The sequence below is a fragment of the Sorex fumeus genome, unplaced genomic scaffold, assembly GCF_029834395.1.
Source record: "Sorex fumeus unplaced genomic scaffold, SorFum_2.1 ptg000046l, whole genome shotgun sequence".
Taxonomy (NCBI): Eukaryota; Metazoa; Chordata; class Mammalia; order Eulipotyphla; family Soricidae; genus Sorex; species Sorex fumeus.
Genome location: NW_026606103.1, coordinates 9385432 through 9492334, shown reverse-complemented (window position 1 = coordinate 9492334; position 106903 = coordinate 9385432). Strand labels below are relative to the sequence as shown.

Genomic DNA, 106903 nt, shown 5'->3' with positions numbered 1-106903 from the left:
AATAGATGTGGATGACTATACTTGAATAGATGTGGCTCGCTGCTGGCAGTTTCTATCTTTGTTGTCTATGCACCAATTATGATGAAGGGAAAATTGAGAAGTTCTACATGGAGCTGGAGAAGTTCTATAAAGAAGACCACACTTTCTATAAGATCATTGTCAGTTATTTTCATGGCAAGATAAGACCGAGAAGATCAGCCGAAGAACTGCACATTGGGATTCATGGCCTAGAATGGAACGAACAGGGTGAGAGACTGTCTAGGTTCATCATGTCAACCAAGACCATCCATGGTAACTCACAGTTCCAGAAGGCTGAATCTAAACGTTGGACATGGGAGTCTCCTGGTGGATGGTTCCACAATGAAATTGACCACATCATTTTTAATCAATGGTTTTGCCTGACCGATGTTGCTATTGTCCCAAAATTCCAAATGGGACCCGACCACCATCTTTTATGTGTAAAATTCTACTTCACAGAGCGGGCAGAAAGGGCTGCAAAGTTTAAGAAGAGAACTCTGAGAACGACCACCAACTGGGAACTCTTTGGCACTATTACGGCAACATGGGAAGATGCCATTGTTGACAACATTGACGAGGAATACGATCGACTGGTTCAGCACCTCCATGATAGTGTGAGGAACGCCAAGAGAGAGATAGCTACAAAAAAAAAAAACCTGTCTTCAAAAACTCTTGAGCTTATTTGCCAACGTGGCTTGGCGCAAGCCTCAGGCAACCACAAGCAAACGTATGAGATTGCAGAGCAATGCAGAGAAGCAATAAAGGAAGACCTCAAAGAGATAAGAGCATCAGTTCCCGTAGATGTGGCAGAAGCCAGAAAAAGTATTCCCAACACAGGCCTGTCCTTCGCCAACTACAAGACCAAGAGGACTGCCCTCCAACATCCTGATGAATCTATCACATCTTCCACAAGGGCAACAAAAAGATTATCCATTACTTCTACTCGGATCTCTTCGATAGCCATGTCCACTTGCCCACATACCACATTCCGCAGGATGGATATGTCATTCCCAACGTTCTCCCTTCGGAAATCCAGCATGCCATTTCATTGGTAAAGAAGCGAACAGCACCTGCTCCAGACAAGGTCAGACCTGAACACCTGAAGAATCTGCTGTCAGTACTCACCAATACACTGGCTCGGCTCTTCACATGCTACCTGTCTGAATGCAAGGTTCTGTCACAGAGGAAAACCAGCAAGACTGTAATACTGTACAAGAAGGGAGACATCCACGACATTGGCAACTATCGCCCGATCTGCCTGTTGTTGATCATCTACAAGCTGTTCACTCGAGTCATCCTGAATAGGATTGGCAGAACACTAGATGAAGGACAACCATGCAAGCAAGCTGGGTTCCACAAAGAATTCAGCACAATCGACCATATCCACACAATAACCAAGCTCATTGAGGTTTCTCAGGAGTTCAAGATGCCACTCTGTCTAACGTTCATTGATTTAAAGGCCTTTAATTCTGCTGAGATGGACGCAGTCATCAAAGCCCTAGCCAAACTCAATGCATCAGGATCATCCATCAGCTGTATCATGGATTCACTGCAAGGATCTCACCATTCTACAAGGAAGTGATCATCCATGTGAAAAGGGGGGTTCGGCAGGGTGATACCATTTCACTGAAACTCTTCAGTGCCACCCTTGAGAATGTCATGCGGTGACTGGAATGGGAAGGAATGGGAGTGAAGATAGATGGTCGGCAACTACACCACCTCCGCTTCACTGATGACCTCATTCTAATAACACCAACCATTAGCTAAGCAGCACAAATGCTGGCCAACTTCGACCATGAGTGTGGAAAGGTCGGACTACAGCTGAATCTCACGAAGACAACGTTCTTGAGAAACAATCTCATTTCTAATGTTCCATTCTCTCTCAACGGAACGAACATCTCCGAATGCAACAGTTATGTGTACCTAGGTCAAGAAGTCAACATGACAAATAACCTGGCACCTGTGTTGTGCCAGAGGAAGGGAGCAGCTTGGAATGCCTTCAAGAGCATCGAAGAAATAGCTAAGAGGATGAAGAACCTCCAGCTCTGGGCACATCTCTTCTATTCCACTGTTCTTCCTGCATTAACATATGCCTCAGAGATCTGGGCACTATGAAAACAGGATGAGAACGCTATTCGGGTCTCCCAAAGAGGAATATCACGTTTTACTCAAATGAGAGAAAGAATCCGGAGTTCCGATCTCCATCGATGGTCAAGAATCAGGGACGCTGTCTCGTTTGCCAAGGCACTGAAAATCAGATGGGCTGGACACGTAATGAGATTTGGAGACGACTGCTGGACTAGAGCCATTTCAGAATGGATTCCACGGGACGTCAAAAGACCACATGGCCGACACCTACGAGATGGTCAGACTCCTTCATGAAATTTGCATATAAGTGGATAGACATGGAGAGTATTTGCTAAGTGAAATGAGTCAGAGAGAGAGGGACAGACATAGATAGAATGTCTGCAGTCATTTGTGGAATATAAACTAACAGAATGGGAGACTAACACCTATGAATAGTGGAGATAAGGGCCAGGAAGATCGCTCCAAGGATGGAAGCTAGCCTCACATGCTGGGGGAAAAGGCAGCTGGGATAGAGAAGGAACCACTAGGTAAATGATGCTTGGAGGGCTTGCTTGGGATGGGAGCTGCGGCTGAAAGTATTCTATTTCTTTTTATCTGCTAATTTTTCCTCTGGGTGGGAGGTATAGGGGGTGTTTGAGCGACATCCAGTGTTTCTCCAGGGCTGTTTCCAACTCTATGTTCAGGAGTCACTCTTGGAGGCCGGGGGGGGGGGGGGGGCGGGGGGAGGAGGGCCTTGAGGGGTAGGAGGGTGGGGAAGAGGGACAGCAGGGAACCAAGTGGGTCAGCTACTTGAAAGTCAAGCATCTTAATATCTGTAATAGTTCTCTGGTTCTGGATTTTATTAGGCATACTTTATACTTATTGGTTTGTGGTTCCCATTATTCTATATTTAAAAGATAATTTGAGGGGTTTAAGAGATAGTACAGGGTTTAAGCTACTTGCATGGAGCCAACCCCAACTTGATCCTCAGCACATCATATGATTTTCTGAGCATAGCTAGGAGAAATCCCTGGATGAAAAGGCAGGAATAAGCTGTGAGTACAGCTGGATGTGGCCACCCCCGCCAAACAAATAGAAATTCATTTAAAATAATTAAAAATAATTTGGAGGAGTGTCTTTTTAAAGAAGCACAAGTTGGGGTCTCTTAAAAATAAAATACTAATGTAATGGTTAATAGAATGTGACAGATTTCATTTGACCCCGGGAATTGTCATTTGATCGACCATTGCTCTAAGTGTGACTCGATGAGATTAACACGTTAATATGTAGACTAAAAAAAGCAGTCTGCCCTCCAGTGGTTCTCATCCACTCATTAAAGGTCTGGATGGAGCAAAGTGTTTATTCTTTTGAATAAGGGGAGATTCCTGCAGCATCGTCTTATTTCCTGCCTCTGACTCTCCCTGAAACATTGGCTTTTCCTGAGTCAGGAGCTTTCTGCAATTACATCTTTGGCTCTCCTGGACTTCCAGCTTGCCAACTGCAAATTTTGAAACTCATTAACTCTCATACTCATAAGAGCCAATCATTTTACAGCTTACTCATTCTGTTTCTCTGGCAAAGCCTAATACAAGCACAAAAGTTACCCATTTTCTGTATCACTGTATCACTGTCATCCCGTTGTTCATCTATTTCCTCGAGCAGGCACTAGTAACGTCTCTATTCTTCTTAGTCCTGAGATGTTAACAAGTGCCACATTGGAAGCTCTTTCAGGGTCAGGGGAATGAGCCCCATCATTGTTACTTGATTTTAGCATATCGAATACGACACGGGGAGCTTGCCAGACTCTGTTGTGCAGCCCTCGAGCGATAGCACAGCGGTAGGGTGTTTGCCTTGCACGCAGCCAACATGACTGACCCGAGTTCGATTCCTCCGCTCCTCTCAGAGAGCCCAGCAAGCTACCGAGAGTATCTCGCCCACACGACAGAGCCTGGCAAGCCACCCGTGATGTATTCGATATGCCAAACACAGTAACAACAAAGTCTCCAATGGAGACGTTACTGGGGCCGCTCGAGCAAGAGGGCCTTTACTTACTTTAGGGCTGGAGCGATAGCACAGCGGGTAAGGCGTCTGCCTTGCACGCAGCCAACATGGCCGACCCGAGTTCTATTCCTCCGCCCCTCTCGGAGAGCCCGGCAAGCTACTGAGAGTATTCGATATGCCAGACACAGTAACAACAAAGTCTCCAATGGAGACGTTACTGGGCCCGCTCGAGCATTTTGGACTATAAAACCAGGAATTACCCTTGGTGGAGCTTTAAACCATATGCAGTGTCAGCAATCAAAGCCAGATCAGCCTTGTGCAAGGCAAACTCCTTAGGCACTGTACTATCACTCTCGGCCCCCTTATTTAATTTTTAACTATTACTGTCTGTAGGATAACACTGTTTTGTCCTTCCTGCATAGCCTAAAGAAGTTTAGATTTATTGGGTTGCTCACATCACAGTGCTCCCATTCCTCTGTGCTTATTTGTAACTTTTTTCTTTCTGCCCTGTTGACTTGTAAATAGTTTTTCTCTTCTCCCTAAGGTCTTTGCATAGTTTATTCAGAGCAATGTCCTTTTTGTATGGACACAAGAAGACAGTATGCTTTTGTAATGTGACTCTCAGTGATATTTCCCTCCTGGGCATCTGTTCTCTCACCTATGCCTCTGCTGCTCCTTCTTCCTACCACTCCCAAAAGCAGGGTCCTGATGAGACCCTGGATGGAACCAGGGCAAGTGGTAAGCTATGTGCTACCCTGGCATCGTATGGACCTGGCCAAAGTGCCATAATGCTTAACTATAAGTTAATAGCTTGGTCATGGACAAATGCTGTCATGATCCAAAAAGTAATAACTAGATTTGGACCCTGCTAGGGTTAGGAATGATTGATCTGGCCTAAGCACTGTAGTCTGAGTCTGTGGCAAGATGTTCCCAGGAGAGCTGCCCTATTGGCATATTGGGAGTTCTTTCAGGGTCAGGAGAATGAGGACCATCATTGTTACTGTTTTTGGCATATCAAGTACACCATGGGGAGCTTACCAGGCTCTGCCGTGCGGGCGGGATACTCTTGGTAGCTTGCTGGGCTCTCCGAGAATGATGGAGGCTTTTGGGGCAGCCTCTAATCACCTTTACAGGTGTTCCCAGTCAGGAATACATTCAGGAAATATACGCTCAGTAGCCTACCAGGTTCTCTGAGAGTGAGAACTAGAGAATAAGAGGTTGCTTCTGGGAGCTTGGTTTTATAGTCTCTGGATCCTGGTCATTGATGCGGTTACATGGCAGTTGGTGGGTGTAACTGTCTAGCTACTGGAAGATGGGGGATATGGGTGGAGGAGGCCCAGTCCCAAACCAAGCAGGCTTGGAGATCTCAGCCCTAGGTCCGTACACCTGTGTTCCTCGGCCGGTTCCTTCATATGTGAGGCTTGTCAGAGCTTGTGGAGAGTGGTTTCAGCATTATAAAGTTGTCTCAGTTTTATAATTTTTAATGATCACAATCACGATCATCCTGTTGTTTGTCGATTGCCTCAAGCAGGCACCAGTAACGTCTCCTTCGTCCTAGCCCTGAGATTTTAAAAAGTGCCACATTTAAGGCTCTTACAGGGTTAGGAGAATGAGACCCACCATTGTTACTGGTATTTGGCATATTGGGTACACCACGGGAAGTTTGCCAGACTCTGCTGTGTGGGCAGGTTACATTCAGTAGCCTGCCAAGTTGTCCAAAGCAAGAATGAGATAAGAATGAGATAATAAGATAATAAGGGGCTTCCAGGAGCTGGATTTTATAGTCTCTGGGTCTTGGCCTTTGGTGGGATTACATGGCGCCGGGGGAGGGGGGGCAGTTGGTGGGTGTGACCCCTGCCTACTGGAAGATGGAGGATCTGGGTGGAGGATGCTCAGTCCCGATCCGAGCAGGCTTGGAGATCTCAGCCCCGGGACCTGTATGCCTTTGTTCCTCTGCCGTTAGCTTCATGCGTGTGGTGAGTGGTCTCAGCATGGTTGTTGCTGGTTCTGGAGGTCTTTGGCTGCTGGGGTTCTGCTTGGGGCAGGGAGGGAAGCTCAACCCGCCCCCTTTCAAGTCAACAGTGGAGAGTCTCCTGCCCCCACACTTGGCTGTCCTCAACGGGGCCCCTTGGAAGGGGGCGGGTTGAGTTTTCCTCTCCCCGCCCCGACCAGAGCCCCTACCCACTGTACTGTCTCTTCAGCCATGAATTTGCTGTTTTTACTTTGCTCTAAACCTTAAATGCCTACTGAATGACAAGTAATAGATAACATAATTAAAAATATGACAATTTGTTTGAATGAGTATTTTTATATGAGTAAATATCAGATATCATAACTAATGTAATATAATTCAGAAAAAAATTGTGGAATAGACAACAATAAGCCAAGCACTTTACAACAATTAGCCAAGTATAACCAGAAATTAAGCAAATAGAAAAAGTCCCATATGCTTCTAGTCTGGTTTGCCTGAGATACATGTACATCTCACAGTATTCCTAAAGATGGGTGGTAATGGAATAGCATTGGAAGAATGAGAAATCAACTGACAAAGACATACATGGCATTTAGTGTTCACTATTGACAAGCCTGATCATATTAGGAGGGGACCAGACTGTGGAAATAATGCTCCATGAAATTAGTGAACTTTCAGCCAGAGATGAAAGGCTGTAATGCTGGGCAAAACAGCACAAACAGAATTTTTTAAATGAGTCCAAGTTTTAGGCTGATGGGAGCTCGACAGACTGGATCTACTGCCACCCTTTCCAGGGACTAGCCCAGAGATGATGTTGCAGGCAGAGAACTGTTACATAGAGTTTTAAAATGAGAGGGGTCTGGGCTTGCTTCAAAGGTGAAAGGTTGGGTGGGGCAGAACTATAATACAGCAGGTAGGAGCTTGACCTGCATGTGACCGACTCAAGTTTGATCCCAAGCATTCCATATGGACACCTGAGAACTGCCAGGAGTAAGTCCTGATTACAGAGAGGAATATCTCCTGAGTATTGCCAAGTGTGGTCCAAAACTAACAAGTAAATAAAGTTTATTTATAAGGTGAAAGTCCAATGTGTAACTCTCTCTCTGTATTATTTCCTACATTGGCACTCACTAACATCACTGTGATCAAGAAAAGGGTTTTTTTAAAATTGCTTCCTTTCTTATCACCTACACCCTCCCAACATGTTCACATAAATAATGGCACATTACAAAGAAGCTAAGCCAGATACATCACTGAAAAATTCAGTAGGAGACAGTTGTAAAATCAAGAAGGAATTTGTCAAAATAAATGACAAATCTGAAGAGAATATTATTCTAGGTAGGTAGCAAAAAATAAGGATGAAGAATTGAGAAGAGCTGTCATAGTAAAAATTAATAAAGAACAAAGACAGAAAATCTTTTTTTTATTAAAAAAATTTTGATAGTGAGACATCATGAGGTACAGTTGCAGACTTACACATTTTTGTGCTTGGGTTTCAATTATACGATGATCAAATACCATCCCTCCACCAGTGCCCACTTCCCATCACCACGGATCCCAGTATCCCTCCCACCCCCCATCCTCCCCATCCCATCCTGTCTCTGTGGCAGGGCATTCCCCTCTGTTCTCTCTCTCCTTTTGGGTGTTGTGGTTTGCAAAAGAAACATTGAGTGGCAATCATGTTTGGTCTATAGTCTACTTTCAGCATGCTTCTCCCATCCTGGGAGGATCCTCCCAACACCTTTATTTGGTGTTCCCCTCTTTATCTGAGCTCCCTTTTCCCCTAGCATGTGTGGTTGGCCTCCAAGTCATGGAGTAAAATTCCTGGTACTAATCTCGGCCATTCTTGGGTGTCAGTTTCCTATTTTGTTACTTTATGTTTCCCAGATGAATGCAATCTTTCTATGTCTATCCCTTTCTTTCTGAGAAAGACAGAAAATCTTAACTAAACACAGAGAAGCATATTCAAGACACCAAAAAAGAACTTCAGGGGCTGAAGCGGTAGTACTGCAGGTAGGGCATTTGTCTTGCACAAGGCCAAGCCGGGATCAATCCCCAGCATCCCATATGGTTTCCTGAGTACCAGCAGAAGTAATCCTTGAGTGCAGAGCCAAAAGTAACCCCTGAGCATCGCTAGGTGTGATCCCAACCCCTCGCCCAAAAGAACCTCAATAGAAAAAGGAGTTCTTTATCAAAGAGCCTGAAGTCATTAGAAAGTGCAAGAGCAGAAGCGCTGGTATGAACAGCACACTGAATAAAGTTAAATCTCTCATAGAAAATACAGCCAGTAGACCCAATCTCCTGGAAGAAAGACTATCAGAAACTGAATATAAAATCACAGTATTAAGTCAAGTAGAGGAAGTAAGAGAGATAAGACTTAGGAAATATGAAGAATACAAAAAATATTAGACAGCATTAGAAGACTGAACATCCAAGTGATGGCATTATTGAAAGATAAAGAGAAAAGGATAGACAATATTCAAATAAATAGTAGTTGAAAGCTTCCTAACCCAAATGAAAGAATAAACCATAGATGTCTAGTCAGCTGAGAGAGCACCCAAATTTTTATATCCAAAACAACCTACGTCAAGACATTTCATAATTATCATTTCAGTGATTTCAAAGCTGCTAGGGGAAAGGAAAAAAGTATCATAAAGAGACATTTCTATCAGGATTTGTCAGATTCTTAGTGTAAACTTACCAGCTAGTAAAGAGTGTCATGACATAGTCACACATTTTTTTTGCTGGAGAATTGGACGTAGGGCATTCCCAACAGTGTTCAGGGAACTGGGGCTCTCAATAATATATAACCTGAAGGTTTTGGTGTTTGGACCAGCTTTTTCATACTCTTAAAGGACAAAAAACATATCCAAGGAGCTGGGAATATAGCTCAGAGAACTAAAGCACATGTTTTCCATGCAGAAGCTTGGATTCAACATCAAGAGAACCACCTGGTCCCCCAGCATCTCTGCATGCAACCTCTGAATGCTGAATCAGCCATCGCCCCAGAGCACAGTTACTGTGACTCCAAAATGAAAACAGATTAACAGAAACTGCAGCCAAGAATACTTTATCTTGCAAAATTATCCTTCAAATATAATGGGGACAAACAAAAGCTAATGCAAACTATCAGCACCTCATCAGCTTTATAAGTAATTTTGAAAGGTGTTATTATACCTGAAAACAAAAGATCAGCAAAATCCCTCCACTAAGAGTAACTAGTATCTTCTAGTGTTTGTGAGAAATGTTCCTACCAGTTTTTCAAGAAGCATTAAAATTTTGTCATGTGCCTACCAAGGGGAAAACTGAGTTGTGGGAGAGAACCTGGGGACAAGATGAAGGGAAGGAGACATTGGTGGTGGGATTGGTTTAAGAACATTATATGTCTGAAACAATTCTATTTTGAAAGACTTTGTAAATCACAGTGTCTTAATAAAAGTCAAAAAAATGAAAAAAATTTTGATTTATTAAACAACCCTAAGAAGACCTCGTCGCGGTGCTGCCCTCGCTGCAGGATCATTGGGGAGCCAGGGAGCCAGGAAGCGTGCCCCTGTCCCATGGCCCAGGTGCAGGGCAGCCAGAGGAGACTTTGGGAAACACCTGCCCAAGTTCCATCCAGCCCCCCCCCCCCCCCCCCCCCCCGCCCACCTCATTGCAGGGCTGCCCTCCCCTGCAGGTTCTTAAGACAGCGCATCCCTGGACCTGGCTGGGGGTGTGGCTTCTACCTTAGGGGGCGTGGCCTCCTCAAAAGTGGGTGAAGTTATAATTCCCACGCCCAGCACTCTCGACTCACATCCCAGCCTTTATCACCTAATTCTGTGGGAAAAGTCTTGGCCACCACAATAAGACAATGATACATTGGCCTACTCCAATTCCAACAAAAGACCAGTACACAAGAAGCTGTACAAGCACAAAATAAAAGAGCAGCTCCTCCAATGCTTCACTAGATGCCTGTCATCAGCCACAGAATAATTCCTGAGAGGAAGGACATATTCTAGAACAGGAAAAGGGTGACCACCATCTACGACCTTATTCAGAATCCTTTCTCACAATAAGAGGGAACAGTGCTAGTGAATTCCAAGGTTTTACCTCTAGACAACCATGACAGCATGGGGAAACAGCGCAAATCTCCACTATGAGGAGAGAACAAAGAAAAGAGTCCCAAATCCTCAACAGGGGATACCCACAAATGTGTTCTCTCCAGTAAAAAATTTTGAAACAAAATGCTGAGGTTGTTCAAAGAACTACTCAAAGAATCAATGGAGGAGACGTCCAAAAATTAAAGGAAGAAATGAAAGAAACAGTGGAATGGATAGTCAAGAAAATAGAGGAAGAAATGAGAGCATAAATAAAAAAGATACAAAAAGAAGTGATACAAATAAAGGATTCAGTCACTTGATCACTTGACTTTCCATTAATCGACGATTTGCTCGAGCGGGCGCCAGTAACGTCTTCATTTGTCCCTGTCGGGTGCTAGTGTAGCCCAATGGCGTCTGTTTGCTCTAGGAACACGAAGAGCCTCAAACTGATCATTCATGATCTTGATGAAGAAGTCTGACCATCTGGTAGGTGGGCGGCCACGCAGTCTTTTGACATCCCGTGGAATCCAGTCGGTAACAGCTCTAGTCCAGCGGTCATCTTTAAATCTCATTACGTGACCAGCCCATCTGATTTTTGACACCTTGGCAAACAAAACAGCGTCCCTGATTCTTGATCGTCAACAGAGGTCGGAACTCCGTATTCTTTCTCTTGTTTGGGTAAAACGTGATATTCCAAGCATAGCTCTTTCAATTCCTCTTTGGGAGACCCAAATAGCGATCTCATCCTGTTTGCGTAGGGCCCAAGTCTCTGAGGCGCATGTTAATGCAGGAAGAACAGTGGAATCAAAGAGATGCCCCCAGAGCCGGAGGTTCTTTATCTTCAGCTATTTCTTTGACGCTCTTGAAGGTGTTCCAAGTCGCTCTCTTCCTCCAGCACAGCTTGGGTTCCAGGTCATTTGTCATGTTGACTTCTCGACCTAGGTACACATAGCTGTTGCATTCGGAGATGGTCGTTCCGTTGAGAGCGAATGGGGCATCAGGAACAAGGCTGTTTCTCATAAACATTGTCTTCGTAAGATTCAGCTGTAGTCCGACCTTTCCACACTCACGGTCCTTAATTACAATCCTTAATTACAAAGGACTCAGTAGATGAAATAAAAAACTCAGTGGGTGCCCTCAGAAGTAGAATGACTACAGTTGAAGACAGGATCACTGAGCTTGAAGATGAGCAACAGAAATCTTATAAGGAACAACAATCGAAAAAGACCTCAAAATAGCTCTAAGGCATGTCAGAGACCTAGGGGATGATGCCAAGAGGAACAACAGAATCATAGAGTACCAGAAGGACAGAGAGGCAACCCCAATAAAAAAGCCACAGTGTAAGAAATCATTGCTGAAAAGTTCCCAGAGTTAAAGAATGCAGACATCCAGATCCAAGGAGACAGAAGGGTGCCAGCTAAATGAGACCAGAATAAATACACTCCAAGGCATTTTATAGTCGGTATGATGTATGCCGTGGATAGAGGCACAATAGTGCAAGCAGCAAGGTCAAAGAAGGAAATCACACACAAAGGAGCACCCCTTAGATTTACAGCAGACCTATCAGAGGAAACCCTTCAAGCCTGAAGACAGTGGTGGGATATAGTGGAAAAACTCAATGAAATAAACGCTTCAACAAGAATACTTTATCCAGCTAAACTCTCACTCAAACTCGATGGAACAATACACCATTTTATAGATAAACAACAGCTCAGGAACTTCATAGACTCAACATCAAACCTAAAAGAAGGATTAAAGTAGCTCCTGTAAGATAAGAAGGAAATCACTTACAAGCACAACCAACCCCTACAGAAAGATGGCACAAAACCCCATGACAATAATCTCTCTCAATGCCAATGGTCTAAATGCACCAATCAAGAGACACAGAGTGGCAAAATGGATCCAGAAACTGAAACAACATTCTGCTGTCAACAAGAAATGCATCTGAACAGTCTGAGCAAACACAAACTCAAAGTTAAAGGATGGAAAACAATCCTGCAAGCAAACAGCTCCCTCAAAAAGCTGGGGTGGCCATACTAGTATCCGACAACATTAATTTCAGTTTGAAAAAGATTAGAAGGGACAGCGAAGGCCATTTTCTCTTCATCAAGGGATACAAACAACAGGAAGAAATCACACTCTTAAATGTATACGCACCTAATGAAGGAACAGCTAGATACCATTTATTATGAAAAGTTTCACCAATATGGGTTTTGAAGAACTTTCCTCAAGATAGTCAAAGCCATCTACTACAAACCTATGGCAAGCATTATCGTTGATGGGAAAAAAACAAGGGCCTTTCCTCTAAGATCAGGGACAAGACAAGGTATTGTATGTTTGGGAATTGTGCAGTTTAAAGTAGCATTACTTTTAAAAAATTACATATTTCTTTTCTAAAAGTTAAACATAATCACTTATGAATTTATAAAAGTAATGCCTAGTGGACAAAGTAAAAAAAATTATAAGATTATGTCTTCTCTTTAGGACTGGAGCAATAGTACAGCTGGTAGGGTACTTGCCTTGCACATGGCCAATCGGGGTTCAATCCCAGGCACCATATATGGTGCACCAAGTCCTGGCAGGAGTGATCTTTGAATGCAGAGCCCCAAGTAAGCACCAAGCAACATTAGTTGTGGATCATAAAACAAATAAACAAAAAGTTTTCTTCAAGCACCCACATTTTGGGTTCTATTTAGTTTAGAATAAAATTGGTTTTGCTTTTTGGGGGAGTTGGGTGTAGCCCCCCCTTACTATAACAAACAATGAAACATAAACATTCATACTTTAGCTAGAATTTCTGTTAAGTATGGTGGATCAGATCACCATCACGATCACGACCATCCTGTTGTTCGTCGATTGCCTTGAGCAGGCCCCAGTAACGTCTCCTTCGTCCTAGCCCTGAGATTTTTTTTTTTAAGTGCCATATTCAAGGCTCTTTCAGGGTTAGGAGAATGAGATACGAGATGTTAAACTCCACAAAATGAAAGTGAAAAGGAATACATTTAAGAAGACAAAAGGGATGGATAAAGACACTGTCACTGTTACTGTTCTCCTGTTGTTCATCGATTTGCTCGAGTGGGACCAGTAACGTTGTCAGACTTGTTGTTATTGTGTTTGGTATATCAAATACATCACAGGTAGCTTGCCAGGCTTTGCCTTGCAGGCGAGATTCTCTTGGTAGTTTGATGGGCTCTCCGAGAGGGGCAGAGGAATCGAAGGCAGAGGAATCGAACTTGGGTCCAAGAGGGGCGGAGGAATCAAAGGCGGAGGAATCCAATTTGGGTCGGCCGAGTCGGCCACATGCAAGGCAAACGCCCTACCCACTGTGATATCGCTCCAACTTGGATAAAGACAAAGCAAATAAAATCTTTTAAGCAGGTAATTAAAGCCAAGAAAGTTGGAGTGTGAGCCTGTGATTAGAAAAGCCAAGAAACCACTTGTTTTATACCACAGAAAACATTCAAACAATCCGCAACTGATGGAAAACTCAGAGGTGAAGGTTAGGAGAAAACTAAAGACAAGAGAATCTGCCCAATTAGCAGATTACCCAGCACTGCATGTGATGACTGCCTCTTTTCAATCCCTAGAAAATAACAAAGACTAAAGGAGACTTTGGCAAAGGGCAGGGAAAAGACGCTGGAAAAGATGAGATGAGATATTGATGGCAAAGGGAGAGTGAGTGATGATGGATGTTGAGATTCTCCCACTTCTCAGACTTCTTCTAATCCAAAGTGGCTATTCAGTGGGCAGGTGTGTTGAAAGCAGGCCTGCTGAGGGGCAGAGTTCTGGAGTACGACCTGGGTCAGGGTTTGCCTGAATGACCTTCAAGGAGTTGTGGAGGACTCACATAGAACTCTGGAGTGAGACCAGTCCTAAAGATTTTCAATCCCAAAGGCTCTTGTCAGAAATTCAACAACCAAGGGGCTCAGATCAGTCTTCTTATCATCAACATGGAGCTTGAATTCTTAACTTTAATAAGAACTTTTAACCCATAATCACCAGACTGAAAAAGTTTCTAGTATGAAAAAGATTGAAATAATTGTGTGTGGAGTATTGTAGGGTGGGCTTGGGAAGGAAAGGGTATTGAAACAAAAGTATTGGGGGTAAGAGAAAAATTATTAATATTTTAGAGACATGAGTAGATGCTGTATATGTAGAAAACAAACGGGATTTTCCTATAGTAAGGAATATTCAGGAGGGCAAGGATGTGACTCAACTGATAAAACATATGCTTTGCATGTGAAATGACCTAGTTTCATTTCTGACACTTAATGGTCCACAGAACTGTCAGGTATGGCCCCCAAAATAATAGCAAATAGAGGTGAGAAACAGACCCTTGTTTAATTCTCAGCAGCACATGGTTCCTGCAGCATTGCCAGGTGGAACTCTGGAGGCTTCTGACTACCGCTGATTGTGCCCCTTAGAGAGAGAACAAGAAAGAGAGAGAGAGAGGCAGAGACAGAGAAAGAGAGGCAGAGACAGAGAGACAGAGAAAGACAGAGACAGAGAGACAGAGAGACTAAGAACTATAGCTAAGATTTCCAATAGGTGAGGATATAGGGAATGGAGAGGATATAATAAAATACAATTTATAAAAATTCTGTAGAACAGAAAAGATGTATAATTTCCTATTCAGAGTTTATTAACTGCTCAGCAAGAGACAAAAATAAGAAAGTAGTATAGGAAGTAAGGGAGTGCTTTGCATGTACTATGTAGTCTGCTACCCTCATTTGAACCTCAGATACTACTACTGAGCACATCCAGGGCTCACTCTGAAGCCCAGAGCTAGGAAGAGCTCCTGTGCATGTCTGGCTGTGACCCAACAACAATAATTACAACAACAAGAAGGAATCCTGAATGAAAAAACTTGCATGTCTAAATGTTACACAATGATTTTTATTAAGGTGGAAGATATTTATAACATATCTAAAAGTAAAGAGTGGAATGCAAGACTATTTATAGTAAGAATTTCCCAGAATTGAGAATTATGAACACCAAGATCCAAGAAGCCTGAAGGATCCCAGAGAAAATAGACCCAATTATGGAAACTCTAAGACACATTGTACTCAAAATGACAAAATCCAAAGATGGAGACAGGATCTTGAAAGCAGCAAGATTTTAAAAAGGCACTTAAATACAAAGAATCATAAGATGTACAGCAGATTTATCAAATGAGACTCTACAAGCCAGAAAATGTGGAAGGATATAGTACAAAAACTCAACGAAATGAACACCTCACCAAGAATCCCCTATCCATCTAAATTAACATTCAGATTTGAAGGAATTATACAGAACGTCATGGACAGGAAACAACTAAGGGAATTCATAGCCTTGAAATCAGTTTTACCAGAATCATTAAAAGAGCTCCTTTAAAGGACAGAAGAAACTTCCCATCATGTGGCATTGAATATGACACTCACTAATGGTGTACATGCTCGTTTCTCTACTAGATTAAGAAAGGTTAAAATATATAGTATTTTCTGGCCCTCTCAGAGAGCCCGGAAAGCTACTGAGAGTATCCTGCCTGCACAACAGAGCCTGGCAAGCTACCCATGGCGTATTCAATACGCCAAAACCAGTAACAATAATGGATCTCATTCCCTTGACTCTGAAAGAGCCCCCAATACGCCATTGGGCTGTACTATCTCACGACAGGGATGGGTGGAGATGTTACTGGTGCCCGCTAGAGCAAATTGATGAACAACGGGATGACAAGTGACAAAATATATAGCAATTAATCAACAGAAATTAACTTTCATGATTTAATTTTCTGATAATTATATTTTCCATTATTTTTGAAATTTCCATTCAAAGTTATTTTGGATGGGGTATTCACCAGCAGGTCAATCTGCACCTGTGAGGTGAGTGAATCAGTAGCCTTTAGACTTCTAGATACCCCAAAATTGCTAATGTGCCTTTGACCAGACCCCAACAACTTGGGGCCAAGTTTACCAAGAAAGTAAAAGGCCAAAAGTTAGGTATGTGGGAGACACACCCACTAACCACCTCAAGCTCAGCTATATAATTGGAGGCAAGGCTTCTCTGGTTCCTGATTGAACTGCTTAATGGCCATGATCTCAGAGACTCAGAAACAAATCTTGGAGCCCAGCAGCTTTTGGCAGAAATGTGTCCTGTCCCCGCACGGGGCTACCCCAGGGGCAAAAGGGTGCTGTCCCTCCACCATTCTCCAGAGGCTATTGGACAGTCAGGTTTGAGCTCACAGTGACGAGACACACGGGGTCTCATTGCATGGAGGTGGAACCAGTCCTTTCCCCCCTGCACCAATGAGACCCTGAGTGGCGGCCCATGAACGTCCTCTCTGCTTAATGGCCATGATCCCAGAGACTCAGGAACAAATCTTGGAACTCAAAAGGTTTTGGTAGAAATCCCTCTAGATTTAATCACTTAATCACTTAACTTCCCGTTAGTCGTCGATTTGCTCGAGCGGGCGCCAGTAACGTCTCCATTTGTCCCTGTCGCGTGCTAGTGTAGCCCAATGGCATCTGTTCGCTCTGGGAACATGAAGAGCCTCAAACCGATCGTTCATGATCTTGATGAAGAAGTCTGACCATCTGGTAGGTGGGCCAGTAACTACAACTGGTCTCATTCACTTGACCCTCTAGATTTAATTGTTAAAATTTCGAAATTCCAAAATCGCAAGGCCACTACTGTGGCCACACGACATCATATGTTATGTATTTTATTCCTAACCAGCAATGAAAAAAATTGTCCATGGTTTCCTTCTCGGCAGATCTGAGTGTTGGGGTAAAATCCCAAATTATAATGGTGGGTCTAGTATCGAAATATTGAATGTAATCAAAGTAAAGAGAGAGTAATGTGGAAATCATCTGCCCCATAGGTAGGGGGAGGGTGTGGGATAGGAGTATACTGAGGTTTTTAGTGAGGGAAAATGGGCACCGGTAAAGGTACAGGTGTTTCATTATTGTATGACCAAGACTTAAACCCGAAAGCTTTGTAACTGCTCTCACGGTGATTCAATAAATGAATTTATAAAAAAAGAGAAAAAAAGTTAGTTGGAGTTCATGCCCAATTCAATCAGCCTAATCAATGGCTGAATAAATAGCAATAGTCCTACATTATAAAAAAAAGTTATTTTGGACAAGTAATATAAAATATAAATTAAATTTGATTTATGCCTGCCAAGGGGCAAAAGGAAATGCTTCATTTATAACAGGAACTATCTGATCCAAGTACAAAATAAAATTGATTGCAATATATTTTAGATGCCAGAGCTAAAAACTTAGTTATGTAAATGAGAATAGCCATTTGATTTTGTAGTAAATGATTTGAATTTCGTTCATTGGTGGTGGGATTGGTATTGAAACATTGCATGCCTGGAGCAACTCTATTATAAACAACTTTGTAAATCATGGTGTCTTAATAAAAATTAAGTAAATAAACTTTATTATAAACAACTTTGTAAATCATGGTGTCTTAATAAAAATTAAGTAAATAAACTTTTTAAACAGCCTATTTTAATGTAATAATAATATTAGTTTGTTTTGGGGGTCATATATGGTGATGCTCAGGACTTATCCCTGGCTTTGCACTCAGGGATAACTCTGGTTGGCCATGTACAAGCTACCTTGCTTCCTGTACTATCTTTCCTGTCCAATAACTCGTGTTTAATAAACAAACAAAGGCATATTCATGAAAGAAGAAATGTACAGTATGGAAAAAATTCATCTCTCGTTTTCAGATTAAAACTGATATTTACATTCCACTTATATAGGTAATTTCTTCATTTTTATTTCTTCCTTCCTTTCTTTTATTTCTTTCTTTTCTTTTTTTTAGGGGGGGAAGGTTTGTGCCACACTCAGAGGTGCTCAGGGCTCACCCCCATCTCTGCACTCAGGAATCATTCCTGGCAGGGCTTAGGGAACAATATGGGGTGCTGGGAATTGAACCCAGATTGGCTACAGACAAGGAAAGACGTTTTCTGCTGTACTATCTCTCTAGTCCTAAAAAGTCTTTTCATTTGAAAAAAATACCGGTTTCATAATAGATATATCTAATAATAATTATGGTAATACTTAAATATTAAAAAAGAAATTTGGAAACCCGGAAACAGAAGTAAATATTTAGTGGAATACTTGAAGAAGGACAATGATAAATTCCCAGGATACTTAGCTCTTCCCACACCAACATGTTTTACTTTGTAGCTACATGTTAAAATACTTCAAATTATTTATATCATGGGAGGATGTAACACCAGAGAAAAAAGAGCATTTCCCCATTAATGGCATAAAATCAATAGGAATAGACATCTTTGTTCATTATTTCCTTAAACTTTTTGGGTTATAGTTATCATACGGGGGTAAGGTACTTCTTTGCATCCAGATTCAATCCCTAGCAAGGCATAAATGGTATACAGAGTGCTCCAGCTAAGACTCCTTACTTTAGGGCCAGGATCAGCCCCAAAGAATCACCGAGCATGGTCTGTAAACCAAAACCAAACAAAAATCCAAACCTTTAATTACAGGAACTGAAAAGAATTCAGGGGCTAAGGCCTATGTTTTACACATGACAACCCAGTTTGATACCCAGCACCACATGGGCATTTGAGCACCACTGGCTGTGTCGCTCAAGCACAGTAGAGTGGCCCATGTCATCCCAGGTAACACAGGACCCCAGCAGCACAACCTTTGCACTGGAGAATTGGAGGAAGGGGCCCTGTGTCCACTGTGCATAGCTTGGGATACCTCTAAAAAGGCTCTTACTGTGAGAAAGTTAAACATCCACCAAATAGAGAGAACAGTTTAAGGAACTCATATATCACCACCATCTTCTACAAAACATACATTTTATTTCCTCCATCTATTTACCTGTTCTCATTAATGGTTGTAAAATACTAGACATCAAATCTTATCGTTTTTCTTTGTTTTGTGTCACACCTGGCAGTGCTCAGGGATCACTTGTAGCTATACATTCACAATCACTCCTGAAGGGCTAAGGGGACTAGATGGGATGCCAGGGATCAAACCTGGGTCAGCATGAGTAAGGCAAGATGTTAATACAAGTTAACATCTTAATATCATCACTGATCCAGTTAGTGGGCTGGGATGTGACTCAGTGGTATGCATGAAACCTGAGCTCCGTTGTCAGCATCTCCCCCTCAAAAAAATAACAAAAAAGAATATACAACTAGTGTTTACATTTGCTCAGATGTTTTCTTTTTTTTTAATTAAATTTATTTATTTTGAATACCCATCCCTCCACCAGTAACCATTTCCCACCACCACAGATCCCAGTAACCCTCCCACCCCCCATTCCATCCCCATCCCACCCTGCCTCTGTGGCAGGGCATTCCCTTTTGTTCTCTCTTTCCCATTGGTGCTATGGTTTGTAAAAGTGTTAAGCCTGATTTTCAGGGAGAAACGTTGGAGAATTTACTTTCCATTGACCACTTTATATATAAGAAGATGTCGTGCGGCCACGTAAGCGGACACGCGGTTTGGAGTAAGAGTCCTGGTTCCTGCATAAGCGAGCTATGCTTGTAGAGGCTCATGGTCACTGGGGTTCCCTCTGGAGGAGGCGGGATGCGGCACTTACCCCATTTGGGACTTCCCGGTGATCTCGGCTCTCTTTGGGAACTCAGATGTTTTCTTTAAAAAAATTGTTTGCAAGTGTTTTGGGCTTCCTCCCTGTGGTAGAGTGCTGGGAATGAAACCCATGTTTTCTGCATGCAAAGCATGCACTCTAATAGGTTATGTTACCTTTATAACCCTACCCAAAGTTTAAATTTGTCTACACTATAAGTTAACAAGTATCTAAATAATTCACAACTTTTTCACTATCCTTTTGATTATTCATTACTTTCATATTTTATATGTTGGAAATCCTCACTGACATTTTGATAGGTTAATAGTTAAACATACAATGAACAATTCATTAATTAAATGCGTGTTCTGGGGCTATTTTATATAAGTAGTTAATTTTTTCTTTAAGAATCATCATTGATAGTTAAGTGACTGAAGGAAATTACTTGAAAACTATTTCTACAAAGGAATTTTGAGATTTTTTAAATAAATTAAGTTGCAAGTTATTTCATGTACCTATGTTGTTATTAAGGGAGAGGTTGGAAGTTATTACATGTATCTGTATTATTGCTAAGGGGAGTCAATATTTTGAGTTTAGTGAAACATTGCGTTTTTTTCTGCTTCACTCTTTATTCTCAGCTTCCTTTACTGGGTCCTAGACCTGATCTCTAAATGTTTGGGTTCCCCAGGACTCAGTTTTAGGCCCACTTGCTTCTTCACGCTATCTTCTAATTGACATGGTTCTAAATGACGTCTTCATTGATGAAACTCATGGTCCTAAATGACATCTTTGTTGACAAATTTGACTAAAAGTGATTTATATCTAGTAAATTAAGAAAGGGAACAACATAAAAGAACAAACAAGTATCTAAAGTCTATCTAACACTAAGTTGAAAATTTGTAAGTTAGGGGCTAGAACACTGTGGGTGTGATAGTACAGTGGGTATTGTATTTGCCTTACCTGTGGTGGTCTGGATTTAAGTCAAGGTATACCATATTATCCCCTGAGGCCACCAAGAGTGAACCTGAGCACAGAGCCAGGAGTAGGCCCTGAGCAACACTGGGTATGGCTCCCCAAAAGAAATAAAAATATTGCAGTTTAGGGACCAGAGATTTGCTTGTCTTGCATAAGGTTGACTAGGGTTTGTCCCTTTGCCATCACAAAAGGACGCCTTGAGCACCAGCAGTAGTGAATCTTGAGAGCCAGCCATAAGCTCTGAACTGCAACTAGAATCAAAAGTAATCATATATATGCCTGTATCTTCTTGAAAGTAGAAAATTATCAAAAACCCTATAAATTGGGCCAAAGATGAGAGCAGACACGACACCATATTATATTAGTAAGTTTATGGAAAGGCACTTTGCTGAGATTTAAAATGAAAACAATAGATACTTTCATCCCTAAACAAATAACCAGGAGTAGTATTAGTTCATCAGATCTCGGAGAGTCCAGCAAGCTACTGAGAGTATCTCGCCCACATGGCAGAGCCTGGCAAGCCACCCGTGATATATTCGATATGCCAAACACAGTAACAACAAAATCTCCAATGGAGCCATTACTGGGCCCGCTGGAGCAAACCGATGAACGGGAGGGCCTTTACCTTTACCTTTAAATTGAGAGTGAAACTTTTATCAGTGTGGTAGCACCATTTTGATTTCCAGCTTAGCAATAACAGAAGGTCCAGTTAGTACGAGTTCTTGACGTCATTTTTGACTGTCTTTTAAATGTTGCTGTTTTTAAGGTTAAGTGGTTGTAAACACGCAGTCCTTACCAGATTAGTCTGATTACAGCCCATCTTTTTATTATTATTATGTTTAAAATGTGATCAAGATAGCATGGTTGTTCACAAAAGAGTTGTTCCCGTATACATTGTTTCATTCCCACCACCACCAGTGCATCCTTCCACTAACCTGTTTTCCTCTCATCCCCGAGCCTGCCCCAGCTAACAATTTTATGATCTGCTCCAGCAAAACTTAGAGGTAGGGGCCTGGATGACCGTGCAGTGGGTAGGGCGCTCGCCTTAGGTGCCGCCAACCCAGGCTGGAAACCCAGCCCCCCAGGGTCCTCGGAGCACCGCTGGGCGTGGCCTCTGCAGTCAGGAGCAAGCCCTGAGCATCGCCCAGTGGCTCACAAACCTACCAACCGAACAAACAGAAGCCCGTAAAAGGAAAAACCCCCTCTTCAATACGAGTCGTTTTACTACTTATTAATAAAATGAGAGAAAAAGAGTTGGGTGACTGCAGCAATTTTGCATTCTTCCCCCTACAGCGGAAGGAGACCGGGGCGAGGGCGGGACCCAGGCTCTCTGAAACGCTTCCACCGCGCAGAGCCCGCAACCGCGCGGCCGCGCCTCCTTCCGCACGCGGCACCTACTCCGAGGGGCGGGCCCTGCTGAGGGGCGGGGCCTGCTGAGGGGCGGGCCCTGCTGACAGGCCGCGCCCCTTTCGAGGACCCGCCCACTCCCCTACCTGAGGCCGAGGAAGTCAACTTCCGGTCTCGCGAGTTCTCTAATTGCGCGAGAAGAGCAGATGGGGGCCGTCTGCAGTGAGAAAAGGGGTGTGGCCGGCAGAGCCTGTGGCTTGAGGGCGAGGGGGCGGGGACGTGCGTTTGGGCGGACGCACGCGCGGTTGTGGCCTGTCGGCTGGACTGCGGGGGGCGGGGTCGTGCGTTAGGGCGGGCGCATGCGCGGTTGCAGCCAGTCGGCTAGGCTGAGGGGGGCGGGGGCGGCGGCGGCGGTGGTGGTGGTGGCTGTGTCGGCGGCGTTATTCCTGCAGTTCGGACGGTGCGTGGCGGCGCGGGTGGCCACGGGTGAAGTAGTGGGGGTCGCCATTGCGGCTCTCCGCCCGTGGTGTGGGCGCCTTCGCTCCGCGGACGTGTGGCGGCTTCGGCCTCTCGCCGCGGCCCGGGCCTGGCCTGCGTTGCCCGGGCGACGGGTGGCCCCGGAGCGCCTGACCTCGCTTCGCAGCCTTGTGAGCGTCCGGCGTCTCCGCCTCAGGTGCGCGGAGCTCCTTGGCCGTGGGGCCGCGGCCGACCGGGGGACGGGACTGGACACGCTCGGCGCGTGCCGACCGCCCGGGGACGCGGAAGCCCGAGCCAGCGCGGGCCGGGCGCTGTCCTGTGCCGGCTCGGCCCGGTGAGGCGAGGGCCAGGTGCGGAGGAATCGCATACTTCCTCCCTCGAGAACCGCCGCCCAGGCCTCTTCTGACGCGCGGAGCAACCCCGGGGTCTGCACTGCGCGCTCCTCTGAGCGCGGGGCTACCTCCGGGCCGGCAGTGCCCGTCCTCTCGGTGCAGAGCACCCCCAGGGTCGGTATCGCCAGGTTCTCTCAGCACTGAGCTTCACCGGGCCGGCACTGTCCGTCCTCTCAGCGCGGGGCTCCTCCTGGCCAGCACTGCCCAGTCCTCTCAGCACTGAGCTTCTCCGAGCCTCCACTGTCGGGTCCTCGGAACAGGGCTCCCCCGGGGCCGGAAGTACCCGTTCTCTCAGCGCGGGGCTCCCCTGCTGCTGGCACTGCCCGTCCTCTCAGCACTGAGCTCCTCCGGGCCAGGACTGCCCGTCCTCTGAGCGCGGGGCTACCCCGGGGCCGGCACTACCTGTTCTCTCAGCGCGGGGTTCCCCTGCTGCTGGCACTGCCCGTCCTCTCAGCACTGAGCTCCTCCGGGCGGGCACTGCCCGTCCTCTCAGCGCGGGGCTACCCCGGGGCCGGCACTACCTGTTCTCAGCGCGGGGTTCCTTCGGTCCTCTCAGCGCGGGGCTCCCCTGAGGCTGGCACTGCCCGTCCTCTCAGCACCGAGCTCCTCCGGGCCGGCACTGCCCGTCCTCCCAGCACGGGGCTACCCCGGGGCCGGCACTACCTGTTCTCTCAGCGCGGGCTCCCCTGAGGTTGGCACTGCCAGTCCTCTCAGCACCGAGCTCCTCCAGGTGGGCACTGCCTGTCCTCTCAGCGCGGGGCTACCCCGGGGCCGGCACTACCTGTTCTTTCAGCGCGGGGTTCCCCCGGTCCTCTCAGCGCGGGCTCCCCTGAGGCTGGCACTGCCAGTCCTCTCAGCACCGAGCTCCTCCGGGCGGGCACTGCCCGTCCTCTCAGCACTGAGCTCCTCCGGGCCGGCACTTCCCGTTCTCTCAGCGCGGGACTACCCCGGGGTCGGCACTACCTGTTCTCTCAGCACGGGGTTCCTTCGGTCCTCTCAGCGTGGGGCTCCCCTGAGACTGTCACTGCCTGTCCTCTCAGCACCGAGCTCCTCCGGGTGGGCACTGCCCCTCCTCTCAGCGCGGGGCTCCTCGGGGCTGGCATCGCCTGTTCCTCTCAGCCTTGGGCTCCTTCAGGCGGGCACTGCCCTGTTTGAGCGCCCACCTCCCCGGGTGACGTGGCGCTGCCTGGCGCCGGTGGACTGGGTTCCGGACGGGCGGACGAGCTGGGTGGTGCGGCGGTCGTGCCGACACGCGTGTTCGTTTTCCAGGCATAATGGTCATGAAAGCTTGTGTGGAAGATGATGATTCAGGATGGGAGCTCGGTATACCCGAAAAGATGGAGAAAGGCAACACTAACTGGGTGGACATCACTCAGGATTTTGAAGAAGCTTGTCGCGGTGAGTTTGAGGTTTTGGGCAATATCTGGGAATGGGACCACTACAGTCTTCGTCGTGCTCTCTAAAGCACTTTCAACTCCCAACCTGCAGAAATTTGCCATTCTGTGAAAAAGTTATTGCTGCGTAGTACGTGGTGGTATGTCTGAATAACGTAGAAGAGTGGAACAGATTAGTGCTTTACCAAACAGTCACAAATAATGCTATTTTATTTCTCCTTGAGTGGTCCACCAACTATTTCTCCTATTTTCAGCGGTTTATAAGTGTAAAAAGGTTGAAAACTTTTGTCCTACATCTTCTCAATTAATGAAACCAACAGGTAAGTTGGTTTATCAAGCTTCTTAACCACTCTCCATCGACTGATTTTAATTTTAAAGCTAGTTTGTTTGTTGTAGCATTAATACAGCCATGAAGATCTTTTTTTACTACATTTTTTACTAGTTTACTACATTTTTACTACAGTTAACATAGGAAGACATTTGAAACTTATCAGATATCATTACCTATTCAGGAGCTTCCTGTGCTCTCCTGTTGCATGGAGAATACAGTTTACATTTCTTCTCCACTGTCTGTAGAACTGATGCTTGTCTGTTACTTGGACTTTATATTTATAACTCATCTCAAGTTATAAGACCTGTATTAAATCACTTCGATGGTCCTCTCCAAGGTCTTAGTCATACTTTGTTTTCTTGCTTTTTAATTGCTTTGCTTTTAACAGATTTTCACAAAGTTGACTTTGTTACCTGCCTAAGCAGATTTACCCTCTGGTTCTGTTTCACTATCACCTCAATTGAATAATGGTTTAATATTCTTTGTAACATCTGTCTGTCATTTTCAGTGTTCTCTTATTTATTTTAAGCCTTATTCACTGAAATATAAATATCAGTCCTGACACACAGAGAATTGCCTGTCACATAATTAGTTTTCGTGATAATTGGAGAAATGAACATATTTGTTGTTTGAAGGGAAAGAACCTTAGAGGGAATATTAAAATTGTTAATATTAAAAAAGGAGAAGGGGCTGGATAGTAACAGTGGGTGAGGTGCTTACCTTGTTTACCTTGCATTGTGCTGATTCTGGTTAAGTTTCCAGAATCCTTTATCACTGAGCACAGAGCCAAGAGTAAGCCATGAACAAAGCTGGGGTAGCCCTAACACCAAAAAAAGGGAAAAAAAATTCTAGTGAGAGTTTGAACTTTCAGAAATGGTAGGGCATAGAGAAATTAACTTGGGGGAAGAGAAGAGACACTTGGGAAAAAGTTTGGATGGTGTAAAGGTATAGTTCTCTCTTTTTTATGAAACCTCAGTATTTTTAGGTGGGGGGGAGGAATGATGGAGGAATACAAACTTTAGATAGCGACAATAAGGTCCTGGTTTTGGTGATGGTAAGGTGGAGGTGTCTAGAATACTGTTTGAGTAAAACCTCCAGTGAAGGTGGAAAGGGAACAATAAGCTGAATAAGCAAAATGGTAAATCATGTGCCTCCCCCTACAGCTGTTTTGAAACATGTCCATTAAAGTATTCTTAAGTGAGATTGTAGAAAGGACATCAGATTGATTGTTGGTTCACTTCCCTTAGATGTCAGTAAGAGGCAGAAAGGAGTGTAAATTACAGTGTAGTTTATACCTAATCAGAGGTGCTGGACCTTTTTTTTTTTGGACACTCATCACACTTGTGTTTAGGGGTTACTCCTGGCTCTCTGCTCCAGGATCACTTCTGCCAGGGCCTGATCTTGGTCAGCTGTGTGCAAGACAATCTATACTTACTTTCAAACCCCACTGTTAGACCATTTGATGACAAGATAATAACTCAGTTTGTGGATCAGCTCTCCCATTTTGTTATCTTTGGCCCTTTATTGCTGTTTATCATTAAGTCCCACCTAAGAGAGATCATTCTGTATCTTGTCTAACAGACTTCACTCAGTTTGATATCCTCCAGCTCCATCCATTTTGTGGCAAATTGTATGATTTTGTCCTTTCATAGAGATGTATAATTTTGAATTAAATTTAAATGATCTGTTTTAAAAGGGATGTCATTTTGAACTTAAATGGGAATGGTTTTATGATTTATGTGTGATTTGAATTAGGTCTTTGCAGGAGTCGTGAAGTTTCTATAGGTGAATTGTGACTGAATCATTCTAGACCAGTCTATCCCAAATTGGGTGGTAATGAGGGGTGCTGGTCCATTCAGGGTATCCTTGGGTACAAATGGGGAAGAGGCATTTTCTTTTGTTTCCTTAAAGAAGGTAGATTTCCAGGGAGCCCTGAATACTTTTTTATAGGAAAGGTGGTTGTAGGTCAAATAAGTTTGGGAACTTATGGTCACACCCGGCAATGCACAGTGGTCACTCTTGTCTCTGTACTCAGGAATTACCCCTGGCAGTGCTCAGGGGACCATACGGGATGCTGGGAATCGAACCCGGGTCGGCTGCATGCAAGGCAAACACCCCACCCGCTGTGCTATCGCTCTAGCCCCGCAAGCACTGTTTTTAGTTGCTAATATTTCTCATTTTTCTTAGAATGAAAAGTTATATCCAAATATGTGATTTAAAGACTTTTTCTCTTTCTTTTAGAATTGAAGTTGGGAGAACTGCTTCATGATAAGTTGTAAGTATTTGTGTCATTTGAAATAGCCTACTGTGATACTTCCATTCTTTTTTTTTTCTTTTACAAAGCTTTTGGGTTTAAGTCTCGGTCATACAATGAAACACCTGTCCATTCTCCAGTGTCCATTTTCCACCACCAAAAACCCCAGTATGCCTGCCCATCCCACACTCTCCCCCTACCTCTCTCTGCTTTGGTTACATTCAATATTTCGACATCATACCCACCATTCTTATTTGGGATTTTACCCCAACACTCAGATCTGCCGAAAAGGCAACAGTAGACAATTTTTCTATTGCTGGTTATGAATAAATAACATATGATGTTGCACAGCTGCAGTAGTGGCCTCGTGATTTCGGAATTCAAAATTTTAACAATTAAGTATAGAGAGATTTCTGCCAAAATCTGCTGGGTTCCAAGGTTTGTTCCTGAGTCTCTGGGGTCATGGCCCTTAAACTGCTTGATCAGGAGCCAGAGAGGCCGTTTGGGTGGCGACTCCGGGTCTTGTTGGGGCAGGGAGGAAAGGGCCGGCTCCACCCCCATTCCGTGGATACTTCCATTCTTTTCATGTGCCGAAGTAGTCCTTGAAATCTGATTGATTTTTACATACAAATCATTATGTGATTTAAAGTTTGTTTAATTACAAATATATTTTAAGCCTTGGTGAGCCATTTTGGAGCCATCCAAAACCCTGTTTCTTGTAGTTCTTTCCTTGAGGGTAGATATATAGGATGTGGAGTATGAAAAAAGGTTTCAGCAGTATTTTGTGGGATAAGCTGATTGATTCCTGGAGATGGTAACTGAATTCCTAGATGAAAGTAAGTGGAAAATCCCTGGGCAAGTAAAATAAAAGGAAATGCTTGGTTATATTTATACTTCTGTAGATAATCTCAATTACTACTGTGAGGTAAAAGGTAAGGTAAAGGCCCTCCCGTTGATCGTCGATTTGCTCGAGCGGGCCCAGTAACGTCTCCATTGGAGACTTTGTTGTTACTGTGTCTGGCATATCGAATACTCTCGGTAGCTTGCCGGGCTCTCCGAGAGGGGCGGAGGAATCGAACTCGGGTCGGCCATGTTGGCCGCTTGTAAGGCGAACGCCCTACCCGCTGTGCTATCGCTCCAGCCCTGATCAGGCTCAATTTTCAGGATGGGAATATAAATTAATAAGTGGACAGATTGCATATTTGGGGAAGAGAGGTAGCACTGTCCTCCCGTTGTTCATCGATTTGCTCGAGCGGGCACCAGTAATATCTCACAACAAATTGTGAGACTTGTTACTATTTTTGGCATATCGAATACATCATGGGTAGCTTGCCAGATTTTGCCATGCGGGCAAGATACTCTCGGTAGCTTGCCGGGTTCTCCAAAAGGGGCGGAGGAATTGAACCCAGGTTGGCTGCATGCAAGGCAATTGCCATACCCGCTGTGCTATTGCTTCAGCCTGGGGAAGAAAGGTAGGACCTTAAATTTAGTTTGCTTCAAACTTGATCTTGTATTAGAATTTTTTGAAAGGCTTAAAATTTTATTATAGTTTAGGTAACATGGTTATAGTAGTTTTAATATTTATGATGCTGATGTACAGATTTACTGCATATTTACTTCATTAAGTACAAAATATAATTTAATACATGTTCTGTGGGAATCTTAGAAATTGTATTCCAAACAAGTTCACAGGTAAGAATTATGCATTGAGAATCACTGTAAGTGGTTAATGGATGAAAGATTATTCTTTTGATGCTGCAAGTAATTACAGGAAATAATAGTAAAGAAACTAAACCATAAGATAATGCAGAAAAGAATATGTTTCTTGGCTGTGAAACAAACTTTGAAGGAAGAAAGCTAGAGGGGCCTTTATTTCCCCAAAGATCTGAGTTCGAAAAACATGACTTGCAATAGTTTATTTTGTTTATATATTGTAACCTTCCAATCTGTATTCTTCTTTACAGTTTTTTTTTTTAAACCAGGGGCAGGTATTAGTTTAATTAGTGCTACTTACCCTTATTGCTTATTCTGTTTCCTTCCACTAAAATGTAAGCTTCATGAGGCAGCAAATTTGTTTTGCGTATTTTTATTTTTCCAAGTGCCTATCACAGTATCCAGTATGAGTATTCAACATGTAAAGTAACTAACTTGATTTTGTTATAGTTTCCAGTTAGTTAAATAGAAGTTCTTTGGTCCAAGGTTTTAATTGTTATTAAAACTGCTTTTTTCTTTTCTACATAGGTACATGTTATCCATGTAATTAGTGAATACTTTTTTTTTTTTTTTTTTGCTTTTTGGGTAACACCTGGCAATGCACAGAAGTTACTCCTGGTTCATACACTCAGGAATTATTCCTGGCAGTGCTTGGGGGATTTTATGAGATGCTGGGAATTGAACCCAGGTCGGCTGCATACAAGGCAAACACGGTACCTGCTGTGCTATTGCTCCAGCCCCAGTGAATACTTTCTTTTGACAAATTAAACCACCAGAGGAAGAAAAATCTTGCTATTACATCATTTCTCCCTTTTAATCTTTAACCTTTGCCCAAATATAATCACTATTACAAGTAATCAGATTGTTGCGTTTTCTTTTGAATCTATATAATTGGTGGTAATATACACTGTGTATTCTGTGAATTTTTTCCCATTCAAAATATCAGATTTTTCTTAGTATATATAAAAGCTCTATCCTGTTCATTTTAACTATTTCCTTGTATCTTAATTGTTGTGCTATAATTTATTTTATGCTACTCTTATTGGTTACATTTAGGTTATATCACTTTTGATAAAGGTAAAGGTAAAGGCCCTCCCGTTGATCGTCGATTTGCTCGAGCGGGCCCAGTAACGTCTCCATTGGAGACTTTGTTGTTACTGTGTCTTTTAAAAACTTAAAAATTGACTGTTTTTGAAGGAAACATAATCAATTTTTTTTTTTTGGAGGGGGCCCATACCAGCTGTGTTCAGGGCTTTAGGCTGTGCTTAGGGATAAATTCTGGTAGTACTTTAGGACCATAGATGGTGCTGGGAATCAATAGGGGATCAGATTAAGGTGCAAGGCGAGCACCTTAATCTCTGAACTATCTTTTGGCAGTGATTTGGCTATCAGGGTTAATTCCAGCACTGCTCAAAGGGCTGTGTGGTAACAGGAATTGAACTTGGAGTTGTGGACATAGGCTTTGATTCCAATTCTTTGATCCATCTCTTGAGCCCCGTAAGTGGAAGAATTTGTATGTTGAAACAACATTAATTGAAATAGAGGTGATAGCAGGTTAGGAAGACTACATAGAGTACTTCAGTCATTTCAAGGGCTATAATTGTATCCCTTTATCAGTCTTAGTAGTAAGTTTACAGGATTAAAACAATTTGTGGAAATTGATTTTCTTATTTTCAGATTCGGTCTTTTTGAAGCAATGTCTGCCATTGAAATGATGGATCCCAAGATGGATGCTGGCATGATTGGAAACCAAGTTAATCGAAAAGTTCTCAACTTTGAACAAGCAATCAAGGTAGTGACTACTACCCTTTCTATGTTTTCTTTTACACATTTTTTATGTTGCATGTTAAAATATTTTAAAGCTGGAAAGACAGTACTGTGGATAAGGACACTTACCTTGCCAGTGACTGACTGGTTCTATTCCTGGAACCCCACATGATTCTCCAAGCACCGTAAGCCCCGAGAACAGCCAGGTGTGGCCCAAAAACCAGGGAAAAAACAAAAACGTTTCAATTAATGGAAATCAAATTTAGCATAACAAGTATAATTTGGTCTGAGAGATTATATAGGAGGTAAAGCTACCTAGGTTCAACCTCTGGTATCGCTTCTAGCCCCACCGTGGGGTTATTCCAGAGCACAGAGCCAGGAATAGCAGCTGTTCTCTCTTCGCAATTCTAAAAATTTATTAAGTTCTTCATCGAAAATTTACTCTAAATTTGTGTTGATGCTCTTTAAATGTACACTGGTGGTGGGATGGATGATAGAACATTGTCTGATGATTCAATTAAAAAAGAATAGAAAAATAAATTGCTTTGCTCACTTAAAATATTTTGAACATTTGAGTTTATATTCAATGCTAGAATGAATTAAAAATGTATTTGGTGAGAGTTGATTTAGAAATTTATAGTTGTTAGAGTTTGGTTTTTATGTAGATTGTAGTTTAAGATATTGATCATACAATTATTGTAAACCCCCCCCCCCAAAGTTTCCTCAGCCCTCCACCACTGTCCTCGTGTTAACCTAGTTACTCATTTCATAAAGAAAGAATTGCTAAGAATGTGGGTCCTGTCAGCAGTAATTTATAGTTGCATTATAGTTAGCCAATTTAGGGGAAGTGCTTACATTGTTACTTATTGGGGTGGGAGAGAGAATCATTGGCCCTCACCCAGTGCTTCTTAGGGACCGCTCTTGGCTCTGCTTGGGGATTAGTTCTGGCAGTGGTTGGAGGATGATGTGCATTGCTGGGGATCAGACCTGGGTTAAATGTTAACACCTTAACTCCATATACTAGCTGGTCCCTGAAAAGATTTTTGTTTTCTTTGTGAATTTCTGTTGTGTTCTTTAAAGGATTCCTATTTATCTATACTTGCAGAAAATTGGAACTTTGCTTTCAAAACCTTGTTTTTTCTTTTTGTTTCTTTATGGGGCTTTTATTCTGTTTCAAATTAGAGAGGTTTTGTTTTCTTATTGAAGGCCTGTTTAAGAAATACTATTTTTATATTATTTTTGTGGTGGGGGAGGGGAGAGGGATATTATTATGCTCATGAAATTATTTCTGGCTCTGCAATCAAGAATCACTCCTGGCAGGGTTTGGAGGACTGCATATGGTACCATATATGATCAGCTACCTACTAGCACTGCCTTTCGTGCCCGCACTTTGGTTTTCCCAGGCAGGGCGCTGCTCTGTCCCAGGGAGCTGCTGGGACTTCCGGGTCCCGGCATGGCCACTGCTCGTTCATGCCTCATCACACTCCCCTTTGACCTGCGAGATCTCTCCTGTCCAATGTGGGGAATTGTTGGGCCATAGTATTTGGCTCTGGGGTGCTTTCCATTGGGATACCAGGTTCTCTTGACACTTTTGATAGGATTTTGTGAGGGGAACCCGTTTTGTACCCTAGAGAACAGGGAAGGTCAGAGTGTTTTATTTATTTATTTATTTTATGTAGGAGTATTGCTATTTATTCAGCCACTAATCAGCTGATTGAATTGGGCATGAACTCCACCTTACTTTTTTTTTCATTTTTTTATAATTTTATTTATTGAATCACCATTAGAGCAGTTACAGAGCTTTCAGGTTTAAGTCTCGGTCATACAATGAAACACCCATACTTTCACCAGTGCCCGTTCTCCCCCCCCAAAACCCCAGTATACCCCATCCCACACCCTCCCCCTTTCTGTGGGGCAGATGATTTCCACATTACTCTCTCTCTACTTTGATTACATTCAACATTTAAAGGTCACAGTGTTTTAAAGACTCAATCAGTGGTGCTTGTATTAGACACCTATTTCTCCCTTCATAATCAGGTTGTTTCTGGGAGAGTCCTATGTTCCTCAGAACCTGTCTTGGCTTTTTGTTTGCCTTTTTTATTTTTCTTTATTATTATTGGTGGCTGGAGCGATAGCACAGTGGGTAGGGCGTTTACCTTGCATATGACTGACCTGTGTTCAATTCCTCCATCCCTCTCGGAGAGCCTGGCAAGCTACTGAGTATCTTGCCCGCTCAGCAATGCCTGGCAAGCTACCTGTGATATATTTGATATGTCAAAAACAGTATCAACAAATCTCACAATTTGTTGGGAGATAATACTGGTGCCTGCTTGAACAAATCGATGAACACTTGGAGGATAGTGCTACAGGACAGTGCAGTGCTGTATGATCAGCCTCATGCCAGGCATGTGCGCTACCCACAATTGGATCTGACTTACTCCCTATCCCTCCACCCCTGAAACATAATTTTTAAGAATGTAGTGGTTTTGGCTGGAAAGGGGGGTTAAGGCACCCTGTTTCAAATCTTCAGCATTACATATGGTTTCTTGAGCACTACCAGGGGTTGCTCCTGAGCACAGAGCCAGGAATAGCCCCTGAGAACTGGGTGTGGGCAGTTCTGGGTGTGGGACCTCAAGAAAGAAAGAGTATAGTTCTTTGATCTTAAAGGAAAAGATTTTAGTGTATTTTCCTTTAAATACTGCATTGAGTATGGGTTGTTTTCGGCTTTTAGTACATTTATGCTATTCCAATTTTGTTGATGGATCTTGAACTACAAATGGATGTAGAATCTTGTCAAAAGCCTTCTATGTATTGATTATATGCTCAGATGATTTTCATTTTTCTGATGTATTTAATAACTTAGATTCATCCTCACATTTCTAATATAAATCCTACTAGGTCATTTAAAAAATGAGTAAAATGCTAATTTGGCATGCTAGTCATAAAAACATTTTTCTTTAGAATGCTATTTTAAACTAGGCATTAATAGTAGCATAATTTTCTCTTTTCTTTTCAGGATGGCACTATTAAAATTAAAGATCTCACCTTGCCTGAATTGATAGGAATAATGGATACTTGTTTTTGCTGTTTGGTAAGAATATAATACAGCTGTTTAACTGGATTAACATTTAAATTTAAAAGTATATACTTACGTTGATAAATACATGTAATGCTTGACCTGTTTTTCTGTACAAAAGATTGGTTAGTTCATCTGGGTATGGTGCCATATATGATCAGCCTCATGCCGGGCATGTGCGTTCTAACTAGGTTCTAATTTTCGGGTTAAAGGCATTTATTTTCCCCAAGGAAGATAATTATGTAGCCCATTTTCCAGCATACACTTCTTGTTCCCAAGATTCACAGGTAGGTGAATCCGTAACTGGAGGACTTTATAAATTACTAAGGCATTGAAACAGAGAATTTTGGATTGGAAGAATCCACCCTGTCCCCCCAGTCTAGGTTAAATTGTAGTGAATTGGTATGTCTTCTGGCTTTTATATGCACGTCTATCCTTCCTATTTTTACTGCTTTCTGACCTTTTTCTTTTTAAATTGATGGCAAATATATTTAAATATGTAAATTATATTCATTTGTTTAGCAAGTATTCATTGATTGCTAATGTGTGTTCAATGTGAATTTTTCTTTTACTTCTGTAAGCTATTAGATATCTGATACTATTTTACTTGCTGAAGATTATTTTATTGCTGAAGAGTATTATTTATTCTTATAGTTGCTAAGAAGGAATCATAATCGGAGTCCTGATGTTGATTTTATTTTTCTTGTCAAACCCATCTCTTTCCTTAAAGAGATCTCTTATTCTTTAGCAGTTTGAAGTTCTTGCAGAATAGGGTAAATAGAGGCAAGACAAGGTTTAGGGCAGGGTAGTGTTTGGCTACTACTAGAGGCTCCCCAAGGGCTGAGAGAAGGTAGGAGTGGAGTGTTAGTTTTTTGTTTGTTTGTTTTCTTTAATTGTTGTTATTTTGTGGTGCTGGGGATTGAACTGTAGAAGCAGTCACTCTACTGCACTGAGTTATGTCCTCATCCCCAAGATAGGATTTTTGCCAAAGCTTCTGTGAAGTGTAGTAGTTACTTAATTTTGACTGCTGTTGGTGTTTACAGCTTCCAGCACTTCCTTCCCCATGATAATCACTCATTAGAATGGTGTTGAATGATAATTGTTTTCTAAAGGCTTCTGATTGGCAACATTGAATTAGAAATAATAATAATAATAATAAAGGCCCTCCCGTTGTTCATTGATTTGCTCGAGCGGGCCCAGTAATGTCTCCATTGGAGATTTTGTTGTTACTGTGTTTGGCATATCGAATACATCACGGATGGCTTGCCAGGCTCTGCCATGTGGGCGAGATACTCTCGGTAGCTTGCCGGGCTCTCCGAGAGGGGCAGAGGAATCGAATTCGGGTCGGCCATGTTGGCTGCGTGCAAGGCAAACGCCCTACCGCTGTGCTATCGCTCCAGCTTATTTCTAATTAGTGACTTAGAAATAAGAGACAAAAAAATTCCATTACCAGTAGTTTGCAGGAGATCAGATTAGTTATAATGCTTTTGAATGGGTTACTCATGCATTTTTTAAAAGCTGAATTAGTGGCTAAGGAATTATTCCTTCTAAAATTGTAAATTCTAATATATAGATTTTTATTTTTTATGCTGTAGAGCTGATTAATTTTAGGTAATCTGTAGGAAGAAGTACTCTGACTTCATTAGTCTTCAAATATATTGTAAATTATATATAAGAATATATAAGAATTTTGTTTGTCTTTAGCAAGTCCTCTATGGAGTCTTGAAAAACTACTCTAAATTTTAACAATTTGAGTCTTTTTTTTTTTCTTCAGTTTTTGGTCCACACCTGGTGGTACTCAGGAGTTACATCTGGCTCTGCACTCAGGAATTAGTCCTGGCAGGGTTTGGGGGACAATATGGAGTGCTAGGGATTGAAACCAGGTTGGCCGCATGTAAGGCCACTGAACTGTCACTCTGGCCCCAATTTTTGTCTTCTCTTTAATCATTTTTGAATCTTGTAATTAATCATTTGAGTCTGTGGTACTCTGCCGTTGACTGTTGAATTAGTTTATACTTTCGCAATAGCACAGCAGGTAAGGCATTTGCCTTGCAAGCAGCCAACATGGCTGACCTGAGTTCGATTCCTCCTCCCCTCTTGGAGAGCCCGGCAAGCTACCGAGTATATTGCCTGCACGGCAAAGCCTGGCAAGCTACTCGTGACATATTTGATATGCCAAACCAGTAACAATTGTCACAATATTCGATATGCCAAACACAGTAACAATTGTCACAATGGAGACGTTACTGGGCCCGCTCGAGCAAATTGATGAACAACAGGAGGACAGTGACCAAAAAATCATCTTAAAGCCTGTTCGGTTCGGAACTTGGCCTCCTCCACCCAGATCCTCCATCTTCCAGTAGCTAGACAGTTAAACCCACCAACTGCTGTGTAACCCCATCAATGGCCAGGATCCAGAGACTATAAAACAAAGCTACTGGAAGTGACTTCTTATTCTCTAGTTCTCAATCTCAGAGAACCCGGCAGGCTACTGAGAGTATCCTGCCCGCATATATGCCTGACTGGGAACACCTGTAAAGGTGATTAGAAGCTGCCCCAAAAGCCTCCATTCCTCTCAGAGAACCCGCCAAGCTACCGAGAGTATCCCACCTGCACAGCAGAGACTGGCAAGCTACCTGTGGCGTACTCATGCCAAAAACAGTAACAATGATGGTCCTCATTTCCCTGACCCTGAAAGAGCCCTCAGTCGGGCTACATTACACCCCAATCATTTCCCTGACCCTGAAAGAGCCCCCATCGGGCTACACTAGCACATGACAGGGACAAATGGAGATGTTACTGGCACCCGCGCCAACAAATCGATGAACAACAGGGTGATGGTAATAGTGATAGTGATCATCTTAAAATGATATGTTCTTTCATATTTTTTATAGATAACATGGTTAGAAGGCCATTCCTTGGCACAGACAGTATTTACGTGCCTTTACATTCATAATCCAGATTATATAGAAGATCCTGCCATGAAAGCTTTTGCTCTGGGAATCTTGAAGATTTGTGACATTGCAAGGGAAAAAGTAAATAAAGCTGCTGTTTTTGAAGAGGTAAGATTTTTTTTTATTTCTTTTTTTAAAAATTTTTATTAGTGAAACACCATGAGGTACAGTTGTAGACTTGGAAATTTTTGTGCTTGGGTTTCAGTTATACAATGATTGAGTACCCATCCCTCCGCCAGTGCCCTTTCTCCACCACCACTAATCCCAGTATCTCTCCCACGCCCTGTCCCCCCAATCCCACCCTGCCTCTGTGGCAGGGCATTCCCTTTTGTTCTTTCAAAGAGGTAAGATTTTTTAAATTTAAGAATTCCTGAAGCTAGTTGCCACCTTACACATGATGTATGTGTTTTATCAACTTGTGTACTTAAAAATAATTTTCAAGTACATATGCTGCCTGAGCCCATGTGCTGCTTCTGCCTGTGTGGCTGAGCACATGCGGTGGCTGAGCACATGTGTCACCTGCATCTCCCCTCTTGAGATGTGGACTTCCATGCTTTCTTGTCTGATGCTGGACTGCATGTAGGGGCTCTCCATTCTTGAAGAAGCCCGAGTTCTCTCTTGAGCATGTTACTCTCAACTCTCTCCCACTTTCTCTCCCTCCTTCCCTTCAAAAGTTCCAAATAAAAACTGTAATTTAAAAAAAAATTATTTTCAAAAGTGATGCTATTGCTTTTGAAAATATACTAGCTAAAGCAAAGTTCCAATTTCAGATACAATCCAGATACCACTGAGCATTAAGATTTCACATAATGAATTTTGGGAATAAAGAAAGCTGAACTTGAAGTGCAGGATGTCAGCCTGCATTTAGTAATGAAGTAAACACTAAGAATTTCTCTTTAGACATACAAGATTTGAGAATAGTGATACCCAAGCTAAGGGTGGACTATACTCATTACTTGAGGTTAAGTTTACACAATTATGAGATTTTTATTTCACTTTTATTTGTTTTTTTTGAGCCATACCGGTAGTGGTAACACCAGGTGTTGCTCAGGGGGCCATGTGCAATGCTAGGATCTAACTGGGGCCCAACTGCATGCAAATTATGCTCCTTAATGTCTGAGATCTTTAAGACTCAATCCTCTGAGACATGTAATACTACACAGACTTCTTTGCAGATAGGGACATTGTTTTTTATGTTTCACATTTTTTTGTCTTTCCTTTTTGTAAGATAGAGTATACAAATGTCATGCTCAATGTGTTTTTAATTTAGGTATGAACACTTTGCTGTACTTATGGTTACAGCTACAAATACTACTATTCTCTTAGGTTTATTTATTTTTTCTAAGAATTGTAGTATAGTATGTATGACACTCCTTTAATAGAACCCTGAGATTTTTTTTTGGGGGGGGTTGGGTCACACCCGATGATGCTCACGGGTTACTCCTGGCTCTGCACTAAGGAATTACTCCTGGCTGTGCTCGGGGATCATATGGGATGCCAGGGATTGAACCCAGGTCAGCTGCATGCAAGGCACCTCCTACTATTCCCTAGCCCAAGCTCTGACTCTTAATCAGGCCAGGTATTCATAGACTTCAAAGTGAGTCGAGCAAACGGCTTGATTTGTTAACATCCTAGCAGTGTTTATTTTATTTTTTTTGTATATGGGAATCCATGTATGAGTAATTTTTTCTTTACAGTGTGGCTGTTGGAGAAATATGTTTTTACCCTCAATTTTAGTAATTCAATTTGAGAAGACTTAAATTTTTATTGTCTAATAGTGTGTAAATAGCATAAAATATATCTGAAGACTTTTGTAGATTTTTATGTAACCTTATCATACAATAATGATCACACAATACTGTGATAGTACTTCTGAAGTGGGAACTGTTACTTTGTGTTAGAGTTGTATTAGCCTTATTTTACAGATGAACATACAAAATGGGGGTGTATTTAAATAGTCTGAGTATGAAGAATTGAATTAAGGATAGAGACAACAGTACATGTAGTGTTGTAAGGATATGCCCATAATAAGAGCTTAGATGTTTGATGGCAATATTTAGACAAACACGGTGACATTCCATTACTTTTTCTTCTTAGTACCAAGTAGTGATTTGTAAGAGAAATACAGTGATAGATTTTGCTGTTATTTCGGGGTCTAATTATGCCTTTTCTTTATAGGAAGATTTTCAGTCAATGACATACGGATTTAAAATGGCTAACAGTGTCACAGATCTTCGAGTTACAGGTATAAAATTAAGATAATTTACAGATTCCAGGTTTGAACTTTCTTTTTTTTTTAAAGACTCACTGTCTTTCTTTCTAGGCATGCTAAAAGATGTGGAGGATGACATGCAAAGAAGAGTAAAGGTATATTTTTCTTTTTTCAGTGAAGGATATTTTTTCGTTCTAAATGGTAACTTTCTGTATATACATGCTATGCCTTATTTGTAACAAATTTTAGTGAAGTCTTATTGAAGGGTGTCTATGAATGTAATATTACCTTTAATTATTAGCAACTTAGCTCTTTCAATGTTTACATTTTTTTGCCAATTTATTAGAATTTTAGTATGCTCTTTAGTATATTAGTCTAGGGTACTATTAGTCTAGTGTTTTAAAACCTCAAAGGATAAAAACTATTTTCCTTAGTAGCTAGTGTAGTGTCTACTACGAGGGTATCCCAAATCCTGATGACAGCATAGTATCAGTGATATCTTCCAACCAGCCGATCCTGTTGATTTGGTTTTTATAGATCTATTTCTGTTTCCTTACATCTATCTATTTCTGTTCATGTACGAGCATTGTTTTCATGGCAAGTTTATACTGTTGTTTGATTCATTGCATTAAACATTTAATGCATAGCATGCGTTACTTTCATATGAGGAAAATACAGCTCTAGGGAGTTAAGCAACCTGCTGATTCATGAATATGCCTTTCTGAAGTGGCAGCTCCAGGGCTAGAATATAAACTTTCTACCAGAAATAGCCAGTTTTATCAAATTCTATGATGTATTACACTTACACTGGATTGTTGAAAGTAATTAATGATGTATCACTCATACTTACAAGGTGCTTTACACTTTAGTGTAGAAACTTCATAATCTGATTTTGTAAAGATCAGTTGGTCTTTCTCTTTTTCTCTCTTTCTCATTCAGTTTTTGGTACAAGTATGGGTGTTGCTCAGGGCTTACCTCTGGTTCTTTGCTCAGGATTGATTTCCGGTGGGGTGTGGGGGAACATAGAGGGTGCCAGAGACCAAACCCAGACTGGCAAAGCTAGCACCCTACCTGTTGTAGAGTCCCAAAGGTTACTACTTTTTTAAAAAAAACTAGGGATTTTTTCTTTTTTTGCATTTCCCATTTCCCCCGCCCCTCCCCCCCCCCCCCGGGGTGTCCACTCCTGGCGATACTCAGGGGTTACTCTTGGCCCTTTGTTCAGGAATCACTCTTTGTGGGGCTTGGAGGATCATATGGGATGGCAGGTATGGGGCCCCGGATGGCTGTGTGCAAGGCAAACACTGTACCCACTGTACTATCGCTCCAGCCCTTAATTTCAACCTTTTCTTAAGAAGCTTGTTATTTATAGACTTGTTCATAATTGAGTTTCAGGGATACAGTGTTCTAACACCAATCCCACCATAGTGTTAACTTTCCTCCACTAGTGTTCTCAGCCGCCTCCCCCCCACCCCCACACACACACACACACTTTGTCTCCTTAATAGGCACATTTTTAAGTTTTGTTGTTGAAGTCTTCTGCTTATAGTGTTGTTGGTTCTGTGGCTTAAATACATATGTATTCCTTAGCTCTACATCACCAGTGCTCCTTGCCCCTTTTGGATCTCCTTCTTGTCTCTTATTCCTCCCCTCTTCAATTTCTTTACTTCCCTGTTTTCATTTCCATAATCAGGAGTTAAAGGCCATCTCAGTCATTCTTTTTGATAGCTTACATTTTGTTTTCAAAAAACGTGTTAGTTTTGAACTTATCAGTAATTAGACTTTTTTTAAAAAGATTTTCTTTTATCACTTTTGTGGTTTTCAGTAACTTGCTCTTGTGCACTTTATAACTTTGTGTTAACAGAAGAAAAATAAATATTAAATACAATATTTTTTCTTTCAAATACTTTAGCAGTACTGTGTCTTATAGCCAGTAAATTAGTGTTTTATTTTAAATACTTTTAATCTGATGCTTCTGTGGGATTGTGGTGTTTTAATTTATATTTTCTTTTTTCTTTCTTTTTTTTTTTTTTTTTAAATCTTAGAGTACTCGAAGTCGTCAAGGAGAAGAAAGAGATCCAGAAGTTGAACTAGAAGTAATTGAACTTATTTTCTGGTAGATAATATCAGAGAAGTCTACTTCTTAATGTTGTAGTTTTATGAACTGCATTATAATTTTTGAAAGCTCTTTTAATGGTATTTCTTAAGGATTGGACATTGTGAGGGGTTTTTATTTTCCTTGTTTTTGGTAGAATAAAAATACAGCTTTTTTCCAAATACTTGATTCCAGAGTGCTCTAGCATTCCTGTGAGGTCAGATGATTTCAAAACTTGGAAAAAATTCAAGTCCAACCCTTTATTGAGATCTTAGATTTTCTTTATCTGAAGCACCTGTCTGACTTTTCTCTTTAAATGTGGCTGGAGTGATAGGATAGCAGATAGGGTGTTTGCCTTGCACACCACTGACCCGGTTTGATCCCCCAGCATTCCATATGGTTTCCTGAGCATCACCAGGAGTAATTTCTGAGTGCAGAGCGAGCCAGGAGTAACTCCTGAGCACCACCAGGTGTGATCCCCCCAAAAAAAGGGCTAAATCAGTTTTGACTAGAGAAAAATCTGTTGATATAAAACTTTCCTTCAATAGGATAGGTTGTAGCTTTTCTGCAATTTATTTTCAATCATTTAAAAGACAGAGTGGAGCTAGAACCATGGTAAAGCAGCTAGCAATGCTTGCCTTGCGTGCAGCCCCGCTGACCCAGGGTTTGATCCTTCACTCCCTATATGAAATTCTGCCAGGCCCCACCAGGAATGGTCCTTGAACATGGCCTGGCAAAAGAAAAACAGTAAACAAAAACAAACCAAGTGAATATTTATAATGTAATAGGTAATTGACATTGAGATTTACAACTTAAAGTACTGACAAACAAAATTGTATAGTTTGGCTTTTTTCTTTTTTTTTTTTAACTAAGCTTTCATATTTGAGTTTCGGTCATGCAATGATCAGTCATCCATCCCTTCACCAGTGCTCATTTTCCACCATCAAAATCCCCAGTATCTCCCTCCCCCATTCTAACCCTTTCCCTGCCTGCGTAGCAGATTCCACAATACTTTCTTTACTCTGATTACATTCAGTATTTCTATTAACAGCCCCACCACCATGCAAACCTGCCAAAAAGGCAGCGCTAGACAATTTGTTTTGTATTGCTGTTATGGATAGCATATAATGTCACACAGCCACAAGAGTGGCTGTGTGCTCTATAAATTCTAAAATTTTAATAATTAGGGCCGAGAGAGATCGTTGCAACAAGCTGCTAGGTTCCGAGATTGTGTGTGTCTCTGGATCGTGGCTGTGTAGGAACTTAATAAGTAGCCGGGAGCAGCTGGTGGGCATCATCCCAGAGTCCCAAGGGGCAAGGGGAAGGAGAAGGCCAGCTCCTCCCCTGTTCCGTGAGGCTTGGCGTTTGGCTGGTTCTGTTCCTGCATACCTGGACTTTTTGTTGGGTTCTAGAAGATGGTGGCCGTGGGGGTTCCTAGGGGGCAGGTGGAGGGATAGCATCTGCTCCTGTCCTTTGACAAACATGTTATCTTTAACTCAGTCCTTTCTTATTTTGTAGCACCAACAATGTTTAGCAGTATTCAGCAGAGTGAAATTTACTCGGGTGTTACTGACAGTGCTTATAGCCTTTACTAAGAAAGAGGTAAGAGCATTTTATAATAATGTATTTTAGTGGATTTTTATTTTGTGTATTAAGAAGGTATAGAGTGCTTTGTTAAAGTAGTTCTAAGACTATTCCATTGAAATATCTCTGATCATAAATAAATGCCAGTTAGCAGTTGATACATTTATATCAAAATAGCCTTGATGATTGTTTTTGAAAGGTCATATAAATTTTGTTTTCCTCTCCCATAACATGTCTGTATCATTTTTATAAAAGTACCTTTGTACTATTATTAGTGATAAGATAATGGAATTTGAAATTGCTTTTGGAATAATCTTGTTTTGAGAATTGAAAAGGAGAAAGTCACTGGAAATGGTAACTGGTGGGCAAATACATCTACCTTTATCTTTTTTTTTTTTTTACCGTCATGTTATTTTCTTCAAAATATGTATGCGTGTTTAAGGAGAAAATACAAAAATATTCAGAGGACTTTAGAGAGCTAGTGCAGACTTGAAATATAAGTACTTCTATATAAAAATACAAAAATTAACAGTATTCGGAGGACTTAAGAGAACTAGTACAAAATTAAAATATGAATACATCTATATAAAAGTCCAAGTATAAATGATAGGATTATATATGTCTGTGAACATAATCACTGCCACATAGCATTTTGAGAGAAATAATCACACTGTAAACTCTTGGAATGTGCAGTAATAAAATAATGCTCCCCAAATCCTTGATTAACATCTTATAGTTCTTGGATTTGTATAATATAAATGTAAAATCAAACTGTAGATGTTCATTTTTTTTCCCTTTTGTGTTTATTTGCATTAATTCAAGACATTTACATGTAACTTTGTGAAGAGGTCCAACATTTTCCATGGGTCTATCAAAATTTTTTTTCGTGTTTTCTTTTTTTAACCATGATTTTCTAGTTGACTAAATTTCTTTTTTCTTTCTCTCTTTTTTGTTTTTAACCCATAGAAATAACTGACAAACCATTTCAGTTTCTGTTGTTTTTTAGTGTCTCCTAAAAATACACAGATAGGAGTTTAAAAAACCCTTTTTATTGTAAACAAACAAGTTTCAGTTTGTATTAGTTTTGGTTTGTTCTAGAAATAAACTGGAGTTAGAAAAAAGTAAAAGCAAAACTTTCTATCTTAACAGAATATGGGCTCCTGTTTTAAGTATGTAAAAACCAGTGTAATTACAACAAGCAGTCACGTCCATTATTGTTTATAGAATTTTCCTATTTTAATGTATATCTTTCAGTGAAAGAATATGTAAGAATGTTTTTGGTGATTTATTTGCTAGACCAGTGCTGTTGCAGAAGCTCAAAAATTGATGGTACAAGCAGCAGATCTTCTTTCTGCCATTCACAGTTCATTGCATCATGGCATCCAGGCCCAGAATGATACCACAAAAGGAGGTAATTTTATGTTTTGCTTTTACTTTTATTTTCCATGAAGATTATCTAGTGTTTGATTTACTCTAAACTTGTTTAAGTCTGTCTGTTCAAACATTGGCTTAAAAGATTTAAAGTATGAAGTATATTTTCCCCATCTTTTAAATTTTCTTCTAGATTAACAACAATCCTTTTATAACCTGCTGTTTAAATTCAGGGTGGCTAGGAGAGCTCCAGCGACTCTCCCTCTTGCCACCTGCATTTGCTCCCCCACCTGGGTTGACCTAGGCCATAGGGTGGACGAAGGAGGAAAGGAGGGCCAACCTGGTTGATGATCAGCTGCCACGTGCCTGTGCAGTCTCACTGAGCCCCTCATTCTAGTCTCACACTGCCCCTCATTCCCATCTACTCCTATCTCTCCCACTCATTTCACCACACTGCTCCCTCTGGCAGCCGCATCTCTAGTCTCTCCGCACGCCTGCTCCTGAGTTCTTCCCCTATATTCTTCTCCCTCTGTCCCCCTTGCTAGTCTGTTTGTGTTCCATTTTGCTGCCCTGGTTTCTCTCTCGTCTCTCCCCAGCTCCCCAGCACTGGGGGTAGACACACACCCCATCCAGTAGCAAAATCCAACATATCAAAAAGCCCTTCTTGACTTTCCATCAGGGGCTCTAGGGTAGAAATACCACCTAGTGGTGTTCTCCTCTCTTTAGTTCAATAACTTAATCGATATCTTAATTAACATCTTAGTTCTACTTCTTAATATTAGTTATTTTGTATGGACAAAGTAAGAGAATACGTTGAGCTTATAGGGTGACTCTCCTGGGGACATCTCGCCACAGGCTCAGACTACAGTGCTCAGGCCGGATTAATCATTCCTAACCTTAGCAGGGTCCAAATCTAGTTATTGCTTTTTGTATCATGATAGCATTTGTCCATGAACATGCTCTTAACTTAAACAATTAAGGATATGGCACTTTGGCTAGGCCCATTTCGATCCCATGGTAGCATGTAGCTTACTGCTTGCCCTAGATCCATCTAGTCCCTTATCAGGACCCTGCTTTTGGGGTGCTAGGAAGTAAGAGCAATTGAGGCTTAAGAGAACAGATGCCCAAGGGTGAATATCATTCAAAGTCCATTAAGTCCCAAGTTACAAAAGCATAGCATTAACTTTTGTCTTGTGCCCATACAAAAAGGACATTGCTCTGAATTAACTATGCAAAGGACTTCTGGAGAAGAGAAAAGCAGTATTTACAAGTCAACAGAGCACAAGGAAAGAGATTAAAAATAAACACAGAGGAATGGGAACACTGATGGGAGTAATCCAATAAACCTAAGCTCCCAGAGGCAATGCTGAAAGGACAAACAATGTTATACTACACCTGTATCTTACTGTTTGAATATTTACCTTGTTACCGTGTCTGGCATTCATATCTTGATGTGAGCAATACATCCTTTTAATTTACTTTTAAAAGCTTTGATTACTGCCCCCCTCCCCCCTTTTTCCCCACCCCAGACTGGGGCAAGGGGTACACCCATACTGGGCAGTGCTCATGACTTCTGTCCACAGGGAGACTATAGGTGGTGCTGGGAATTCAACTGGGTTGGTAGCACACAAGACAAGTGTCTTACCATCTATACTATCTGGTCACAGTAAATTCTTTTTAAATCACCTCTTGCCAGTTGCTCCTTTGAAAGATCATCACCTCCTTTATGTGATCTTCATTTACTACCAGGCAGGCTTAGATAATTCTGTACTTCATAACCTCAACTGTAGCACTGTAGCACTGTCCTCCTGTTGTTCATCAATTTGCTCCAGCAGGCCCAGTAATGTTTCTGTTGTGAGACTTATTGTTACTGTCTTTGGCATATTGAATATAGCATGGGTAGCTTGCCAGGCTTTGCCTTGTGGGCGAGATACACTCGGTAGCTTGTCGGGCTCTCCGAGAGGGGTGGAGGAATTGAACTCAAGGATCAGCTGGGTCGGCCGTGTGCAAGGCAAACGCCTTACCCACTGTGCTACCTCTCCAGCCTGGGTCCAAGAATCAGATGGAAAATTTAAATCACTAAGACAAAAAAAAAAAAAACTCTCTCTCCCTCTCTCTCTGTGATACCTCACTTCCCTTAACTTCCGCTTTTGAGTGCTGGGACAGCCTCTTGCCCAGGAGGTGAGTGCTAGGATAACCAACCCCTGCCTGGGAGATGAATGCTGGGATAACCACCCCCTGCCCGGGTGGTGAGTGCTGAATAACCACCACCTGACAGGGAGATGAGTGCTGTGATAACCACCTCAACACATGTATTAAATGTCTGTGTTGTAACATCTTTATAGTACATTATTTTGTATTTAGTTACTTTTTTTTGTCTATGAGATGTACCTTTGGGGATTTTCCTATTTGTGTATATCTTCAGGAATTGTACACTTTTATTGTAAAAGTTAACATTTTAGATAAATATGTTGCCATTAAATTGCCCTTAAAAATTAATTTTCAGTTGAGAGATGGTTACATTGGGCAGTGCTCAGGACTTAACTTCTGGTGAAATTAGAGTTGGAGCATTGCCCGAAATTTCATTACTGACAGCCTATGAAATAAAATTAAAAATTAATTTTTCCTGGTTGTTGTCCTGTCATTAGGAAGAAGTCTTTTTGCTAAATAACATTGTTTTCCTTTTCCAGCTACCTTGTTTCTACAATAAACAACAGTTAGTGTCCTATTCCATGACTTAATTATTTAAATAGAATTAATTTTTGCTATATTTTGAGTAGTTATTTAGGGGTGGCATATTTGGTGGTGCTCCTGGCCACACTCCTTGCTTTGACCTTAGGGATCACTGCTGGTGGGGCTTGGGGTGCCAGGAGTTGAACCCAGGTCAGCTATATGCAAGGCAAGAGCCCTATGTGCCTTACTACAACTCCAGCTCCAATTCTTAATATTTTGTTTCCTCCCTTCCCTTTGTTATTGGTATTGTGTTGACCCAGGGTTGCACTCATGCTTCACTGTGGTGCTTACACACTTCATTATGCTCGCTGCTTGTTGCACATCGGATTGTAGGCTCATACACTTGGTCTTGGTACTTATCAAAGGTTGCACTTTTTCAGTTGTGTGTTTGTATGCATGCTGGTTGGTTGTCAGACTGGTTGTGGTACCTTTTTTTTTAGAAAATTTTTAAGATTTATTAGTGAATCACCGTGGGATAGCCAGAGATTGTATTATAAAGGCCGTGGTGCTTTTATAATATAAAGGTACATCTTTGGTTGTAGTACTTGCTAGGATCATTTACCTTTTCTTAAAGTTGTGTTTGGACTCACTTGACTGTGGTACAGCCAGAAATCATTGTGGAGCTGGGTGTCACAGACAGCAGAACTGTCAAACTCCAATACTGAAATTGCAGAGCTGCCAGATTCGATGATTAGTGTATGAGGTATATAATTTTTTTTTTAAGCAAAGAAAAAAGCATATATTTCATTCACTAAATTTTGTCTGCGGAAGCTTGTTGCAGTAAAAGCATAAAGTAAGGTACATATTATAGATACTGAAATATGCTTGATTTTACTGGTATAAAATTTTTTTCTTCTGAAATTATGTTAAATATTAGCAAAGAGGGACTATTTCTGGCAATGGACACTTTATTACATTATACATATAAATGTTACTTCGTTCAGTAAAAGCATTGGGGAAAACATTGCTTTTATTTATTTAATTTTGATTACCTTAATAAATATGTTATATTTTTCTTTATTGAATCATCATGAGAACAGTTACAGAGCTTTCAAGTTTAAGTCTTGGTCATACAATGATCAAATACTTATCCCTTAACCAGTGCACATTTTTCACCACCAAGAACCCCAGTATACCCCCCATCCCAACCCTCCTCCTGCCAGTGTGGCAGGTGAGTTCCACTTTACTCTCTATTTTGATTACATTCAATTTTTTGACAGAAGATCTACATAATTATTTGTAATTTATTTTCCCTCAACATTCAGACCTGCCAAGAAGGCATCATTAGATAATTTGCTTTCTATGGCTGATAATGAAGAGCATATTGAATTTCTGATATATTTTAGTAATAAAGCCCAGAGGGATTTCTGCCAGAAGCCACTGGGTTCTGAGATTAGTTTGTGTGCCTTTAGGATCATGGCCATTCAGGAGCCGGAGGAGCCATTTGTGGAAGGCAGCTCAAGGTCTTGTCGGCTCCGGGAGAAGCTGATTTCAGCCCCTATCCCGTGAAGCCCAGGGTGTATCGTCACCGCAGGATGGCCTTTCAGTCCAGTAGGCTCTGAAAGATGGCAGTCACCATGCCGCTGAGGGGAAAAAGGCTGAAGGGACAACGCCCTTCCCCCCTCCCCACCCCCCCCCCACCCCTTGGGGCAGCACAGGACCATAGCTTAGTCCAGAATAGGTATATAACTTTTGACCTTATGCTTACAGTGCATATATTGAAGTCCCTGAGCTTCCTCTCTGTGCACTGATGAATTGCTTTTCTTAGTTGAGTAGTATAAAAGACCATTTGTTTTAGGAAATAGTATTTATGTTTCTTTTAATTGTACCATGTTTATTCATATTTTATCATTTTCCCCAGGAGTGGGCAAAAACATATCTGACTGAAATCACTTATTATGTGGTATTCTAAAACCGTGGGACATAAAAAAAAATGTTGTGCATGGCTTTGCAGTGAATGTGTCCAGTGATACAGCTATAATTCTACAATACTTTGATATTTAATAAAATTAAATTTTGAAAACTATTAATTAAATTTTGAACAGTTTGATGGAAATCACTGTAATATATTCCTTCAAAATAATTTGCTGCATTATGTATCAAAGCTATTACTGATAGAAAACACAGTTTTTTCAGATTGGATTTTGATAGGTATATTTTTTAACCCATTTTTATTGTGGAATTAGAGTTTCAGTACTGTTAACTGTACTTTTCATGAATACATCTATCACTACACCCCTCATCAGAGTGCCTACTTCCCTTCCCAAGGACCCCTCAACATCCCACCCTCTCCCCTCTTATCCCCCCATCCTCTCACCATGTAAACTCGGTTTGGGAGACAAAATCTTCAGTTTTGGTAACTTCAATCATTTGTGGTACCTTTAGTATGTTTCTTTATTAATTCATATTTGGTGTTGATCTCTCGCTCCTTTTTTTAAAAAATATTTCTTAGTGAATCACTGCAAGGTAAAGTTACGTACTTACAAACTTTCGTGCTTGTATTTCTGTTACACAATTATCAAGTACCCATCCCTCCACCAGTGCCGATTTTCCACCACCAATGATCCCAGTATCCCTCCTACCACACCCACCCCATCCCTCTTTCCCCACCCTGTCTCTATGGCAGGGCATTCCTGTTTGTTCTCATTCCTTTTGGGTTTTGTAGTTTGCAATAGAGGCATTGAGTAGCCATTATGTTTGATCTATAGACTACATTTGGCACGCGTCTCCAAACACCCTTTACTTGTTGTTCCCTGCCCTTTCCCCCAGCATTTGAGGCCGGCTTCCAGGCCTTGGAGTAAACCTCCTTTTCCTTATCTCTACTATTCTTGAGTATTGGTCTTCCATTCTGATACTTTATATTCCACAGATGAGTGGAGTCATTCTATGTCTGTCTCTCTCTTTCTGACTCATTTCACTTAACATGATACTTTCCATGTTGATCCACTTATATGCAATTTTCATGACTTCATCTTTTCTAACAACTGCATAGTATTCCATTGTATAGATGTACCAGGATTTCTTTAACTAGTCATCTATTCTTGGCCACTCAGATTTTTACCAGGTTTCGGCTATTGTAAACCATGCAGCAATGAACATACAAGTGCAGATATCATTTCTACCATACATTTTTGCCTCTCTGGGATATATTCCCAGATGTGGTATTGCTGGGTCAAATGGGAAAAAAAAAAAAAAGAAAATAATGGTCATCAGCATGTCTGCGTTTCAACAAGCTGATAGAAAATAGTGGAGTCTCTGTTCAATGACAGACTAGATATTATCAATTGAAGAAAATACCTCAAATATAGAAGTGTCAAGGCAGTAATAATTCATGCAGAGCAATAAAAAAGGAAAATAGTGTAGATGACTTATAAAATTGTCTGAAGTGTATTGTTATGTGGGGTTCAGAAGAGAGAAAGGGAAGAAAGTTTTAAAGAAAAAATGACTAAAAACTCACCCACCTTGGATGTGGGTGGGAAACAGTTATTAAGATGAGGATATTCAAGAGTTCGCAAAGAAGAGGAACATCAAGAAAACCATACTGATCTATAGTTGTCAAAGGTAAAAGGTAAAGGTAAAGGCCCTCCCGTTGATCGTCGATTTGCTCGAGCGGGCCCAGTAACGTCTCCATTGGAGACTTTGTTGTTACTGTGTCTGGCATATCGAATACTCTCGGTAGCTTGCCGGGCTCTCCGAGAGGGGCGGAGGAATCGAACTCGGGTCGGCCATGTTGGCCGCTTGTAAGGCGAACACCCTACCGCTGTGCTATCGCTCCAGCCCACCCCAATTTGTTCAAAATAGAGTTTGAGGGCTGGAGTGATAGGACAGTGGGGAGGGCATTTGCCTTGCCCACGGCCAACCCTGGGTTCAATTCCATGCTTCCCATATGGTCCCCCAAGCAGCACCAGAAGGAATTCCTGAGTACAAAGCCAGGAGTAGCCCCTGACATCATTGGGTGTGACACAAAAAAACAAAACAAGAAAACAAGAAAAACAATAGTTTGATACAATGTTCCAACATCAATCCCACCAGCAGTGCCCCCACCCATTCCCTCCTACACCCCAGTGCACATCTTTAACAGGCACATTTTATTTTTTTATATATATATTTTTGCTTTTTGGGTCATACCCGCTGTGCTATTGCTCCAGCCCCATCAGGCACTTTTTAAAGTTTCGTTATTGTACTTTGACTCATGCTTACAGTGTGGTTGGCTTTGTGGTTTAGATATATACATATATAAACCTCTTTATCACCTGTATGCCTGAGATCCCTGACTGCTTCCCTTCTTAACCTTCAGTCTGCCTCATCTTCCTTCTCCCATGCTGCAGAAATCTTGCCAGCCAGAGGGAGAAGGGATTGTGGATTGATACTATTGAGAGAAAAAACTGCTGACCTATTTTTCTGGCGAAGTTCTCCTGAATTAAAGAGTTTCCAGACAAACAAGATATAGGGAGAAAGTTATGGTTGTCTTATACAGGGTAGTTACAGTGTTCTCAGTTCATGAGATTCAAGAACAACAGAGGCTTAAAAATAGCTAATAGAAACCATAATAACCTCTGACAAGACCATACAGAAAAATATTGATTGTGAGTGTGATTTTAAGAAGCAAAGAAACATACAGATAACTTGTAACATTATGAATAGACTGTTCCCTGTATTTTTACTGCTTGGACAACTTATGATTTGCAGTACTAAGTTCATAAATTACAACTTCCTAAGGAAAAGGAAAAGGAGACTGTGTATTAATGTATTTATGAATATATACACACACATGCATATTTATATGTGGATAGATAACAGATATGCAGTCTTCTAGGCCTTTGATATGTTTGGATACTTTATCCTGACTCATATTTTGCCCTTTAACTAACATCATCATTTGGTTATTTCCTTTATCTTAGTTTCTTCTTTTAGTTTTTGGGCCACACCTGATGTGGTCAGAGCTTACTCCTTAGGGATCACTGATGGAGGTACTCAGGAAAACCATATGAAGTGTGGATCAGACCTTACCCACTGTACTATCTTTCCAGACCCTATCTTCTTTTTTTTCCCCAAGTTTTTCCTTTAGTTTTCCCATGAATTATATGCTTCTCTTCTGAGTTATAATTATTGTATTGCTCAGCTAGGGAATCCCAAAGATATTTGGCAGTGTTTGGGTCCATTTTTTTTTATATATATATAATTGATTGTGGGGGCCACTGGTTCCTACACTTTAGTGTAGACAAAGAGCTGAGAAACAGTGATGGGGAATTATTAAGGGCATTTGTCAGGCTAAATAGCTTATGTGTAGGTAATTACTTCCAAAAGTTAATAGTTTCACAATGAACTTTTATATTTTGTGTAAAAGTGAATGTAATTTAGAATATATTGTATTTCCAATTAAGTTTTTTTAAATGAACATAAGTAACATGTTTTCTATTTTTATTTTAAATTTAAAATACATATGTTAATAAAAATATTTCTTACTATGTGCATAGTAGAGTGGTTTGGGGAAAATAAGAGTACTTTTTACTATTTAAGTACTTGGAGTCTCTGCATTTATCATTAAGACTCAAATATCTTTGTTTAATGATAAAGAAGCTTTAGAGTTTGGTGTTACAGTCTCCAGCAATTTTATGTTGAGCATGTATATGCTGTTACTCAGCATGCTTGTATTCAGTGCCTGGTATGAGCCAAATGCTTAAATGATTAGTGTAGGGCACACCAAAGAAGAACCTGCAGAAGGGCAGATGATACAGTTCCACACAGAGATGTGCTTTGCAGGCAGATTGGGAAAAGATCAAGAAGAGAGAATTCGGGTTATGTCAAATTTTTCATGCTAAGAACAAGGTGGTAGATTTTCCAGATAGACTACATTGTATGTGAGAGGCCTAAAAGCAAGAACATAACATTTGTGTCTGTGCTTGCTTATAGCTAAGAGAATTTAGGAAATAATGGAGCATTTTTTTTATTCTTGTACAGACGTAATGTGTTGAGAATTTTTAAAAACTCATTTAATGACATTACCAGACATGAAATTTGTTTTTGGTATTTGAGTCACATATGTTAGTGCTCAGGGGCTGCTCTCCTACACAGTCTTAAGGGTTTTCTCCCAGCAAGATATCAGCCTGGGCCTTCTACCAGCTCTTTGAACTGTCTCCTCAGCACCAGACAGCAAATATTTTTAAATGCAAAATTTATATGGTATAATGAAATGTTAATCTAATTGGAGAAATAACTTCTGGGGTAGAAATCTAATCTACAACACTAGACAGAATTGACATGTTTATATGTTGCCTAGTATTTATTTAAATTTAAACTAGTTCCCATAGAAGGCAAAGCTTTCTGAGGTCACACTCACCTGTCACTGGTACCACTGAGGGCAGGGAGAGAGGCAGAGGGTGACAGACTGCCGTATATGGAGTAGACACACTTGTCTGTGCCTTGGAAATGGGTTTTTACCCAAAAATTAGGAGTCAGAATCTTTTCCTGAAGCAGTGGTTGCCAGTGTGACCACCAGTTAATCTCCATCCCTCAATAGAACACCCCTAGATATCTCCCTTACTGTGGGATGGGAGAGCGTGGAAGGTGGGGTGGGGGTGGGAGGATTGCTAACAATGAAGTGAAAAAGACACGTAGCCAGACTATAAAAGGAACTATAGTAACGCAAAAATGAAAAACTCAACTTCATTGCTCTGAAGTTCTTAGAGCTGGCAAGCACTGCATCCATATCCAAGAAACCTGAAGTACCAGCTAAAAGAGATGCAAATAAAAAGTCTTAAGACACATCTAACCAGAATGACAAAAAGTTTAGATAAAAATACAATACAGAAAACAGCAACAACAAAGAAATTATATACAAAGGAGCATCCTTAAGGTTAACAGATTTACCAAACGAAACTCTCTGGGCCCAAAGACAATGATGAAATATAGTAAGGTAAAGGTAAAGGCCCTCCCGTTGATTGTCGATTTGCTCGAGCGGGCCCAGTAACGTCTCCATTGGAGACTTTGTTGTTACTGTGTCTGGCATATCCAATACTCTCGGTAGCTTGCCGGGCTCTCCGAAATATAGTAAAAACTCAATAAAATGAACGCTTCACTAGGGATAGTCTACCCAACCAGCCTCTCATTCAGATTTGAAGAACAATACAGTTTCATAAATAAACTCAAAAACTTTGTAGACTCAAAATCATCTTTACAAGAAGAGCTAAAAGTGTTACTTTAAGATAAGACTAATCCCACAAACATGCCAAACTCCTGCAGAGACATGGCACAAACTCTATGACAGTAATGTCTTTCAATGTCAATGGTCTAAATGCACCAATTATAAGATACAGAGTGGCAGGATGGATTAGAAAATTGAATCCAACCTTTGACTGCAAGAATCACAGAAAGTCAATTGAATAATTAGAGAAAACACAGACTCAAAGTCAACCCTACAGCTCTCTCAGAAAGGAAGGAGTGACCATACTAGTATCAGACAACGTAGACTTCAGACTCAAAAAGGGTATCAGCGACAGTGAGGATCATTTCTTAATAATCAAGAGATTTGTCCATCAGGAGGAACTCATACTCCTAAACATATATGTACCTAAGGAGGGACCAGAAAAATATTTAAATGCTAATAGACTTGAAGAAAGATATTGATAGCAACACATTAGTAGTTGGAGCTTTTGACACCACTCTGTCACCTCTCAATAGACAAATAGACTAATGCTCAGTAAGGACATAACTTGCTTTAAAGGAAGAAATGGAAAAGAGGGGTTTAGTAGTTTATAAAGGGTCTTTCATTCACAAAAGGCCAAATATATGTTCTGTTCTAATGCACATGGGACATTCTCCAAGATAAGACCACATGCTGGGACATAAAACTTACCTCCACAATGACAGGATAAATCATGTCTTCTCAGACCATGATGCAATGAAAATAGAAGTTAATCATAAACAGAAAGGGAAAAACTAACACTTGGAAATTAAAAGGCTCATTACTAAGCAACTCATGAGTTAGCTAAATCAAAGAGAAAATTAAGAGTTGTGAAAACAAATGTGAATGAGGGTACTACCAACCAGAACTTGTGGGACACAGCAAAGTTGTGTTACAAAGAAATAGCTATATAGCTCTGGAAGCATTCATCAGGAAGGAGGAAAGGGCCCACAAAAACTTACAATCTAAGAAACTGGGAAATGACCAACAAAAAGAGCCCAAGTCAGGCAGGAGGAAAGAAATAATAACACTTAGAGCTGAAATTAACGAGCATTAATCCACCCCAAATTCAAACTCACTAAAACCAAGAGCTGGTTCTTTGAAAAAATAAACAAGCTCTCTATCATCCAGTCTGCCGCCATGTTGACATGCTGGCTCTGCTCCACCAAACTACAGCTAAATCTCTCAGGAGATGCACTCCAAACAGTGAAACCTTATGGAATTGCTGATTTCTGCTACTGAAAACCCCAGGGCGCGCATGGGAGATAGACTAATACCCACCAAGTGAACCCTTCGACAGCAGGACTTACCTCCACCACTATAGCTACACCAGTGACTCAACGCCACCGACTCATGAATATTCTCTGCAGTGCGACCAATCTCCAGATAATATCAGGTAATGGTGATGCTCAGGCTGAGAACGCTAATGTACTTTTTGGAGTCAGGGTAGGCAGCCTCTCCCCCACCCCTTATACAACTGGAAGCCCCAATAGTCCTGCTGCCTTGTTGGATCTCTGGCCCAGACCATAGATCTAGAAATGTCTGGATAGCACGGCCACATACCTACTGAAGCAATAAAAAGCTTAATAAATTCTCAGGCAGGGAATTACTTACCCTGGAATCAGATAAAACAATTTTACATAAATTTATTTTCTATATCTATGGCTATCAATATTGCAATTTTGTTGCCAATTTTAATCCCAGAATTGTATCAATAGTTGCTAACATTTTTATATTAAATAAAAATTTAAAAAAACAAGATTGATATACTGCTAGCAAGACTCACAAAGGAAGAGAACTGTAATAAATCTAATCAGAAATGAAAGCAGGGACATCACAACAGAAACCACAGAAATTCAAAGGAACATCAGAGATGACTTTGAGAATTTATGCCACAAAATAAGAGAACCTAGAATTAATAGATAAATTTCTGGCTGTAGTAACCTTCCAGATTAAATAAAGATGATTGGTTTTAAATAAGATCTATCACTGTCAAAGGAATTGAAATTGTAATCAGAATTCTTCCCGAATTCTTCCCAAATACAAAAGGGCTCGTCCAGAAGAATTTTCTAGTCAGTTCTGTAAAACCATTAAAGACGACTTACTACCAACCCTTTCCAGACTCTTTCTGGAAATTGCTGAACAGAGACACTACCAGTTCTATGAAGCAAATATCACCCTGATACTGAAAGCAGACAAAAAGACCACATCCCTGATGAACACAGATGCTAAGATCCTTAGCCAAATACTAGCAAATTGAATCCAACAACTCATCAAAAGATTGTACACCATGACCAAGTGGAATTCATCTCAGGGATGCAAGGATGGTTTAATATATGCTAGTTAATCACGATACACCATATCAATAAATGAAAAAATAAAAATGATCGTATCAGTAGATGCACAGAAAGCATTTGACAAAGTCCAGCACCCATTTATGATAACAAAATGAATTTGAAGAAACTTCCCTCATCGTAGTCAAAGCTAGTTATCACAAGCCCACAGCAAACATTATATTCAGTAGGAAAAAATGAAAAGTCTTCCTGCTCTGTTATCATACAGGACAAAGTTGCCTACCTTCAACACGTCTATTCAATATAGTACTGGGAATGCTTGTCATAGCAATTACTCAAGAAAGAAATATCAAGGACATCCAGATAGGAAAGGAAGAAGTCATGCTCTTACCATTTACAAATTATATGATGCTATATTCAGAAAGTCTTGAGATTACAGAAAACTTCCTAGAAACATAATTGTAGACTAAAAGTGTCAGGCTACAAAAATAATAAACAAAAGCCCATGACTTTCCTATATCTATTAACGAGAGAAGTGAGACACTTGAGAACAATTTCATTCCCAATTGTGCCTCAGAAAATCAAGTACCATTGAACTAGTTTAACTGAAGACATGAAAGATATACACAAAGAAAACTACTAAACACCACTTCAAGAAATAAAAGAGAATGCAAGGAAATGGGAACACATTTCTTGTTTTGGGATTAATAGGAGGTTTAATATCAAAATGACAATATTCTCCAAAGCATTGTACAGAAGTAATGCAGTCCCTGTAAGGATATCTGTGACATTTTTCAAAGAAATAGATCAAATACTATTGAAATTCATATAGAACTCCACTTCCCCCTTTCCCAATCCCTATAGTAACCTTTGGGAAAAGGAAGATGGGAGGCATCACTTTCCCTAACTTCAAGCTGGACTATAAAACAGTCATACTTTAAAAAGCATAGTATCACTCATATCACTTGTCCTCCCGTTGTTCATTGATTTGCTCGAGCAGGTGCCAGTAGTGTCTCCATTCGTCCCCGTTTCATGTAGCATAGCCCAGTGGCATATTGGGGCCTCTTTCAGGGTCAGGGGAATGAGACCCATTATTGTTACAGTTTTGGGCTTATCGAATATGCCACAAGTAGCTTGCCAGGCTCTGCCGTGCGGGCGGGATACTCGGTAGCTTGCTGGGCTTTCCAAGAAGGACAAACTGCATCGATCTCTTCTGGGAGCTTTGTTTTATGGTCTTTAGATCTTGGCCATTGATGAGATTACATGGTACCTGCGGCAGTTTGTGGGTGTGACTGCCAAGCTACTGGAAAGCGGGGGATCTGGATTGAGGGGGCCCAGTCCCGATCCAAGCAGGCCTGGATTCCACATACCTGGGTTCCTCTGCTGTTTCTTCATGTGTGAGGCTCATCCGAGCATGTGGAGAGTGGCCTTGAGCATGGCTGTGATTGGTCTGGAGGTTTTCGGCTGCCGAGGTTCTGTTTGGGTCAGGAAGGGAGACTTAACTCGCCTCCCCTCCAAGAGGTCCCGGTGAGGACAGCCTGGCACAGAGGCAGGAGATTCTGCATGGTAGCACTGTCATCTCATTAATGCTCAAGAGGGTACCAGTTGCGTCCCCATAGTCTGCATAGTACTGAAATAAAAATCACTGACCCTCAGATCAGTGGAATAGAGTTCAGTATTCTAAGACAGATCCTCACACATATGATCAGTTAATCTTTGATAAAGGCGCAAAAAATATGAAGTGGATTAAGGAAAGGCTCTTCTAGCAGTGTTAAAGGTAGAGGTGTTAAAACATTAAAAGCCTGAAACCCAATCATAAATAATTTTGTAATTTCTTGGTGACTGAATAAAAAAAGAAGGATGTTTTGTTTTCCGTTGGAGCACCTTACTTATTTTTTTCTTTGAAGGAATCACTGGAAATTTGAAAGCACTTCCAGTACTGTATTAGAGAATATCTACTGTGTATAATCATCATCACTGTCATCACTGTCATCCCATTGATCTTCGAATTACTTGAGTAGGCGCCAGTAACATCTCTATTCCTCCCATCCCTGAGATTTTAGCAGCCTCTTCTTACTTGTCTTTTCCCAATGATTGGAGGCTCTTTCAGGATCAAGGGAATGAGATCTGTTGTCGTTACTGTATTTGACATATCGAATACACCACGGGGAGCTTGCCAGGCTCTGCCCGTGTGTGCATGATACTCTCGGTAGCTTGCCGGGCTCTCTGAGAGGCATGTTTATATATTTTTCTCTATTACTTGTTGCCTACTGTCTGAACCCCATGAGCTATGGTGTAGTAAGAGTAGAAAATGGGTAGGTAGTGTTGTGTTCCAGAAAGCAGCCTGGAGCGTGACGGTGGTTGGGTAGTGGAGGTCGGCTGCTAGGCTGGGTCCCTTGGGGCGGGGAGGGCTCTCTCCTGCCCCACATCCGGGTGCGGGGTCTGATGGAGTGGTTCTAGGATCCTCATTTTATACTCCCGTCTGGGAGGAGCATCCTGAGTTCTGGAGGGTCTCTGATGAGATTATCTGGTGTCCGCAGGGTATGGCTTAAGGGTGTGATCCCTGAGTCATCAGAGACTGTATATAATAGGTAATGAAAATTTTTGATTTAGGGACATAATACTGGGTTGTAATTTAGGTAAAGTACTTAAGTTGGCACTATATAGGGTTAACTTTATAAGAATTATAAGTATATAGGGTTAATTTTATTTGTCAGTTCAGGAAACTTTAGAAAGTTTTGCGGTATCAGTGAGGAAAAAGAGTAAATTTAGTTTAGAATTCTTAAGACTTCAGGATTGAGGGTCTGTGGTATGGCTCAGTTCCATATAAGGTACATGCCTTTTGCACATGAGACCTGAGTTCAGTCTCTGGAACTGGTGGATAAAATTAATGGACTTATGTGCTGATAAAATTTAGAAGAGTTGATATAAAGAGACTTGATATCTGAATTAAACAATTTCAAGACTAGTAGGTTAATATTTACTAAGAAAGTAAGTATAAAAAGAGAAGCACTGTTTGGGGGGAGGGCAAGTTGTTTTTTGACTTGGAGATCACACCCAAAAAGTGGTGTTCTAGAGGTGCTGAGGGACCATGTGGTACACATGTGGATCTCCTGGAACTCCTGGAGAATGAATGCTACAGAGCATGCATTCCAGCCCTTGATCTCTGTCTTCAGATCTACATGTGCATTTTTGAGATGCTGTGAATATTAAGGTGGCGCTGTCCATTATATGGGTTCAAGCCATGCATTTGAAACCCATGCTAATATATGGATTAGTATATTAATCTGGAAATTATCAGATAAATTAAAATTTATGTAAATAAGTAGCCAGGGTGAATGATAATATGTTTGTTCTTTGGGTAACCACAGCTTGCATTCTTAATAATCATGCAGCAGTGCTGGAGTGGGATGTGAGCTTTCCACATGTGAAGCATATTTTCCAGCCCTTTAAACTTCGGTAAGAAGGAAGTTTGAAGGGCAAAAGGATAGAAACCCTGAAGGACATATTTATTTGTATGATCCTTAGGAACAGTTCTGATACATTGCTCAGTAACATAATTTTGGTGAAGTAACTGTTTTTCTTCGTATTCTTACTAATATAGTCTACTTGGCTTCAATTTTCTTTTTACATTTTAATAGGTTTGAAAGTATTTTTGATTTTTAGTCTATTTGCTTTTCCAACAAGAGAATATTCGAACAAAAGGGAATGCCTTGCCACAGAGGCAGGGTGGGATGGGGAGGATGGGGGGTGGAGGGATACTGGGATTCGTGGTGGTGGAAAATGGGCACTGGTAGAGGGATGGGTACTTAATCATAGTATAATTGAAACCCAAGCACAAAAATTTGTAAGTCTACAACTTTACCTCTTGGTTTGTGACTAATAAAAGTTAAAAAAAATATATTTAATCCCGGATTCTGAAGTACTTATTTCAGAGATATACTCCCTAATCTTAGATTGTCATGTTAAGAAAGACTTCAGTTTTGAGCACTGCGTTCTCCAGGAAAAGAGGCTCACTCTTCAGTCTCTAGGAGAGAGGAGAGGGAGAGAGAGAGATGAGAGAAATTTTGGTAATCATATCTCAGTTCCAAATGCATTACAGATTTACTGGGTCTTCTCTCTAATGTTTCGCAGTATATAAAGCTAAATTTGAATAGATCTACTGGTTGACAGTTTAAGGGAATACAGACCTCCGTTTGTGTTCCCATTTGACTCTCATGGTCTCAGGATTAATAATAGAGTACAGCCTTTTGAGATTTTATTCTGTTCTTTGGGGCAAATTTTGAGGCAAACACTTCCCTCCATAAGTAGGAAGTGCTTATCTTAGGTTACTACAATATATACCTGGATAATAATTTAGAAAATATTGTGATTATAATGAGTTTAAACTTGCATTTGAAACCAATATTCATATTTACTAAAATTTGAGCTTTAAGATTCAAAGAAACATTAAATTTTTTTCCTTTGTAGATCATCCAATTATGATGGGTTTTGAGCCCCTTGTCAACCAGAGACTACTTCCACCCACCTTCCCTCGATATGCAAAAATAATCAAGAGGGAAGAAATGGTCAACTATTTTTCAAGATTAATAGAAAGAATAAAAACTGTCTGTGAGGTGGTCAATTTACCAAATTTACATTGCATCCTGGTAAGTATGTTTAGTTTGTTGCTTTTTAGAGACGAGGGGAATTTTTGTGATAACTGAGAGATTTAGTGATAGCTAGAGGATTAAGTAGCATATATAAAAAAATGTTTCTGTGGAGCATATTAAATATATATTTAATCCTCATAATATTTTATATTAGCCATTTTGCTCATTTATGTGCAGAATATTGTAAATGAGAGTTTGAATCCTTGATTTGTATTCAAAACTTTTTCTATAAATATATGTTATATAAATATATAATATAAATATATAGATACTTTTACATAAAAATTTGATCATGGGGCTGGAATAATAGTACTGCAGATAGGGCATTTGCCTTTCATGCAGCTCCCTGGCACTGCATAATGATCACCTGAACCCTGCTAGAAGTGATCCCTGAGCTCTGAGCCAGGAGTAAGCTCTGATCACTGCTAGGGTAGCCCAAAAACCACTTGCATTTTTAAAAGTACTTATTTCTATAACCCTTGTTTTCACATCACAAACTTGTAAGACTATCTCTTCAGTTCATATTGAATTTATTTTGTCATTTTCAGTGTTTTACTGTTATAAGCAGTACTAACATGAAGTATCGTATAATACTTTAGTATATGGAGCATAAAACACTGCTGTTTAGGTACAAGTATTTTGCATATTCTTACACGGATACACATTTTGCTATTTTTTTTACCACCATGGTGATACACATAATTCCTCCCTAGCCTCTTGTACTTTTCTCTGTGAAGCCTTTCTTGTTGGTTTTAGGTTACTTCCTTACATAGGTTCCTTGATGACAAATTATATTCCTGTGTAGTCCTAGAATTCTGTTGCTAGCACTCACACTCTCACAAGCACCTCTGGGAGCCACCTTTGAGTACCACCAGGTGTGGCCCCAAATTGCCTATTTATTTTGAATTGAAAAAGATTGAAGTTAGGGAGAATAAGGGACCAAATTAAATTGTCTGTTGGAGCAACATAAAAAATTGGTTACTGTTAGAAAAAAGTATTGGTTTATAGAGTGTGAGTTCACAAAGTAATGTGTGTGCATGCATTAGGTGAGAGCCACTTTCTGTCCTCTCCAGGCCTACTCTGCAGAGACAGAGATGGGACCACAGACTAGTCAATATTAGGAGCATAGCTGCTAGCATACTTATAGAACATCTGAGGGGGGCTGAGTTATAGGATCTAGATGTGATTGGTCATCTACAGAGATAAAACATTTGACAGAGGCAATTCTCTTCAGTTTAAGGCAAAACATTTGGCAGAGGCAATTCTCTTGGGGAGATTAACACAAGGAGACACTCTGTCTCCCAAGGTCATCTACATTGTCTTTTTTTTCCCCCTCTAGTTGTATATATTGAACAATTAAGTTTATTTTTTATCAGTACTTGCAGTTGCTTGGATAAACACAGTAAGAGACAAAGATCCCAACACTTAGTTCTCTGGGCTCTGAGAGCAAGCAAGGCTTTTACCATAAATCCCAAACTAAATTTCCTCAGGCCAGTTCAGCTTGTCCTTCCCAATGGGGGTCCTGTCTGTTAAGTCATTACAACTTGCATGAAGACAATGCATTTATGCTTTCTAGACTGTCCCTTTTTGATGTGGGGGTAGCTTCGCCACTCACTTGTGTTCATCCCAGTCCAATGGCAGGACCTCCCTTTTGGGGTGTTAGGAACTATAGTAATTGAAGTCTGAGTCAAGTAATTATGACGTATGTCCAGGAGTAGATTATTTCAGAGTCGATCAACTCCCAAATATTAGGAGCATAGCTTTTATGGTCTTTCTGTGTTTAACCAAGGAACATTGCTCTATAGCAGAATATAAAAAGGCTATAGGATAAGTAGGAAAGCAGGTACAAATACATAGCACTTCAAATACAAAGCACTACGAATTCTAAGTCCAGAATTACCGGAAAGTTTGGCTTATAAGTAATCAAACTGACTTGGGGAACTGAGACAATGAGATGTAAAACACAAAGGAAAGGTTAAAGATAAACTTTAGCTAAATTAGAGATGCTAGCAAGAGCACAGGATGGGCTTCTCTGGGAGGAGGAAAAGGGGCAATTCACTACTGAAGCTTAAAACACTTTGGGTTAATATCCAACAATAGAGAATGCTTACGTATCACTGGTGGGATAATTAGGGAAAGGACAGTGAAAATTAGGGAAAGGACACACACATTTTAGTAATTAGCCTAAATAACAAAGAAGAAGTATTACAATTAAATTGAAATTTTTGGTAACATGAAGAGTTGGTAGAGTGAGAATTGTTTTTTTGTATTCCAGGTAAAGGTAAAGGTAAAGGCCCTCCCGTTGATCGTCGATTTGCTCGAGCGGGCCCAGTAACGTCTCCATTGGAGACTTTGTTGTTACTGTGTTTGGCATATCGAATACTCTCGGTAGCTTATTCCAGGAACTACTTAAAAGTCTTAAAAATGTATGTCCATTGTGACTCAACACCTCCTTTTTTTAAAGCTAAAACATTGGAAAATTGGAGATACATCAATAATGTACTAAAAAGATGTTTGTTGTATTATCCTTTGAAGTCTGTTTTAAAAATAACTTAATGAACAATGGTGACATCATCCACTCTGGATTTATGAATGTCATAATGTGGTACGTCGATTGCCTCGAGCAGGCCCCAGTAATGTCTCCTTCATCCTAGCCCTGAGATTTTTTAAAAAGTGCCATATTAAAAGCTCTTCCAGGGTTAGGAGAATGAGACCCTTGTTACTGGTATTTGTATTTGCCATATTGGGTACACCACGGGGAGTTTGCCAGACTCTGCCCTGTGGCTACATTCTGTAGCCTGCCATTTTGTCCAAAGCCAAAGTAAGAATGAGATAATAAGGTGCGCGCAGCCGCATGCTTCCGGGAGCTGGGTTTTATAGTCTCTGAGTCTTGGCCGTTGATGGGATTACACGGCACCAGGGGGCCAGTTGGTGGGTGTGACCCCTGTCTACTGGAATTTGGAGGATCTGGGTGGAGGATGCTCAGCCCCGATCCGAGCAGGCTTGGAGATGTCAGCCCCGGGACCCACATGCCTTTGTTCCTCTGCTGGTACCTTCATGCGTGTGGAGAGTGGTCTCAGCATGGTTGTGGCTGGTTCTGGAGGTCTTCGGCTGCTGGAGCCCTGATCAGGGCGGGGAGAGAAACTCAACCCTCTCCCCTCCAAGGGGCCCCGGTGAGGACAGCCAGGCGTGGGGACAGGAGACTCTGGTAAATGAGATGTGGTAAAATGAGTATTATATAGAAAAATATTGATGGTGGTTCATGCCCACCCAGGGACACCAGGTGTAAAAAACTTAGAGTAAAATGACTATTATATAGAAAAATATTGATGGTGGTTCATGCCCACTCAGGGACACCAGGTGTAAAAAACTTTGAGGGCGGCCAGTGAGTGGCCCCAACGGCTCTTTCCCGGGCCCCCCCAGAACCGTACATGAAACTCAAGTCATGTTTTAAAATATATTAACCATTAGTACATTATTGTGCACAAAAAAGATATGAGACAGACAAATTCAGTTTTAAAAAGTTTGGAACGCAGATGTCAAAATGTGAATTACAACTATTTCTAGAATCTGAAGAGTGAAAGTGCTTTCTCCTTCCTTTATGTATTTTCAAGCATTTGTTATTTTGCATAGAGGGGAAAATTTTTAAAGGTAAGGATTGACTCTGATCCCCTGAGTACAACAGGAGTGAGCTCCGAGCACAGAGTAAGCCCTGAGTACAGTCTTGTGACAAAACCCCCACCACCCCCTCCCTATCCAAGCTCCAAGTTTCCTTTTAAAATTCAGATAAGGAGTGGCAAGAAGAGAAATTAATGAAGAGAAACAGATTAGGAGCATGGAATATAATGCTTATGATGATTATGAAATAATTAGGAAGATAATTAATTAGATGAGGTAATGAATTTTATCCTGTTGTGACTGTGTAGTCACAATTAAAAAATAGTACAGATGGAACTATGAGAGTGACTGTACATGTATTCATCAATTCCGCCAGCATCAAGTGCTTTTGTCGTACTAGGCATTGTACTCTGGTGCTTATATAATGATGAACAAAAGTTTATCATTGAAATTGTCATGAGACTTAGTATGAGATAGAAATCTCATATCCTAGTTTGAGATAAAAATCAATCATAGACATGATTATAGAATTCCAGCTACAGAAAATGATATGAAAAGAACTCCCGTAAGTCATCAAAGAGGAAGAAATTAAATAAGGTAAAGCTAAGATCTGAAGATATGAGACAGGAGGTGATCAGTTTCAGGTGAAGGAAGTTGATCTTCCATGTGATGGGAAAGAAAATAAGACATTTGAGTAACTTACAAAGAAGCATAGAGGTAGGAAAGGGGGATTTGGTGAGACCAGGAAATTTGGCATGTCAAGCAAGGACACTTAACCCACATAAAGGTTTAAGGTTTTTGGTTTTTTATCATGGAACAATAGAAAATATTATAGCTCTGTGCAAGATCAGTGGGTGCAGTGACATTTTTGGATTAAGAATATGTAAAAATCTGACTGCATTGTAGAAAGAGATTATGAGGGGATCAGAGTAATCGATTGGATAATTTAAAAATTTATTTTTTATATCCAAAGGTGAGAGAATTGTAACTTGAATTAGAAAAATAGCTGTGAGATTTAGCTCTGAATGAGCTTAAAGACATAGATAACAGTTCTCAATAAGGTATTTTGTTTGTTTGTTTGTTTTTGCTTTTTGGGTCACACCTGGCGTTGCACATGGGTTACTCCTGGCTCATGCACTCAGGAATTACTCCTGGTGGTACTCAGGGGACCATATGGGATGCTGGCAATCAAACCTGGGTCATCTGCGTGCAAGGCAAATGCCCTACCCGCTGTGCTATTGCTCCAGCCCCTCAGAAGGTGTTTTTGACAGATCTAGGCACTGTTCATTGAATAGGGGAAATTCTCAAAGAATTTCTTTGATAGACAGTGAGGGTCTTGGTGAAGTATAGGTGCCTTTGAAATAATTTAAGTAGTGATATTGAATAGGTGTTGACTATAAAGACAGAGTTTAAAGGTCTGTGCTAGAATCATAATATTGTGGAATTATAGGTAAGTAATTGGAGCATAAAAAGGTAAAGGTAAAGGCCCTCCCGTTGATCGTCGATTTGCTCGAGCGGGCCCAGTAACGTCTCCATTGGAGACTTTGTTGTTACTGTGTCTGCATATCGAATACGTCACGGGTAGCTTGCCAGGCTCTGCCGTGCGGGCGAGATACTCTCGGTAGCTTGCCGGGCTCTCCGAGAGGGGCGGAGGAATCGAACTCGGGTTGGCCATGTTGGCTGCGTGCAAGGCAAACGCCCTACTGCTGTGCTATCGCATACATGAATATTATTTTGAGGAAAATATATAATATGAAAAAGTATCTATAACTAAACTTTAAATCTGGAGAACAGGCTGAATGTTATCCAACAAGGAAGACGCTTTTAAGTCAGTTAAAAAAAATTTTAAAGAAGAAATCATATGCTACTAAGAAGCAAATAAAAGTCAAAAATGTTTGTTTTTTTAGTGATTAGAGCCCTGAGCCCTGATTAACATGTGTTGAAGATGAGTGGGAGTTGAATTATAAAGAGGTGCAGCCAAATTCCTGAAAAAATTTGACTGAGAGGGTGGCAGTCAAGAAAGAAGGAAATGTAGGATCACACGGCAGTCTTTTCTTTTTAAAGATGGGAGGAACACTGTAAGTTTCCAAAGGGGAAAAGGTTTGATGGGCCCATAGGTGGGACTCGAGCATTTGGTGGCGGAGAGCTGCCTCCCCTGCCCAACCCCCAGGCCAAGGACTGGGGAACAGAGAAACAGGGACCAGGCCCAGGGCTGGTCAATAGTTGGTTTATTTCTCTTCTCCCAGATTTAGTCCAATCTCTTCCTTTATGGCACAGTCATTGTATAGTTTTGGTCTTAGTCCCAGTCATCCTAGTCCCATTATCCTAGTCTCCTGGTAGTCTGAAAGTCCTCTCCTTCATTATATCTTCTTCCTTGTCTTGATGTAGTCTCAGAGTCGTCTCTCGTTGTTAACTTTCTAGTCCCCAATGTCTAGTCCTCAGCATCTAGTCCCAAACATCTCATCCTGACTTTTTCGTCCCCAACATCTAGTATCCAACGTTTTCAGCATTTCCTCCTCAGCATCTTCAATATCTGGTACCCTCTGACCCCTTACAGCATAGTTATATAGAAATCATGAAGGGTGGGGATACAAAGCTGGGGTTGAACATTATCATAACAACAGACAGAAGTAAAATCTCCTTCAGGAGACTAACTCAAGGACAAAATCTCACTTGAGGATTTAGCACTCCAGATTACTAGGAGATCCACTCAAGGGCGGGATTCCATCCAAGGGCATATTGCTTTTTCCTTTCCTCAGCTAGTAATCCATTTAAACAGTCATAGTAAATTTACTTTTTTATAGTATTTCTAGTAGTGTAAAGTAAAGGTAAAGTAAAGGCCCTCCCGTTGATCATCGATTTGCTCGAGCGGGCCCAGTAACGTCTCCATTGGAGACTTTGTTGTTACTGTGTCTGGCATATCGAATACTCTCGGTAGCTTGCCGGGCTCTCCGAGAGGGGCGGAGGAATCGAACTCGGGTCGGCCATGTTGGCTGCGTGCAAGGCAAACGCCCTACCCGCTGTGCTATTGTAGGGCTGGAGCGATAGCACAGCAGGTAGGGTGTTCGCCTTACACGCACGCGGCCCACATGGCCGACCCGAGTTCGATTCCTCCGCCCCTCTCGGAGAGCCCGGCAAGCTACCGAGAGTATTCGATATGCCAGACACAGTAACAACAAAGTCTCCAATGGAGACGTTACTGGGCCCGCTCGAGCAAATCGACGATCAACGGGAGGGCCTTTACCTTTTACCTTTACCTAGTAGTGTAATTTTGTATGAACAGAGTATGAGATATATTAAGCTTAAAGGTTGTCTCTTCCTGGGTACATCTTGCTATATATCCCAGACCACAGTCCTCAAGCCAGGTTAGTCTTTCCTAACCTAAGCAAGGTCTTGATTCAGTTACTTCTTTTTGGGTTATGACAGGGTTTTGTCCATGACCATGTTCTTAACATACAGTTAAATATTATGGCACTTGGCCTGGCCCATTTAGATCTACGGTAGCTCACAACTTGCCCTGGGTCCATCTAGTCCCTCATTGAGACCCTGCTCTTGGAATGCTAGTAACTAAGGGGAACTGAGGCTTACGTAAATATGTATGCCCAGGAGTAAATACTATTTTGTCTCTTTTTTTTTTTTCCTTTTTGGGTCACACTCGATGATGCTCAGGGGTTACTCCTGGTTCTGCACTCAGGATTTACTCCTGGTGCTGCTCAGGGGACCATATGGGATGGTGGGCATCGAACCCGGGTAGGCCATGTGCAAGGCAAACGCCCTACCCGCTGTGCTATCACTCCAGCCCCAGTAAATATATTTTTTGGAGTCAATTTACTACCATGTTACAAAGCATAGCATAAACTGTCTTCTGGTGTCTGTACAAAAAGGACATTGCTAAATAAACCATGCAAATGGCATAAAGGAAAGAGACAATATAGGTTTATTAGTACTTGGCGGAATTGGGTATGCCTCAGTTGCACTGTTGTGGGAGTGGCTCAATAAACCATAAGCTTCCTGGGAGAGGAGCAAGGACAACCCAGTGTTATCCAACAGAACTTGACTCTTTAGTTGTAAATCCTTTGGAATTTTTATATCTAAGAGAGAAAAAAATGGGGTAATTGATGAAGCTAAAAGGAATAGAGTTTTAAATGTAGGACGACTTCTGTTGTTAGAGCAGCCAAGGAGAAAATCTGGATAGCGATGTGAGGTCAAAGTTGAGGGATTTCAAGTTTGCTGTGTTGAGTCCAGTGCTAGTCATTGACCTTGGTGGGAGGTGGGTTGCAAATCAGTGCTGAATACTATGTTCCACAGTAGGACTCTCAGTGGGGAAAAGTACCTATTCTTTTCAGTAGTGACAAATGAACAACAACCACCACTATCTCTATTTCCGGATAAGGAAGCTACAGGTTCCATATCTTTTGCCCTCTTTCTATGAGTCTACAGCAAATTTAAAGGTGTTCACAAGCCTGTCCTTGGTGAATAGACCCCAATACAAATGTTAAAATGTGTACAATTGTACTTAACCCCAAAATTTGAATGATGAAGTAAAATATGAAGATGATATAACTACTGTCCCATTGTAGCTGTTGACATCTCAGTGTATTTTGTTTGCTTGTTATTTTTGTTTTTTTTTTGTTTGGGGCCCAATCTAGCAGTGCTCAGGTTTTACTCCTTGGTTTGCACTCAGGATTACTCCTAGAGATATTTGCGGTACCATATATGTGGTGTTGGGGATTGCACCCAGGTTGCTGTGTACAGATCACGTACCCTACCTGCTGTACTGTATCTCTGGTTACTTGGTGATTTCTATGATGTAGGCGGTAGACTCTTGCCATTAGTTATAATTATTGTTGCAGTTATTTTCATGCTATGCTAATTTAATATTAGTGCCCACAAAATATTATTTGCCAGTCAAAAATACTGGTCTGTGATTTAGATAGCTCAAGTATTAGAGCACATGCTCACTATGTGTGAGCCCAGTTTGATCCCTCGCACTACCTAATCCACAGTACTGTAAGATGTAAAGGTGGCTCCTGAGAACCACTCATTGTGATCCTGGTGGTCCATGAACTGTCAGGACTGAGCATAGAGCTGTCAGGCTTTGTCAGAACTGTCAGACAAACCAGGCTTTTGTCACATCTGTAGGCTGAGCATTGCTGGGAGTGGTCCTTATTAAAAAGAATATGGCTAAAATTACTTTCTTTCCCATTGATATAATTAGATGAATGATGTTAAATATTTCTCATATTTCAACTACATCGAATGGGCACCAGTAATATCTCCATTGTGAGACTTGTTACTGCTTTTGGCATATCAAATACATCACAGGTAGCTTGCCAGGCTTTGCCGTGCTGGCTGGATACTCTCGGTAGCTTGCTGGGCTCTCCAAGAGGGGCGGAGGAATTGAACCCGGATTGGCCACATGCAAGGCAAACACCATACCCGCTGTGCTATTGCACAATGATAAGTAAATAATTTTCCAGTGATCAAACAAAAAAAATACATTTTTAAGTATTTGAGTAACACCTGGTGGTACTCAGGACTTATACCTGGCTTTGTGCTTATGGATCACTCCTGTGTGCTCAGGGAATCATAGCTGGGACTAGAGATTGAACTGGGATCAGCTGTGTGCAAGGCAAGTACTCTCATACTGTCTCTCTGGTCTCCAGCTTTTATTTAATCTATTACTAACAGTGCTTTTTATCTTTCAGGATTTTTTCTGTGAATTTAGTGAACAGTCACCGTGTGTTCTTTCAAGATCTCTATTACAAGTGAGTTCTACTTAGTATTGAAATATTTTTAATATAAAATTATTGTTTTATTGAAAATACAACAATTTGAGCTTTACGTTAATACAGTACATAGAGGACATTTTATAATATTAAGTGTTGATATAAGACAGGAATATTGAAATTACTAATTTAAAAATTGCTTTTAAAAAATAGAAAAATCAAACTCAAAACATGCTGGAAAAATGAACTAATGAAAAAGAAACTGGCAAAATAAGAAATAAACAGAGAAATACCACCAAATCAATTAATGCAGTCAGAAGCTGGTTCTTGAAAATATCAGGTTTGTGAATCTCTAACCTTTAAACAAAACAAGGGGAATAAGATGTAGACTGCTAATATTAGGAATGAAAGACAAAATGCCAACTAGAGTCCTGCACATGCTAAAAATATAAATACCACCATGTCCATGGATTCAAAACCATTGGTGAAATGACTTAAAGAACTCACTCCGGATGAAATAGATAACTTGATTAATCCTATAGTTACTAAAGAAATTTAATTAACACTTTCAACAGAAAGAATTGCTAGTCTTTTTCTACACAATCCCTTTATAAGAGAAAAGAACATTCACAAGGCAAGCATTACCTCTACGAAACCAGGTGTTACAAGCTTAGAAAACTATAGACCATTGTGGAAAGAAAAAGATATCTTTAGACCAATATTCATGACCTATATAGAAAAGTATTTTTATATTTAAGCTATATCAAAGGATAAGGCACTTTCATATTAAATCCAGTAATGCATTAGAAAATAATCAATAATAAACATATGGGTTATATCTTAGGAATGCAAGGCTGGAAATGCAGGACTGGTTCAGCATTTGAAAAATCAGTTAATGTAATTCATTATATAATCTAAAGTATTAGTAGATTAAGAAAAAATATTTGGCAAAATTGGGCATCCATTCATGAGTAATAATACTTAAATATTTAATAAAACTATTAACAGGACTTTGTTGAAACGCCTTTTAATCCCCCAGAAATCATGTGCAAAAAGCTACAGCTAAGATAACTATGAAAGATTAAATCTTCTTTGTATTGAAAAGAAATCAAAAATGTGTATTCTCAGCCTTCTATTCCTACTCAGTACACTGCTGCATTTTGATAAATGACAGGAAAAAGAAAAGGTATATGATTGAGAAAGGTTGGAAACATGCTGTTTACATATGCCATGTTTTTCTGTGAATTGTAAAAGAAACTTAACAGTTCATCTGTGTACTTTCGTCAAATACACAGAAATCAAAACCTTTAAACAGTATTATAACATAGAGACACTGATTTATAATATATACCTCAAATTTACATCTTTCTTAAAAATATATTAAAGAGCCACACCCACCTCCTGATGCCCTGCTCTACCAATTCACAACAAATCTCCAAGGACATACAAGCCAGCAATTAAAATTTTTGGACACATTGTTCCCCAAGTTGAAAACTCTTCGGAGGGATGTGCACTAAGTTCTTGTCCTGTTGAAACCCTGGCAGCTGCACCCACACCCCACTGCTGCAGCCATATCAAGGGCTCAGTTCACCACTTCTCTATTATCTCTGCAGAAAGACCAAACTGTGAAAAATCTTTGTCAACTCATTGACCCAGACCACTAATCCTGTAGTCTGTGGACTGCATATACTCCTCAATGCTGATATTCCAATAGGAGCACACCAGATTAAATGGGAGAGTGACATAGAAGCCAGTTAAATTCATCAAATAAGGACAATAAAACAGAACACTCAACTAGCAGCAAACTGTTTAGTAAATCCTTAGACAAGGACTTAGCCCCCCGGTAGATAAAACAATTTTCACTTAAAAATTGATTTTAAACTTATTTTAATATTGGAGCTTTGTTTTCTAATCTTCAACTCATTATATCAACCACTTGAATTTTGTCAGCATTAAAAAAAATTAAGCATCAGGGATGTGACACAATGTTAGGTCAAATCCCAGGTGTGATTAAAAAATTAATAAAACCATAATCACAAATACATTAAAATGGAAATTTTAATAAAAAAAAATATAATACAGTAACAAACAAGTGGAATAATTAAGTATAAATTTATAAGATCTTAGGGTTTTTTTGTTTGTTTGTTTGTTTTGGCCATACCTGGCAGTGGTCAAGCCTTATTCCTGGGTCTGTGCTTAGGAATTATTCCGGCAGACTCTGAGAACTCTGGGGTGTAAAGGATCAAACCCAGGTCAGCTGCGTTGAGCCTTCCCTGCTCAGGTACCATTGCTCAAGCCCTAGTTCTTAGTTTTTGGTTTTTACTTTGTTTGGGGGGGGCATATCCCACAGTTCTCAGAGCTTTTTGGCTCTGTGCCCAAAAGGTATCACTTTTGGTGATGTTGGGGGCCTTTCTTGGGGTGCAAGGGATTGAACCTGTGTCAGCTATGTACAGGGATGCACACTACCCTCTGTACTATTGTTCTGATCTCAGGACTTTCTATATTTTAATCTCTTATATTCTGTGGTATTTATTAAAAGCTCATTTCAAAGTAGTGATATGTATAATTATCAGCATTGTCAAGTAGTGTCAATGTTACTAATATGTACCTTTTTTTTGTTTAAGACCACTTTTCTAGTGGATAACAAAAAAGTCTTTGGAACCCATCTCATGCAAGACATGGTGAAAGATGCACTTCGGTCTTTTGTTAGTCCTCCAGTGCTCTCCCCAAAGTAAGTATCATAAAACATTTTATAAAAGAGTATTTCCTGAAAACCCACATTTTTCAAAGCTGCTGCTTACTAAAGCATAAAACAAATACCCATATAAAAATTTTTTGAATCTTGGTTATGTTATTATTTGTGTCACATATTGTTTAGACTTAAACTGAGGTTTATGTGAAGTTACAATATGTCTAACTTAAAAACTTACAGAAGAGTCATCAGAAATTCAGTAACTTGTATTGATCTTACTGTGTTCAAAGCAATGATTTAGGTAGACATTTTGGTACATAGATTTATTTTGCTACCACTCTAGCTGTGTGCAGAAATCACTAAGGGGACAATTTGTGTTATTGTGGATCAAATCCAGGTGACCATATGCAGTGGAGGTGTTTTAACCCCTGTACTATATCTCTGTCCCCATAAATTTTTTTTGAATTTTTTTATTAGTGAAACACCATGAGGTACAGTTATAGACTTACAAATATTTGTGCTTGGGTTTCAGTTATACAATGATCAAGTACCCATCCCTCCACCAGCACCCATCCTCCATCACCACGGGTCCCAGCATCCCTCCCACCCTCCATACCACCCTTCCTCTGTGGCAGGGCATTCCCCCTTGTTTTCTCTCTCTCTTCTTTTGGGTCCTGTGTTTTGCAAGAGAGGCATTGAGTGGCAGTCACATTTGGTCTATAGTCTACTTTCAGCACGCTTCTCCCACCGTGGGAGGATCCTCACAACACCCTTTATTTGGTATTCTCTTCTCTTGAGCTTCCTTTTCCCCTAGCACGTGTGGCTGGCCTCCAAGTCATGGAGCAAAATTCCTGGTACTAATCTCAGCCACTCCTGGGTGTTAGTCTCCCATTGTGTTGCTTTATGTTCCCCAGATGAATGCAATCTTTCTGTGTCTATCCTGCTCTTTCTGACTCATTTCGCTTAACATGATACTTTCCATGTAGTACCACTTGTATGTAAATTTCAGGACTTCATCTTTTCTAACAGCTACATAGTACTCCATTGTGTAAATGTACCAAAGTTTCTTTAACCAGTCATCTGTTCTCGGGCACTCAGGTTTTTTCCAGATTCTGGCTATTGTAAAGAGTGCTGCAGTGAACAAACAATTGCAGATGTCACTTAGACTATACTTTTTTGCCTCTCTGGGATATATTCCCAGGAGTGGTATTGCTGGGTCAAATGGGAGATCAAATTCTAATTTTTTGAGAATCGTCCATACTGTTTTCCAGAAGGGTTGGACCAGTCAGCATTCCCACCAACAGTGAAGGAGGGTCCCTTTCTTGCCACTTCCGCGCCAGTACCGGTTGCTTTTGTTCTTGTGGATGTGGGCCAGTCTCTGTGGTGTGAAATGATACCTCATTTTTTTTTTTTTGATCTGCATCTCCCTGATGATTAGTGATGTAGAACATTTTCTCATGTGCCTTTTTGCCATTTGGATTTCTTCTTTGCAAAAGTTTCTGTTCATTTCCTCGCCCCATTTTTTGATGGGGTTGGGTGCTTTCTTCTTGTGGAGTTCAACCAGTACCTTGTATATCCTTGATATCAACCCCTTGTCGGATGTGTATTTAGCGAATATCCTTTCCCATTCTGTACACTGTCTTTGTATTTTGGTCACTGTTTCTTTTGAGGTGCAGAAGCTTCTTAGTTTTAGATAGTCCCATTTGTCTATCTCTGTTTTCACTTGCTTGGCCAGTGGCGTGACATCTTTGAAGATACCATTAGCTTCAATATCATGGAGGGTTTTGCCAACTTTGTCTTCAATGAACTTTATGGATTCCGGTCTGATGTTGAGGTCATAAATCCATTTTGATCTTACTTTTATACATGGCGTTAGGCAAAAAAGTGGGCTCAGATCTCTGTCCCCATAAATTTTTATAAATTATCTTTCCAATGATGAGTCTAGAAAAAACAGAAACTATAGATACTTGTTTTTAAAACTGTTAGTAGATTATGGCCCTGAAAACATGCTGTCAAAAAGGGTTTCATGCAGACAGAAAGAATTGTTATTTGAGTAAGCATTTTTGAGACTTAAAAATACTTTTCTGTTGGGGAGTGGGAAAAGTCATTATTTCCTAGCAAAGAATCTGGTATATGTGAAATCATGGGCATGTGTTATATATTTTAAGAAGAGTTGATGGTTTATTATTTTTACCAACAGTTTATTGAATAATTCATGCTACATCTCACATAAAAGTGACTTCTACTCAGGCTAGATTCCTTTGGAACAAACCATGAGATAGATTCATATAAATCTGGTGGAAGCAGTAGTACAGAGGCTAGGTCACTTGTCTTGCACATAGCCAATCCAGATTTTGTCCCTAGCACAGCATATGTCCCCCTTAAGCCCCACCAGTGATCCCTGAGCATAGAATCAGGAGTGAGCCTCGAACAATTAAGTAAGATTATAGGCAAGTGGGACATGAAAGAAAGAAAACTTTTATGGGTTATGCTCAGAGATGAGGAAACTTGAGATTTTACACATACTTTACACATACTTAACCATATCTGGATGAAGTAAACAGGCGGATATCCTCAGTGTCGGTTACATTCCCCATTTTTTTAACAGCTTTATTAAATGTTATGTAATTATTCTACCTTGCATTTGTCTTTATATGGCTTAAATTCATGATGATTTTTTCTGTCCCCTATCCCCAGCATACACACATAGACAGATATGCCACCTATCCCATTTCTCTGCCCCTCTCAGCCAGCTAGATAAATACTCGGTTAAGTCAGAGCACATTAATTTGCTACCTTTTCACTAGTGTCTTAATTGTTAGAACAATGTGTCACACAGCACACAATGAACCTGTTGAATGCATGAATAAACATATTGGCGTTGAATGATTAAAAGAGTTTGCGGTAATACATGGAAGAGTCTTGAGTGCAGTGATTAACTTTGGTCAAGTTTGGTCCTTATTGGTCCTTATAATTGTTGAATTATTCAGTTTTAGGAAGAAATTAGCAGATTATATCTTTTTTTTTTTTTTTCGCCTTTTGGGTTACACCCGGCAATACTCAGGGGTTCCTCCTGGCTCTGCACTGAGGAATTATCCCTGGCTGTGCTCAGGGAACCATAGGGGATGCTGGGAATCAAACCCAGGTCGACTGCATGCAAGGCAAATGCCTTACCCCCTGTGCTATGGTTCCAGTGCCTATATCTTTTTTTAATAGTGATAATGGAATTATGGTTTTGAGCTAGGCTTATTTGATAGTATGCTGAGAGATGACCAAGAATTGAACTTTGGAAATGTAAAGGAGAAAGCTCATTTAAGAAATATTTTGACAAAATTAGTACTTGACATAACACTGGTTTAGAAAAAGAAATAGGAAAAGAAGATAAATAGCATGCTTAAAAATAGTTGGCTTGAGGGTATGATGCCGCCAACAGGTCAGCCTGTACTAGCGGAGCGAGTGCATCAGCAGCCTGATGGTGTCTTCAAGCTTACTGACACCCCAAAATTGCCACTGTGCCTTTGACTGGACCCCAACAACTTGGGGCCAAGGTTACCAAGAAATTAAACGGCCAAAAGTTAGGTATGTGGGAGCCATGCCCACAAACCACCTCCAGCTCAGCTATACAAGCTCATTTATTGGCTTTATCTGGGAGACCCATAGATAAATCTCGAAAGAGACTAAAAGACACAATCTAGCACCCGCACATGGCTGAACAGACGGGGATAAATCAGAGGGGGCCAGGTTGATCTGTGCCTGCCCAAGCAGAGCCCCCAGCAGCCACTTACTTCCACAATCCAAAATCACCGCCATACCCCCAACTTGACTCCACCGTCTCAGGACAGACTTCACCAAGATATAATATGCAGAAAATTTGGATGTGCGGATTTTGTGACTAAAAGCTCCAGGCTTTCACGGAGTTGGGGTGGGCTAACTCCCCTCTCTTCCCAATCCACATGGAAGCACTAACAGTCACATGACCCCCACAAACCAACTCTAGCGCCATCCTGTAAACTCTATTCCTGGCCTTGCTTCAGAGACCCATAAATCTCGAAAGAAATCAAAAGCCAGAGACACAACAAGAAGTCCAAGAAGACACCACAGAGCCAGAGATATCTCTGCGCCCCATACCAAGCCAGTTTCACCAGGGCAACCCAGGTGGAGCAGGTATACTCTCCCGTGCCTACTCCAAGTAGAATCCCAGTGACCAAGAGCTTCCACAAGCAAGGCCCAGGTATGCAGGACAAAATCTCTATGCCGCATTGCAGCAGAGGTGCAAGACTGTCACTCCCCGGCTCCCCACCCACTCATTGGCCTGGCTGTCACCCCCACAATGTGCCTCCAGGCGCCATCTTAGCGCACAAACAGCCCTGGTCCAGAGATGCCCAGTTGAATCCCAAAATGGATTAGTCCCCTCCAGAAATGTCTCTGGAACCCAACCATTTACAATCTAGGATTCCAGAAGCTCCCCGCACCCAAGATAGTAAAAATAAGCAATGGGCAATAAATGATCTAGCATCTGCCCCTGGCAGGCCAGCTTGAATGGTGGTGGGAAAATTCGAGCAAAACATAATGCCCAAAAGTAGAGAGTATTGGGGAAATTGCCTACTATGGAGGTAGGCTGAGGACTGGGATTGGGGGGTTAGGGGAATATTCTGGGGACATGGTGGTAGAAAGTGTGCTGCACTGGTGGAGGGATGGGTAATGCATCATTGTATGACTGAATCTCGAACATTAAAGGTTTGTAACTGTATCTTATGGTGATTCAATTAAAAAAAGTAATATAGTTCATGCCCAATTCAAACAGCATAATCAATGGCTGAATAAATAGCACTATTCCTACATTAATATATATATGTTTATATATATATATATTTGGCTTATTTTCTTTTAGAGTTCAACCAGTGACTTGTATATCTGATCACTTAATCACTTATCTGAGGGTATTGGGTGAATATCCTTTCCCATTCTGTAGGCTGCCTTGTATCCTGGTGATTTGTTTCTTTTTGAGGTGCAGAAGCTTCTTAGTTTATGGTAGTCCCATTTGTTTGCTTCCATTTGCTTGGTCAGTGGTGTTTCATCTTTGAAGTTATCTTTAGTTTCCATATCATGAAAGGTTTTGCCTAACTTTTCTTCCATGTATCTAATGGATTCTGGTCTGATGTTGAGGTCTTAAATCCATTTTGATCTAACTTTTATGGTGTTAGGTAGAGGTCTTAGCCCGGTTTTTGCATGTAGCTGTCCAGTTTTGCCAGCACCACTTGTTAAAGAGGATTTCCTTGTTCCACTTCATATTTCTTTCTCCTTTATCAAGGATTAAATAATCAAATATTTGAGGGTGTGTGTAAGGATATTCAACCCTATTCCATTGGTCTGCAGATCTGTCTTTATTACAATACCAATTTGTTTTAATTATTACCACTTGTAGTACAGTTTGAAGTTGGGGAAGGTAATACCTCCAAACATCCAATCCCATCAGAAAATGGGGCAATGAAATGAACAGAAACTTTCTTAAAGAAGAAACTCGAATGACCAGAAGGCACATGAAAAAAATGCTCTTCATCACTAATCATCAGGGACACACAGATTCTGGCACACATCCAAAAGAACAAAAGCAACCAGTATTGGTGTGCATGTAGGGAGAAAGAAATTCTATTTTTGGTGGGAATGCCTACTGGTCCAGCCTTTTTGGAAAACAATATGGACATTTCTCAAAAAACTAGAAATTGAGCTCCCATTTCACCCAGCAACACCAGTTCTGGGAATATACCCTGGGGGCCCAAAAGCACACAGCAGAAAAACCATCTCCATCTCCACTCCTGTGTTCATTGCAGTACTATTCACCATAGCCAGAATCTGGAAACAACCTAAGTACCCAAGAACAGATGAATAGATGAAGAGATTATGGTTCATCTACACAATGGAATACTGTTAGGAAAAATGAAATCTTGAAATTTCCTATAAATAGATGGACATGGAGAATATCATGCTGAGAATATCTGTCCTTCTGGAGGAGAAGGACAGATGAATGTATTCATTTGTGGTATATAAAATACACACACACATATTAAAAGACTAATATCCAACATCCGAGCTCGCAAAGCAGTGCAGAGATGTGATCAAGGAAGACCTCAAAGAAAGAAGAGTAGAAGTGCTGATAGATGCGGCAGAAGCTGGGAAAAGTATTCGTAACGCCCGCCTCCTGTCCTTCGCCAACTGCAAGACCAAGATGACTGCCCTCCGACGTCCTGCCATCAGGATCTTTCTTTACATCCTCCAGAACGGCAATGGAGAAGATTATCCATGACTTCTACTCAAATCTCTTCGATAGCCATGTCCACTTGCCAACATACCAAATTCCACAGGATGGATATGTCAGTAAAGAAACAAACAGCACCCGGACCAGACAAGGTCAGACCTGAACACCTGAAGAACCTGCCGTCAGTACTCATCAATATACTGGCTCGGCTCTTCACACGCTACCTGTCTGAATGCAAGGTTCCATCCCAGTGGAAAACCAGCAGGACTGTACTACTGTTCAAGAAGGGAGACATCCATGACATTGGCAACTATCGCCCGATCTGCCTATTGTCTGTCATCTACAAGTTGTTCACTCGAGTCATCCTAAATAGGATTGGCAGAACACTAGATGAAGGGCAACCATGCGAGCAAGCCGGGATCCGCAAAAGATTCAGCACCATCGACCATATCCACACGATAACCAAGCTCATTGAGGCTTCTCGGGAGTTGAAGATGCTGCTCTGTCTAACGTTCATTGATTTAAAGAAGGCCTTTGATTCTGTTGAGACAGAAGCGGTCATTGAAGCCCTAGCCATTCAGGGCATTCAAGCTCAATACATCAAGATCCTCCGTGAGCTGTATTGCGGATTCACTACCAGGATCTCACCATTCTACAAAGAAGTAATCATCGATGTCAAGAGAGGGGTTCGGCAGGGTGATACCATTTTACCGAAACTCTTCAGTGCCACCCTCGAGAACATCATGTGGCGACTGGAATGGGAAGGAATGGGAGTGAAGATAGATGGTTGGCAACTACACCACCTCCGCTTTGCTGATGACATTTTTTTAATAACACCAAACATCAGCCAAGCGGCACAAATGCTGGCCAACTTTGACCGTGAGTGTGGAAAGGTCGGTCTACAGCTGAATCTTACGAAGACAATGTTTATGAGAAACAGTCTCGTTCCTGACACTCCATTCGCTCTCAACGGAACGACCATCTCCGAATGCAACAGCTATGTGTACCTAGGTCGAGAAGTCAACATGACAAATGACCTGGCACCCGAGCTGCGCAGGAGGAAGAGAGCGGCTTGGAACGCCTTCAGGAGCGTCGAAGAAATAGCTAAGAGGACGAAGAACCTCCGGCTCCGGGCACATCTCTTTGATTCCACTGTTCTTCCTGCATTAACATACGCCTCCGAGACCTGGGCCCTTTGCAAACAGGACGAGAACGCTATTTGGGTCTCCCAAAGAGGAATTGAAAGAGCTATGCTTGGAATATCACGTTTCACTCAAATGAGAGAAAGAATCCGGAGTTCCGACATCCGTCGACGATCAAGAATCAGGGACGCTGTTTTGTTTGCCAAGGTGTCAAAAATCAGATGGACTGGTCACGTAATGAGATTTAGAGATGACCGCTGGACTAGAGCTGTTACTGACTGGATTCCACAGGATGTCAAAAGACCGCGTGGCTGCCCACCTACCAGATGGTCAGACTTCTTCATCAAGATCATGAACGATTGGTTTGAGGCTCTTCATGTTCCTAGAGCGAACAGATGCCATTGGGCTACACTAGCACGGGACAGGGACAGATGGAGACGTTACTGGCGCCCGCTCAAGCAAATCGTCGATTAACGGGAAGTCAAGTGATCAAGTGATCCATGGCCAGGGAAAACGAGTCAGGAGGACTGGTCAATGGTTAGAACTAACTGCAAGTGTGTGTGGGGCTGAGAGTAGGTAAGATAAAAGAAGAGACCAGTATGACAGTAATACCTGGTAATGATCACACTGGACAAGGAGGGAGAGGGTGAGAGGGGAGCGAGGAGAGGGAGGGAGAGAGATGCCTGCCACAGAGGCAGAAGGGGTGGGGAGTGATGGGTGGGAACCTTTGTAGGGACACTGGTGCTGGGAAGTGTACACTGTTTGGAGGGATAGGTGTTGTAATACTGTATGACTGAAATCCAACCATCAACAGCTTTATAGAGGTCTGTCTCATGTTTATTCAATAAAAAAGTTAAAAAAAAGTTGGCTGTATAATATATGATCACAATTGAAAAAATAACAATAATAGAGTATCACAATAGTAATAACACAATAAAGTGAGTCACACCATTTTCTTGTCTTCCTCCATATAAAAGTACATTTACTTTGTAATAAAAAAGTATCACATATAATAATAAACAGTATCACAGTAAAGGAGTCACCATTTTTTTTCTGGCACATATAAAATTTAATTTACATTGTAAGGTAAGGTAAAGGCCCTCCCGTTGATCGTCAGGACCCAGTAACATCTCCATTGGAGACTTTGTTGTTACTGTGTCTGGCATATCAAATAACATCTCCATTGGAGACTTTGTTGTTACTGTGTCTGGCATATCAAGTACTCTCGGTAGCTTGCCGGGTTACATTGTACTGTACTTCAAATACTATACAGTGTTCTCAGTATTTTAACACTGTCACAGTTGTCCTGTTGGATTTGCTCTATCAGGCCCAGTAACATTGTGAGACTTGTTACTTTGTTTGGTATATCAGATATGTCACAGGTAGCTTGCCAGGCAAGCTTGCCAGGCTTTGCCATGCAGGCGAGATACTCTCTCGGTAGCTTGCTGGGCTCTCCAAGAACCTGGGTCGACTGGGTCAGTTGCTGACAAGGTAAACACCCTACCTGCTTTGCTGTCGCTCCAGGCCATTTTAACACTATATTTAGAAATTCTTAATTTTAATTTTAATATATTGCTTAATATATTTGCTTTGCACGCAGCCAACATGGCCGACCCGAGTTCGATTTCTCCGCCCCTCTCGGAGAGCCCGGCAAGCTACCGAGAGTATCTCGCCCGCACGGCAGAGCCAGGCAAGCTCCCCGTGACGTATTCGATATGCCAGACACAGTAACAACAAAGTCTCCAATGGAGACGTTACTGGGCCCACTCGAGCAAATCGATGATCAACGGGAGGGCCTTTACTTTTACTTTATATTGCTTAAAATAGTTTGCATTATCTGAGTGGTGTGCTATTCTTGGTACATCAGTGGAGTAGAGTATGAAATCGCCAGCATTCTAAAATTTCAAATAAGTTGATACAATTGGAGATGACATTAGGATCTCTGCAGCTTCTGTCTCGTTTTTGATATTTATTTGCGAGTCTCTGGTTCATGGCCTTTAATGAGCTTATATGGACCTCATATGATGCTGGAGGCAGTTTTTGGGTGTGATCTCCAGGCTCCAGAAAAGACAGAGAAATGGGGGGAGGTTGCCATTCATTCCTAACTCCATGAGAGCCTGGAGATTTCTGTCACTAAAGCTGCATACCTGAGTTTTTCAGCAGATACATTCTCATGCATGTCGACTAGTCCCAAGCCTGTCGAGATCAGCGGTGAATAACGTGGCAGTTGGGTTCTGGAGGTTTTCGGCTGCTAGGGCTTTGTTGCGGCTGTTGCTAGGCTCACCTGCCCCACTCCAGATGCCCTGGAAATGAGACTAAGCCAGGTGCAGCATCCAGAGACATAATAATTTTATTTTTAAAGTGCTTTTCTACTTTAAATATGTATCATGACTTCTTTCTAATTACCTGATACAGATATTATTAATTCTTGATATTTACTTAATTTTTTACTGTGCCAGGGATCAAATATGACCAGCGCTCGTGCAAGCATTGTTGGAATAATAATGCCAGTAGATTTGCCTGGAGCAGGGTTGTCAAAATCTGTAGTTTGAAAAACAAAAAAATAGAAGAAAAACAAAAAATAGGTAGTATCTCCTAAATAGAGATAGAAAGTTCTTTATAAAATTATGTCATTCTGATTATAGTCACTATGGATAATTTTATGTATAAAAGATACATATGTGACTTTACAGTAAAGGAAGCAAGCTGTTTAGTTTTTTGTTTGTTTGTTTGTTTTTTGTTTTTGGAGAGAGGCTGTTCCTGAATATGCTTAGGGAACTATGGTATGCCTAGACTGAAGTTTGGGCTTCCTACAATGCGTACCCTTCAGCCCCTTGAACTATCTTCCCAGGCCCTCAACTAATTTCGTTGTGAATTTCAAACTTATTTGAATTAAAAAATTTTCTGTTTTCAATTTTAGACTCTGATTGACAGTACTGTATGTGGTAGGGTTTCATGCATACCATTTCAATACTACATCCTTCCCCCGTTCCCGCACCATGGAAACCTCAGTTTGGTTGCTTTCTTAAAATTTATTTTTAAAATGCTTTTATACCATAAATATATATCATGACTACTCTCATGTTACCTGATGTAGATATTATAAATTCTTGATATTATTTAAGTTTTGTAATGCCTTGGATCAAATGTGCACCTCATACATGCAAACCACTATACCATATCTCCAGCTTAATTATTTCTAAAGGTTGCCAAATATTTTATAATAGGAACATATTGTAAGAAGTGAGATTATTGCTCTCCTGCATATTCACAGATTACATTCTAAATGATTGTAATAGTTTATGTTTCTATTAGCAGTATAGAATGGAACATTTTCCTTGCACTCTGCTGAGCACTGGTTATCATTCTTTTAAGCTTTTGCATTGTGTTGTGAAGTAAAATATCATTGTTAATTTAATTTGAACACTATACAGTCATTTTATTTGATTTTTTTCTATCAGTTATTCTTGCCAATGATTTTATAACATGGTTTATTTCTTATTGGTTTTGGTGCCAATATCAATTGGTGTTCAGGAACTACTTTTGACTTGGTGTTCAAGGTTTACTTCCAGTGCTTGAAGAATCATGTGCCTGGAATTGAATTCTGGGTCCCTGCATACATGGCATGTGGTACAGTTCTTGAAGCTATTTCCCTGGCCCTCCAAATGTGTTTTATGTCTGTTAATAGAAAATAGTTGAATTATTTTAACCTTTTTCTCCTTTCAGTTTGTCTCCAAGTACACATTGACTATCTATTTACAATTAATTGCTAATCATAGAATGAATATGTACATTTTCACACACATTGACTGTATTTATAATTAACTGCTAATCATAGAATGAATATATACATTCTCTTTTTAAGTTAAGGCACCATGATTTACAAAGTTATGCACAGTGTTCCAACACCAGTCCTACTGTCAGTGTCAACTTGCCTCTGCCTGTGTCTCTGATTCCCTTCCCCCCCATCACCCTGCCTCCTTGATGGGCTTGTCCTTATATTGGTTATTATAGATTGGGTCTCATGCTTACAGTGTTGCTGGTTCTGTGTTCTAGATAGACATACACCTCTCCTCCACCCCCTAATGTGCCTGAGGAACCAGAGCTCTGACCCTGTTACCTCCAGTTTGCCTCCTCTTACTTTCCCACTAAATTTTTTTCTTCCCTATCCTTGTCATTACTGTAATCTAAGACCCAGGGTAATCTATATACACCTCTCACCACTCCTCTTTGATACTTTATTTTCGCTTCTTATGAGAATCAGAGGTTGCCTGGGAGCCAGGGTGGCCCCATTGCAGTTCGGAAAAAATGTCTGGTACTCTTATGCCAGAGCTATGCTTGTAGGAGCTCATGGTCACCGGGGTTCCATCTGGAGAAGGCGTCGATATGTCGTCTTTAGAGGAATATCCCTTCACTTCATCTACCCATTTTGTGAGAGTCTTTTAAAAATTTTTTGTTGCTTTATAATGAGTGCTTTATTTCTTTATCAGATATGTAGTAAGTGTATATTTTCTCCCAGTCAGTTGGGTGTCTTTTAATTTTAGGCTGTGGGTTTTTTTCTTTCTTTGTAAAAATTCATCTTCAGCTTTTCCAGTTTTGCAAAGTGCTTTCCAAACTGAATCAATTTGTATGTGAACCAGCAGTGCAAAACAATTTCAACTTCTCCATAGTCTTGGCTTTGGCATTCATCAGACTAAAATTTTTGATAGTTTGGCCTATGTGAAGTAGTGTTCTACATTCTTAGTTTGCATTTTGTCTTTCCTGTTAATGCTCCTCACTTAATGCTAAATTATATGTGTCACTTATTATTACCAATTTAGATTTGACTGCAGTTTATTATTTGTATATTCCATAATCACAAAATTGCTTACTTAATACAATGTATTTCTAACTCTCATATCAATATTATATATTATATCAATATTCTATTTTTATCATATTTGTACACATGTGTAAAGCTGCAAAATCTTCAAGTAACCCAAGTTAGAAGTCAAGCAAGGCTACTCCTTCGTTTTTGTTTCACACTTCTAGGAACAGCTTTATTAGATGCTATGTTCTTACTGTTTTTGTATTTTTTTGGTGGTGATCTAGATTACATTAGCTTTGGACTGCAGCATAGGGCAACAAGTCATACATAGTGCAATAGGCCATATGGAGAAGGGCTCAGATCAGCATCGGTCAGCTAAAGTACAGTGCAAATGCCATACATTAGCTGCATATACATAGCTGATGTATATTTATATGCACATATATTTGATTCTAGCAGGAATGTTTGTGACAATCTTACTGTAACTCATGAATAGCAAGAACTGATTAGCTACATGTAACATCGTTCATTATGTGGTAGATATTCTCTTTTTTGTTTTTGTTTTTGTTTTTTTCCAAAATTTTAGTGTTAAAGACTAGAGATCTGATCTTTTTGTTTTAGGAGTTCAAGAACATTATTTTCATGTGTGATTTTTCTGAAATGTAGACATCAGAACTTTGGATTTCAAATTATTATTTAGTGATTGCTTAATGTTTTATCTTCTAAACGTCTTCTCCATAATACCTCATGGCATTTATATCTGCTTTATTTGCTGTGTTGTGAGAAATTTTGTTTTTTTAATCTTTCTTTGAAAATGGTCCACACTTAGCTATATTGGGAGGCCCAGACTACTCTCAGCAGAGCTTATCCTAGTGAGGGTATTGGTGCTCAGTGCTACTGGAGCCACCCCTCCAGTGGGAGGAAGTGGGATGTGGGCATCTGGTGCCAGGGATTCAGAACTTTTTTATGGTAAGCATTTGCTCAAGCTTGAACTGTATCTCCCTACCTTTTTCCCTTGCTCTTTAATGAGCATCTTTCTGCTACTGAATTTTAAAATTTGGAAATTATCGCTTCTCGGCCTTTTGGCTAAGATTAAGTGTAAAATTTGGAAATTAAGATTTTAGGATTCAGAAAGTGGCTTTGTGTTTTAGGCTCTGTACCAGCAGTGGTTGAAGGCTGTTCCTGGGTCATTGCGTGGAGGGTTACTTCTGGTAGTACTTGGGACCCTGTGGTGCTGGGAATCAAACTGGGGTTTCCCAGCTATTGGAGCATCTACCTGTCCTTAAAAGGCTTTTAATTGTTTCATTTTAATCTGAAGTAACTTTTCTCCTTTCCTTTTCCTTTTCTTTCTTGATGTTGAGGATGGAACCCAGGTGTCATTCACACAAGGCATGTTATTTGCCACTGAGCCATATACCTAGCTGCCCTTAAGTAATTATCTTACTTCCAGAACTTTTTTTCCCTTGCCAAAATCCGTTCCATTTCCTTCTGCCTTTTTCTATCTGCTAGTTGCTTCAAGCACTATGATTTTCTGTTGCATGATCAGGTCTCTCTGCTTATCTTTGAGGTTCCAGAAAGAGTGTTCAGTTTTGACAAACTCTTGCAAATACAACAAATTTCAAGGTGAAAGCTTACTTTTCTGCACTTCTTGAGGTGATTTCTGCCTTAATGATCAATGTACATACTTTATTTTTTATATATATATTATCCCATCCATGTAGCCCCAGTGCTCCCAGGCATGGTAAATAGCAGATGTCGCTAGAGTGTTCAGGAAAGCTTTAGTTAAGAAGTGATGTTCTCAACAAAAGGGAATGCCCTGCCACAGAGGCAGGGTGGGATTGGGGGGATGGGGGTGGGAGGGATATTATCCATGGTGGTGGAAAATGGGCACTGGTGGAGGGATGGGTATTTGATAATTGTATAACCGAAACCCAAGCACAAAAATTTGTAAATCTACAACTGTACCTCATGGTGTTTCACTAATAAAAATTAAAAAAAAAAAAAGAAGTGATGTTTTCAACTGAGATTAGAAAAACCACTGTATGAGGATAGAAAATAAGGTGCAAAAGTGATGTGTAAGTTACAATTTTTGTCTAGTAGTATCTATGTATTTTGAAAAATTAAAACATACAGTTTTCTTAATATAAGGAATACCGTCCATGATGGTTATCAGTTGTCATAAAATAAAAGATACTACAAAAATTGACTTTTGGAATGTTCTTTATCTTCTTTCAAACTAGATTCAACCTTAATTATCCAAATACAGAACTAATGGAATTGTAAATAAGTGTCTATATAGTGTGTTAATAACACAGGAATGATGAAATACTTAATTGATAACCATTTTTTACTTAAACCTAGTACATAAAATTCTGTTTCCATTTCTGTTTTCATCTTCTCTGTTTGTTGGTAGTGTCTGCCAATTAATTTAATCCCTATTCTTTTGTACACCAAATAGTTTTGTACTTTGGCTGTTCAGTTGGTTTTTTTTCCTTTCCTTTTCGAAACCCCTAAGCAGTACTCAGGAGATCCAGGGGCCTCTCCCTACAAGTTCTGAGTCAACTAGATTCATAGTTTAGTATTTGACCCCTATAGTGCTGAGGATCTTTGGCCATTCCTTCAGTGCTCAGGGGCTCCCAGGGCAATACTTGCAGGACCATGTGTATTGGGGACAAAACACTGGTAAAACAGTAATTTCCACTTTTTTTTGGTAAATGAGCACAAATGCTGTACTTTTGACCTTAACAAGGGTCTGCTGTATGCAAGGTCTTCAATTTTGTGTTATCTGTGGCCCCAAATAGTTTTATTTTAATATAAATATTATCTTACAGATGCTGCCTATATAATAATCACCAGGCTAAAGACTGTATCGACTCTTTTGTTACTCATTGTGTTCGGGTAAGAAATAGAATTTGAATCTTTGGAATGAATTCTTTAAAAATTGTGGGGATGTAACATACTTGCTACTTTTTCATTTAATATTTATTAATTTTAGCTGAATAAATAGGATATTTCTTTCTCCTTTTACACTCCACTATGTAGGTTCATAACTTAGTGTCCCTTGTGGATTGTTAGATACTGAGCACCTTTTGATAGCTTTTACTGAAATCCTTAGGAACCACAGAAACACTGATAAAACAGTAATTTCCACTTTTTTTGGTAAATGAGCACAAATGCTGTACTTTTGACCTTAAGAACAAGGAGTATTTGTAGAATCTTATGCACTTTTCCTTTTACTAAATCAATAAAATGATAGTAAATCAAAATTATATGAAACCACAGACTTTTTCAAAATCTCAGAAAAAATAATAAACTTTGTAATAGATTAAACAGACGAAAAATCATTCTCATCTTAGAAACCTTAGAAACCTCAAATTAGCTCCTTGGGGCATAATTTCACTTATCAAGTTGCAGAAAGACAGTAAGATACAGTGAAAATAAAATTATTAAAAAAACATTTTTATCACGTTTTATCATTTTCAGATATCACTTTGCTTTTCTGTAAACTTTCTTAGTCTTTAGAAGTAAATGCTAATATCCTAAAACTCTTACATACTGTTTCAGAAAGAGCTCAGCTGTGTCAAATAAACAGAAAGCAATTATATACTTAGTAGAATCTTACACTAAATCTTATGATCCATACTCCTTACGTTTGAGCATCCTACTATTCTTTTATGTTGTCTTATTAAGTGAAATGCTATAATGTTTTTTTATGAGAATACTGTTTAGAAAGAATAAGAAGTGAAAAACTTCAGAGGATTATAGATATTAACTGTTTTACTCAATACTTATTAAGTAGTCTTACATATTTAAAGCAACATAATAGTCAGACTTTATTGACTTTTGACTTGAAATAACTAGAAAAGAAAGTCCCCTCTTAAACTTGTAAAAAGAAGCTTACAGATTAAAGAAAGATATTTTTACCATATGTAAAAAAGTTTTATGTTTATAAGCAGGCACTATCTTTATGGTTATTGATAAATTCTGGGTTCAGTACTTTAAAAAGAAACATTTAAGTAAAAAATACATTCAGGGATGAGTTGTATAGAACATTTATTCTCCGGTAACCTGATGTTGAAAACTTAGAATGTTAATTTTCTGTATCACTGTCATCCCATTGTTCATTGATTTCCTCGAGCAGGCACCAGTAACATCTTCATTCATCCTAGCCCTGAGATTTTAACAAGTGCCACATTGGAGGCTCCTTCAGGGTCGGGAGAATGAGACCCATTATTGTTACTGGATTTTGGCATATTGGATACACCACGGGGAACTTGCCAAACTCTGCCATGTGGGCAGGATACAGTTGGTAGCCTGTCGGGTTACCCAAGAGTGAGAACTAGACAATAAGATGTCACCACAAATGTGGCCACGCACTTCTGGGAGCTGGGTTTTATTGTCTCTGGGTCTTGGCCATTGATGGGATAACATAGCACTGGGGACAGTTGGTGGGTGTAACACCTAGCTACTAGAAGATGGGGGATCTGGGTGGAGGAGAGAGACCCAGTCCCGATCTGAACAGGCTTAGAGATCTCAGCCCCGGGTCCCGCACACGGGTTCCCCTGCCGGTTCCTTTATGTGTGAGGCTCATCCGAATGTGTGGAGAGTGGTCTTAAGCCAGGCTGTGACTAGTTCCGGAGGTCTTCAGCTGCTGGGGCTCTGCTTGGGGCAGGGAGGGTAACTCAACCTGCCCCCCTCCAAGGGGCCCCAGTGAGGACAGCCAGGCGCGGGGGCAGGAGACTCTGTAGTATTAGAAATTTTCTGTAGTATTAGAAAATTTCATTTTGACAATTAACAAATTGTATGCGTATTGCAGCCTTTCTGTAGTCTTATTCAGATCCATGGACATAATAGGGCTCGACAGAGAGATAAACTTGGTCATATTCTTGAGGAATTCGCTACCTTGCAGGATGAGGTAAGTTGTCTTCCTTTCTAAAATCAGGCAGTTTGTATACCTTAACCAGATTTTTACAAGCAGTTCTTTGAAACAATATTTGACTTTATGATTTCAAGGTGATGAATTTTTCTCACGTAAAGGTTTCCTATATCGTAGTTTCCCGAAAGGAACAAGTCAACTGAGAAACATCTTAATCCACTTCTTTGGTAATAAGAATAAATACTAAAATATGTGTAGAACTGAATTTTATAGCAAGATCACATAATAATCATAATCCTAATACATGATCTTAAATATTTAATCCAGAACTGCCAGGTGTTGCCTAGTGGCCCCAGCACCACACCAGCTTGTCCATGCATTGAGTGTCTGGCCTATTTAGACAGGTCAAGCAAGTATTATAAGGTGCAATGTCCAGGCCTGCAGAAATCTGCTTGGGATCCCCTTCTCAAAAAAGTGTGTATAAATAAGTACATAAATTATTTATGAGAAGCTTCGGGGTTTTTTTGTCGTTTGGGGTCACACCCAGTGGTGGTTTTTTGGGGTTTTTTTCTTTTTTTTTTTTCTTTTTGGGTCACACACAGTGATACACAGAGGTTACTCCTGGCTCTGCACTCAGGAATTACTCCTGGTGGTGCTTGGGAGACCGTATGGGTTGCTGGGGATCGAACCTGGGTTGGCCGCATGCAAGGCAAATGCCCTACCTGCTGTGCTATTGCTCTGGCCTCGAGAAGCTTCAGTATTAATAGTTTAAAGACTTGAATTCCAATTATATTTGTATTTCTTTTCTTTAAAAATGGATATCCTTTTAAGTAGAATTCAGTTAAAAGTATTTAAAGTTGCAAAATGAGAGGTTTGAATTTGTAAACTTAGCCAAAAATGCATTTAAAAATAGGAGTTCCTTAGGTGACAAGATTTACATTTTCTGTGCATATGCTATTTTAGCTTTTAAAAACATTCTCATTACCTTAGAAAATCACTGTTCTGACATTTTATTCTAATAGGCAGAAAAGGTTGACGCTACCCTTCATACCATGCTGTTGAAGCAGGAGCCACAGAGGCAACATTTGGCCTGTTTAGGTACCTGGGTTCTTTACCATAACCTTCGGATTATGATACAGTATCTTCTCAGTGGCTTTGAACTAGAACTCTACAGCATGCATGAGTACTACTACATATATTGGTAAGTGAATAGTTTGAGTGAAATTTGGTGATGGGTGGGTAGGTGAGTCTGAATGAGAGTCTCTAACAGTAATTTTAGGGATTTTTTTTTTTTTAGAGTATTTTAACTTTAGCTATGAGCAATTAAAAGCATTTATTGAAAATTGGAGCTGACGGGGTATGGTGCCACCAGCAGGTCATCCTGTACCTGCGTGGCAAGTCCATCAGCAGCCTCATGGTGCCTTCAGACTTCTTGACACCCCAAAATTGCCACCGTGCCTTTGGCTGGACCCCAACAATTTGGGACCAAGTTTATCAAGAAATTAAATGACCAAAAGTTAGGTATGTGAAAGTCATGCCCACAGACCATCTCCAGCTCAGCTATATAAGCTTATTTATTGGCCTTATTTTAGAGATCCATAGATAAATCTCAAAAGTGGTCAAAAGCCACTGTTAATTTCGGACCTATGCATGGCTGAACAGACTAGGGTAAATCTAATGGGGCAGGTTGGCTTGGTGGTCTGCCCACCCTAGCAGCCACTTGCTTTCAGTCCAAAATCACTGCCATGCCACTAGCCTGACTCCACTGTTTCAGGACGGATCTCACTGAGATAATCTGCTGAAAATTCTGATATGCGGGTTTTGTGACAATCTCTAGGCTTTCTTGGGGGTCAGGATGGGCTACCTTCCCCCACCTCCTTATACTTCTGGAAGCCTCAGCAGTTATATCCACACTCCAAAGCTGCCACCCAATTGAAAAGCTACTCCAGCCTTACTGTCTCTGTAAAAATACCAAATGCAGGGGCTGGAGAGATAGCACAGCGGGTAGGGTATTTGCCTTGGATGTGGCCGACTCAGGTTCGATTCCCAGCATCCCATATGGTCCCCTGAGCACCGCCAGGAGTAACTCCTGAGTGCAGAGCATATCCCGCCCACACTGCAGAGCCTGGCAAGCTCCCCGTGGCATATTCGATATGCCAAAAACAGTAACAAGTCTCACAATGGAGACGTTACTGGTGCCCACTCGAGCAAATCGATGAACAGCTGGGGGACAGTGCTACTGACAGTACATTGCTATCTAAAATTAACTTAACACTTTATATCTCTTAAGGTATCTCTCAGAATTCCTTTATGCATGGTTGATGTCAACATTAAGTCGTGCTGATGGCTCTCAAATGGCAGAAGAAAGGATAATGGAAGAGCAGCAGAAAGGCCGTAGCAGCAAAAAAACAAAGAAAAAGAAGAAAGGTGCTGTGGGCTTTTATTTGTTTCAAACCATTTTTTATTGCAGTACAAGGATTTAGAATATTGTTACCATACTTCTCCTAAATATATATTCCAGCACTATCTCCATCACCAAAGAACCTGTTCCCTCCACCTGTGTCCTAAGGACCCCTTCTACCACTCGACCCCATGTCAGTACATGTCTATAGACAAAATCTCCAGTTCTGATCATCTTCACCATTTGTTGTTCACATAGAGAGATGATACCAGGCATCACTCAAGGACCATGAGAGGAGATAGAAATAAAAAGAAAACAAAAATCACTCTACTAATCATTCATGGAGGGGCACACATACTACTGCAGTGATTACAAACTGTTGCCTTAAGATTTCATCTGTTTAGTGGGTCATTAATGTCTTCAAATCTATAGGGACAAATTGTATAAAAGCTTAACTTAGTAAACCTGGAAGGAGATTTTTAAAATTTCTCCTCGAGGAGATAGGGGAGAAGAGCCTATGAATGGTTTTCTTTGTAATTACAGTTCGCCCATTGAGTCGAGAGATAACAATGAGCCAGGCATATCAGAACATGTGTGCTGGAATGTTTAAAGTAAGTTGTTGAAAATGAGAATTTTTGCTTTTAATTACATTACTATTACGTAGTTTAATTAAAGTGAACCCTTTTGCTGTGATTTTTCTCTGGGTCTTGATATTGCCTTTGTTTTTACTAATTATCTGTGTAGAAATTAACCTTTTATTCTAACTTTAGTTTTCATTTACAGATATTTAACTCTTGCTCTGTGACAACTTTTTACTCACTACATTGCAAGTTACCAAGTATAAATCAGCACTCTTGTTTCAAATGCCTAGTTAATAATAGGCCAGCTGACATCTCTGTAGTATTAATAATGAGAAGGGAGGGTTTATAGAAAATTTATGAGGATTTATTAGGAGATAGGATTTAGATTTTTTTTAGGACTATAAAAAGGATGCTTTACTCCAGAGTGAATGGCATAAGCCATTTTCAGCAGTTAACTGACTACTAATGAGTCTGTGTTTCTCTTATAAACATTATTAGTTTTCCTGAATCTTTACATGAAACATTTCAAAGTTATTATGCCATAATTTAACTGGAAAAAGCTAATAAACAATGGAACTTACAAAGCTTTTGCTTGAGAGATGGCTCTTTTCTTATAAATGAATATTAAATATTCAAATATTTCAATTTTGGATTTCTTAGTATTGTTTTATCTGTGCTTAAATGGTTGACACTCCCTTTTTTGTATTAACAACTTGTTCATCTTTTCATCTTTATATCATCTTTTTTATTCTCTTTTTCCCATTAGACCATGGTAGCATTTGACATGGATGGCAAAGTACGAAAACCCAAATTTGAACTTGATAGTGAACAAGTTCGATATGAGCATAGATTTGCTCCATTCAACAGTGTAATGACACCACCACCAGTGCACTATCTACAGTTCAAGGTGAGTGTGTTCATAGAAGTAATTGAAAATATTTGGTCTGAGTTCTTTGAAATATGCTAGGTGTGCCTAGCCATTTTGTTAAGGTAGTCAAATCAAACTCTTACTAAACCAGTGAGGCAAGGTAATAAATTGTTATTTTAAATATATACTATAAATTTATCTTTATTGTTTTTGTTGTAGTTGTTCTTAGGCTATATCTGATGGTGCTCAGTATCTACCCCCATCCATGCTCAGGGAACTGTGGTGTCAGGAATCAAACCCAGGACTCCCACATGCAAAGCCTACACTCAAACTATAAATAACTAATCTAGGTCCCTGGCCCCCCCATTATTTGGATTCCATTTTCAATTCATTTTACCACTCTGTCTCTTAATTTGTTCATTTAGATCATTGACATTGAAAGAGATTATTGCCACGGGGTTTTGTCCCCTTTCTGCAAAAATTTGCCATTCTTGTGGGGTTTGTCTTGTCTTACAGTAGCCCCCTCAGTCCTTTTAAGGTTGGTTTTGAGTTGATGAAGTTCTTGAGTTGTTGTTTATCTATGAAGTAGTGTATCGTTCCTTTAAGTCTGAATGAGATTCTAGCCGATTAAGTATTCTTGATGCATTCATTTCATTGAGTTTTTTCACTATATCCCATCACTGTCTTCGGGCTCAGAGGTTTCATCCGGTAAGTCTGCTGTAAATCTAAGGGGTGCTCTTTTGTATGCTCCTTTGACCTTGCTGCTTGCAGTATTGTGTCTCTATCTATGTCAGCGTCATTCTGATTATGTTATGTCTGCGAGTTTTTTTATTAGAGTCTCTTCTAGCTGGTCCCCTTTGGGCTACTTGGATCTGTATGACTGCATTCTCCATCTCTGGGAACTTGTCAGTAGTGGTATCTGTTAGTACCTCATTGGGGTTGCCTCCTTGTTCTTCTGGTACTCCAGTGATTCTTGTTCCTCTTGAATTCATCCCATATATCTCTCTCTCACCCTTGAGCTATTTTCAGGCCTTTTTCCATCTTCTGTTGTTCCCTACATGCTTTCTGCAGTTCCTCTTCAAGCTCACTGATTCTGTCTTTGGCTATTGTCATTCTACTGTTGAGGGCATCCACTGAGTTTTTAATTTCAGCTACCAAATATTTTTTTAGTGACACTTCAGTTTGTAGCTCTTATTTCTGCTTTCATTTCTTCCTGTATTTTATTGGCTGTCCGTTCCACTGTTTCTTTGAGCTCACTGAAGATCCTCACCATTTCATCTTTGAATACTTTACCAGAGAGATTGTGTGTGTGGGTATTCCCTGTTGATGCTTTAGGGTTCTTTTCTTCTTTCACTTCTCGTGGTGGGCTCTGTGTTGTCTCCCCATGTAGTATGGACGTGGATCCCTGCAATTCACTATTGGTGTCTCCATCTCACTGCCAGGGAGGACTCTGGACAAGCTCGATTGGTAGGGTCAAAAGGGGTGGGGTGGGGGGGGTTGTCTCCTCTTTCCCCTTCAAGGGTATTACTTTCCTCTTTGGTGCTCCTATTTGACTTATGTGGTGCCTCTAGCCAGCTTTGGGGGATGTGTTCTTTTAGATTAGGTTTGTACAGATTCTTGTGTTCACAGTTATTTTGATGATTTTGGGGAGTATTTTGATTGGAATAGGCTAGTGGACTGTTGGTCTAATGTGGTTGAGGTAGCCAAGCTGCCCTCGTAAGAGTTAGGTGACAGAGGTTGAGATATAAGCCCAGTGCACTGTGAAAGGGGAAATTAACTGGTGGCTGCCCTGGAGGCGACACCCTTCACCACTTTAGGGGAGGGACAATCAGTGTTGTTGCTGATCTTGGGTTACAGCTTGACTTTCACTGCACTTCTAAAATAGCAGGTGTCCCCTCGCCTAGGTGCTCATTTGGGCCCCTTAACCAAGAAGGGACCTTCCAGTTCAATGTAGCTGTTCGCTAAGCACACTGCCCCCAGAGGTATATGGATTTTTCTATGTATACTCATCGCATTAATAATTAATTAAATATGAGAATAATATGAAGTCATAATTGAAAGTTGAGAATTAAATATTACATAGGAAGCAATCAGGATATTGGCTGCTTGCATCAGTATTTGAGTAGTATACAATGCTTTTTAAAAGTATACAATGCTTTTTAAAAGGAATTTTAAGTTTTTTATATTAAATATATTCTGAATAATATTATTTTCTTCTTTTAGGAAATGTCTGACCTCAATAAATATAGCCCTCCTCCTCAGTCTCCAGAACTGTATGTGGCAGCTAGTAAGCACTTTCAGCAGGCAAAAATGATTTTGGAAAATATCCCAAACCCAGACCATGAGGTAAGACTGCTGTCAGAATAATTCTAGGTGACAGGTTAAGCAAGATACAGTTTAATAATAAAAATGAATTTTATATTTATAATCCTGTCAGTAGGGTTTTCAAGTGGCTTCACTAACCAGATTTTGTGAAATTAAAGTTCTTTATTGACAAGATAGTATAAATACCTTCTTTATATAAATTTAAACATCAGTGCGAGAGAAAGAATTACTCCAGAAATGTCAGCATTGGCCCAAGGAGATCATTCAGAGAATCAGAATGCAAGCTTTCCATGCAAGCTTTCCATGGGGGAGCCTTGGGTTTGTCTTCTGGTACCACATGATCAGCTGAAACATGGCTGGGAGCAAACTCCAGCCAACCACAGAGCTGAGAGTCACCCCTGAGCACTGTTGGGTGTCACCCACAACACAAACTGTTAATACTAATGCATTTAAATATTGCAGCATTGTTCTACAGAGAAATAATTTTATTCTGTAAATGATAGGCCTGTAGCATACACATGTATATATCTTGGTCCAACCTTCTTAGAAGGTAGTATCTCTCAGAAATCACGGGCCTGGGCCCAATGATTTTCTCACATAGGTCTCAGTGTGTGTGTGAGTATAAGTTCCAGCTCTCATGGGAGCATCAGGGCAGGGGAGGGTACTCTGTTACAGATAATAAAGAATTCTGTGATATACTAGAATATCCCAAGTCTTGCGAAGAAGCATCAGATGAGGAATGGGGATAATAGTTGCTACAGAAGAAGAAAGTGGAGGGATTGGGCGGGCAGTTCACAGTGTTTTTGAGCAATTTTTGGAAGGAAAGGAAGAAGTCATCCAGGAATAATTGAGCTTTCTAGGCACCTGAGGGACAGGAACAGTCAAAACCCAGGGTGACTGGAGTTGGGCATCAAGGGATTTACTTTTGGAGGGCTTTGAGCAGAGAAGTGTCTAGATTGGATTTTTGTTTTTAAAGAATCACTCCTGTCATTGTGCTGAAAATAGATTAGGTCTGGAAGTTGGGGAGCCAAATGAGAGGATCATAGCAGTAAACCAGATGAGAAGAGCTTGTGAGAAGAATGTGATTAGAAATGATTGCATTTTCTGCATTAAGGTCAAACCAACTGGGTTGATGAAGTCAGTCGTGACTTAAAGAGTATTAGCCTGAGCACATGTGTGGTTGGATTGAGTTGTGTGGGGAGGACTCCAGGACCTAGGGGTAGAGGTGTAGCTGGGAAACTCAGGAGCTTACTTTTGGACATGCCTAATGGATGCCCAGATGGAGCTGTATTCTAGGAAGATGGTTGTGTGGTCTGGAGCTGAAGGGAATGTTCTTCAGCTTGTGGTGTGAGAAAGAGAGAGGAGAGGTGGAGGGATGGAGGGAGAGAAGGAAGGAGGGAAAGGAGGGAGGGGGAGGAGGAGGAGGGGAGAGGAAAAGGAGGGGAAGAGAGAGGAAGAGCAGTAGAAGGCTGTGGGAAATTTTCTTCTTCAGGCTCCACTTCCTCTTAAGAGAAATGCTGCATTTTATGTATTAAAGTGAATCCTTTTCAGACTACAATAGTAGTCTTAGAATAATAACAGTTAACATTTAAAGGACACTTATTCATGGTTAATCTGCCTAGAATATATATTAACTTCTTTGAATATCACAAATCTTTATGTAATAGATATAAATGATCCTCATCTTTACAAATGAACTAATTGAGGGATGAGTGATAGAGTGGTTAGAGTATTTGCCTAAAGTTTTATAATTGGTAAGTGACAAAGAGGCTGCCGCCTTTTGTGGGATTTTACAGCTTAATGTGTTTTAATAAAAGATACAGGTAGCCTTTCAAGCTTCCAGAGTTGAATAACCAAATAAAAGTTAATAACCAAAATAAAAGTTCTGTGTGACTGAAAGAAAAATATTTATGTGCATATTTTAAAATAGCCTTTAATAAAGTATATGATATTTTATTATGCGTTTTATATTTTGATAGCTTAACATTGCTTATTGTGTAGGTTAATAGAATTTTAAAGGTTGCCAAACCCAACTTTGTGGTTATGAAGTTACTGGCAGGAGGACACAAAAAGGAATCCAAGGTAAGTAGATTGTAGTGGAAAACTTGGGAGTAGATTATGTTAAAACCTTTTTCCTTCAAAAAGATAAATATACAAAAAAATTTAAAATGCTCATAAAAGTCATCCTAAAGGAGGTTTAGCAGCAAAAAGTAAATTGACTAGAATGTCATTTTTTTTAAGCCTGAAATTTTTCTTGTCTTAAAATTTCTAAGGCTTGCCTTTTTTCTCACCTCATTTCCTGTAAATACCAAATAACTTGAGTGCAAAAGAAAATATTTAAAAATAAATTCATCCCTTTAGAAAAGAGAATGTTTTGACAATTCAAGACCTTTTTAAAAATGATTTCAGAATCTTCCTTGGTAATACTGTTCCAGTCAGTATAAATTCAGTTCTTCTTGTGTCAGAGACTAACCACAGAGGCATTTTTTTCCTGGTGGCATTTGTTGTAGGCAGCTATGTTTGTTTACTTCCATTGTTATGTTTTTAAAAATCTCTTAAATGCTGCCTTGTTTCTAAAATGGCAAGAAATCATAACTGAAAATAATTTTTATTGTCTGAACAGATGTAGATAAATACATTGACTGTCTAATATACTTTACAGGTTCCTCCCGAATTTGACTTCTCTGCTCACAAATACTTTCCTGTTGTGAAACTAGTTTGAGAGATGGAAAAGATAAACTCTACCTTCGGCTTCTACTCTTAGAGGATCCATCCATCAGTCTTTACCACATAACATGAAGTGCAGTGTATTTCTGGATGACAACCCATTCATTATAAGGAATACTTTTAATTTGACAGCCTTACATGACATAAATGAAAACTGCTGTTTTAAAGTGGTTTACTATGTTCCACGGATGAAATTGGTCTTAACGAATGCATTAATGAATGTTACATGGCTTTATTATAGATTTAATCATAAATCATTTTTTATGAATGAGTGAGTGAAAATAGTGTTTGTAAAGCTTAATAAATTTCTTGACAAAAAAAAAATCCAGTACCATTGGAGATGAAAACTTAGTGGTTTGTTGTAAGAATTGCAGGTGATGGGGGCTATTGCAGATGTTTGCTCTTAACAATCGAGTAATCCAAACAAATTACCCAACAAGTCTCAAACCAAGGGATTTATTAAATATGTGTTTAACGTTTTCCAATACATCTGAAAGGGATGGGGAGGGTAGAGGGTAGATTTCTAAAACTACATGAGAGGACTACTTAAGATTGTGATATTTACATGTTTATGACATCATTATATACGTAACAAGAGTAGAGGCTGTTTTGTTTTGTTTTTTAAGATAAAACACCTTACTTTTGCTCTCAGGATCCAGAGATAGTTTAGGGGTTAAGGCGCTTCATTTGCCTGCAGACGAGTGAAGCCCAGTTTGATTCCCCAGCACCATGTATGGTCCTCCAAGTACAGAGCCAGGAGTAGGCTCTAAGCACTTTAGGGTGTGAACCCAGAAATAAAGTAACATTTAAAGATAAATACTACTTTCAGCCTTTTGCTTATTTTGGGGGCATTCCTGGCAGTGCTCAGAGACTGTCCCTGGCTGACCTGGGCCTCCAGCATACGGTACATCTGCCTAGCCTCTTTGAGTCTTCTCTCCGGCCCACTCTCAGCATTTTGAATGGTTACATGTCATGACCCTAATAGTGCTGTTGTTTGAAAGGTATAGGCATTGTTTACTACTTCATATGCTGTTTAACTCATGAAACTTGTTTTTTTTTTAATTGCATCACTGAGATACACAGTTACAAAGTTGTTCTTGAGTGAGTTTCAGTAGTCATACAATGTTCCAACATCCATTCCCTATCAGTATACATTTTCCACCACCAATGTCCCCAGTTTCCCTCCAGCCATTTCCCTTACCCCCATCCCCCAGCCTACCTCTGGGAGGTACTTTTCTTCTTTCCTCTCTTGCTTTTGGGCATTATGGTTTGCAATTCAGGTACTCAAAGGTTATCGTGTATATCCCTTTACCTACTTCTCACAGTTCTTATTTAGAGTGATCATTTACAACTCTCATTGTCATAGTGTCTTCTCTATCCCAACTGCCTTCTCCTCTAGCACTTGAGGCAAGTTTCCAACCATGAAACATTTTTAAATGAGGTCCTTCTCATACTTTTGAAATGAACTTAAATCTATTGTACTTTGTGCCTTGTGCAAGAGACTCACCATTTAATACTCATTCTACTTCCTGTCTGGTCTGCTGCACTCTCATGGTACCTTGGGAGCTGCCGAGCTTCTGAAGGTCTTTCTTTTGTCATCAATTACTAATAGAATGAATTGCTGTGGCTTAAATGACTTCTGTGATCAGACATAGCAGTTTCATATTTGTTTTATATAGAGATCTATGGCAGAGTCTCCTGCCCCCGCGCCTGGCCGTCCTCACCAAGGCCCCTTGGAGGGGGGCGGGTTGAGTTTCCCTTCCTGCCCCGAGCAGAGCCCTGGCAGCCAAGGACCTCCAGAACCAGCCACAGTCATGCATTCTCCACACATCCGGACAAGCCTCATGCATGAAGGAACCGGCAGAGTAACCCAGGCACGCGGGTCCCGGGGCTGAGATCTCCAAGCCTGCTCGGATCAGAACTGGGCCTTCTCCACCCAGATTCCCCATCTTTCAGTAGGTAGGCGTTATTCCCACCAGCTGCTGCCGGCGCCAGGTGGTTCCTGTCAACGGCCAAGACCCAGAGACTATAAAACCCAGCTCCTGACATCTTGTTATCTCATTTTTACTTTGGAGAACCGGGCAGGCTACTGAGTGTCCTGCCCTCACGGCAGAGTCTTGCAAACTTACTGTGTCGTACTTAATATCCCAAATACCAGTAACAATGATAGGTCTTATTCTCCTAGTCCTTAAAGAGCATTGAATATGGCTCTTTTAAAATCTCAGGGCTAGGAAGAAGGAGATGTTACTGGTGCCTGCTCGAGGCAATCGACGAACAACAGGATCATCGTGATCGTGAGAGAGATCTATAGGCAAAGTTAGATCTGTGTGTGGGTTTCTGAGAGCAAGACCTTTCTAAATGCAAACTTGATATTGAAACTATTTTGTTAATATTTTTACGCTGCTAATGACTGAATCTTGCTTGCTGTAATAGAAATTAAGAACTCTCCTAATTCCTAAGTGAATGAGGTAGACTGATTCCCAGTTCCAAGTGGTAACAGATGTGTGATCCAGAAACAGACAGGCATCCTGAAATGTCAGACCCCAGAAACTTTTAGACAAACAAGGGGAAAAAATATATCTAGTAGCATATACAGAAGAACTCATCTGTAGGAAAGGAGGATAAAAGTACTGTTTTTGCCTGGTGGTTCTTGTGTTTGTTTTTCTGTAGTGCATCAATAGAGCCAGGATCTTGCATAGTTGGTAAGCAAGCACTCTACCACTGACCTATATCCCATTTTTGAAAGCTTTAAATAAAAGAGAGCTGCCCCAAATGGCATGATTTAGGCAACAGAAGAAAGAAGATTCAGAATAGGGCCAGGGCAATTTTACAGTGGGTTGCGCCTTTCCTTGCATATGACTGACCCAGGTTCAATCCCCAGTACCCCACCACACCCAGTACTGCCAGAAGTGATTCCTGAGCATAGAGTCAGGACTAATGCCCAGAGCAGTGCTGGTTGTGGCTTAGAAACAAAAACAAAACAATGCTTTTCCCCTTTCCCTTTTAAAATTGTTTCTTGTAGCAGTAAGCGCCAGCATACTTGGCTGTGCTGTGCCACTGTGGCAGAGGGGGTGAGGCAGTGCTAGAGACCCACCCTGGTCTCATGCCTGTGAGGCAGGTGCTCTCCTAAGCCACATTCCAAGACCTCCAAAATTGTCTTTCATTACATTTTAGAGCTTGAAAGATTGTACAGAGGATAAGGTCCTTTTGTGCAACTCTTATCTGATCACTTGCTTTTCGTTACGGTCTTCAGAGCACAGAGCCAGGAGTAAGCTCTAAGCACCACTGGGTGTGATGAAGCCCACACAAATTTGTTTTTGAAGAGATGAAATGACCTGAAGTATTGAACCAGTCCATCTACTTTCATGTATGCTATGATTCTTTTTTATAATGCTCGAATACTGCCTTCCTAAAAATAACCAGTTCTTGGTGGTTATGCAATGCATTTGTTATGCAATGACTGAAAATTATTAAGTAAGGTAATGGCAATAACTGAATTTCTAAACTGCATACATAAGTACCTTCACAACCTCTATCTGCTATGATTTCTTTGAATTATTGATTCTTCCTTGATTCTTCCTTCCTGTTTCTCAAGGACTCCCTTGGTTCTTTCATTGTTTCTTTTGAGCTCATTCCCTTGTTCTCTGGTGTGCTGTTCATGTCTTTTCAGTCTTTCATATTTTTTTTTATTTATAGAGGTTTCCTGCATCCAATCCTGGGGCTTAACTAATGTTTTCCTCAGCTGTTCTCACTGCTGGCAATATTGCACCCACCATACTCTTCATTTGTCACTTCTGATTGTAGTTTTCTCATTTCTGCGCTCACATTTTCTTCTACCTGTACCATTGTTTCTTTGAGCTCATTAAACATCTGCATCATAGAGTCCCCTGAAGTCTGAGAGCTATAGTTAGTTGTTGATAGTAGAATCTTATGCGCTGTCACTTGTGGGGTTGGTGGCCTTTTATGCAGCTTCTCCACTGTGTCCTCCGGGGTGAATTTTCATGGTTCACTCCTAATAAGAGTGCTCTTAATGATTCAGCCCGCAGAAGCATTGAGGGGTACCCCATGATTGTGGGCTTCCAATGGGGATATTAGTATCTTCAGTGTGAAGTTGATGTCTAGAGTAAAAGTTGCAGCAGTTAAGTCTTAGGGCTGTTTTGTTAGATGGACTTTCAGGCTGGGATCCTGGTATCCCTCCTGGCTCCAGACTGCCTCTGCAAGGCACCTGCCCCTTTGGACAGCTCAGCTGATAATTGGCAGGGTTGGAGATATTGCTGGGAAGTTGCAAACAGGCTGCAAACCCACAATCTCTGAAGTCCAAACATTAAGCCAAATTTTAAAGGATACTTAACAGGTCATTTACTGACTTCTGGAAAAACTTTTGAATGACCCCATCACAAAAAAGAAAAAAAAATTGTATCAGAAGTGTCTTTTATTAGAAAAAGAATGGCAGTTGTAGTCTGCTGACCAAGGTCACAGAACTATTCCTTTAGATAGAACATACATTAAATTTGATAAATGGCATAAGCTCTTTCGCCAAGAATAAGTTAAAACATTTAGGTAAATAATGAGTTCTGGGTAAAGGCAGATGTGATACAACACCCTGGAGGTTCTGTTGCAGGGTTGAAAGAGGTAAATTAGTGAAAAGCAATTTATCTCACAGGCTTGACAAAGTTTTCATCCTAATTCCCATGTTTAATGTTTGTGCTAAAAACATGCTTGTTCATCAAAATCTGCTTTATAGAGGTTCTGAAAATAAAAATGACTTGCTTCAGCTTAGTATTCAAATATTTACCAAGCTCCTGCCACAGAATTAGAATCTTACAGAGGTATAAAGATCTCTAAGCTTATGATATATATCACAAGAGAGAAAGAGTGCGTGAGTGTGTTTGAGCCATACTTTTTTCCTCTTGTCTCCCCGTCTCTGCTCAGGGACCATTCCTGATAGGGCTCAGGAGAGCATATTGTCAGAGATCAAACCTCAGACGGCTTCAGGTCATGGTCAAGGCATGCACCCTACCCAGTGTACTGTCTCTCCAATTCAACTCAGGGTTTTGGCTCTTTGCAAGGTATAGGTATAATTTTATTGTAAGAGGGAAGATTTTTTTTTTTTCTTTTTGGATCACACCCGGCGATGCTCAGAGGTTACTCCTGGCAGTGCTTGGGGGATCATATGGGATGCCGGGGACTGAACCCAGGTCAGCCGCATGCAAGGCAGATACCCTACCCGCTGTACTATCACTCTCCGGCCCCCAGGAAGATATTTTTTAAAGACCATTTATCTCGGGTGATTAGGGGCCAGGTTTGTTTGTTGGTTTTTTTTTTTTCCAAGTTCTCATAGACTATCTAAAGCAGAGGCCTTGCACATGCTTAGCATGTGCTGTACCTACCACTTGTACAATCTCTCTGGGCCCTAACTGAACTTTAAAATTTTCTATTTATGTATTTAAGAATAACTTTGAAAGACAAATGTTAAAATATGTTGAGTGTCTTGTGAACTAACCATTTTTTTTTCATCTTTGGACTCTGCACTCAGAAATTCTTCTGGCAGGCTTGGGATACCATATGGAATGCTGGGCATCAACCCCAGGTTGGCCACATGCAAAGTAAATGCTCTAGATGCTGCATTATCTCTCTGGCCCCTGACTTACCATTTATAAAATTTTAGACTCAAAATTGAGACTGGGAATAGACCGATTTTTCTCAACTTTAATTCTGCTTTCAGTATTCTCTCCCACCATTCCATTATTACCAAGTAATCATAATATTTATCAATCTATTGTCAGCATGCTGGCTTAGTAATAAATTCTCAATTCCATCATATTAAGAATCACAGTGAGGGGTTGAAGTGATAGTACAGGGGATAGGGTGCTTTTTTACTTAGCATGCAGCTGACTCTGGTTCAATTCTCTGGCACCACATATGGTCCCCTGAATACCATCAGGAGAGATTCCTGAGTACAGAGCCAGGAGTAACCTCTGAGCATTACTGAGTATGGCCCAAAAACAAAATCAGTGATTACAGGACCATAATACTCATCCCTTTTCCAATTTTAAGTCCCCCAAACCGACAAAATGGAGTGTCTAATAAGATAAACACTAAAGATACCATTATTAAAATCAGTTATTAAAACCTTTTCCATATTGAAAAAAAATGCTGTCAAAAAGAAAACCAGTGCTGGTGCAGAAATGGGGAGAAAGGGACTCTACTTCATTGTTGGTGGGAATGCTGACTGGTCCACTCCATTTGAAAAACAATATGGTTTTTTGCACCCCCAGTACAAAATATTTCTGTACTTACATATTCATTGCAGCACTGTTCACAATACCAGGATCTGGAAACAACCTGAGTGCCCAAGAACAGACAACTGGATAAAGGAACTATGGTACATCTACATAATGGAATATACCGCCGTTAGAAAAAAACAAAGTCATAAAATACAGCATATGGATGGACATGGAGAGTAGCATGCTAAATGAAATAAGTCAGAAGGAGAGGGACAGACACAGATTGACTGCACTCATTCGTGGGATATAAACATAGTATGAGACCCAAAGACAGTAGAAACAAGAACCGGAAGACTGGTCCACGGTTGGAAGCCTGCCTCAGGGCTGGGGTAGAGGGCAGTTGGGATAGAGAAGGGACCACTATTACAATGATGGAACATATGGCTGTGGATGTGAAGAATGTGGTGAAAGTGGGTAAAGCACCAAACGTGATAGCCTCTCAGTATCTGTATTACAAACCATAATGCCCCAAAGTAGAGAGAGAGAGAGATAAGAAAAGTGCTTGCCATAGAGGCAGGTGGTTGGGGGGAGGGGGGAGCGAGAGGGATACTGGGATATTGATGGTGGGAAATGTTCACTGGTGGAGGGATAGGTGTTGGAGTACTGTATGACTGAAACCCAATCATTAAAGCTTTGTAACTATATCATGGTGAGTCAATAAAATAAATTTTCAAAAGTGCTAGAGAGATCATAATTCAGTATTTGAGCACTCAAACCTGTGTGTAAGCTCCTAGGTTTGACCCCAGGCACTGCAGAAATAAGACACGGGGGAAAAAATCAGTGATTATAATTCTAATCAACAAAAGCTACAATTATATTTCAGTTTGTGTGTTTGTACGTGTGTGTGAAAGGAATCAATCTTGTCTACTTATCATTGAATAAAATTTCTATTTCATTCTAATATATAAAACATTAGAATAGTTGATTTGTTGATAAACTGAAAACAAAGTCAGGAATACCTTCTTGGCATTTATTACATGGGCTTTTGGTAATTTTTTTTTTTTTTTGGCTTTTGTGTAAATAGCCAGGACTAAATTGATGCGTTTGAATGGGTGCCAGTGATCTTGCGGGAAGTCAGTAGAAATAAAACATGGCATGATTGCCAGGAGAAACACTTCCTGAATGAATGACCTTTTTGTATCCTTGCACATGTAGATGAAATAATGGTTATCCTTATTGACAGTTTACTCTTTCCACAAACTGTTATTGAAAGGCAAATCTTTATCCTTAGGGTTTGGACCATATTTTATTTTTTAAATTATTTTTACAAACTAATTTGGTATCCAATAAGGCAAAAGAAATGAAAACTTGTTTTTACAGGGGCCACATACAGTAGTGCTAGTGGGAATATTAGACTAGGGGACACTTGTGGTTTGATTGTTGAGCTCAGAGTCATTCTAGCAGTATTTGGGGGCCTTCAAAAAATAGGATTAATATATTTTTCATTTTTCAGCAAATCTCAACACCAACTAAACAGGAAATGTTTTATTGATCACTCAGGCTTTCTACTTAAGAAAGCAAAAGAGAAAACAACTAAGACTTAAGATACAAAGTGATTTGGACAAGGATTTAAAGTACTATAAACTACTCTTATGTACCCTTCATCTTGGTGAATAGGTAAATGGTTATGCTGACGTAACCTGAATGCAAACTAGATCTTCTTGCCTTCTGTGATTACAAGGGCATAATGACTGCCCACCTGGGGACTGTTTGTCCTGAATAAGCCACAGCTTTAAACCCCCGTTATTTGGCTTATACTAACTGATGCAAGGCTTCTGCAGCTTAAATCCTGTGACTTTTAAGTTTATTTTAATAAACCATTTTTCCTCAGTGAAAATTAATGTGATGCTGCCAGACACTGTATTTCATAAGAGTAATGAGCTAAGCCTATTCAAATATTAAGAACCAGCTTGAGGGTCATGATCTAGAGCTGACTGAGCTGCAAGAGACCCAGACCCATCTCTGGGGCTGCACGATATTGCAACACGGCCAGGAGAGTTCAAAAATCACTAGGTGCGGGAAGGGGAGAAGAATCTGCTTGAGTCATACCTGTGTAATACGAATTTGAATTAGTCCTTTTCAAATTGACATTTGA

At 40.5% G+C, this 106903-nt stretch overlaps 1 protein-coding gene across 2 annotated transcripts; it reads left to right on the top strand.

The window, feature by feature from the left end:
* The first annotated feature begins 22428 nt into the window (after nt 1–22428).
* NAA35 (N-alpha-acetyltransferase 35, NatC auxiliary subunit) lies at nt 22429–98845 on the top strand. Of its 2 annotated transcripts, none has more exons than XM_056122538.1 (23): nt 22429–22511; nt 24159–24287; nt 26856–26889; nt 30259–30373; nt 33365–33439; nt 36319–36486; nt 38557–38623; nt 38702–38745; nt 40633–40683; nt 42201–42284; nt 43563–43677; nt 60318–60496; nt 69826–69885; nt 72471–72577; nt 87575–87641; nt 89560–89658; nt 90642–90820; nt 91910–92046; nt 92564–92631; nt 93368–93508; nt 95693–95815; nt 97796–97876; nt 98457–98845. In XM_056122538.1, the coding sequence occupies exons 2-23, from the start codon at nt 24164–24166 to the stop codon at nt 98514–98516; spliced, it is 2178 nt and encodes a 725-aa protein (XP_055978513.1). In that variant the 5' UTR covers nt 22429–22511; nt 24159–24163; the 3' UTR covers nt 98517–98845. The 2 variants fall into 2 exon arrangements, with proteins under 2 accessions (XP_055978513.1, XP_055978511.1); XM_056122536.1 differs by having other exon boundaries at nt 22463–22480.
* The last annotated feature ends 8058 nt before the right edge of the window (nt 98846–106903 follow it).

Bases quoted from the DNA above. Each gene is read 5' to 3' on its own strand.
- NAA35 (XM_056122538.1), top strand. From the start codon at position 24,164: ATGGTCATGAAAGCTTGTGTGGAAGATGATGATTCAGGATGGGAGCTC. The intron at 24,288-26,855 runs GTGAGTTTGAGG...TCTTTCTTTTAG, and splicing joins TTTTGAAGAAGCTTGTCGCG to AATTGAAGTTGGGAGAACTG. The intron at 87,642-89,559 runs GTAAGAAATAGA...TGCGTATTGCAG, and splicing joins TTGTTACTCATTGTGTTCGG to CCTTTCTGTAGTCTTATTCA.